General features: G+C 43.3%; 5 protein-coding genes across 10 annotated transcripts in view; 3 read left to right on the top strand and 2 right to left on the bottom strand.

Annotated features, from left to right (window-relative positions):
• znf277 (zinc finger protein 277) overlaps nt 1-11,151 on the top strand; it is a 32,314-nt gene extending 21,163 nt beyond the window's left edge. The window contains exons 9-12 of the mRNA XM_055650006.1: nt 23-119; nt 2,242-2,284; nt 6,772-6,946; nt 10,545-11,151. Of these exons, the coding sequence (XP_055505981.1) occupies nt 23-119; nt 2,242-2,284; nt 6,772-6,946; nt 10,545-10,746 (517 nt within the window). The 3' untranslated portion in view covers nt 10,747-11,151. The remainder of the gene's footprint in view (nt 1-22; nt 120-2,241; nt 2,285-6,771; nt 6,947-10,544) is intronic.
• A 6,095-nt stretch (nt 11,152-17,246) lies between these two features.
• LOC129706046 (uncharacterized) lies at nt 17,247-54,033 on the bottom strand. 4 transcript variants are annotated; one of them, XM_055650000.1, is made up of 14 exons: nt 53,445-54,033; nt 51,500-51,780; nt 47,387-47,521; nt 41,790-41,852; nt 38,221-38,346; nt 37,982-38,095; nt 34,545-34,708; nt 31,785-32,442; nt 31,371-31,513; nt 31,147-31,207; nt 26,952-27,160; nt 24,776-24,962; nt 22,712-22,807; nt 17,247-20,630 (listed from the first exon to the last, which is right to left on the bottom strand). In XM_055650000.1, the coding sequence occupies exons 2-14, from the start codon at nt 51,758-51,760 to the stop codon at nt 20,520-20,522; spliced, it is 2,328 nt and encodes a 775-aa protein (XP_055505975.1). In that variant the 5' UTR covers nt 51,761-51,780; nt 53,445-54,033; the 3' UTR covers nt 17,247-20,519. The 4 variants fall into 4 exon arrangements, with proteins under 4 accessions (XP_055505975.1, XP_055505976.1, XP_055505974.1 ...); XM_055650001.1 differs by having other exon boundaries at nt 53,715-54,033; XM_055649999.1 differs by having other exon boundaries at nt 51,500-54,033.
• Nucleotides 54,034-65,372: 11,339 nt separating this feature from the next.
• Nucleotides 65,373-82,443, top strand: ifrd1 (interferon-related developmental regulator 1). The gene is made up of 12 exons (XM_055650003.1): nt 65,373-65,612; nt 72,084-72,206; nt 73,334-73,418; nt 73,822-73,946; nt 74,283-74,440; nt 74,521-74,571; nt 74,661-74,830; nt 75,264-75,372; nt 76,202-76,336; nt 80,789-80,917; nt 81,582-81,677; nt 81,908-82,443. The coding sequence occupies exons 1-12, from the start codon at nt 65,570-65,572 to the stop codon at nt 81,995-81,997; spliced, it is 1,314 nt and encodes a 437-aa protein (XP_055505978.1). The 5' UTR covers nt 65,373-65,569; the 3' UTR covers nt 81,998-82,443.
• A 160-nt stretch (nt 82,444-82,603) lies between these two features.
• LOC129706049 (leucine-rich single-pass membrane protein 1-like) lies at nt 82,604-99,507 on the top strand. 2 transcript variants are annotated; one of them, XM_055650005.1, is made up of 5 exons: nt 82,604-86,925; nt 88,313-88,445; nt 96,311-96,400; nt 96,716-96,829; nt 98,143-99,507. In XM_055650005.1, exons 2-5 carry the CDS (start codon nt 88,313-88,315, stop codon nt 98,289-98,291), a joined length of 486 nt encoding a protein of 161 aa, XP_055505980.1. In that variant the 5' UTR covers nt 82,604-86,925; the 3' UTR covers nt 98,292-99,507. The 2 variants fall into 2 exon arrangements, with proteins under 2 accessions (XP_055505980.1, XP_055505979.1); XM_055650004.1 differs by having other exon boundaries at nt 96,701-96,829.
• A 6,436-nt stretch (nt 99,508-105,943) lies between these two features.
• tmem168b (transmembrane protein 168b) lies at nt 105,944-134,423 on the bottom strand. Of its 2 annotated transcripts, XM_055649988.1 has the most exons (6): nt 134,237-134,376; nt 133,665-133,725; nt 129,621-130,861; nt 127,021-127,163; nt 120,678-120,952; nt 105,944-107,687 (listed from the first exon to the last, which is right to left on the bottom strand). In XM_055649988.1, exons 3-6 carry the CDS (start codon nt 130,755-130,757, stop codon nt 107,140-107,142), a joined length of 2,103 nt encoding a protein of 700 aa, XP_055505963.1. In that variant the 5' UTR covers nt 130,758-130,861; nt 133,665-133,725; nt 134,237-134,376; the 3' UTR covers nt 105,944-107,139. The 2 variants fall into 2 exon arrangements, with proteins under 2 accessions (XP_055505963.1, XP_055505962.1); XM_055649987.1 differs by lacking the exon at nt 133,665-133,725 and having other exon boundaries at nt 134,237-134,423.
• Nucleotides 134,424-144,179: the final 9,756 nt, after the last annotated feature.

Genomic DNA, 144,179 nt, shown 5'->3' with positions numbered 1-144,179 from the left:
CATTCTTATCTTCTATTCACAGTGATTGGTCTGATTGGCAAGGCAGTCCAATGTGCGCTGTCTGTCTTTTCTGCGAGAAAGCAAAAGATTCAACTGAGAAACTACATCTTCACATGAAGGTAAAACTAGATAATAACATCAGTGACCTGCACACTGCTCTTATCAGATGGCCAGTCTAGTACTCTGCAAGAGCAAGGAACAATGTCTGGAAAAAGGGACAAGTAAAATTGATGAGTGCATGTTTATTAATTATCAATCACTAATTACAGAATCATTTATTTGCTTTTGTTTTCATTTAATATTCTTAAAGTTGTAGTGACTATATTAAAAGTGACGATATACCAGCAGTATGAAAATTGACCTCCAATTTCAGGTAGTCCTTGCTTTCTCCCTCCTTCCCCTCCCCTCCCCAACTCTCCCACAGCCTACTGTCTCTGGCTCTTCCTTTCTTTTTCCCGCCCCCCCCCCGCATCAGTCTGAAGAAGGGTCTCGACCCGAAACGTTGGCTATTCCTTTGCTCCATAGGTGCTGCCTCACCCGCTGAGTTTCTCCAACATTGTTGTCTATCTTCAATGATAAAGGTTACAGGTTGTTTGGGAAGAGTGAAAGGTGGTTGTAGTAATTTTGTTTATATTTTTTAGTAGTTGTGGTTGGAGTTGGTCTTCACCGATAACTATTAGAACATCTGCAGTTTCACACATTGCTGTTGTACTGGAAACCACATTGCACATCTGTCCGTATATCAGCACTAATTTGGAGTTGCATTCAGCAAGGTTCATCAAGATTTTGAAGAAGTGCTATTGCATATTCATCTTCAACTCTGCCCCAGATCTTTGGAAATATTTTCAAGAGAGTTCCTGGAGGATCCATGACATGGAAATGAGCAGGAGTAGGAAATCAGTCCCAACATCGTCTACACTCTTGCCTGCCTCGTGTTTCCCTTCCTCCACTTAGCATTGATTCCGGCTCATCAATCTGCTCACGGACTGGGTGGTCTGGTATACGCACTGGGTGGTCTGGTACACACACTGGGTGGTCTGGTACACACACTGGGTGGTCTGGTACACACACTGGGTGGTCTGGTACACGCACTGGGTGGTCTGGTACACACACTGGGTGGTCTGGTACACACACTGGGTGGTCTGGTACACACACTGGGTGGTCTGGTACACGCACTGGGTGGTCTGGTACACGCACTGGGTGGTCTGGTACACGCACTGGGTGGTCTGGTACACGGACTGGGTGGTCTGGTACACGGACTGGGTGGTCTGGTACACACACTGGGTGGTCTGGTACACACACACTGGGTGGTCCGGTCTCTCGTGACTCCGCATCTCAGATGTAGAAAATTCCAAAGATTTAACATACAGAAAGTTTTCCTTTCACTGGGACAAATTTTTCTCTCAGTATAATGGATAATGAAATATGAAATATTTTGTCAAGCTTAGTTATGCATTTAACTTGGTAAAGTTATTTGGAAATTTACTAGGCAGACAAAAATACTGGAGAAGCTCAGCTGGTGAAGCAGCATCTATGGAGCGAAGGAAATAGGAGACATTTCCGGTCGAGATCCTTCTTCAGACTGATGTGGGGGGGGGGGGGGGGGGGGGGTGGGGGGGGGGGGGGTGGGGAGGAAAGGAAGAGGTGGAGACAGTGGGCTGTGGGAGAGCTGGGAAAGGAGGGGAAAGAAGGAGAAAGCAGGGACTACCTGAAATTCTACCTGGAGAAGTCAATGTTCATACTGCTGGGGTGTCCTCCATTTTACGGTGGGCCTCACTCTGGCCATGGAGGAGGCCCAGGACAGAAATTCAGAGATTCGGAATGGGAGGGTGAGTTGAAGTGCTGAGCTACCGGGAGATCTGTTTGGTTATTGCAAACCGAGCGGAGATGTTGGGCGAAGCAATTGGCAAGCCTACGCTTGGTCTCACCGATGGAGAGCAGCGGATGCAATAGATGAGGTTGGAGGAGGTGCAGGTGAACCTCTGCTGCACCTGGAAAGACTGCTTGGGTCCTTGGATGGAGTCAAGCGGGGAGGTAAAGCAACAAGTGTAGCATTTCCTGTGGTTGCAAGGGAAAGTGCCAGGAGAGGGGGTGGTTTGGGTGGGAAGGGAAGAAAGGACAAGGGAGTTACGGAGGGAGGGGTCTCTGCTGGATATTTACTAGTGCAGTATTAAGGATTTTTAATCTGAAAAAATACATACTATCTGTGTGTAATCTTATCTTTCCTTAAATCTTTTGTAGGCAGTACATCATTTTGACCTTCTAAAATTGAAATCTGAAATGGGTAAGTATATTAACGAAAGGTTGGACAGACTTGGATTGTTATCTCTGAAAGGTCAGAAGCTGCAGCATTTAAATATAGGCAATGATGAGATGCATGAAGAAGGTGGTTAGTTAGTCTTCTTCCCATTGTGGAAATGTGAAATATTGGAGGGTTTGTGGTGAGATAGTGGAAGGTTTTAAAGGAGATTTGCAGGTGTTTTTCCACAGAATAGGGGTATGGAATGAGCTGTGGGGAAGGTGGTAGAAACCAATACAATAGCAACATTTAGGAGTCATTCAGACAGAGACATGTGAACAGGTGTAAACAGAGGGATGCAAATCATGTATAGGCAGATGGGATTAGTTTAATTTAGCATCATGGTGGGACGAAGGCCTATTTCTGTGCTGTACTTTTCTATGTTAATTTCATGTTAATATTTTCTGCTTTAAACTAGCTCTCAATTGGAACACAACCTCTATATTCATTGGTAGACACAAACCGCTGGAGTAACTCAGGGGGACAGGCAGCACCACTGGAGTAACTCAGGGGGACAGGCAGCACCACTGGAGTAACTCAGAGGGACAGGCAGCATCACTGGAGTAACTCAGCGGGACAGGCAGCACCACTGGAGTAACTCAGAGGGACAGGCAGCATCACTGGAGTAACTCAGGGGGACAGGCAGCATCACTGGAGTAACTCAGCGGGACAGGCAGCATCACTGGAGTAACTCAGCAGGACAGGCAGCATCTCTGGAGTAACTCAGCGGGACAGGCAGCATCTCTGGAGAGAAGGAATGGGCAACTTTTCGGGTCGAGACCCTTCTTCAGACTGATGTCAGGGGAGTGGGTGGGACAGAGATAGAATGTAGTCGGAGACAGTAAGACTAGTGGGAGAACTGGGAAGAGGATGGAGAGAGAGGGAAAGCAAGGGCTATCTGAAGGTAGAGAAGTAAAACATAGAAACATAGAAAATAGGTGCAGGAGTAGGCCATTCGGCCCTTCGAGCCTGCACCGCCAATCGATATGATCATGGTTGATCATCCAACTCAGTATCCCATCCCTGCCTTCTCTCCATACCCCCTGATCCCTTTAGCCACAAGGGCCACATCTAACTCACCCTTAAATATAGCCAATGAACTGGTCTCAACTACCTTCTGTGGCACAGAATTCCACAGATATGGCAGAGAATTCCACAGATGTTCATACCGCTGGGGTGTAAACTATCCAAGCAAAATATGAGGTGCTGTTCCTCCAATTTGCACTGAGCCTCACTCTGACAATGGAGGAGGCCCAGGACAGAAAGGTCAGATTGTGAATGGGAGGGGGAGTTAAAGTGCTGAGCCACTGGGAGATCAGGTAGATTAAGACGGACTGAACGGAGGTGTTCAGCGGAACGATCGGCGACCTTGCGCTTGGTCTCGCTGATGTAGAGAAGTTGACACCTAGAACAGCGGATACAGTAGATGAGGTTGGAGGAGGTGCAAGTGAACCTCTGCCTCACCTGGAAAGACTGTTTGGGTTCTTGGATGGAGTCGAAGGGGGAGGTAAAGGGACGGGTGTTGCATCTCCTGCGGTTGCAGGGGAAAGTATCTGGGGAGGGGGTGGTAAACAAACTCTATATTCATTGTGTAGGAAGGAACTGCAGATGCTGGTTTAAACCAAAGATAGATACAAAATGTTGGAGTAACTCAGCGGGTTAGGCAGCTTCTCTGCAGAGAAGGAATGGGTGACGTTTCAGGTTGAGACCCTTCCCTCTAGAGATGTCTGTCTCTGTAAGGTTCCTTCAGATGCCCTTCTTGTCAGTTAGGCAACTGGGTAAAATAATGTGACGATTGTGTGGGCTAATGATGGGTGAATTACTGGCTGATGTTAACTGACAGCTTGTCCAGTCACCTGTAAACCATCCCTTGAGTGTGACAAAGAATTGGTCGTTCTTGTCAAAATCCATATTCCTCGAATCGGGCAGTACTGGGACAAAGCAGCACTCCTGCTCCTGCTCCAGATGTTCCCCTGTTCCCAATGTGGCAATGTTCTCCAGATGTGACAGTGTTCTCCTCCAGATGTGGTGGTTCCCTGCTACAGATGTGACAATGTTCTCCAGATGTGGTTCTCCAGATGTGGCGGTTCCCCTGCTACAGATGTGCTGATTGTTCTCCAGATGTGGCGGTTCTCCTGCTACAGATGTGGCGATACCTGTTGGAGGTGCATCTTGTCTCAGGATTTACCAAGTAAATCAAGCTGACCATTCCTGACTCTGGGCCTCGTATTAGAGTCATAGAGTGATACAGTGTTGAAACAGGCCCTTCGGCCCAACTTGCCCACACTGACCAACATGTCCCAGCTACACTGGTCCCACCTGCCTGCGCTTGGCCCATATCCCTCCAATCCTGTCCTATCCATGTACCTGTCTAAATGTTTCTTAAATAGTTGGGATAGTCCCAGCCTCAACTACCATACACCCACCACCTTCTGTGTGAAAAGGATACCCCTCAGATTCCTATTAAATCTTTTCCCCTTCAACTTGAACATATGTCCTCTGGTCCTAGATTCTCCTACACTCGGCAAGAGACTCTGTGCATCTACCCGATCTATTCCTCTCCCTATAGCTCACACCCTCTAGTCCTGGCAAGATCCTCGTAAATCTTCTCTGAACCATTTCAAGCTTGACAATATATTTCCTATAACATGGTGCCCACAACTGAACACAATATTCTAAATGCGGTCTCACCAACGTCTTATACAACTGCAACGTGACCTCCCAACTTCTATGCTCAATACTCTGACCGATGAAGGCCAAAGTGCCAAAAGCCTTGTTGACCACCTTGTCTACCTGCAACTTGACCTTCAAGGAACCATGCCCCATGCTCTCCTAAATCCCTCTGCTCTGCAACACTCCCCAGAGACCTACCATTTACTGTGTAGGTCCTGCCCTTGTTGGACATCCTATAATACAACACCTCACACTTCTCTGTATTAAATTCCATTAACCATTCCTCAGCCCATCTGGCCAATCGATCAAGATCCTGCTGCAGTCTTTCACAACCATCTTCACTATCAGCAAAACCACCCACTTTTGTATCATCAGCAAACTTGCTAATCTTGCCCTGTATGTTCTCAACCAAATCATTGATGTAAATGACAAACAGTAATGGGCCCAGCTCGGAACCCTGAGGCACACCACTAGTCACAGGCCTCCAGTCCCAGAAGCAACTTCCACCATCACCATCTGCTCTTCCTTCCACGGAGCCAATTTTCTGTCACCTGGCAGACAGACAGGAAGCAAAGAGTAGGAGTAAACGGGTCCTTTTCGCAATGGCAGGCAGTGACTAGTGGGGTATCACAAAGCTCAGTGCTGGGACCCCAGCTATTTACAATATATATGAATGATTTGGATAAGGGAATTGAATGCAGCATCTCCAAGTTTGCGGATGACACAAAGCTGGGGGGCAGTGTTAGCTGTGAGGAGGATGCTAGGAGGCTGCAATGTGACTTGGATAGGCTGGGTGAGTGGGCAAATGCTTGGCAGATGCAGTATAATGTGGATAAATGTGAGGTTATCCACTTTGGTGGCAAAAACAGGAGAGTGGACTATCTGAAGTAAATTATCTGAATGGTGGCCGATTAGGAAAAGGGGAGATGCAACGAGACCTGGGTGTCATGGTACACCAGTCATTAAAAGTAGGCATGCAGTTGCAGCAGGCAGTGAAGAAAGCGAATGGTATGTTAGCATTCATAGTAAAAGGATTCGAGTATAGGAGCAGGGAGGTTCTGCTGCAGTTGTACAGGGTCTTGGTGAGACCACACCTGGAGTATTGCGTACAGTTTTGGTCTTCTAATCTGAGGAAAGACATTCTTGCCATAGAGGGAGTACAGAGAAGGTTCACCAGACTGATTCCTGGGATGTCAGGACTTTCATATGAAGAAAGACTGGATAGACTCAGCTTGTACTCGCTAGAATTTAGAAGATTGAGGGGGGGATTTTATAGAAACTTACAAAATTCTTAAGGGGTTGGACAGGCTAGATGCAGGAAGATTGTTCCCGATGTTGGGGAAGTCCAGAACAAGGGGTCACAGTTTAAGGATAAGGGGTAAATCTTTTAGGACCGAGATGAGGAAAACATTTTTCACAGAGAGTGGTGAATCTCTGGAATTCTCTGCCACAGAAGGTAGTTGAAGCCAGTTCATTGGCTATATTTAAGAGGGAGTTAGATGTGGCCCTTGTGGCTAAAGGGATCAAGGGGTATGGAGAGAAGGCAGGTACAGGATACTGAGTTGGATGATCAGCCATGATCATATTGAATGGCGGTGCAGGCTCGAAGGGCCGAATGGCCTACTCCTGCACCTATTTTCTATATTTCTATGCTAGAAGGAAATAAAATATCTTTGGGAATCTCAGGAACGTGTTGAGCAGAGGGGAAACCTCGTGTTACTTTTTAACAATTGAATTTCAACCGTGACGTTTTATCCAGAATCTATTTGCACAATAAGTTTTTTTTCCCCACTTCACAGGGTTAAACTTCTATCAGCAAGTCAAATTAGTAAACTTTATAAGAAGAGAAATTCACCAATGCCGATGCCACAGGTGTGGAGAAACATTCAGCTCCCAATTGGAAACTGTGAATCACATGACTGAAACAAACCACTTGGTGGCCCTACTGGATAGGTCGGCATGGGACCAGCCCCAGTGAGTAGCAACTCAAACTGTTGATTATTATCAGTGCTGTATCACTGCACATCTATCCTTTAGCTTCTCAGCACACCTTTGCTTCTTTCATTTGTACTCAATATGTTCTTGAGTTCCCAGCATTGTAGGAGAACCATCCCCATCCTATACGGTATACGGGATGGGTTTTAAAACCAATATGTAGAGGTACCGACTACAGGACAGGCCATCCTAGACTGTGTATTGTGTAATGAGGAAGGATTAGTAGGATCTTGTGCAAGGCTCCGGGCAACAGTGACCATAATAAGGTAGAATTCTGCATTAGGATGGAGAGTGACGGTAAATTCAGAGACTAGCGTTCTGAACTTGAATAAAGGAGACTTTGAAGGTATGAGAAGGGAATTTGCTAGGATAGACGGGCAAATTATACTTAAAGGATGACAGTGGAGATGCAATGGTGAAGATTTAAAGACTGCATGGATGAACTCCATAAACTATTCATCACCGTCTGGCAAAAATATAAAACTGGGAAGGCGGCTCAACTATGGCTGACGAGGGAAGTCAAGGATAATGTTAAAGCCAAGGAAGAGGCATAGAAATTGGCCGGAAGATGTGGCAAACCAGAGGACTGGGAGAAATTTGGAACTCATCTGAGGAGGACAAAGGGGTTAATTAAGAGGGGGGGGGGGGGGTGGAAAGAACATGAAAGAAAGCTTGCAGGGAATAAAAAAACTGACTAAAAGTTTCTTTAGATATGTAAAAGGGAAAAGATTAGTGAGGGCAAATGTATGTCCCTTACAGTCAGAGATAGGTAAATTTATATTGGGAAACAAGGAAATGGCAAAACAGTTAAATGAGTACTTTGCTTGTGTCTTCCTTAGTGAAGACACAAACAATCTCCCGGAAATACCAGGGGACCGAGGATCTAGCGGGAAGGAGGAACTGAAGGGAATCCACATTAGTCTGAAAATGATGTTCGGTAAATTGTTGGGACTGAAGGCAGATAAATCCCCAGGGCCTGATGGTCTCAAGCATGTGGCCCTAGAAATCGTGGATGCATTGGTGATCATTTTTCAATATTCTCTCAACTGGATTATTTCCTGTGGACTGGAGGGCAGCCAATGTAACTTCACTTTTTAAGGAGGGAGAGAGAAAACGGGGAATAATAAACCAGTTAGCCTTACATCGGTAGTGGGGAAGATGCTGGATTATTAAAGATATTATAGCAGCGCATTTGGAAAGCAGTGATAGGATCGGTCAAAGTCAGCATGGATTTATGAATGTATTAAATATCTCCTAACGATCTTCACAATAGAGCAACAGTCAAAGCATTTGCACTCTTCCAGTAGTGTGGCTGAGGCAAAATGAGGAGATTATTTCGTAGCAAAAGTGCATGTAAAATTACTGTGGTCGTTTGTCCCTGAGGTAAGGAGTGGGTTAAAGTAGAGACCAAAGACCAGGTTGAAAGAAAAAGCATTGGAATGTGTTGGGGGTAAAAGACATTTAAAATTGTAAAATATACAACATCTATATCTATATTATTTAAAGTCTTGACTTGTTTGTCTGTCTGTGATATCAGGAGCTACACCAAAACGGTACACGGTAGCGCGAAAATGTTTGCAGAATCTTACTCATTCTTTCCCGTGGTTGTTCGTATCAAGTTTCTTCACATTTTATGTTATATTTCACAAGTTATTGATATTTAAAGTTTAAAAAAAGCCAACTTTAGCAACGTTTTCACTGTTAAAATCCTTCCCGCCAGCTTCCAACAAACTGCGATACAAAGTTGCAATACAGGAACACTCTGCTTCCACCAACGTTTCACCTGAATGGGATATCACAGTCCTCCACCTGACATTTGCAAAAATGTTGCCATCATGCAACACTTACTCCAGCTCCTGGCAGGACGGGAGGGGGAGGGGGAGGGTGAATTGGTATTGCAATTGGGGAAGTGTAATTGCAATTTTTTTAAATCCTGTGCTGGGGGAGGCAGGAGAGTGTTAGAATCTTACGTTTAGCAACGGGTTGAGTTGGGGGACCACGCTTCCTGTGGGGGCTACGGGTTAGTGGTGCAATATTGCGTTGGGGAACGGGTTGCGTTGGGGAACCAGGCTTCCTTCTGTGTGACAGGTACCCAACGGGTCCCAGTTGGTCTTATATATTACTAAAACTCTTATCTTGTTTGTTTACGTGCGTGCGTGAGCGTGATATTCCGAAACCCCGCCAAAACGGTACACGATAGTGCTATAATTTTTGGCCCACCTTACTCACCATTGTCCTGGGATGTAAAAGAAACAAGTTTTGTTCAGATTGATGTTATTATTTACAAGTTATTGACATTTAAAACTTAAAAGAGCGCCTCCACTTGCCGGCCGCGCCTGCGCTGTTGGAGGAGGCTGTCAGCCCCATGTGTGCGCAGTGGGCCCGGTATCCGCGCTGTGTATCCGGGGGGCAAGGAGAGGTCGCGTCAGGGTCCCGGGGCCTGGCGCTGGGGATCAGGGGGAATGGAGGAGGGGAGGTAGGAAGTGGGATGGCGAGGTAATGGAGGAGGGGAGGGAGTGTGCGAGGGGAGGAAGCAGAGGAGGGTTGATGGAAGGTGGGGAGGGGGATGATAATGGAGGAGGAGAATAGGGGACTGAAGAAGGAGAGAGAGAAGCGTTCACATTGATTTTGAGTTATTGCCATTTTAAACTTTAAAAACGTCGCAGTGCATGCGCAGTTTGGTGGAATATTGCGTTGAGTGAACGGGACCCAACATGTCCGCACTTGGTCTTGTATTTTAAAATTAAAGATTTTTGATCCTTGGTAATATTTGCGACTGATGTGAGATGATAAGCATCGAGTTATTAAGAAGATTTAGCTTTTGGAAAGAACCCACATGATACAGAGCTCAGAGCTGACTAATGCCTGGCTTTCTGGGATGTAGGAGTGATGTAGCAGATATCATTGAGGTTATGGGAAACTTTCAGCCTTTTTGAAAAATAGACTGGAAATGGTTCAGCATTTAATGTGGAGACTTGTGACCACAATGCTTCTTCTTCTTGCGTATGACGTGCACAGCCTAAAGTTGTAGGACAACTTGTTCTCTTTGATCTAATATGATTGTGCATGCCAGGTTGATTGCATTCGTTGAAACACGGCAGAACACATGAAGGTTGCAATCTCCCACCCCACCACATTGCTGATTTTCCACAAAAGTCTGACCCAGTTGACCAAAACTTGAATTAGTTTCAGTAGCAGCATGAGCACTATTCCTGTGCAGCACTGATGTCGACAGAATACTCCGACAACTTGGCGACTTCAGAGAAATAGGGGTGAATAATTCGAATATCCCTATCACCAACCTCATAAAAGAGTAAAAACAATGGCAGTGTCTATATGTTACGATATTAGAGCAGAGGATCTAAAACTTGTTATGGTTTTCTGTTGTATAGTAAGTAACACAGAGCCCAGAGAGGTAATACAATAAATAACACCATAGCTCATTGGCCTCTACTACACTTTCCCAGAGCTTATACTGTGGGCCACAAGCGTGCAAACATTTTAATCGCAAATGTTTATGGATATTATTATAACATTGTTAAACTTTTCACTGCATTTGTGTTGTTTTTATATTTAGGTATTATTTCCCTACGTATGAAAATGATGCTCTGCTCTGCACCTTGTCTGATAGTGAGAGTGAAACTATGGCAGACAATCGAACGGCAGACATTCCTGTAGTTGCAGAAGACATTTCAAATTTGCAAACTCTGAAACAAAGCAGTATTCTAAACGCACTGCAACCTCGGGGACCAGCAAATAAACAGTCAACTTCTTCATGAATGAAAACGAATGATGTAAATAACACTCTCCAATACTGCAGCTGATGGAATGTGAGAAACAGCAAACATTCACATATGTATAGACACAAAATACTGGAGTATCTCAGCAGGGCAGGCAGCATCTCTGGATAATGTCTGAATGGGTGACGTTTTGGGTTGAGACCCTTCTTCAGATATACATATATAGAAAGGCAAAAGTAATCATTAATGCAAAGAATCATCCACAAGAAGAACAGCAACAGTGTTCAAACCTCTGTCAATAACATTGTTAATGTCAATTGAAGACAAATATTTATTACATAGATCAAAACATTACAAAAGACTAAATTAAAAACAGCAGTTGTAAAAAAATATATGCAAATTAAAATCACCACCAAATTAAAAGTACATTAAAAAACCTTACAATATCAATGGTTCTTTAGAGTGCAATTTTTGACACCTGGGAGCAAAATCTCTTAACTTGTGATTTCCCACAAACCCATTCCTGGAATCCACTTGTCCACAAATAAATACTGAGTACCAACATCTCACCGTTCCATAACAACCTCCTGGTGTGGGTTATTTCCCTGGAGATCCACACTTATTGAATCTCACAATGATACCCAGCACTGCTGCAGAGTTGTTCTTGTTAAAAATCATGTCAAGAATCCAGTTCTTGCGGGCCCTGTAGGCAGCTTGAGATTACGTGCGATTATGTCGTTTGATTCTGGTGTTCTTTGCCTGATATATTGTTATACTTAGTCTGGCCATAGCAAAATTGCTGTCCAAAGAGTGTTTTTGATCTTAATAAGAGGGCACTGATAAAATTTGATTATTTAAAAGCAATAAAACCTTTAACCCACTAATTTAAGCATGTGTTGCTTTTAGAATAACTAGCTGTTTCACTGACATGGGCCATGTGTTGCTTTTAGAATAACTAGCTGTTTCACTGACATGGGCCATGTATGAAACTCCCTGCCTCTCCTGTCATTGTACTATTTATCAAAGCCATCTCAAGTTGAAATGACATCCTAGTCAATATCCACACGTCCCTAAAACAATTCAGATTATTGCATCTTATAATTGACTTCTTCTAAACCAGCAGCTGCACATCTGTGTGAGAGGGGACCTGACCTCCACTGACCTGGAAACCATCTCTTTATTGCTCAGGGGATCTGGGTTTTATCCTGACAAATCCCAGTCCACCGTGCCCCTGATGTGACATTGTTGTTAATGCAGATGGGGTGGTGTAAAAACTGCTTGACATGATTCCTAATGACCTCGTGATTTAACCTATTTAGCCTAGTTTAAAGTTAATCCATCCACACAGGCCAGGTCCGAACTCTGCGAAGACCCTGTTCCCTCCAGAGCTACCCTCACCAGCTCTCTCGATCTATTCCTCTTGCATTTTACAGGACATTATTACTTGTCTTGCCACCACGTTCAAGGTATATTCTGTCATATTAATATCAGTGCATCTGCATATTCTCTCATAAGGCAGTGAAAAGCAATAAACGCAACAAATCCCTTCTGCACATTGCAGCTCAGATTCCTAATGCAATCTACAACTGACTACTAGATTTAACTGACTGACAGCCATCCCTCCCCTCACACCCCACTTTAAAATAGCTGGTCCAAAACATCATCTATAATTTGAGAATGGAAAAGACTGATTAAAGCTGGAATCTAAACCTAAAGAATTTCAAATTTCAAATTACCTGCGAACTGCTAACTTTATCCTAGAACCTTAAAATGATTGATTTAATATAATTTATCATATCACTGGCACCCCAAAGGGAGCAATCCAGTGCGTGGACAACGCACGAGCACATGTAGCCGTTGAAGTATCGGCCAGTGGTATGGCCTCCGGCCACCACGTGAAGCGATCCACCGTCGTGAGGAGATGGGTGAAGCCCCGGGACAGCGGGAGAGGTCCCACAATGTCCAGGTAAGTAAGTAAGTTTTATTTATATAGCACGTTTTAAGTCAACTCGCTTTGACACCAAAGTGCTTTACATAAAATAGATAATAAGTTTCCATACAAACCATAGAAAATGGTTAAAAAAAAAGAAAATGGGCACAACACATTATAGAGTTCAACACAAACGTCCCCCCACAGCAAAATCAAAAATGTCCACTGTGGGGAAAAGCACCAGAAAGTTAAGTCCTCTTCCTCTGTGAAACACCCGAGGTCAGGGCCCATTTGTGGCCTTGCAGCCAGTCCGATAATTTTCAGGGCCCTCTTGCCGTGAAGATGGAACTCCGGTGTCGGGTGAAACATTCCTCAGTGGCTTGGAAAGTCTGGAGCGGCTGCCTCCTCCTCGGAGACCGGAGACCGGGGCACTTGTAGCCCTCAGGCCGCGCCGGTTGGAGCTCCGACCCCGGCGAACTCGATCCCAGGCTCCGCGGGCGCCACAGCTCCGCAATGTTGGGAGTCGGCGGCCACAGCGTTCCGGAGCTTACCGCACGGCGACACGGTAAGGCATCGCCTGCTCCATGATGGTGTCCCAGCGCTGCGCCGCCACCGAAGCTGTAGTCCCGGCCGGTCCCGACAGAAAACGCCGCTCCATTCTTGATGGTAGGCCGCAAGGACGGGGCGAAGAAGCAGCTGCCTCTCCGACCAGTTAGGGGACTATGAAATAAATTTTCCCCCTTCCCCCCCCCAACCACCACATAAAAGACCTCCAACTAACATTTTATGGATACTTAAAATTAAAAAAAAGGTGAAGAGACGGACTGCGGACAGGCTGCCATACACAGACGGCGCCCACTCCTGCACATCATCCATCTTCCCGCTTTGTGGAGATGGACGCGACGCACCCCATCCATCAACCGTTGGAATGCCTGCGCGGCGTTCTTAAGGCCGAACGGCATCCGCACGAAGTCGTACAGCCCGAATTGCGTGATGATTGCTGTCTTGGGTACATCCTCCGGGTGGACCGGGATCTGGTTATAACCCCGTACCAGATCCACTTTGGAGAAAATAGTAGCCCGGCCAAATGGGGGTTGAAGTCCTGGATGTGGGGTATGGTTGAAGTCTGCAGTGGTTGCGGCAATCAGCCGCCGATAATCCCCGCAAGGTCGCCAGCCCCCCGCTTGCCTTAGGGACCATGTGGAGTGGGAACGCCCATGGGCTGTTTGAATGAGGACGATCCTCAAGGACTCCATCGGGCGGAACTCCTGCTGTGCCCAGACGTAGCTTATCCGGCGGCAGTCGGCGTGCTCGTGCGTGGAGAGGTGGGCCGGTAGTCAGTATGAAGTGAACGACCGGAACTGTGGGGTCAGGATGTCCGGGAACGCGGCCAAGACCCGAGCAAAGCGGGAATCCACGGACGACGGGGCGCCCAACGGCTCATCCAAACGCAGCATGATCGGCTCCATCATGGCGGCGTGGACCAAGCGCTGATGCCTGACGTCCACCAGGAGGGAGTGAGCCCAGAGCGGCTGGGAGACATCAGCGATGGTGAACCTCCACGAGAAATTACAGGAGCCGAACACGATCAGGGCCGTGCGAACCCCATACGTGCGGATTGGGCTGCCATTCGCCGCGGTGAGGACGGGCCCCCGCTTACCGGAACAAATGTCTGTCAGCGAAGGGGGCAGGACGCTCAGCTCTGCTCCGTATATAGCGGAAGCAAAGAGTAGGAGTAAACGGGTCCTTTTCACAATGGCAGGCAGTGACTAGTGGGGTACCACAAGGCTCAGTGCTGGGACCCCAGCTATTTACAATATATATTAATGATTTGGATGAGGGAATTGAATGCAACATCTCCACGTTTGCGGATGACACGAAGCTGGGGGGCAGTGTTAGCTGTGAGGAGGATGCTAAGAGGCTGCAAGGTGACTTAGATAGGCTGGGTGAGTGGGCAAATGCATGGTAAATGCAGTATAATGTAGATACATGTGGTGTTATCCACTTTGCTGTCAAGAACAGGAAGGCAGATTATTATCGGAATGGTGTCCGATTAGGAAAAGGGGAGATGCAACGAGACCTGGGTGTCATGGTACACCAGTCATTGAAAGTAGGCATGCAGGTGCATCAGGCAGTGAAGAAAGCGAATGGTATGTTAGCATTCATAGCAAAAGGATTTGAGTATAGGAGCAGGGAGGTTCTACTGCAGTTGTACAGGGTCTTGGTAAGACCACACCTGGAGTATTGCGTAGTTTTGGTCTCCTAATCTAAGGACATTCTTGCCATAGAGGGAGTACAGAGAAGGTTCACCAGACTGATTCCTGGGATGTCAGGACTCATATGAAGAAAGACTGGATAGACTCGGCTTGTACTCGCTAGAATTTAGAAGATTGAGGGGGGATGTTATAGAAACTTACAAAATTCTTAAGGGGTTGGACAGGCTAGATGCAGGAAGATTGTTCCCAATGTTGGGGAAGTCCAGAACAAGGAGTCACAGTTTAAGGATAAGGGGGAAATCTTTTAGGACCGTGATGAGAAAAACATTTTTCACACAGAGTGTGGTGAATCTCTGGAATTCCCTGCCACAGAAGGTAGTTGAGGCCAGTTCATTGGCTATATTTAAGAGGGAGTTAGAAGGAATCAGGGGGTATGTAGAGAAGGCAGGTACAGGATACTGAGTTGGATGACCAGCCATGATCATATTGAATGGCGGTGCAGGCTCGAAGGGCCGAATGGCCTCTACTCCTGCACCTATTTTCTATGTTTCTCCTTACCAGACGAGTCTGCTAGAGGAAGATGGTATCTAAACCCTTGCCTTTTATCCCTCCAGCTAAGGGCCGCCTCCGACCCTTGGGAGACGCCACAGCATGTTACAATAAATCCACCGGGCGGCACCAGCAATGGCTGCCTTGCCAACAGTCTGTCTGTCCTTTCCTTCTTTGTGTCTGTTAAATGTATGTTTTTTAGTTTTCTTTAGCTTGTTTTATGTGCGGTGAGGAGTTGGGGGAAACCTTTTCTAATCTCTTACCTCGACGGAGATGTGATTTTTTCCGTATGGTATCTCCGCCCGCACTGCGGCCTAACATCGAGGAGTTGGCGGCCTTTGCTGGAGATTGACCGGAGTTCGCGATCCCTATCGTGGGTCATCTTTGGGGGACTCCAACCGTCAGAGCCTGCGGGACTTTAACATCAGGGAGCCCGCAGTCTCTGGTTAGAGACCAACATCTGGGACTCCAAGCTGCAGGAGTTTCCACCGCCCCGACTGCGGATGGTTAGACTCCCCCGACCGCGGGAGAACAAGGAGATTGGACTTTATTGCTTTCCATCACTAAGGAACGTGGGGAATCCACTGTGGTGCATGTTTGTGTTAACTTTGATGTAGTTGTGAGTCTTGATGCTTTTTTTTTAAAGTATGGCTGCATGGTAATTGGAATTTCACTGTTACCTTAATTGGTTCATGTGACAATAGCCTGACCTTGAAATATGTATCTTTCTTAATTAGGTTAATTTGGTCTGTAATCTAATTTCAAGATTCTATTGCTGAATATATTTGCATAAATTCTTAACTATCATATTAATAAGATAAGATAAGATAAGATAAGATACATTTATTGTCATTTGGACCCCTTGAGGTCCAAACGAAATGCCGTTTCTGCAGCCATACATACAAACACATAGACCCAAGACACAACATAATTTACATAAACATCCATCACATCGCTGTGATGGAAGGCCTAATAAACTTATTTCTCCACTGCACTCTCCCCCCCCCCCCCCCCCCCCGATGTCAGAGTCAAAGTCAAAGCCCCCGGCTGGCGATGGCAATTGTCCCGCGGCCATTAAAGCCACGCCGGGTGGTGCGAGGTCGCACACCGGGTCTTGGTGTTAAAGCCCCCGGCGTGCGCTCGCAGAGTCCCGCGGCCATTCCAAGCCGCGCGGGGCAGTGATGTCAGGCCCCGCTCCAGGAGCTCTTCGACCCCGCAACTCGGGCGGGAGAAGTCGCCGTTGCGAGAGCCCTGAAAAGCGGTCTCCCTCCAGGGACCCGCGGGCTCCCGGTGCCGCCGTCCACAGACCTGTCGTTGGAGCCTCCGACTCTCCGGTCGGGCCGCAGCAGCAGCAGCAGCAGCAGCAGTGCTCCTCCACTGCTCCACCCGCTCCGGACTCGGCCAGCACCGCGACGGCGACAGTGAGTTGTAGCACCAGAGTCCCGGGCTTCTTCCTGTTGGAGGCCGCTCCTCGTTGCGGCCCCAACGACAACGGAAACCCGACGAGAAAAGGTCGGGTCTCCAGTGCAGTGCAGGGAGAGATTTAAAAAGTTTCCCCCCCCCCTCCCACCCCACACACACACACCCCAACAAAAAATAACAAAAACTACATTAAAACACAGACAGAAAAATATTAAAACGCGGACAGACTGCAGAGGCCGCTGCTGGCCAGAGCCGCGCCGCCCACTACACTTATATGTAAAATACAAATTTCAAAAAATACTTGTAAAAGAAAATAGCCATCAAAATGTAGTATATATTTTATGTAAGCGAGTTGAAATAACAGGAAATTAAAGTCATTGGAGATTTCACTCCTGAAAAGTTAATTAGTACTGCCTATTAAGGTGATCTGTTATAATAAAAACATTATTGTCAGTTTGTATTGCAGTTGGAAAGTCTTACTGCTGTAGTTTGGCATTTCGAGGTATACGGAGCATTCTGGAAATGAACAGGAAATACATGTCACATTATCCCCATGTGTAAATTAACCACTGAGAGTTGAAAAGAGTAAATAATGTATGTTCTGTAATGCTAAGATTTATTTATTTCCTACTGAAACAATTCCAGTATCATTTTATATCATTCTTGAAAGTTCTTAACACAGCTCCAAAAAATGTAGTATTGAAATAACAATAAACTTTCTACTTCACTGGTTCAGTCAATCCCAGATCTTTTTAGACATTTGTAATGTGGAAACAAGAAACTGCAGATGCTGTTTTATTTTTAAGACATATTGCTGGAGTAACTCAGAAGATTAGATAGCTTCTCTGGAGAACATAGATTGGTGGCGTTTCACGTCGGGACCCTTCTTCAGCCCATGTTCTCCACTTTCTTCCCATTTGTAATCTAGCTTTCCACATGTTACATATTGGACCTGCATGTGAGCATGTCTGCAAGGTTACAGCAGAGTTAGTTAATGCATGAAATAGGGTTGTGAGGAGTGATCATTGCAGCCATTTCAAGCAGAATTAGACTTATTTTCTTAAAGTTCAGGGCATTGAGGCTTATGGAGAACTGGACCAGATAATAACTAATTAAGGGAGGGGCAAGAAGGGCCGAATGGCACGTGCACCAAGGTACAGTGAAAAGCTTTTTTTGTTGTTGCATAGGGTTATGCATTACAAAGTTCACTCATTTGAATTGCAACCCTTCTCCCCCTTTACCCTACACTGTCATCTTTCAACATGAGCCAGTCCTGGAGGCACTAGACACATTGGCCCTAGCCCACCCCATCTCTGATCTGGTCTGCTGTGACATTGTTCCACTCTGTCCACAGCACGATGCATCGACTGTTTACATTTCATCTGGTGTTGCACCTTTTCCAGTTCCTATTTGTCCATAAATAAATAGTCAATCAAGTCGTCAGTTTTCCAATCAATTTATTATTTACACAAAATAACCGAGCACAAAGTAACCTAATAATTATCTGATATATGCGCTGGACAGAAAAAAAGCACATTGCAAAGGGTTCTGTTAACAACTACTTTAGAATTATAATACTGTTTGAACTATGCAACATTAAAAAGCTTGTGTATTCTGTGCACAACTTTACCCCAGCTCTGGAACAATTGAGCTTTGAATTAAACTTAAGGAATGATCAATATGACTGCTCATCAATTCACAAAAGAGACTGCCACCTAGTGCAATAACTCATTCTGTTGAAAGGTTTTTTTGTGCAATTACAAATACCAGGGAATAAGACAAATAGTTGATACAGATGCCTTGAGAGCGCTAATTGGGATTATTTTTTGAGCCCCATTTACTGAGATAATTTCTATTTACTTTTTAAATTGAAATTAAGGAGTTTTAAACTCTAGGTTCTTTGGAGAATATTGCAGATTTATTCTAGTACATATGCCCCCAGGGCAAGATATCTCAAATGGTGAACAAAGTGACTTCTAGTGCTGCAGTGCAGATAATTAAGCAGACAGTACAAAAAATATTGCAGAATAACTTGATCACATCTTTACGACACACAAATATATCTTCAACATTCTAAGTTTGACATGGAGACCATAGAAAAGAGTGCAGTGAGATTGATACTGAGGTTCTATGTATGTAGCATATTAAATGTCTAATATTTATAGGTACAAATTCTCTGTCTTGTATATGAATTATTTGAGTTTGGTTAAATTATTGGTTAAGTGGTTAATCTCAGTGCCTTCTGTATGATCAGCCTTTGACGCCTTTTGAGATTGAACAAGTAGTTTGGGCCCTCAGTGCAGTTCTGTTTGCAATGTGCCTCGAAGAACAAGCTGGCCTTTTCTTGTCACCCAGTTTCACGAGTTTTGCATGCAAACTAACCAGTAGATTATCTTATCTGTTGCGATGTCAAGCTGCACACTAAATTAACATGGTAAGAGCTCTTACCAGAATTACTTGTTTGTGTTGGTGTTCAAATTATTGAAGATTAAAAAAAAAGGAGAGATTAAACTTCCATGGATTTGTTATTAGTCAAAAGCAATAAAACACTCCTGTGTGTCACAGGTAAAGGATCTGTTTTGGGGCATTATGCCAAAATATTCACAAATAGACCGTTTCAAATAACTGAAATCTAAATATAATATAATCAAAGTGCATTGTATTAAACACAGCACCAAGTGCAAAACTCAAAATCATTTTGACCAATGTATGATTGATGTAATTTTTACCACTATGTAATTGGAGTTGATTGTGTTCTTTGTTCACGGAGCCTGCCCTGAAGAGACTGATACAGAACAACCTCATTGGTGCTGCTGCAATCATATATAGGTAAGGAAGCCAAGATTACTATTTGTGATGCTGGCTCAATTGTAGTTTCATAGAATTATTCATATTTAAATTCCTCAGGATTTAAATGCTGCACTGGATCAGTGATCCAGAATATGATAAATCTCATGAAGGGACACGTTAATTTTTAAATACTCTAATGCTAATAAATAGACACATGTGTCTACACCATTTAAACAGAACAATCCTGAAACTGCAAAGCCAATTACGATGTAACAAATATTAAAAATAATAATAATCTGTCAAAGATAATGCTCCCTGTTTATTTACACCCCACATAAGATGACATGCTGTCTCTGCCCACTAAACTCCCCATCTATCCCACTGTTTTTGGAAGTTGTAACTTGTTTTTATGATATCAATGTCGAGGGATGATGTGATGAACAGACTTTGTTTCCGGCCATGGCCATTCGGGATAACCCACACAATGTCATGTTCAGTCCCTTTGGTGAAGATGCACTGAACATGTGGAACAGGCGTGTGTGTGTATTCGATGGAATTCATTAGGACTGCTGATACTGTAGTTCTTGTTTATGCATTTACTTACAAACAAGCAGATATTTTGGATCTTGTGATTTAGCTTTGTTTATTTTAAATTGATATAGGTGCACACCATCATTGTAATCAATTAAATTTACAACCCGTAAATGTCCAACGCTTGATCGAACTCAGACCATATTAAAATCCTGTTATTATCAGGAAAGCTTTACAAGATCCCGAGACTAATGACATAAATAGGTAGCACTGTAATTTTTGTTTTATTGTTCTACGTTAAAGATATATATGAATAAAAAGCTAGGTTTGCGTGTAAAGTGCTGCAACTTCTTCCATCTGCCGGCTTGGCAGAGCTACAGGGTCTTCCCAAGACTCACTTGCCGAACAGAGGACCCAAACTGAAGTGTTCTCAACGTTTCTCCCAAATTCTTTATGTTTGGATTTACATTCATAAAAATACAAGTCTGAAATGTAAAAATTAAAATTATCACGGCTTTATCTTAAACCAACATGTGAGAGAAGTGAAAGGAGATGCTTGAGGAATATTTTGTTTATTCCAAATATCTCACTTGTATTTAGCACACCTTTTGCTACATAAGGCAACTTGATGCTGTAAATTAAATATAATTTTTATACCCCCTTAAGTCCAAAAAATGAAATCTGCATTTGACGTGTCTTTCATAATTTGAGCCTTGATTTTGAATAACTTTGCAAACCTCACAAGGATTTTCACATAGGACACAAAGTAGGGAATGGGACGAGGATAGATACACTGGACATTTGAGGTTACAGGGTAAATAAATGCAAACTAGAAGAGGCTGCAGAGTTTGAATTAACTTGAATTTGATCCAGTTAGAGATGTAATCAATAATTTCAGATGACAGATAATGTTATCATTCAATTTTAATTAATTATTATTGTACATTACAGAGACAACCAAAAATTTAGCATCTCCGGTGTGAGCGACATAGCAAACGATTTGAATAAAAAAAAAATAAGTGTCCGGGGGGTACGTTGTTGAGTAGAGTGACAGCCGCCGGAAAGAAGCTGTTCCTCGACCTGCTGGTTCGGCAACGGAGAGACCTATAGCGCCTCCCGGATAGTAGGAGGGTAAACAGTCCATGGTTGGGGTGAGAGCAGTCCTTGGCGATGCTGAGCGCCCTCCGCAGACAGCGCTTGCTTTGGACAGACTCAATGGAGGGGAGCGTGGAACCGATGATGCGTTGGGCAATTTTCACCACCCTCTGCAATGCCTTCCGGTCGGAGACAGAGCAGTTGCCATACCATACTGTGATGCAGTTGGTAAGGATGCTCTGATGGTGCAGCGGTTCAAGTACACCTTTCTGAGGAAAGATGGACCTTCTTCAGTCTCTCAGGAAGCTGGAAATGTCATCATGTTAATTATTAATTATTATTATTCTATTTGAATTTTAAAAGTCCCGGTATGGGCAGAACAACAGATTTGCCACCATGATGGTAGTGGTTTGGAAAACACCATGGTATTGCGTGCACCACTAACGTAACTGGGTACACAGTGCAGTACGTGTGGTCAAAACAGACAGGCAATGTACCAATTATTATGATAGACCAGGGTATCGGATTCAAAACCATGGTCTCACTTCTGGGTCCATTTTTGGTGGTGCTGTGTGTCACTACCATCTAGCTGGGAGTTTCCACATAGTACAACTGTGTACACCATAGTACCTGTGTACACCATGGTATCTGTGTACACCATGGTATCTGTGTACACCATGGTATTGTGTACACCATGGTATCTGTGTACACCATGGTATCTGTGTACACCATGGTATCTGTGTACACCATGGTATCTGTGTACACCATGGTATCTGTGTACACCATGGTATCTGTGTACACCATGGTATCTGTGTACACCATGGTATCTGTGTACACCATGGTATCTGTGTACACCATGGTATTGTGTACACCATGGTATCTGTGTACACCATGGTATTGTGTACACCATGGTATCTGTGTACACCATGGTATTGTGTACACCATGGTATACTGTGTACACCATGGTATCTGTGTACACCATGGTATCTGTGTACACCATGGTATCTGTGTACACCATGGTATCTGTGTACACCATGGTATTGTGTACACCATGGTATCTGTGTACACCATGGTATCTGTGTACACCATGGTATCTGTGTACACCATGGTATTGTGTACACCATGGTATCTGTGTACACCATGGTACTGTGTACACCATGGTACTGTGTACACCATGGTATCTGTGTACACCATGGTACTGTGTACACCATGGTCATGGTACCTGGGAACACCAATCACTACGGCCATTCAATCTTCCTCCACTGCCCTGACTTTCTGTATTCTTTAGTCACAAATCTTAACTTCACTATTTATTACCACACCTTTCACTGAAACAAACTGAAGGGAACAAGAGCTGCTAAATTAAATTACCTGGTCCTTAATTTTTCCAGCGTTTTTTAGCATAATCAAAAGGAACAGATGAATGTTAACATATAATATCCAATAAAATTAAGGATAATGAACCCATTACCTTTGCATCCCGACTGAACGCTGGCTGGAGTAAATGAGTCAGCTTGGAGTTTCTGAATGGGATGTGAAGCGCATTATTCTTCAAGGCCATAAGAACCTACATTGTAGAGAGGAGCAATGGAAACTAAAACACTGAAACAGAATCAAGTTAAATGCAACACATTTTGACATCACATTGCTTTTTTGTAGCATCATATCATATTGCCAACAATTTGTGGGGGCATTTAACTAAGTAGTATATTTCCCATAGATACAGATGATAGAAATCTGCATGTTTTGATGTATAAAGTTGACATAAATGTCCAGGCAGACTACATCTATATTCTGCAGACTACATATAGGTTTGTATTCTGAACACCACAGCTTCACCTCTTTCTGTGTCCTAAATGTATGCTCATCTCACGTGGAGTGTCCTTGCTTAAGGAAATGTTTACAGTGGTCACCCCCAATTACACGTGATGGGATTCACACCTACATTTCTCTAAGGTAACATCAGTATGCACTTTCCCGCAGGAAGGCAGGCAAGCCACTTCCAGTGAACTGTGCGTGTCTGCCACTCCTGCAGAGCTTCGTCCCCTGAAAATAAGGGAAGAACAAGGTGATGGGAGAGGGGGTAGAACTGGGGGAGACGGCTACAGGTACTGCAGTCGTTATCAATGCAGTAGGCAGTAAACATAAATCCATGTGGGCAACTCATAGTAAAACTGGTGTTACAGCAGCAGCCCGTTAAATGGCAAGCTGTTGTCGTTTCAATGACCTGTTTGATTTGCTCGTACATTTAGTGAGTGAAGGGTGCAGTTTGTAGGTTTTCACTTTTTAAAAAAATTTCATTTTGGTTGGTAAATCAGAAACTGGCATAGATGAACAATGAGTGGAAAGTCAGAGACTTGCAGGGTGAGTCTTGTCAGGAGTTATCTGCTCCATCTTCCTCATGCACCAGGTTCTGCTCAACATTGATGCTAATGTTTAATATATGCGCACTATATTTTGAACGTGCAACTGGTGCTTAATGAGCAGGAACATATTTGTTACAATTGCAGTTTCTAGTTTGTGAGTATCATGACTGGTTTGGTTACATTACTGTGACTTCAACTGTCCATTACAGAAAGCCACTGCTAATGTTTTGTTACTGGTTTGTATACTTGTATTCACGTTGTACAAAAATCTCCACAGTGAGGAAAAGAATGAAGCCAAAATATCAACGTGTTCTATAATTAGCATTTGACCGCACTGGGCCTGTACTCACCGCACTGGGCCTGTACTTGCCGCACTGGACCTGTACTCACCGCACTGGGCCTGTACTCGCTGGAGTTTAGAAGAATGAGGGGGGACCTCATTGTAACATACAAAATAGTGAAAGGCTTGGATAGAGTGGATGTGGAGAGGATGTTTCCACTGGTGGGAAAGTCTAGGACTAGAGATCATAGTTCGTTTAGGAAGGAAATTCTGAGACATTTCTTTAGTCAGAATGTGGTGAATCTGTGGAATTATTTGCCACAGAAGGCTATGGAGGCAAAGTCAGTGGATATTTTTAAGGCAGGGATAGATAGATTCTTGAATAGTACATGTGTCAGAGGTTGTGGGGAGAAGGCAGTAGAATGGGGTTAGGGGGAAGAGTTAGATCAGCCATGATTGAATGGCGGAGTAAAGTTGATGGGCCGAATGGTCTAATTCTACTCCTTATGACCTTAAAAAACTTCATGGAAAAATAGGTGCAGGAGTAGGCCATTTGGCCCTTCGAGCCAGCACAGCCATTCAATATGATCATGGCTGATCATCTAAAATTAGTACCCCATTCCTACTTTTTCCTCATATCCCTTGATTCCTTTAGCCCCAAGAGCCAAATCCAACTCTCTCTTGAAAAACCTTATGACCTTAATTACTGTGCTCATCCTGTGAAAAGATTGTGCATTATATTGCCATTGTTTAACCAGGTGGCAAATCAGAATTAAATTAAAATCTACAAAAATCCACTGTTTCATTTTATGAACATCTCATCAAAAGAATAAATCCAGGTCAGCCAATCTGGTGAAACAGTTCAAACAGGTGGGTTTGTGTTATTTACCTGTCCAAGTGCAGTCAGGGATTTGTTAATGGCAGCAGCTTCTACAAGTCTCTGCCCAGTGGCTTCAGTCTGGGAGATTCTCTCTGACCCAGCCAGGTCACACAGTGTAAGGGTACCGTGGTAGGCAGCTCCAGAATAGCCATCCACTCCAGTCACCAAGAGAGTAAGAATCAGATGAGAACGTGAACTGGAGATCAAAGGAAAATGCAAGTAATTTATAAAATACAGGTTTGTGGAGATGATTTATTGGAGTTTATGGTTTTCTGTAGCGATTACATGATTCTGATGTGACCACTCTTATGAATCTGAAGGATAAACAAAGGGAAATGAGAGATAAGAGAGGAGTAAAACTGAGCATGTTTCGTAAATAAGTTAATGGGAATGCCAGCAATAACATTAAAATAATGCAGGTTAATCTTGGACTAAACAAATGCCATCTTAAAACCAAACGGGCTACAGTTTAATAATGAAAGTGCATTTGAATTTCAGAGGAAATTAAATAATTTAAATTGCAAATTGTTTTTGAAAAAGTATATATTATATTTGAGAGTGTGCCTACACATCCTCAACCTTGCAGAGGTGACCGTTGGATATATTCAGTCCAGCTCTTTGTGCTCATCTCTAGAAGCTTCCTTCAAACCCAGACGTAAGTGCCACTGACTGCACTATTGCACTGGGGTCCATTGTAGCATTAAACAAATAACTCTTTTACATACATAAAGTAGTTTAATAACTAAGAGGACAGGAAGCATAATGAAAGTTTGGATGGCAATCTAACCCTAACCCCCATCACCCCCACCAACCACTTACTCACTCCTTGGACCTTACAAACACATTCTGTTGTTACGATACACCAGATTATAGTTGGTCCTTACCAGATTACAGCTGGGCCTTACCCTCAACAACTTTTCCTTTGACTTCTCCCATTTCCTCCAAATCCAAGGCGTAGCTATGGGCAGGGGCAAAGGCCCCAGCTATGCCTGCATCTTTGTAAGGTACGTCCAACAATCCTTGTTCGAGGCGTACCGTGGCCCGATCCCCGAACTCCGATGTTCAAGAACTCTACCATTTCTAGACCTCACCATCTCCATCGCAGGTAACAGACATCTAGTAGAAACCTACTGACTCCCATGGCTATCTGGACTATACTTCTTCCCACCCTGCTTCCTGTAAGGACTCTATCCCCTACTCCCAATTTCTCCGTCTCCACTGAACCTGCATCCAGAATGAGGTGTTCCAGACCTAGGCATCAGAGATGTCCTCATTCTTTAGGGAACGGGGGTTCCCCTCTTATAGATAAGGCTCTCACCAGGGTCTCCTCAATATCCCACAGCTCCACTCTCACTCCCCATCCCCCCCACTCGTAACAAGGACACAGTCCCCCTTGTCCTCATCTTCCACCCTATCAGCCATCGCATACAACAGATAATCCTCCAACATTTTTGCCACCTCCAACGGGATCCCACCACTGGCCACATCTTCCCATCGCCTTCCCTTTCTGCTTTCCACAGAAACCGTTCCCTCCATAACTTCCTGGTCAATTTATCCCTTCCAACCCAAACGCCCCCTCCCCGGGTACGTTCCCTTGCAACCGCAAGAAATTCTACACTTGTCGCTTTACCTCCCCCCTTGACTCCATCCAAGGACCCAAACAGTCTTTCCAGGTGCGGCAGAGGTTCACCTGCACCTCCTCCAACCTCATCCGCTGTTCCAGGTGTCAACTGAGCCTAAGCGCAGGCTTGGCGATCGCTTCGCCCAACACCTCCGCTGGGTTCGCAATAACCAACCTGATCTCCCGGTGGCTCGGCACTTCAACTCCCCCTCCCATTCTCCATGGCCAGAGTGAGGCCCAGCGCAAATTGGAGGAGCAGCACCTCATATTTTGCTTGGGCAGGTTACACACCAGCCGTATGAACATTGACTTCTCCAATTTCAGGTAGTCCCTGCTTTATCCCTCCTTCCCCTCCCTTTCCCAACTCTCCCACAAGCCTACTGTCTCCTCCGCCTCTTCCTTTCTTTTTCACGCCCCCCCCCCCCGACAGCAGTTTGAAGAAGGGTCTCGATCCGAAACGTCGCCTATTCCTTCTCTCCATACATGCTGCCTCACCCGCTGAGTTTCTCCAGCATTTTTGTCCACCAGATTATAGTCAGCTTGTTTGTTTCCAATAGACATTACCTCCCAGAGTTCATCTTTGTGGATGCAACGGTTCTGTTTCGGTTTCCAGACTGCATCAAATCCTTAATGTCATTTTCAGTTTTCACTTCAATCTGGGTTAATCCGGGGATGGCAATCGCCCTTCCATGGGTCCTTATTTGCAACTGAGCATGTGGCTGTTTTGACAAAAGGTCCAGTATTGTTTCATTATATATTTCTAACATGGATACCTACAAATGGAAAAGATTGCAAATTAAAAGGTTAATACAAAAGACATCATATGTACATTCCATCATCATATGATGGTCTCCACTGTCACAATTCAAGGGTTAGTTTATTGTCACACCAATTAAGCTACAGTGAAACTCCAATTACCACACAGCCATACTAAAAAAAATCAACAAGACACACAACTACATAAATGTTAACATACAGTGCATTCAGAAAGTATTCAGACCCCTTCACATTTTCCACATTTTGTTACGTCACAGCTTTATTCTAAAATTGATTCAATTCATTTTTTTTATCATCAATCTACACATAATACTCCATAATTAAAAAAATCAAAAACAATTATTTAGAAATTTTTATAAAGTAATGAAATAGAAATAACTGAAATATCCCATTTACATAAGTATTCAGACCCTTTAAGGGCCTGTCCCAGCAGCATGCGACTGCATGCAGCAAGCGCGACCTAACGTGGTCGCTTGAGCCGTACGGCCTCGCGGGGCCGGTCCCACTTCGATCGCCGGAGCTGTATGGAGTTGTGCGGAGCTGATCCCGACATCGCGCGGGGCTCCGAAAAATTGACACTATCCAAAAATTCCGCGCGGCAACGGCCTACCGGCCCGCAGCCGCATTGAGGCCGTACGCACCGCCTCGACAGGCGTGCGCAGCGTCTCAACGCCATACGTCACGCGCGGACTTCGCTCGAACTTCATGACAACTCGTACGGGATCACTCGACCTCCACGTGGCCCCCGCTTCCGGTTTGGTCGCGCTTGTCGCATGCTCGTGGGATACAGGCCCTTTACTCAGTACTTTGTTGAGGCACCTTTGGGAGCGATTACAGCCTCAAGTCTTCTTGGGTGTGACGCTACAAGCTTGGCACACCTGTATTTGGGTAATTTCTCCCATTCTTCGCTGCAGATCCTCTCAAGCTCTGTCACGTTGGATGGGGAGCGTCGATGCACAGCTATTTTCAGGTCCCTCCAGAGATATCTGATCGGGTTCAAATCCTGCCTCGGGCTGGGCCACTCAAGGACATTCACAGACTTGTCACGAAGCCACTCCTGTGTTGGCTTGGCTCTGTGCTTAGGGTCGTTGTCCGGTTGGAAGGTGAACCTCCGCCCCAGTCTGAGATCAAGAACACTCTGGAGCAGGTTTTGATCAAGGATCACTCTGTACTTTGCTCCGTTCATCTTTTCTTCAATCCTGACTAGTCTCCCAGTTCCTGCCGCTGAAAAAACATCCCCACAACATGATGCTGCCACCAGCATGCTTCACCATAGGTTATGGTATTGGCCAGGTGATGAGCAGTGCCTGGTTTCCTCCAGACGTGCCGTTTGGCATTCTGGCCAAAGAGTTCAATCTTGGTTTCATCAGACTAGATAATTTTGTTTATCATGGTCTGAGAGTCCTTTCGGTGCCTTTTGGCAAACTCCAAGTGGGCTGTCATATGTCTTTTACTGAGGAGTGGCTTCCATCTGGTCACTATCATAAAGGCTTGATTGGTGGAGTGCTGCAGATATAGTTGTCCTTCAGGGTTCTCCCATCTCCACAGAGGAACTCTGGAACTCTGTCAGAGTGACCATCGGGTTCTTGGTCACTTCCCTGACCAAGGCCCTTCTCCCCCGATTGCTCAGTTTGGCTGGGTGGCCAGCTCTATGAAGAATCCTGCTGGTTCCAAAGTTCTTAAGAATTTAAGAATGACGGAGGCCACTGTGCTCTTCGGGACCTGCAATGCTACAGAAATTGTTTTATACTCCCCAGATCTGTGTCTCGACACAATCCTGTCTCAGAGGTTTACAGACAATTCCTTCATCTTCATGGCTTGTTTTTTGCTCTGACATGCACTAACTGTGGGACCTTATATAGACAGATGTGTGCCTTTACAAATCATGTCCAATCAATTGAATTTACCATTGGTGGACTCCCATCAAGTTGTAGTAACATCTCAAGGATAATCAATGGAAACTCTGCAGAATGGAAACAATGGAAAGCTCAGAGGGCGGTGGAGGCCGGTTCTCTGGATGCTTTCACGAGAGAGCTAGATAGGGCTCTTAAAAATAGCGGAGTCATGGGATATGGGGAGAAGGCAGGAACGGGGTACTGATTGGGGATGATCAGCCATGATCACATCAAAAGAGCCAAATGGCCTACTGCACCTATTGTCTATTGAAACAGGATGAACCTAAGCTCAAAATTGAGTGTCATAGCAAAGGGTCCGAATACTTATGTAAATGTGATATTTCAGTTATTTCTTTTTAATTATTTGGCAAACATTTCTAAACACCTGTTTTCGCTTCTTCATTCTGGGGTATTGTGTGTAGATTGATGATAAAAAAAATGAATTTAATCCATTTTAAAATAAGACTGTAACAAAATGTGGAAAAAGTGAAGGGGTCTGAATAATTTCTGAATACACTGTAAACATCCACCACAGCAGATTCCCCACAATTCCTCACTGTGATGGAAGGCAATAAAGTCCAATCTTCTTCCTCCATATTCTCCCACTGTCGGGACAGTTGAACCATCTGCAGTCAGGGTGATTGAAGCTCCCGCAGCCGGCAGTCGAAGCTCCTGTGACTTGGAGCTCCCTAAGTCGGTTTCAAACCAGGGATCGCTAGCTCCATGATGTTAAAGTCTGCAGGCTCCAGCGGATGTAACTCCTGGTCTCCAGCAGACGGCGTCAACTCCGCGATGTTAGGCCGCAGTGTGGACGGAGATACAATACGGAATTGCATGGCCGTCGATGTAAGAGATTAAAAAAAGTTTCCCTTCAGTGGATATATTTAAGGCAGAGAGAGATAGATTCTTGATTAGTATGGGTGTCAGAGGTTATGGGAAGAAGGCAGGAGAATGGGGTTAGGAGGGAGATAGATCAGCCATGATTGAATGGCGGAGTAGACTTAATGGGCCGAATGCCCTAATTCTACTCATTCCTTTTGACCTTAGGATCTTACGAATCACAGATGCTGGTTTATACTAAAAATAGACACAAAATGCTGGCGTAACTCAGCGGTTCAGGCAGCATCTCCAAAGAACATGGATTGGTGATGTTTGGGTCGAGGCTCTTCTTCACTAATCCACCCCCTATCCCCCCCCATCACAATCAGACTAATGAAAGGACCCGACCCAAAACGTCACCTATTCATGTTCTGGAGGGATCTACAATCTATTGATTAACATGAAGGAGACACAAAATGCTGGAGTAACTCAGCGGGACAGGAAGCATCTCTGGAGAGAAGGAATGGGTGACGTTTCAGGTCGAGACCCTTCTTTAGACTGATGTCAGGGGAGTGGATGGTACAGAGATAGAATGTAGTCGGAGACAATAAGACTGGTGGAAGAACTGGGTAGGGGGAGGGGATGGAGAGAGAGGGAAAGCAAGGGCTATTTGAAGTTAGAGAAGTCAATGTTTGTACCGCTGGGGTGTAAGCTACCCAAGCGAAATATGAGGTGCTGTTTCTCCAATTTGCACTGGGCCTCACTCTGACAATGGAGGAGGCCCAGGACAGAAAGGTCAGTGTGGGAATGGGAGGGGAGTTGGTGCTGAGCCACCGGGAGATCAGGTAGGTTTAGGCGGACTGAGAGGAGGTGTTCAGCAAAACGATTAACGTGATCGAGGGGCACCAATTAATGCGATAAACATTTCCTATTTGGTCTAATTTAACAAAATTCCAATAACTGTAAAATACTAATTACAAATATTATAAAATCATAAAAATAAAAAAAACGAAACGTATGTGACCTGTCTTCTTCTTTTATTACATCTTTGACCAATGAATGTTGGAGTTTGAGTAGCAGCTGCATTATCCTGGATCTACACGCATCTGCCATTACTTTGTTGGGAATTCCAAATAAATATGAATAACTGTATGTTGTATGGGGCAAATTCATACAGTATTTTCTCAATTAATTTCACTGCAGCATTTCAATGAAAACAGCTTTATATCTCCAAACATACTTAAATCAAACTTTTAAACAGTATTTACCTTTATAGTATAGCTGATATTTTTTCTTTCCCGACATATTTGAAGAAGTTCTCTGATTGATCTATGTATATGACCAAAAACATTTAATGTTAACCAGTTTAAACAGATCATTTAAACTTAAGTATGAACATGGTCATTTCATATTTCTAAATATTATATTCACCATACACAATAAAATAAAATTCATTCACCAGTTGTTGCAGAATAAAATGTTTGGTACTGACCTTATGTTGACCCCAGGATTCTCATCGTTACCCATCATTGTATATGTCTTTCCTGAGCCAGTCTGACCATAGGCCACAATGCAGATATTGTACCCATCCGCACAGGACGTAACGATGGGCTGTGTTCCTTCAAACACCTGCTCCTAAAGGAATAAATTAACAGCTCACATCATTACATTTATTTTTTAATTATATCTACATCTTTTCAAGTTTCATAAATTATCGATGTTTTCCATTATTGAACAGCCATAGGTCCAGAAATCTCATTGCTAGTACTCTAGACTGATTTTTGTTTGGAAGGACCCAACAGCAAGCCAGAAAGGCCACAATATTGGAATTAATGAAACAAAGGTGATAGACAGGCGTAGTCACTCCAATGGGGATGGATAGCACCGAACTTATTTGAATATTTACCTGAGTGGCAGTAGGAGGATAAACTCTATCAAAGGAAAACCTTTTTCTGTTCCCATTTTGATCCACTACGATCTCTTCATCTGAAGGAAATTCCAGTATAGTCTGAGCCTCAGAGTCTTGCCGACAGCGACAAAATACTCTGATGTTCCCACAAATTTCCTGGAGTTTATTATACAGCAATTTTTTTTCCAAAGCTTCCTTCTTGTACAAAGACCGCAGATCTACTATTTCTTGGGCTGATGCTGCTTCAGTATTTTTCAGCATTAGCACAGTATCCACAGTTTGGCTTATGACTTGTCTGATCTCTGAAATGTTATCATTAACTGTAGATCTAAGCTCTCTGCTGGTAATACTTAATTCATGAGTGAGTTTACAAAGTTCCTGTAATTTCTTTGGTTCCAAATGTGAACCAGGTGTTAATGAGCTGGAATTATAAGTCCCACATAATTTTTGCAAAGCTGTGATTCTGTTGAGAGCTTCTTTATGATTAACTTCCAGCTCTGATATTTGTCTGTTCAGTTGCTGAATCGTTTCAGATTGTCGACGGTTCTCCTCCAACAACTCGCTGGTTTTCTCATGGAGCGTTTCCACACTTGTGTCTCTTTGTTTCAGTTCCTTTTGTAGTCTATCAATGATCATGTCTCTTTCTATCAAATGACTTAGAATAAATAATAAACCATTAATGACCAAACAAAAGTTACATTAAACATAATGACATATAATGAAACTCCATTGACGCCTGAAATGAATTCTGACATTGTTAAACGTGATCTTGCCTATCTAATATTGCTGATATATTGTGTTGCAAGATGTTGAAAATGAGAGATGGAAACTGAGCAATGTCCTATACCAGGCTGCTGCAGTCCATACTTTGTAACTGTGGTGCATGTGCTCATCTGATCAGAGACACTTAGAATGGCAGCTCTTCAATTGCAATGTTTCCACATCTGCATTCAAACCCGCATCTGTCCGCACCTGAAATTGCTCTGGAGTTGAGCCTAATAAATGATGAGTACATTTCACCGCAGAGAACTTTGTATCAATATATTTATTTATTATCATAGCATTTATTGTCATTGCTTTATTTTGCTTTTCAGCTATTTTATGAAATGGTTATTTTTAATAAGTAAAATATCTGTATGTTATCAAGAATGTGGTCCTTGAAGAAGGATATGGTCCTTGAAGATGTGGTCAGCTTCGGCCATTTGATTACAAAAATAGGTGGGCAGTCATCTTCATATGCCTGTACTAGGAGCTGTGTAACTAGGTTTGGTAGAAAACTGCACTTCACTGTCACCAATTAAAAGCAAACTGCATTGTGCAGTCTTTCTGCAATAATGGATTCTTTCTGCATCAGGAAAGATTTTGGATGCGTGAAGAGTAATGTGAAAACACAGTGATGGCCGCTTAGTCATACCACACAGAAACAGGCCCTTCGCCCAACTTTCCCACACCAACCAACATGTCTCATCTACACTAGTCCCACCTACCTGCGTTTGCCCCATATCACTCTAAACCTGTTGTGCCCATGCCTGCTCAAATTCTCTCTGTAGCTTAGGCCCTCAAGTGCTGGTAACATCCTCCTTCACTTCCCCAGAACAAATAATTTATATAGTACACGCAGCTCTGGGGTGGGCACACGAGGGAAGGTGGTGCAAGTGATGAATGGTGAGGCTTTGGCAACAAGAAATCCCTGGCCCACTGCCATCGAGTTGTCAAGGTGGTGACAGGAGTTGAACTCCCAGAGTTACAAATCTCAGAAGGACATAACCAGATGACCATGGATGAATGGGAAGAATGGTTCTGCCCAGCCAATCCCAAGTGGCCCAGACCGAGTGTGATGCCAATCATTACTGTGGAGAAAACAAACCTGGGGTTAAACTAATTAAACAATCCATTGGCATCTTTTCTAGTCATAGCAAGTTCATCTCAACTTTATGCAGTGTACACAATGGGCTAACTCCCAGCATTTTGTTTGATTTAGAATGAGATTGATGACAAAGAATTAGCTAGAATAAGGTAAAACCGAGATGAGAAGAACGTTTTTCACACAGAGAGTGGTGAATCTCTGGAACTCTCTGCTACAGAGGGTAGTTGAGGCCAGTTCATTGGCTATATTTAAGAGGGAGTTAGATGTGGCCCTTGTGGCTAAAGGGGATCAGAGGGTATGGAGAGAAGGCAGGTATGGGATACTGAGTTGGATGATCAGCCATGATCATATTGAATGGTGGTGCAGGCTCGAAGGGCCGAATGGCCTACTCCTGCACCTAATTTCTATGTTTCTATGTTTCTAAATGAGAAGGCAAGGATACTTTTATAATGACAGTGTAACAAACAATATAATGCTTTTGATCTATACTGATCTATAATCAGTCATTTACAAGGATTCTTAAAAACACACAAATGATAGTCTTAGTATTCAGCTTAATTGAAAACAAATAATTCAAAGTTTAACATAAATATTGAATCCTATAAGAAACAAAATATGTTATTATTTGTTACAGAAGAATTTTTTTTTTAATTTTCTAAATGGAAACTTAAATCTGTCTTAAATTTAAAGTATTTTCAGAATCTGTTTATTAACATTTTACATGAGAACAGAACAGTAATAGTTGAAACAAAATATAGAAATAACAGTTAAAACTAATAGTAGAAATAATAGAAAAATGATAGTTGGATTCACAAAATTATGTTTGCATTTTGAACACTTCCCATAGAAATCTAGTTTATTTATGGGTAAGTACAACAGCTTTTGTTTACCGGTAGCCATTATCTTCTTTGTAATCCCTGTGGCTTTTGAAGGGAATTAACAGGCCATCCCCAAAGATAGTTAAAAATATGGAAATAACTTCATCTGCATCATAGTTGCACTGCCGGAGAGCTGCAGTGACTTCTCGATGATCGGAGAGGCTAGGAAGGCTTTGCTAAAATAGAAGTTATGACAACATCGTTAGTATTAATTTAATAAGAGCTCACATTCCTCATGTCAGAAACATCTCAGTTTTCAAGAGGATCCGTTCAGAGAACCTAACCAACATTCAGAGAAGCTAAGATAGGCACAGGATTCATTCTGACAACATTCAGAGAACCTAAGATCTAACATAATAGAACCTTGGAAAGGCCTAAGTCTCTATTAATTTAAACTGAATACCAAAGCAGCCAAAGCATAACGTGCTGTCCAGTTGTCCAGAGCCACGAGTTCAAATCCCAGCATGGTGAACTTAATAAATTGCAATTTTAAAAAAACAATCACTCTTCATAATGATGCGCCAAAACTACGGGATAACTATGTCATAGAAATGTATTTGGTATATTGATTTCCTTATCCATTATTCCTTACATGTGACCCCAGGCCAATAGCAATGTGGCTGTAATGCAAAATGGCATATTCCTGCAATATTCCTGTGGGAATGTGGAGTCAGAATCACTGCAACATAAAAGAAGCAGGTATGGCCCAACTTGGTCCCAGAAGAAAACCCATTCATTATTTCTCCAGGAAAACATCTTTGTTTCCTTTTCTTTATTTCTGACATTCACTGTACGGTTGCTTCCAGTGTGTTATGTACTTTATATCTCTGAATGCAAAACTCTACAGTTGCTGACAATCTGAAATAAACACAGAAAGTGCAAGATAGACACAAAATGCTGGAGTAACTCAGCGGGTCAGGCAGCATCTGTGGAGAACATGGATAGTTGACGTTTCACAGAGTGCTGGAGTAACTCAGCGGGTCAGGCAGCATCTGTGGAGAACATGGATAGGTGACGTTTCACAGAGTGCTGGTGTAACTCAGCGGGTCAGGCAGCATCTGTGGAGAACGTGGATAGGTGACATTTCACAGAGTGCTGGAGTAACTCAATGGGTCAGGCAGCATCTCTGGAGAAAAGGAACAGTTGACGTTTCTGAACCCATGTTCAGACCGAAACTAGAGGGGAGGGGGTAACTGGGGATAGGAATATAGCAGAACAAATCAGCGCCTAGAACAGATGACCAAGGAAGTTTGGAGCCCATAATGGCCCATTGTTGGCTGGGGAAGAAGTGATAACAAGAGGAATACATGGTTGCAAACATTATAACTGGTAGGACAACTAGGGTGGGGGAGGGGGAATGGAGGGGTTACTTGAAATTAGGAAATCAATATTCATACCACTGGGTTGTGCTGCCCAAGCAACATATGAGGTGCTGTTCCTCCAATTTGTGTGTGGCCTCACTCTGACAGTGGAGGATGCCCAGGACAGAAAGGTCCGTGTGGGAGCTGGGAGTTCGCGTAGGCCAAGGCAGACTGAGCGTAGGTGTACAGCAAAACGATCACCCAGTCTACACTTGGTCTTGCCGATATATAGGAGCCCACGTCGAGAACAACAAATATAGTACATGAGGTTGGAGGAAGTGCAAGTGAATCTCTGTCTCACCTGCTCATTTCTCCATCTATGCACCACCCATTGTGTGAAGAAATTGCCCATCAGGTCTCTTTTCAATCTTTTTCATCTCACCTTAAACCTATGCCCTCTAGTTCTTGACCCCTTGTATTGGGGGAAAGGCAGTGACCATTCACCATAGCTATGCCTCTCATGCTTTTATACACCTCCGTAAGGTCATCCCTAAGTCACAACTCCTCAACACACACACATCCCTTACTAACGAAAGCAAGCATGTCAAACTCCTTCTTTGCCACCCTGTCAACCTTGGTCCCCAAATTCTCTACTCTCAAACTCTCCAGGGACCTAACATTTGCAGGCATAAACTATCGGATGGACAATAGACAATAGGTGCAGGAGTAGGCCAATCGGCCCTTCGAGCCAGCACCGCCATTAACTGTGCTCATGGCTGATCATCCATAATCAGTACCCCGTTCCTGCCTTCTCCCCATATCCCTTAACTCTGCTATCTTTAAGAGCTCTATCTAACTCTCCATTGAAAGCATCCAGAGAATTGGCCTCCTGAGCAGAGAATTCCACAGATTCACAACTCCATGGTTGAAAAGGTTTTTCCTCATCTCCGCTCTCCCTTATTCTTAAACTGTGGCCCCTGGTTCTGGACTCCCCCAACATCGGGAACACGTTTGCTGCCTCTAGCGTGTCCAATCCCTTAATAATCTTAGATGCTTCAATAAGATCCCCTCTCATCCTTTTAAATTCCAGTGTACACAAGCCCAGTCGCTCCATTCTTTCAACATGACAGTCCTGCCCATCCTGGGAATTAACTTCTTGAACCTATGTTACACTCCCTCAATAGCAAGAATGTCCTTCCTCAAATTTGGAAACCAAAATTGCACACAACACTCCAGATGTGGTCTCACTAGGGCCCTCTACAACTGCAGAAGGACCGCTTTGCTCTGATACTCTCCTCTTGTTACGAAGGCCAACATGCCATTATCTTTTTTCACTGCCTGCTGTACCTGCATGCTTATTTTCATTGACTGATGAACAAGGACACCCAGATCTCATTTTACTTCCCCTTTTCCTAACTTGACACCATTGAGATAATAATCTACCTTCCTGTTCTTGCCACCAAAGTGAATAACCTCACATTTATCTACATTAAACTGCATCTGCTGTGCCTCTGCCCACTCACCCAACCTATCCAAGTCACCCTGCATCCTCATAGCATCCTCCTCACAGTTCACACTACCACCAAGCTTTGTGTCATCTGTAAATTTGCTGATGTTACTTTTAATCCCTTCATCTACATTGTTAATGTATTGTAAAAAACTGCGGTCCCAGCGCTGAGCCTTGCTGTACCCCACTTGTCACTGCCTGTCATTCTGAAAGGGACCCGTTAATCCCTACTCTTTGTTTCTTGTCTGCCATCCAATTTTCTATCCATGTCAGTGCCCTACCCCCAATACCATGTGCTCTAATTTTGCCCACTAATCTCCTATGTGGAACCTTATTAAAGATAGACACTTACAATCTGCAAGAATCGGGTTCAAAATGAATCAAACCACTTCTCGTTGCAGTGTGATATCAGACTCGGAGAGCAAGCAAGCCTCCTTGAACATTTACTTTGTAGTAGACAATTAGCAAATGTAAACTCAGATAAACTGTCTTGTGCATATGATCTATTTTCAAAACAACATTTATTAAATATACACTGTTCTTAAAATGGCAGGATAACAGGGCAGAGGCAGAGCAGGTAATGCAAGTTATAATTCACCTTTAGGTCATTGTGCAATCAATAAATCAGAGCTGCTGCTCACCTCAACTTGCTCAACACGTTTTCTGATAAAATCCAAATTCATTTCCCACTGCAAGGGCAAGATAAGCCAGGCACCACAATCGGTGTCAAAGTATTTACAAACATTTGTTCTTTCCTGTGGGAAATATTAAAGATCAGATGTTTTCATTTGAGTAAACAGTAGAGATTTAAGAATTTATTCAACTTCTAGTCTCCAGATTTTCAATAACATTAGCATTGATGAAATAAGCAACGTTTTACTTCAAATATGTATGTCATGACCATTCCTTTCCCCGGAACCCAGAGACCTCCAACACGTTCATCATCTGTGAAAGATACCACATCCTGGTTTGGACCGATCTCTTTACCGGATGAATATGTCGAAATCTGTAATAAAATAATTTAGTATAATTTACCCAAACTGTTAACATTAGGGCCACAGTTCCATTCTCTCCCACCTGCTCGCTCTGCATCCTTCATCATTCACTTTCTTCTGTCCATTCTCCTCTGAGGCGTGGCTATCTATCGATTCCATTCATCCCGTTTCATATTACACCCCCACCATGTCTCATCCTCTTCTCAAAGGCAGTTTTTCCAACAGCCTGGATTCACCCTGTGATATCTATCTACCTACATTCTCCCCTTCAGCAGCATTTTCAGGATTATATCGCTGCTTCCTCTAATACCTGTAAAACTTGTGATGCACTTACATTTTCATCTATTGTTAAATTATGAATGTGAAAGCATCCTCAAGCTAAAGATTAACACAATTGAAGCCATGTAGAAGCAAGGAACCGCTGATGCTGGTTTATGAAAAAAGAGATAAAGTGCTGGAGTAATTCAGCAGGTCAGGCAGCATCTCTGGAGAACAATTTAGGTAACTATAAAACATCCCTTCCCTCTCTATGCTTCCTCCGCTCCCCGTTTTCTCTCCCCCATCCCCCACCTATATCCGCGCCTTGTCCACCTGCATTCCTTCCTTCAGCTTCACAATTCACAACTCTTCAATCCTTTTGTGTCACATTTTCGGTGTTATCGTCTCTGAGTTTTGTCCAACCATCTGCCTATCAAACAAAACTCACCTGTATCCATCCACCTATTACTTGTGAGGCTTTGTCCTGCCACTCCTGTTCCAGATCCCCTCACCGCCAGCCCCACCATCAGTCTGAAGAAGGGTCCTGGACCGAAAAGTCACCTATCAATGTTCTCCAGAGATGTTGCCTGATCTGCTGAGTTACTCCAGCATTTTGAAGCCCTGATCTTTGGCATCCATGAACACATCAGCTCATCCTGCATCATAAGCCACAGCTGCAGGGATTTCTTATTCCTCTTACGCACATTAGGCATTCTTGTGGTTTTGCCACTTGACCTCAAACACTCAACAAATTGTGGAAGACTGAATGAACAGAACAGTTCATTCAACCTGGCAATTCATATCAGCACCCACTTAGAATCTCACTCCCATTAACCTTTCCAGATTTTAATGGCTGCTTTTAAACATAACGGGAGTGAATGTATTGATTATGATATTTAAATTATCGTTAGCTCTCCCCAAGGCCTTATCCCACCTTAGATTTGCAATTCCTTCTGACTTCAATAATGATCATTGGTCATTCTCTCTTCATTCTGTTTACTCTGATCTACTTTATGCAGCACATATTCTGCTACAACACCATCATCCCTCAAATCTACAATTTGAGAGGGAGAAGGGAAAATTGGAAGTGTCAGTATTACAGTTGAACAAAGGGAACTATGGAGCCATGAAGGAGGAGTTGGCCAAAGTTGACTGGAAAGATACCCTCGCAGGGATGACAGTGGAACAACAATGGCAGGTATTTCTGGGAATAATACAGAAGGTGCAGGATCAGTTCATTCCAAACAGGAAGAAAGATTCCAACGGGAGTAAGGGGCGAACGTGGCTGACAAGAGATGTCAGGGACAGTATAAAAATAAAAGAGAAGTATAACATAGCAAAGATGAGCGGGAAGCCAGAGGATTGGGAAACATTTAAAGAGCAACAGAAGATAACTAAAAAGGCAATACAGGGAGAAAAGATGAGGTACGAAGGTAAGCTAGCCAAGAATATAAAGGAGGACAGTAAAAGCTTCTTTCTATATGTGAAGAGGAAATAATTAGTTAAGACCAAAATTGGACCCTTGAAGGCTGAAACTGGTGAATTTATTATGGGGAACAAGGAAATGGCAGACGAGTTGAACAGGTACTTTGGATCCGTCTTCACTAAGGAGGACACAAACAATCTTCCTGATGTACCAGTGGCCAGAGGATCTAGGGTGACGGAGGATCTGAAGGAAATTCATGTTCGGCAGGAAATGGTGCTGGGTAGACTGATGGGACTGAAGGCTGATAAACCACCAGGGCCCAATGGCCTGCATCCCAGGCTACTTAAGGAAGTGGCTCGAGAAGTCGTGGACACATTGGTGATAATTTTCCAATGTTCTATAGATTCAGGATCAGTTCCTGTGGATTGGGGGGGGTGGGGCAGGGAAATTGTGAATCAGTGCGGGATGGATAGATGGCAGGGTGGTGGTGGGGGGGGGGGGAGGGTACATGAGTGGCATAAAAACAGAATAGTCTTAAGGCCCGAGTACATCACCTGTCCCTTTATCTGCATCTGGAAAACAAGTAACCACACTGATGCCTGTGGGACATTGCAGCCTGCAAATCGCCAGTTCCATTTACTGCTTTACAATGGTGGCAATTGCCTCACAAATGGAAAAAGTTTAAAAATGCCCAGAGGTCAGGAAAAGTCCTGTATAAATTAAATATTTTTTATACTGAAGCATTTTCCAAGGTCAAAGTAAATAAAAGATGTTGGGCATGTCCAGAAGTCGGTTGCTAAACCACAAGAATGTCTGATGTGAGGAAGATGGATATGAAAACCTTGTGACACATTGTGGTTTAGGATGCAGGATGAACAAATAATCAGTAACCAGAAAGATTTTTTTTTAAATTACTGCTTTGAATATACATTTAAATATGCCATGATTACTCACCTTGGTGAAATTGGGCTTAAAAACCACAGTGGTCCATTGCAGCAATTAACACCAAGAAACCACTGGTATTCTTTGTGTTGAACATTGTTGAGGAATAAATGAATGTGTGACAAATCTAGTTTTTGTATCTTGTATCCAATTTTGGATCGCTGCGTTCTATTTCCAATATGCCTTTGGTCAGAGTGTTTTCACAGACTATTGGATGCAAGGAAACCAGCCCGACAGACCCCGTCTGACTTTCCAACCCTTCAAATAGGCCTTGTAGATTTACTGGCAGTGGACAGTAGGAACACCAGCTGAAATATTTTTTCACAAGGGATATGATGAATACTCACGTTAACCACAGTAACATTTTAAAAATGTCACATATGAGGGAGGGAAAACCTATTAATTTAAAGGTATTGTTTAAGAAGGAACTGCAGATGCTGGAAAATCGAAGGCAGACAAAAATGCTGGAGGAACTCAGCGGGTGAGGCAGCATCTATGGAGTGAAGGATATGGGCCAGGTTTCGGGTCGAGACCCTTCTTCAGACTATTAAAAGTATTATACTATTTTACCTTACTGGATAATCAGATTGTTTTTGCAACTTTAACAATGTACATAATTATTTTACATTAATATATACATTTATTTTGACTCCAGGAAATCATCTACATTTTAAGGAAAATGCAATTGCAGATGATTATTAATTATAGGGAAAAACACTGCCATTAGAAGTAGCATTCTGTTTATTCACAATTAACCCTTGCTTGATGTACAACCTTGTATTGTTATGAATGTAACATTATAAATTTATATTCACTCCTATATCCTACCTCCTGCAACGTATCGATAAATTTCCCTTGTTGATACCACCTTTCTGGAAATGGCTTAAATCCCTTTGAAAAAAAAAAGAAAATTTCAGGTGCTGAAAATCACATATTCATTTTTTTTTTCAAATGTAAAACATACCTGTGGTCATATACGTAATAGTACGTAAATAGTTCTATTGGTGCTGCATTTTTATCCTGTAAATAGTACTGGTTTGCACAAAGCTTGATGCAGATCGTGAATGGACCTCTGGGCAGAGTTGATACCTCTGTTGTTCCACTGCCACTGTTATAAAGTCATAGAGTCATAGAGTGATACAGTGTGGAAACAGGCCCTTCAGCCCAACTTGTCCACACCAGCCAACATGTCCCAGCTACACTAGTCCCACCTACCCATGTTTGGTCCAAACCTGTCATATCCATATTCATATAATTAAATATTGTAATATTTTAGGTTAATACAAGATTCACTTTCACTCACTCAACAATACACAAGAATTCCATTCCAAGAATCAGGACAACGATGAATAATAGTAAGATTAAACGAGTACTTACCAGTATGAAGTTTGATCTGTATTTTATGAGGAGTTACGGTGAGGTATTACGTGAAGATCCCAGCCCAGTGCGCAGGTGCGGCATACTTCGAAGCAGCGGTGTGAAATCACAGGATAGACACAATATTTGAAGTAAGATAGTAAAGATCATGAGACATCAGTTTATTAGTTTGATCTATATATTGAGGGTGGGAGCGGAGGGCACGTAATACCTCACCGTAACTCCTCATAAAATAAAGATCAAACTTCATACTGGTAAGTACTCGTTTAATCTTACTATTTTACTTCGGAGTCACGTGAGTGATTCCGTGAAGACTTCAAAGGTCTGTGATTTCAAACCGTGTAACAGTTTTTATTTCACTCACTGCCGAAGATTTTGAGGGAGGAAGTGTTATCGTAATCAACCAGTGGATCTGCTTTCACAAGAAACAGAAATGTATTTGTTAACAATAACAACATAAAGAGCTCCCCTGAGCTTAAATTAATATTGCAGTTTGTAATATTCTTTCTGCAATTAAATCAGGTTTATCAACGGTTTATAATAAAAAATGTTCTGAACGTCGTTCCCTTGACCATTCTGCCGTATTGAGAATGTGGTCAACCGGGATGTCCATTCGTTCAGCCGCTGATATCAATGCTGCCCTAGTGGAATGGGATTAAAATGTATTATTATCTATTCCGGCAGCTTTCAGTACCTGTTTGAGCCACCTTGGAGTGGTTTGGCTCGTACCCCGTCTTGGGGTTTCTGTGGTTGACCCATAGGCTTTCCTCTCCCTCTAAGATTGTGGGTTGTGTCTATATATTGTAGTAGATGGGTCACCACACTCAACCTGGACTCTGGTGGGTAGGCCCGGAATCCCACCAGTGAATTGGGCATTCCTGGTCCATATAACCATATAACGATTACAGCACGGAAAACACAGGCCATCTCGACCCTACTAGTCCGTGCCGAACTCATAATCTCGCCTAGTCCCATATACCTGCGAGTTAGGTTTTTACCAGACCTAGAATATGAACGTGATGCGTCTGGGGTAATCACCATGTTATCCAGTCTAGTTTTATGGAGTGACTGGACTTTGTGAGCGTATACGAGAGCCATAAGCATGAGCGTTTTTAACATAGATTGAGCAAGCTGAGGGATCTGGCTGGTGCCATTCTCTGAGATATGTCAATATCACACCGATATCCCATACATGGGTATACCTCCATGCTCTGCTGTCCTGCTGTTTTAGATAAGCAGACAAGGTGCTCCATGCTGTATTTACGGCACTGTAACTCACCTTTTAGTCATGGTGTAGATGTTCCAGGAACTCCAATACGTCAGTGGTTGAATAGTTTGGTATGTTGTCCCTGCGTCGTGGCAGTATTTTACCCATGTTAGCTCTTGGTGACTGTTCGCAGGGATGCCGACATGGTGGTAATGGGTTCCTTTGGATAATCCCAGTCCCTGGTAAGGTCTATTCTAACCCTGCACCCAGGAGTTTGATGTTTTTCTGGCATGGGTGGCTTATGCCTGATACTGGGTTGAGTCAGCAACCATGGTCCACTAGGGAAATCCATAGGTGACTCGCCCACCATGTCGTGATGAACTGGGAACCATGGCTGTGTAGGCCGGTCGGGCACGTTCAATATCTCGGAGACAGATTCCATCTGTATTGCGAAGTGCCCGACTGATGAGGCAGAAGGGAGGAAGGCAAAGCAGAAATTCCCCCTTCCAGCGTGTAGGCATCTATCGCTGCTGCCTCTGATCTGGTTCCTAAGTCACATACATAGGTTACTGTTCCGTCTTGTGCAACCAAATTGATATCTGGCTTTCAAACTGCTTAATACCTTTAGCAGATATCTTGGGTTTGACATCTATTCAATGTTATCATAAATTTTTACCCGTGACGTGGTGTCTCCCACTGTGTTCTAGCTTCCTAGGACATAGGCAGCTGATAGTTAAAATGTCTTTTGACACACCATTGCCAGATCTGTTTGACCAATTTGTTGCACAATAATGATTTTTATGCTCCCCATATGGTTGATATAAGCCACCACCATAGTATTATCAATCCGTAACCACATATGTACGTGCTGCATTTGAAATGCATATGCTTTTTAGCCCAATAGGCGATCACCAATCCCAAGTAGTTGATGCCCCGTGTGTGTAGTAACGATGTTTGTGAATTGGTCCATCTGTTACCTGTGCTGGATATGGAGTTTAGTTGCTCCCCAGCCTAAAGTACTGGCATCGGTTTTTAATAACCAAGTTGGGATTGGTGATGATAATAGGGCTGAAAACTATGCCAAATATATGTCTGCCCACCACCGTAATTGTGATATAGCTTCAGTGGGTACATTCATGATTTGATTATAGTGACCCAAGTACCTTGGCAAAGTAACAGTCATATGGATGGAGTTGTTATTGAAGCCCAGATAATCCATGGTAGTTAACGGTTTCAATTCTGGTTTATCTGGGCGTGGGATGAACCTCAGAGCTTTAGGGAGCTGTTTCGTAGCTAGAACTGCTGCCACAGCTAATTCCTTTGTTTCCCCTAATATGAGGATATCATCCAATATATGCCATGATTATGCTTGTTTTCTTAATATTTTCATGGCCATTTTTAATATTTATATAGTTTAGGGCTGAGGTTAGACCCTTGGGAATGCTCTATACTCCCATAGTTGCCCTAACCGGGATATCCATTATCCAGGTAAAAATTTTTAGGTATCTATAATGATCCTAGTGTATGGGTATAAGATAGTTAGCATCTTCCATATCAATGCTCCCCACAGGTATCCTTTGGAGATCAGATGTCTGGCAGTGACAAAAACCCGTCTCCATCTTAAAGTGTATATACTCAACAGATTTATTTAGTGATATTAGATCAATGATGATGCTACATTCACCATCTTTTGTAGTTTTGGTGAATATATTCGATACAAATTCCAATGGTTCATGTTTACTCCCATGATCCGTTTAGTAATGAGCCTTTCTAGTTCAGCTTGACCTTCTCACTTCTCTTTCTTAGAGGGAGAAAATGCCCTTTGGGCGCATTGCTGAACTGGCGGTAATATGCCCAATTTGAATTCGTTTTTATCCCCTAATACTGTTGAGTATATTTTAATTATTTGTGACAGCATCCCATGCTTTATCAACAAGTGTAAATGCCCCCCCCCCCCTCCCCCGCGCAGTTAGTAGAACACCCTTATTTAGTGTAAACTGGGAGGAACCAGACTACCTACCTCCATTGTTATTGTTTTTTCATGAAGGCTTAGTTTTGCTGGTATGCTGGTGCTGTCGGTGGGGCGGCGCATTTTCCCACGGCTCCGCTCTGGGCCCCTGTCTAAAAAGAACTTTGGGGGTAATGTGAAGCGGTCGCCAGGCTTTCACCAGTCCTTGTTCGATATTTGCTGGTGGATGCCGAGGGGTGCTGCCAGCTGGGTGTTGGATGCGATGTCCTGCTCGTTCCATGGCCTGCCCTCATGAGGCGCACAGGTTTAGCTGCCTCTCTTCCCGCAGCAGCGGTTTGCATAGCCCCGTATATTTGGTGTTGCGGGCAGGTCTTATATGCACAAATGTCAGTCGAGTATCCCACATTTGGGAACATCTTAGGCGTCAGCACACTCGTAGTGCAACGGGATAGTCTCATCCTGGGAGAACCACCTTGGTGATCATGGCGTCTCGCCTGCCAGGTGAGTATGATCCGTGGAAAAAAACGAGCAAAGGCGGTGACATCTTGACCCTCTGTTAGGAGCTTCAAAGTTCGCTGCTTTTAGCTCTTGTCTGCGAGTCTGCTGACCCAGCTGCCTGCGGATTTGCCTCTAGAAAGGCCTACTCCTGCAGGGCTTTGTTTGGGAAGATGGTCGCGTGGAGGAGCCATGTAGTGGCCCACGACACCCAGTAGCTCTTCCTGATCCTGCTCCCCTGGCATACTGCTGTTCTCGTCCGCCTGCCCTGCGTTTAAGCCAGCCCAGCCCTGGCCTCCTTAGCTAGCCTCAAAAGAGGGAGCAAAAGGGTGTGCTATAAATTGGAGGAGGCATAGCTCAAACTCCGCTGTTGCATCAATCCCTCGACAAGGGAGATGGCTAGTGCAATAGCACTGGGGTAGGAGTGTCAGCTCCCTTGGCATTCAGCCAGTGCCCCTTTTTTCCTGGAGGTTTTGAACTCCATGACCTCCTCTGGCTTGGGGAGACAGACATACTTATTTTTGCTGTCTCCAACCTGTTCCAGTGTTGGAGGAAGTTGATTCCTATAGAACCTGTAATTTTGGTAAGATTTTTGTCTTACCTGTATGTAGAGGCTGCCTGCCGTTTTTCAGGCGGCATTGTAGCGGTTCCCGGGCGGCGATTCTCCTTGTCAGGAGTCTGCAGGGCTGCCGGTCGGGTTTTTAAATTTCCCGCCGGTCCGCTGCTGTTAACCAAACAGCTGTTCAGCGGACCGGCATAGCGCAGCTCCCTGCAGCGGTCCGCAGCGTGTGCGGTCCCGTTAGCGCCTATCCCCCTCCACTGTTGGCTCCTTCGCTGGAGTCGAATGGGGGCCGCTTCCTCTGCTGCTTTGCTCCCCCTGGAGCAAAAAAACACAAGGCCCGATTAAGGTAAGTACTTACCTCACGTTCCTTGGTTGCGGGAGCCCCGACTCCCACTGGCCGCGTTCTGCACAGCTGTGCAATAATGCCGCACCTGCGCACTGGGCTGGGATCTTCACGGAATCACTCACGTGACTCCGAAGTAAAATTAAACTTTTGTTTGGCCTGGTGATCAGGAATAATTATTTAGAAAACAGACAGAAGAAAAAAGCAAAGATAAGAGAGCTGCTGTGTTTTTTTATTATATGCTATTATTTGTAATCCTTCCTTCCAAAGCATGGAAATTATCTAATGGAATGATAGCATATTATAGTGGGTATCCAAATATTTAGATTCTCAAACATATTGTATTCTGAACAAGAGCATAATTTGTATAAATCATCTAAAGAAAGGGGTGAATAATTGTATTTGAATAATGATTAAATATCTGTATATACCAATCGGAATCTAGATCTGAACCTGAAAATGGATTTCGTACCTTTGTATCATCCAAGTACAACCGGGAGTCTTCCTGCATCATGCATGTGTAAAGAGTGCCGTCATTGTGAAGGAAATTCTCAAAAGCCACGCTCAATCCACCAGGTTCAGCATTGTTCCTTGCACAAGAATGGAACTTCAACAAATACTAGATGGTGAATTACACAGGTCGTTCTCACATTATAAATAATTCCCAAGTAATCATTTAGAATAATTGTCCAGGTCTCTTAAAAACATATTATTAATTTCTTGAAAGAATCCAAAACAAAAAAAACAAAAAATCAGAGAATGCTCACACCAGAGCACCAGTTAACCTCCTATATCCTAATCCTAACCCCAACCTTAACCCTAACCCTTGAGGGATTCCTCTGTGAAAACTTTCTCAAAGAAACCGATTCCAACCTGTAAATCCCAGAGCAACGTTTTGGCAGCGTAGGGTCATTGAGGTCCCAAAATAAATAATTTGCTTTAAGTTTGTAGATTTCCTACTTGTATTAAGAGTTCTTTCTTTTGCTTCTCATAACTTAATTGTAGCTTCAACATAACATATCATTTAACACAATCAATCAGATCTAGGGACTAATTTAGAGTCTGGCAGGTGGAAAGTGTTTATTGAGGCGACATGAAATTTTGCAAATATCACGGGAATTACAACATTAAAGACAGATGATAATTAACCCAGAATTAACCCAGGGTTATTGCGGAGCACCAGTTAACCTCCTAAACCTGCCCTTACCTTGAGAGATTCCTCTGTGAAAACTTCCCCAAAGAAACTGATTCCAACCTGTAAATCCCAGAGCAGCGTTTTGGCAGCTATTTCAGCCGCCACATCTCCAAGCAGAAGACGCTGTGGAATTCGGCTGAGAAACTACAGGATCCACTATTGAATTTCATGAGGATTCCAATTAAAAATCTGAACGACTTAGGTAAATGTTCTTTGTATTTACGAAGGTAAATTTCTGCACAGAATGGCTAACTTAATGGCAGTAGTTTTGGGAATTAATTTCCCATTTTTCAAAACATGTTAAAAAATTAGTATTCACACAATATTTCTCAACTTTTTTTAATTATTTTAGTTATTTGTGGTATTTTACAATTTCCCATAATTTTTCTTTTTTTGAATTTGATCAAAGCACTGATATTTGAATATTCTGGTATTTTACAATTGTTCATGTCATGGAAATACCCAGAGAACCCAATAAACAAGTTTGAAGATTACTGGTTTGGAAACTCCCTGAAACAAGATGACCTGTGGTTTGAACAATCTGGCTATACATTTATCTGACCATCACAAACAGGTTACTCCTTGGACTGAAAGAGGTTTTTCACCCAGAGTTGTGAATCTGTGGAATTCTCTGCCACAGAAGGCAATTCACTGGATTTTTCATTGACAGTTTAATTTAGCTCTTGTGGCTAAAGGAATCAAGGGATATGGGGAAAAAGCAGGAATGGGGTACTGATTTTGATGATCAGCCATGAAGATATTGAATGGCGGTGCTGTCTCAAAGGGTCGAATGGCCTACTCCTGCACCTATTTTCCTATGTTACTATTTGTGTTGTGCTATTAACTGATAGCGTGTTCCATTCTTGAATGGATATTGATTTCTATAGATATGTATTTAATATGAAAATAATTTCATCAAGAAGTGCTAATTTTGAAACTGTCCATGAAAGTTGTTGGTATTGTTGATAGGTGGGAAGGTTGTTTAGGCTACAGCAGGATATAGATGAGATGGAAAGCTGAGTGGAGAATTAGAAGATGGAATCTAATCCCGACATGTATGAATTGATACATTTTAGGAAGTCAAATAGGGGTAGGACATAGAGAAACATAGAAATATAGGTGTTGGAGGAGGCCATTTGGCACTTCGATATACAGTAAATGGTCAGACCCTAAGGAATGCTGATGAGCGGAGACCAGGGACTTGAACCTCATGGTTCAATGGTTCTTTATCCCATGTACAGAGGTACTGTGAAATTATTTTTTACATACAGTTTAGTAATGTATTATACATGGTCCCTCAGTTCATCTACTTCCTCTCAGAGCCTGTATCCATAATTCCCTGAAAGTTGCAACACTGGTAGTTGGGGTGGTGAACAAGGCACATGGTATGTTTGCTTTCATAGATTAGGGCATTGAATATAAAGGTTATGAGATTACTTTGCAACTTTACTAAACAGTGGTTAGATTGTACTTGGAGTACTCTGTGCACCATAAGAAGGATGTGATTGCACTAGATAAAGAAAGAGGACTTTAATTATGGAGAGAAATTGGATTAGCTGGACTTGTTTTCCCTGGAGTAAAGGAGGTTGATGGGTAACGTAGCATAAGTATATGAGGCATAGATAGGATATAGTCAGAATCTTTTTCCCATGGTATTGGTATTAAGAATCAGGGCGTAGGTTTAAGGTGAGAGGAAGCTGCTTTAACAAATTTTCTGGAATTTTTTGAGGATGTAACTAGGAAAATGGACAAGGGAGAGCCAGTGGATGTAGTATACCTGGACTTTCAGAAAGCATTTGATAAGGTCCCACATAGGAGATTAGTGGGCAAAATTAGGGCACATGGTATTGGGGGTAGAGTGCCTACATGGATAGAAAATTGGTTGGCAGACAGGAAACAAAGAGTAGGGATTAACGAGTCCCTTTCAGAATGGCAGGCAGTGACTAGTGGGGTACCGCAAGGCTCGGTGCTGGGACCGCAGCTATTTACAATGGTTTAGATGAAGGGATTCAAAGTAACATTAGCTAATTTTCAGATGACACAAAGCTGGGTGGCAGTATGAACTGTGAGGAGGATGCTATGGTAGTGCAGGGCGACTTGGACAGGTTGGGTGAGTGGGCAGATGCATGGCAGATGCAGTTTAATGTGGATAAATGTGAGGTTATCCACATTGGTAGCAAAAACAGGAAGATAGATTACTATCTAAATAGTGTCAAGTTGGGAAAAGAGGAAGTGCAATGGGATCTGGGGGTCCTTGTTCATCAGTCAATGAAAGTAAGCATGCAGGTACAGCTGGCAGTGAAGAAAGCGAATGGCATGTTGGCCTTTATAACAAGAGGATTTGAGTATAGGAGCAGTTGTATAGGGCCCCAGTGAGACCACACCTGGAGTATTGTGTGCAGTTTTGGTCCCCTAATTTGAGGAAAGACATTCTTGCTATTGAGGGAGTGCAGCGTAGGTTTGCAAGGTTAATTCTTGGGATGGCGGGACTGTCATATGCTGAGAGAATAGTGCGGCTGGGCTTGTATACTCTGGTGTTTAGAAGGATGAGAGGGTATCTTATTGAAACATATAAGATTATTAAGGGTTTGGACACGCTAGAGGCAGGAAACATGTTCCCAATGTTGGGGGAGTCCAGAACCAGGGGCCACAGTTTAAGAATAAAGGGTAAGCCATTTAGAACGGAGTCGAGGAAACACTTTTTCTCATAGAGAGTTGTGAATCTGTGGAATTCTCTGCCTCAGAGGGTGGTGGAAGCCGATTCTCTGGATACTTTCAAGAGAGAGCTAGATAGGGCTCTTAAAGATAGCAGAGTCAGGGGATATGGGGAGAAGGCAGGAACGGGGTACTAACTGGGGATGATCAGCCATGATCACATTGAATGGTGGTGCTGGCTCGAAGGGCCGAATGGCCTACTCCTGCACCTATTGTCTAAATAGGATTTGAGGGGTGTTTTTTTCCCACAGAGTGATCAATGTCTGGAATGCACTGCCTGAAAAGCTAGTAGAGTCATCCATAGACACTATCCTTAAGAGATGTGTCGGCAGGCACTTACATAGTCTGCATGGAAGAAATATGGACGGAATGTGGAAAAATGGGATTAGTGTGGATGAACAAAGAAGTTTGTATGGTCTTAGTGGGCCGAATGGCCTGTTTCCATGCTGTAATGCTCTATGCCCCTGTGTCATGTGGTTGTTCCTTTGAGAATAGTGAGTGACTGGTCTAGTTTCTATAGAAGAGTAGAGAAAAGCTGCAGCAACTTGAGCAATGTAGATATTGCTGAGATTAGATAGAGAGGCGCAAAGAACATTAAAACCAGAATGGAAAACTTGGACCATTTCTAGGCTGCCGAATATTTGTAATTATATGTATTTTTAAAAATGTTCTTACATTTTGAGGTTCTTGTACAATAGTTTGGCATAAACTTTCAATTTCTTCTTGTTCTTCGTCTTCTTCCACATCAGACTCCTCTTGCCTTTCTATATCCTGATCTTCATCAGACTGCTCAAAAGCTTGCATGATGCTAAAAGGATCAGTCCCTGAACTGATATTCGTCTCACTGGAGCAGTAAGGTGATGTCAGGTTATTGTCAGTAGTTGCTGAGCCATCTATTGGATTATCTATTTGAGGTTTTGATGCTCCACTCCCCATCACTATTCACTTCAGTAATTCTGCAAAAAGATATGTCAAAAGCACTTGCAGGTTCAATTTGATTAATCTAGGGAAACACATCCTTTTTAGAAACTGAACAACGTTTTATCTTCCAAAGCATACACCTTTTTTAAAAACATAGGTACAGACCATTTGGCCCACAATATCCTGTGCTGAACAGAATGACAAGTCATAATACTAATTTCTGCTTATTAGAAATTTTATCTAATCCAGACAACATTCTGGTAAACTGTTGGAGTTACTCAGCGGGGCAGGCAGCATCTCTGAAGAAAAGGAATTGGTAATGTTTTGGGTCGAGACCCTTCTTTAGACTGAATCTTGGACTGCCTTCTACTCTGCCTATATCAATTTTAGGGTTGTCACAAAATGTATTCATCAACCCATCTACATTTATATCCAAGTCATTTATATACATCAAACAACAGGCCCCAGCACAGATCCCTGCAGAACACCACTGGTCACAGACTCCAGCCAAAATGACATCCTTCCACCACCTCCCTCTGCCTTCTATGGGGATAAGTTTTGAATCCAAACTGCCAAGTCAAGACTCACCGAGGAAAACAATATTCCTGTGATGTACATGAAAAGCAGCACAAATGGTCACAACATTATTCCCCTCGTGATATGGGAAGAAAATTATTAAAGGGGCTGTTCATTCAATCAATTTCCCTACTATCTGTTCTCAGATGGTACAAATATTCTGCTTGAAGCGAGTATTTTCCTTGCCTACAACCCTGCCATCGTGCATACTATTTCCAAGCTTCGTATTTTTCAAATTCTGTGAATCCCATTGGTGTTCGCAAGTTTAATACATACACGTTTTTATTTACGAGCAACGCTGCTATTGATATTGGCAATGTCATTTCTTCTATGTAGTGTTTTTTGGCGGTTGGCAAACAACTTTTTTGGTGCATTACCGCCACCAACTGGCATGGAATGTGGATCAAACAACACCATTACATATACTAATAACCTATATCCTTCCGAACAAATTGGTTGCCCTAAGAAAAAGCAACAGGATTTGATAGCACTTATATGAACTCCCTTGCAAAATATCTACCAAATCAAATTGTACTCTTTCTTTTCTGAACTGCTCACTCATCCGTTCTCTCTCCTCCTCATACCTCTCACAATGTACAATGACATGCTCTATTGTCTCTTCTTGCCCACAGTATTCAAATCTGCCTGTATTATGCTTGTCTATTATAAAAAGTGCACTGTTCAGACCAGTGTGTCCAAATCTGATTCTTGAAATTACTGTCTCCTCTTTTCTGTTTTTTCCTGCACCTCATTTCTCCCACTTTCCTCTAGACTCTGTAGAACCACCGTCCTTTCCACTCTTCCTCCCATTGCTTTTGCCATCTTTCCTTCAGTCTTTGCTTAATAATGTCTTTGATTTCAGTTTTACCTATGTTAGTACTTAAATCAATCTTACTTCTTTTTGTTACCTCTTTTGCTACCTTATCTGCCATTTCGTTTCCTCTAATACCAATGTGTGCTGGTACCCATAAAAATATGACTGCAAGCCCCATCATTTGAATTCTGAACAGTGTTTGTTGTATTTCTATCAAAATGTCTGGTCTACTGTCTGAATGGCTGTGCTGGCAATGTCATTTTAATTTCGACAAACTTTTATTTGCAATGTTCAAAATCCCGAAATTACCTTTCACATCGACATGAATGATATTCGTAATTCTAAATGGCAAATTGTTATTAATTTGTATGTTAAATCGCAACTAATCTACGACGCGACTCCACCCCAACATCTCTGCGTCTATGGGATTTAATTAGTAATTAGTTATCCACATCTCACGTGAAATGTCCCATCACCGAAACAGGCGCCGAAAACATTTAAATTCTAACGTTCTTTCCACTCGGTGTCCAGTTGTGATAAACGGGGTGGAATGTTCAGTCGGCATCATTCAAACTTCACCTTGTTCTTTCCTCCTGATATTGATCTTACTTTTCACCATTCGGAACTATCGCGTTTGCTTCTTGTTCAGAGTCGGCAGAGTTCTACATGTTCTTCACACAGGTCGACGCCGTTACTTCCTTGCCAATTGTTTATCGCCTTCCCCCATCGCCGGTTGCCTTGGAGGTAAACGAGCCCGTCGGTATTCCCAGGGAATGACTGCTGGGAGGAAGTGGTGCGAACATACGCCAGGGGAATAACCAGTTTATTGGAACGATGCTGTAATCATCTCACCGCCGGGAAGCGAAGCAGCAACAATGAACGAGGTTCCAACCATACAATCACTCAGCGGGAGGTGGTTTAACACCCAGTTGGTTGACTGGAACCAGGTACACTGGTGAACAATGAAACGCTGCTTTGTGAATTGGCCAAGGCATTCTCATCCGCTGCCTATGTGCAAGAAAGGCCAGCATATCTCCGATCACACCAGCTGTAAATGAATGCGGTGCAATCTTTATTTTAAAGCCAAGTCCAATTTATTGCATCAGTACGGTGAGGTCCAGGTACATCATTCATCTTCCATCTATTTCAGCAAATGTGACGTATCCAGTCTACAGGAGGGGGAGAGGGAGGGGAATTAAAGTCGCCCATCATTGCTGTTATTCCTGTTACACATGCATCTAATTGTGTGATAAATGCTATATCAGATATTACAGTTGGTGACTCTTTTAATGTTATCTGCCCTTTCTTATTTCTTATCTCAACAAAAAAATCTGATTCTAATTTTATATGATGATCCAACTTGCCATGTTTATTTTCAACTCCTGCACTGATCTGCTCCCTATTTATAGTGCTGCACCATTCCCTTTTGCATCTTGCACATCCTTTCTAAATGTCAGATGTCCTGGCACATATAGTTGGTAGTCCTGGTCACCACACAGTCACGGTTTTGTAATGTCAATTAGATCATGCCTATTTCCCTTTACTTATTTGTGTTTAGTTTTATTGTTGTGTGCACTGATGTCCTATTTCTATTATATTATGTTTATAATTAAATAACAGCAAATTAACTTATCTTGTTGTGAATGTTGAGTATTCAGATGCAGCATCTTTTACTTTTGTCATTTTAACATTTTCTGTATTTGAACCCCTTTGACATTATTTTGACTGAATGCCACTTCCAGCCTGAATGAGTATACCTCCATTGTCACCAGCTTCAACAACAAATGTGTTGATGACTGTGATCCAACAAAGACAATTAGGGTCCATCCTAACCGGACACCTTTGATGTCCAGATCAGAAAGCGGCCAGCCCAGGTGTGGTCCCTGGACAGATTCTGAAACTGTGCACCAATCAACAGGCCATGGTCTTCATCAGTATCTTCAATCTCTTGCTTCAACAGTCTACTGTCCTCATCTGCTTCAAGGAAAACTCCCTCATTCCAGTGTCCAAGAGAAGTAACCTGTCTCGATGTTCATCACCCAGTCACTCTGCCATTGACAAAAATGATGTGCTTTGAATGATTGACAATGGCCTACATCTGCACCAGTCTCCTGGACAACCTAAAGCCCTTCCAATTTGCATACTAGAAAAACAGATCAATGGAGAATGTAATATTCACTAACTACAGCTCAGCCTTCAACACCTCAATGCCGAATAAGCTCCTCTCTAGAAAAATTGAAAATACGAGTGCACGAGTGGACCATTTGGCCTTTTGAGCCAGCACCACCATTCAATATGATCATGACTGATCATCCAAAATCAGTACCCAGTTCTGGCTTTTCCCCATATTCCTTGATTCCCTTAGCCCCAAGTGCTAAATCTGACTCTCTCTTAAACATCCAGTGAATTGGCCTCCACTGCCTTCTGTGGCAGAGAATTCCACATACTTACTACTCTCTGGGTGAAAAAGTTTTTCCTCACCTCAGTCCTAAATGGCCTACCCCTTATTCTTAAACTGTGATCCCTGGTTCTGGACTCCCCCAACATTGGGAACATTTTTCTTGCATTTCCTGTACAATCCTCTAAGAATTTTATGTTTCTATAAGATCCCTCTCATCCTTCTAAATTCCAGCGACTACAAGCCCAGTCGACCCATTCTTTCATCATGTCAGTCCAGCCATCCCGGGAATTAAACTGGTAAACCTACACTGTACTCCCTAAATAGCAATAATGTCCCTCCTCAAATGAGACCAAAATTGCACACAATACTCCAGATGCGGTCTCACCAGTGCCCTGTACAACTGCAGTAGGACTTCCTTGCTCCTAAACTCAAATCCTCTCACAATGAAGGCCAACATGCCATTGGCTTTCCTCACTGCCTGCTATACGTGTATGCTTACTTTCAGTGACTGATGTACAAGCACACCCAGGTCACGTTTAAACTCCTGGTGGGGAATAAAAGACAGCTTCAGACTGCAGAAGCATCCCTATCTGAAACATCACCTATCTGTTTTCTCCAGAGATGCTGCCTGACCCGGTCTCTAGCACTTTGTCTTTCTTTGTAAATCAGCATTTGTAGTTCTCCTGGACCTTTGTTGTTGGCCCTCCATTTGCAACTGGCTTCTGGACATCCTGACTAGTAGACCTCCCTCAGTTAGAATTGATTATAACCCCCTTGACCTTCAACAATGGTGTGTGCTGTTCCCCACTTTACCCTATGCAATAATGGTTGCAGCCCTTCTACACTGCAATGTGTCAGATGAGTCAAGAATCCAGACTGTTCAAGTGTCACAAGCACCAGCACCAATTGTCAGAACAAGTATTTCATTTGCCCACTCCCAGAGCATGTGGCAATTAAGCACTCTCGTCTCTTGACCGTTTGCGCTGAACAAGACTGCAAACAATATCCTGTGGGGAGAATGGTTAGTATTGTCCTCCAGAAGCAGATTCAATCCTTCAAAAAAGAAAGCCCTCCCTCCTGTACTATCTCTCCAGCCATGCTCTCGTCTACGCTATCCTCTTCTCTGTGTTTATTAGCACATGGCACTGGGCGTAGTCTTGCAATCACTACCTTTTGAGATCTCTTCATCCAACTCCATCCGCAAATCTTCATCTTTTTTCTGCCCGTGATGTTGGTACAAATGCAGCCCTGACCGCTGGAAGCTCTCCCTCCCCTTCCAGGAATCTCTGCAGCAGGCTAATGGCATAGTTAACCCTGGCACCAGGGAGACAATCACATCCAAGAGTCTTGTCAAAGATCACTGAAACACCTGTGTTCCCTTCACCATTGAATCCCTTCTCACAATTACTTTTATTCCACTCCCTGCCTCTTGGGCCACTTGTGGAGCCACAATCCTGGCTCTGACCCTGACCTTACCGTAACCAGAATGGAAAATCTGCTGCAGAGCGAGATTGACTTGGATGACCCATTCCTCCCCTGCCAGCTCAAGCATAGATTGACCTCTCCCCTAAATATACCTCTCATTTTGTGCCTTTTTATTTATAATTTGTACGTAAACACAAAGCTATGTATTTTTCTTTACAAATTAAAATGTAAAATACAAAACTCTTTGCTTTGTACCTTTTCTTCATTGATGTACGTAAATGTCATTTTAGTTGGAATTAATTGGTTCTCTAAACTTGTATTTTATGCATTGCAAAAAAAAGTATTTTCTAAATGAGCCTTTTTGCATGGACTGAAAAAAACAGGTTGCTGTTCCGAATTCAGAACCTCCTCGAGAGGGAAGCCAGCAGTAGTTGTGCACGTGGGCACAAACAACGTCGGGAAGAAGAGGAACGAGGTTCTGCAACGCGAAGACTGAAAAGCAGGACTTCTAAGGTGGTTATCTCTGGATTGCTTCCAGCACCTTGTGCTAGTGGGGGCAGGAACAGGACGATAGGGGATCTGAATGTGTGGCTGAGGGGCTAGTGCAGGCAGCAAGTATTTAGCTTTATAGACCACTGGGATCTCTTCTGGGGTAGGGGTGACCTGTACAAACGGGACAGCCATAATTGGAGGGGGACCAACGTTCTGGCAGGCAGGTTTGCTAGTGCTACATGTGTGGGCTTAAATTAAATAGTGGGGGGGGAGGGATTGACAAATTGGGAGTATAACGATGGAGTTAAAGGGGAAGTGAGTGCAGGAAAAGTTACAAAAGACTCCCAAATTAATGGTAAGGAAAGTTTGAGAAGGGATAAGAGAGTAAGGTCAAGGAAAATAGTGAGTGGGGAGGTGAATACCAAAGTGTTGTATATGAATGCGCGAAGTATAAAAAATACAGTGGATGAGCTTGAGACTCAGTTAGAAATTGGCAAGTATGATGTTGTGGGAATCACAAAGACATGACTGCAAGAGGACCAGGGCTGGGATCTGAATATTTAAGGGTATACGTCCTATCGAAAAAACAGATAGGTGGCACAGGGGATGGGGTAGCTCTGTTGATGAGGAATGAAATTCAGTCCCTTGCGAGGGGTGACAGAATCAGGAGATGTAGAGTCAGTAAGGATAGAACTGAGAAATTGTAAGGGTAAAAAGACCTTAATGGGACTCATCTACAGGCCCCCAAACAGTAGCCTGGATATAGGGTGCAAATTGGCATGTGGTAAAGGTAATGCTATGGTTGTTATGGGAGATTGCAACATACAGGTAGACTGGGAAAATCAGGTTGGTACTTGTCCCCAAGAAAGCGAGTTTTTGGAATGCCTCTGTGATGGATTCATAGAGCAGCGTGTACTGGAGCCTCCCAGGGAGAAGGCAATTTTGGATTTAGTGTTGTGTAATGAACCGGATTTGATACGGGACCTCGAGGTAAAGGGGCAATTAGGAAGTGGTGACCATAAAATTATGTTTTAATCTACAATTTGAGAGGGAGAAGGGTAAATCAGAGGTGTCAGTGTTACAGTTGAACAAAGGGGACTATGGAGCTATAAGGGAGGAGCTGGCCAAAGTTGGCTGGAAAGATACTCTAGCAGGGATGACAGTGGAACAACAATGGCAGGTATTTCTGGGAATAATACAGAAGGTGCAGGATCAGTTCATTCCAAAGAGGAAGGAAGATTCCAAGGGGAATAAGGGGTGACCATCGCTGACAAGGGAAGTCAGGGACTGTATAAAAATAAATGAGAACAAGTATAACGTAGCAAAGATGAGCGGGAAGCCAATGGATTGGGTAAATTTTAAAGAGCAACAGAAGATAACTAAAAAGGCAATACAGGGAGAAAAGATGAGGTACGAAGGTAAGCTAGCCAAGAATATAAAGGATAGTAAAAGCTTAGGTATGTGAAGAGGAGAAAATTAGTTAAGACCAAAATTGGACCCTTGAAGACTGAAAAGGTCAAATTTATTATGGAGAACAAGGAAATGGCAGACGAGTTGAACAGGTACTTTGGATCTGTCTTAACTAAGGAGGACACACACAATCTCCCTGATGTACTAATGGCCAGAGGATCTAGGGTGACGGAGGAACTGAAAGAAATTTACATTAGGCAGGAAATGGCGCTGGGTAGACTGATGGGACTGAAGGCTGATAAATCCCCAGGACCCGATAGTCTGCATCCCAGGCTACTTAAGGAAGTGGCTCTAGAAGTCGTGGACGCATTGGTGATCATTTTCCAATGTTCTATAGATTCAGGATCAGTTCGTGTGGATTGGAGGGTAGCTAATGTTATCCCACTTTTTAAAAAGGCGGGAGAGAAAATGGGGAATTGTAGACCAGTTAGCCCAACATCAGTGGTGAGGAAGATGCTGGAGTCGATTATAAAAGATGAAATATCGGCACATTTGAATAGCAGTAGCAGGATCGGTCCGAGTCAGCATGGATTTACAAAGGGGAAATCATGCTTGACTAATCTTCTGGAATTTTTTGAGGATGTAACTAGGAAAATGAACAAGGAAGGGCCAGTGGATGTCGTGTACCTGGACTTTCAGAAAGTATTTGATAAGATCCCACATGGAAGATTAGTGGGCAAAATTAGAGCACTTGGTTTTGGGGGTAGGTGCTGACATGGATAGAAAATTGGTTGGCAGACAGGAAACAAAGAGTAGGGATTAACGGGTCCCTTTCAGAATGGCAGGCAGTGACTAGTGGGGTACCGCAAGGCCTGGTGCTGGGACCGCAGCTATTTACAATATGTATTAATGATTTAGATGAAGGGATTAAAAGTAACATTAGCAAATTTGCAGATGACACAAAGCTGGGTGGCAATGTAAACTGAGGAGGATGCTCTGAGGATGCAGGGTGACTTGGACAGGTTGGGTGGGTAGGCAGATGCAGTTTACTGTGGATATCCACTTTGGTGGCAAAAACAGGAAAGCAGATTATTATTTAAATGGTGTCAAGTTGGGGCAAAGGGGAAGTACAACGAGATCTGGGGGTTCTTGTTCATCAGTCACTGAAAGTAAGCATGCAGGTACAGCAGACAGTGAAGAAAGCGAATGGCATGTTGGCCTTCGTAACAAGAGGATTTGAGTATAGGAGCAAAGAGGTCCTTCAGCAGTTTTACAGGGCCCTATTGAGACTACACCTGGAGTATTGTGTGCAGTTTTGTTCTCCATATTTGAGGAAGGACATTCTTGCTATTGAGGGAGTGCAGCGTAGGTTCACATGGTTAATTCCTGGGATGGAGGGACTGTCATATGTTGATAGAATGGAGCGGCTGGGCTAGTATAGTCTGGAATTTTGAAGGATGAGAAGGGATCTTATTGAAACGTATTACATTATTAAGCGTTTGGACACGCTAGAGGCAGGAAACACGTTCCCGATGTTGGGGGAGTCCAGAACCAGGGGCCAGTCAGTGGCGTAGCGTGGGGGGGGGGCCAGAGGGGCGGTTGCCCCGGACGCTAAATTTTTAGGGGTGCAAAAAAATTGTTGGATAAAAAATAATTTAAAAAATGGCATAAAATTTTGTTCTAAAGGCACGCTGCACCTCTTTGGCAGCCTTCCCCTGAATTATTGTAATAAAATGTAAAATTTTCTGCCATTTTATAATTTTATTTTTATCCAACAATTTTAACCAACCAGCGATCTCCGCACACAAACTTGGGACAATTTACACTTATACCAAGCCAATTAGCCTACTGCCTACAAACCAGTACATCTTTGGAGTGTGAGAGGTAACCGAAGATCTCGGAGAAAACCCACGTGGTCACGGGGAGAACGTACAAACTCCATGCAGACAGCACCCGTAGTCAGAATATATCTCAGCCATAATGTCTAAAAGAAAGGAATCTGGTGCCCAGGGCAGGAAAAGACGAAAAACAGAACAAGAACAGCTTGCTAAACTAACTGGAAGTCTTGACAGATTTATTGTGAACACTGCTGATAGCACCAGTAATGAAAGTACACCAGAATCTGTATGTCCAGGTAATCCACTGCCTGTAAACTGTTCACTTTCTGCTTTAGAAGCAGAGACGGCTTTGCCTGAACATGCTTCAACATCTGGGCAGTCAAGTGCTCTTTCAGAGCATATTGATATGAAAGTTTTCACTGATATTGGTTATTGGCCAGAAAATGTAGATAAAACTTTGAAAAATGAACTTGTTAAGAGAGGGACGTCTGAACTACAGAATAAAGATGCATTTTTTCCAAGAGATAATAATGGCAGATCATTCTCTAAGGATTGGTTTTATATGAATTTAGATAATGGTGAGAGTTTTAAGGACATGGTTGCTGTATTCTCTGGTGAAATGTGCTGTATATTGCTTTCCTTGCATGCTTTTTCAAAAAAATAAAGGAAGAAGTTCTTTTGCAGACAGATGGATTTAAAACGTGGAAAAAGCTAAACCCCAGAGTTAGATCATGAAAAAAGTTGCCATCATGTCGAAGCATTTGAAAAGTGGAAAGAACTTGAAATGCGATTACAGAAATGTGAAACAATCGATGCTGCTGTTCAGATAGAACAACAGAAGTCATTTGAGAAATGGAAAGCTGTATTATCAAGAATTCTTGAATGTGTGCTGTATTTAGCCAGACAATCCTTACCCTTGCGTGGTCACTCAGAAGATCTAAGAGCAAGTGATAACTGTGGAAATTTCCTTGAAGTTTTCAAGTTACTTGCCAAATATGACCCAGTTGCGGATCAACATCTTCACAAAGTTCAACAAACAGATGGCTATGTCATGTCTTATCTTTCTCCACAGAGCCAAAATGAGTTCATCCAACTACTTGGTGATCACATCCGTTATCTTTCAAAGAATTTTAAAGGCCAAGTATTACTCTATCATGTTTGATAGAACACCAGATATTTTGCATACCGACCAAATTTCGCAAGTAATTCGGTATGTGCATATTGAAGATACAGAAGTCACAGTTGAGGAGTCCTTTATCGACTTCATTCAGTTACATGGGAAATCGGCTAATGAAATTACAGAACAAATTTGTGACAAGTTGCAAGCAGATGGTCTAAAACTTGAGTACTGCTATGGACAAGGATATGATAATGCTGCAACTATGGCTGGCCACATACGTGGTGTTCAGAAACGTATTCTAGATGTAAACCCCAAAGCAGTGTTTGTGTCATGTAACAATCACTCACTTAATCTTGCTGGTGTACATGCAGCTAGTGTTGGAACAAAATCTGTGACTTTTTTTGGCACTGCAAAAAGTGTACACATTTTTCTCAAGCTCTACACACAGGTGGGATGTTCTTAAAGAACATGTGCCAGTTAATGTGAAGCGATCCTGTGACACAAGATGGCGTTCAAAGCATGAAGCTGTACACGTTCTTGCTGAGTACACTGAAAAAATAATAGAAGCTTTGGAAGTCTTGAGGGATGGATTAGAAGAAACCTCAGAAACCAAAGGAGATGCAGGCAGTTTGTTAGTTTGCATTATGACCTATCCTTTCTTTGCATTCCTTTATTTTTGGAGCCCAGTGCTTACTGAAGTGAATGACGCTCAGATATACCTACAACAAAGAGGACTTGGACTTGATCAATGTGTTCAAAAGCTAAAAGCATTGACTCTATTTTGTGAGGAAAAGCGTGATTCTCTAGTCACAGAGGCAGCTGAGAGAGCTATGCAGATATGCAATACATATGATATTTCTACAGAAAGAAAAATTGGAAGACGAAAGAAGATGTCAGGTGAAAAAAGTAGTGATTCTGGCTTAAGTTTAATTCAGGAAACATGTCGGGAACAACTTGAGGCAGTAGATAAGCTAACAGCTGAAATTACAAAACGTACAGTACAGATGAATACACTTCATGAGCTATTTGCTTTTCTGCAAATTCAAACATTGTTAGATGCAGAAAAAGATGACTTAATTGTTCGACACATTCAGCATTTATGTGTGAAATATTCTGACTTGAATGCTACAGCTATGACTGCTGAAGTACATCGTATTAGACGCCATATTGCTTTATTTAAAGAAGTTCATCCAGAAGAGAGCATTTCTACATGGACAGCTTTAGATTTGCTTTGCTGGATAATTAAGTGGAAGCTGCAAGAAAGTTTAACTAACATTGTTGTGGCACTGAGAATTTTTTTAACAATTACTGTGTCCAATGCTAGTTGTGAAAGGGGTTTCTCCAAATTAAAGTTACTAAAGACATATCAGCGATCAACAATGAGCCAGGAAAGATTAAGTAACCTTGCAATTTTGTCTATTGAGAGAAATTTTCATGTAAATTTTGATAGTGTAATTGAAAAATTTGCAAGAATAAAATCCAGGAGATTTTAAATAAATGAAATATACTGACAATGGCTAACATTTAATGTGTTCTCTTTCCCTATTATTCAAACACTTTGTAATACTTTGGAACCTGTAAAATGTTGTTACAATTTTGAAATAAATATTAATGGCTGCAAAGAAGTAATTTTATTTTATAAATAAATAAATACATTTTATGCAAGTGTAATTATAGTAACAAGTAGCCTTTATTATCATTCATACCTTGCGGTCTGAATGAAATGTTGTTGCCTTGCAGTCCTACATATAGTAAAAATGACAATAAACACAAATTAACATCCACCACAGTGAGTCCACCAGGCACCTCCTCGCTGTGGTGGAAGGCATAAGTCTTTGTCTCATCCCTTCTTATTCTCCCTCTGCGCTGCTGCCGCAGTCCCAGCCGCTGCTGTTGTGCACTCGGCCCGCGGTCGGGTCGAGTGGCCGCTGCCGCCGGAACGTGCCCCAGCTCCGAGTTCTGGTCACCGCTGTCCCAGCTCCGAGGCCAGGCTGTCGCTGCCTCGGTCCCAGTCGCCGCTGCTGCTGTCCAGCTCCGAGTTCGGGTCGCCGCTGCCCCAGCTCCGAAGCCGCCAGCTCTGCCATTAGGCCTCGGCGCAGGCGGAGACGGGGGATACGACAAAAGAAGTCGCATCCCCCGAAGGAAGAGACCAAAAACGTGCCCCCACATACACATAATAAACCAAAAATCAACTAAACAGGACAAAAGAACAACACAAAAAAAAACCAGACAGACTGCAGGCGAGCCGCAGCTGCTAAGGCAGCGCCGCCATCTTTTTGTTTGGTTGAGAAAACAAATATAAAACTTGGATTTATAACAGCTCATGGGCCATGGCTAGCCGCTAATGAGGAGGTGCAATATTTTAAACTGCCCCGGGCGCTCAAAACCCACCCTACGCCACTGGCCACAGTTCACAGATAAGGGGTCAGCCATTTAGAACGGAGATGAGGAATTACATTTTCACACAGAGTGATGAGTGTGGAGGCCGGTTCTCTGGATACTTTCAAGAGAGAGTTAGACAGGGCTCTTAAAGATAGCGGAGTCCAGGGATATGGGGAGAAGGCAGGAATGGGGTACTGGTTGGGGATGATCAGCCATGATCACATTGAATGGCGGTGCTGGTTCGAGGGGCCGAATGGCCTCTACTCCTGTACCTATTGTTCAATGAGTGAATTATTCACATTGATTAATTCAGTTTATTTTGTAAATCATCTAGACAAATAAATTCTGTTAAGATGGCTGGTATTGATGATTAATTCTCTTCATTATGTCAGGATGTTTTACTTGTGATGTAAACTGTAAATCGTCAATCAGAATTGCCTTTGTATTTAGTCTCATGTACGTTGCTAATTATTCAGTTGCGAGAATCTTTCATGAGACTAAATACAAAGGCAAATCTTTAAGTAAACGTCATAAGAACTGTACTTTCCTGAATATTTGTAGTTCAACCTACAACAAACATCATAGAAGGCTCAGTTCAGACACTCTTGTATTACATTTGACATTATAATTATCCAGCTGCAGCAGAAACCTGATCATGTTCGGCTCTGCTGCCTGAGCGCCGTCGCTCCGCCCGTCCGTCCGTCCGCCAGCCCGCCAAGTGAGCGAGCCGAGCCGAGCCGAGCCCCTGCTGTCCGCTCCGCCCGCCAGCCCGCCAGTGAGTGAGCCGAGCCGAGCCGAGCCCCTGCTGTCCGCTCCGCCAGCCCGCCAAGTGAGCCGAGCCGAGCCGAGCCCCTGCTGTCCGCTCCGCCAGCCCGCCAAGTGAGCGAGCGAGCCGAGCCGAGCCGAGCCGAGCCCCTGCTGTCCGCTCCGCCACGACTGCGGCGGGATGGATCAGCGCAATGACACGTCGCTCCCACGCTGCGCTCCGCCCCCGGCCGCATCGCCGCCGCCGCCGCGCTTCCGCCAACGTGTCCCTGGCGCGCAATGGCAGCTCGACCCCGATTGGCGGAGCGCGGATACCGCCTCTCGCGCTGCCCGCTACGTGAGGCCTACGTCACTGCGGCCATATAAAGGGCGTGGGTGGGCGGGTTTTCGCCGACTCTAGTTCATGCAGAGATAAAATGAGTCGCTTTGGTTCGTCGCTTTCTACCGGGATTATTTATCACTTTTTATTGCCATTTGGTGATTTACATCTGGTTCCTGAAAAACGTTACAGTAAAAAGTGTTCGTCAATCGGCTGATTAGCGATAGTGAGGTGACATTACCAGTGTGCAGAGCGGGAACAAGCGCGGCGACAAGCGCGGCAATGCCCAGGTCCAAGAAGCGGATCAACAAGGGAGGCGCTGGAGGTAAGGTGCGCGTTGTCGGCGTGGCAGGCAATGGCTTCTGGGTGTTGTAGTACGGATAGAGTAGCGTTACCGCGGCAGCCCGCGGGCGGATGGGTGTGTTGAACTACAACTCCCGGCGGGCCCGCGCCAGCCTGGCTTTTGACGTGCGGACAATGGTGCGGCCGGCGCCTACTCACTCCCCGCAGGCCGCATGTCAGTCCGCCGGAGGAAGGTTTTTGCTCACCGGCGACCCCGGGCGGTGCGGCCTGAGCCGGGGACCCCGGGCGGTGTGTCATGAGCCGGGCGGTGCGGCCTGAGCCGGGGACCCCGGGCGGTGTGTCATGAGCCGGGGACCGCGGCCTGTGCCATCCCGCTCTGGCGCGGCGGCTGCACCCAGTGATAGCTCCGGACACTCGCTGCAGGTCAATCAATGACCGCTGGTCTCAGATCATCGTCATTTTAAAATGTCCACGTTCACATCTTGGGACCGATTCGGCCTCCACAGTGTCACCTTGCACTATCGAAACATAAAAAATAGGTGTGTGTGGGAGTAGGCCATTCAGCCCTTCGAGCCAGCACCGCCATTCATTGTGATCATGGCTGATGGTCCCCAATCAATAACCCACTCTGTCACGGGTGGAACGGTAAATTGATTTGTACAGATAACACTTGGTTCAGGGCAAATTTCAACACTAAAGTTAATTTTATCATGGAATAATGTATGACAAGTTGCTTTTGTAATTGGATGTTCCAATGGATATTTTCTTTTTTTCTACATTGAAGTTCAATAAACCAAATGGTGCAGCGCAGAACGGCCCTTCGGCCCACGATGTCCCTGCTGAACATGATGTCAAGTTAAACCATTCCTGAGAACATGATCCATATCGCTCAATACACGGCACCTATGTACCTTTTCTTAAATGCCCATGTGGTATCTGCCTGCACTACCACCCTAGCAGTATGTTCCAAGTATCCAACACATTTGTGTGCGTGTGTTTAAAAAAATACACTTGCTGCACACTTCTTTAAACCTCCCCCCATGACTTTAACGCTATGCCCTCTGATATTTGACATTTCCTGAATGTAGACTTACTAACCAACCTATTTCCACTTGAATCATGTTCTTACTAACTTTCTACCCCATTATATCAAACCTTTTTTTGAGTGGGGGGGGGAATGCAAGACTGGTCATAATCCTAGAGTCATGCAGCATGGAAACAGGCCCTTCAGCCCAATTTGCCCATGCCAAACAAGATGCCCCATCTACTCTTGTCCAATCTGCCTCTGTATGAATTTATAATGGGGAATCGAGGAAATGGAAGATCATTAAACGAGTACTTTGGTAAGGAAGACGCAAACAATCTCCCAGAAATACTAGGGGACCGAGGATCTAGTGGAATGGAGGAACTGAAGGGAATCCACATTAGTCAGGAGGTTGCCCTAGAAATTGTGGATGCATTGGTGATCATTTTCCAATGTTCTCTCAACTCTGGATCAGTTCCTGTGGACTGGAGGGTATCCAATATAACGCCACTTTTTAAGAAAGGAGGGAGAGAGAAAACGGGGAATTGTAGACCAGTTAGCCTTATATCGGTAGTGGGAAAGATGCTTGAGGTGATTGTTAAATATGTTATGGCAGCGCATTTGGAAAGCAGTGACAGGATCGGCCAAAGTCAACATGGATTTATGAAAGGGAAATCATGATTGACTAAACTTCTGGAATTTTTTGAGGATGTAACAAGTGGAATGGATGAGGGAGAGCCAGTGGATGTGATGTATCTGGACTTTCAAAAAGCCTTTGACAAGGTCCCACACAAGAGATTATGTCCAAAATTAGAACACATGGTATTGGGGATAGGGTATTGACATGGATAGAGAACTGGTTGGCAGACATGAAGCAAAGAGTAGGAATTAAGTAGGCCAATTCACTGGATGTTTTCAAGAGAGAGTTAGATTTAGCTCTATGGGCTAGAAGAATTAAGGGATATGGGGAAAAAGCAGGAATGGGGTACTGATTTTAGGTGATTAGCCATGATCAGACTGAATGATGCTAGCTCGAAGGGCCGAATGGCCTACTCCTGACCTATTTTTCTATGTTTGGCCCATATCCCTCTAAAACTTTCCTATCCATGTACTTGTCCAAATGTCTTTTAAATATTTAAGAAGGAACTGCAGATGCTGGAAAATCGAAGGTACACAAAAATGCTGGAGAAACTCAGCGGGTGCAGCAGCATCTATGGAGCGAAGGAAATAGGCAACGTTTCGGGCCAAAACCCTTCTTCAGACTGATGTGAGGAGGAGAACTTCTTCAAAGTAGGCATACCTTGTGGAGATTTCGCAGTGGAGTAGACAAAGTGTTTAAGAAGGAACTGCAGATGCTGGAAAATCGAAGGTACACAAAAATGCTGGAGAAACTCAGCGGGTGCAACAGCATCTATGGAGCAAAGGAAATCGGCAACGTTTCGGGCCGAAACCCTTCTTCAGACTGATCCTTTCAGTCTTTTAAATATTGTTATGTACCTGCCTCGACTACCTCTTCTGGCAGTTCGTTCCTTATACCCATCACCCTTGTATGAAAAAGTTGCCCCCTTGGGCTCCTATTAAATGTTTCCCATCTCGTCTTAAATCTATGTCCTATGGTTCTTGATCCCCCTATTCTCAGTAAAGGACTGTCTATCCTTCATGATTTTATTTACCTCTATAATATCATCCCTTTGCTTCCTGCAGTTCAAGGCATAAACTCATAACCTGTCCAACCACTCCCTAAAGCTGGAAGCATATCTTCCCTATCTACATGTGACACCACTTTCGTGGAACTATGCATCTCCACTCCTAGATTCTTCTGCTCTACAACATTCCCTAGAACGCTGCCATTCAGTGTGAACGGCTTGCCGTGGTTTGACTTCCCAAAATGCAACATCTCCCGCCACCTGTGTTAAACACCCAATAGCCATTCCACAGCCCACTTGTCCAACTGATCAAGATCCTGCTTTAATTTTTGTTAAATCATCTTGACTATGACACCGCCCATTTTATGATCCATAAACAGTGATGGGCCCAGCACTGATCACTAGTTACAGGGCTCCAGTCTGAAAAACATCCTTCCACCATCACCCACTGCTTCCTTCCATGCAGCCAATTTATTTAAAATCTCTACCAGTGATTTAGATGATGGGTCCAAATGTTTATGCCAAGACTGATGATGTGTTGTCAAGCTGGAAAGGGTACAGAGATGATTTACGAGAATGTTGTCAAGACTAGAGGGTCTGATCTATGGGGAGAGGTTGAGTAGGCTGGGACTCTATTCCTTGGAGTGCAGGAGGATGAGGGGTGATCTTATTGAGGTGTATAAAATCATTAGAGGAATTGTTCGGGTAGATGCACAGAGTCTCTTGCTCAGAGTAGAAGACACTGAAGACATAGGTTTAAGGTGAAGGGGGAAAGATTTAATAGGAATCTGACGGGTAACTTTTTCACACAAAGGGTGGTGGGTGTATGGAACAAGCTGCCAGAGGAGGTAGTTGAGGCAGGGACTATAGCACCATTTAAGAAACAGACGGGTACATAGATTGTAGATACAAAATGCTGGAGTAACTCGGTGGAACAGGCAGCATCTCTGGAGAGAAGGAATCTGTGTTGTTTCGGGATGAGACTCTTCAGACTGATGTCAGGGGAGTGGGCGGGAGAGAAAGAATGTAGTCGGAGACGATAAGACTGGTCGGAGAACTGGGGAGGGGATGGAGAGAGGGCTATTTGAAGTTAAAGAAGTCAATGTTCATACTGCTGGGGTGTAAGCTACCCAAGCGAAATATGAGGTGCTGTTCCTCCAATTTGTGCCTGGCCTCATTCTGACAATTGAAGAGGCCCAGAACAGAAAGGTCAGATTAGGAATGGGAGGGAGAGTTAAAATGCTGAGCAGCCGTGAGATCAGATAGGTTAAGGCGGACTGAGCGGAGGTGTTCAGTGAAACGAGTACATGGATAGGACTGGTTTGGAGGCATAGGAACCAAATGCTGGCAGATGGGACTTGTGTTGGCCAGTGTGGGCAAGTTGGGCATGTTTCCACACTGTATCACTCTCTGACTCTGTATAAAGTTGGGTGGTAACAGGAGTTGCTGAGAGAGTGCAAAGAGGTTTTAAGTGAGCAGGCTACCTGAAGGGTGAGGACATTACCAATGGAATAAAATGTGAAATTATCCATTTTGTTACAAATAATTGAAAATGCTAATAATTTGGGGAGCACCTTGGAGTGTACACAAATCACTATACGTTAACATGTAAATAAAGTGAACAATTGGAAGGCAAACTATAAGTTGATCTTCATTACAAGTATTTGTATTTGTATCTTGTATTTATATATGCCAATGGTAAAATTGCTGCTGTATAATTCTAGTTTCCCTATTGGAGGAAAATGTGCTCCACAGGCACTCCCTGGTTAAGCAAGGGTTTTGTTCCTGAGAACTGTCTCAACTTTTTTTTCACAAGTAGCAAATTTACTATCTCCCAGTAAATGCAATCAAATGGGTGACAGAATTAAAGCAGAAGTTCACTCGCTTACTGTAAAGAAGTGGTTTCAACACACTGTAGTTTTACTTCTTTATTCATATTGTTACATTACAGAGAGCACTAGCAGTATGCTGACTAGAGAGCGGACAGTGGGTGGGGAGGTTGTAATTATACTTGTGATATGGGGAGTGGTTAGTAGTGGTGAGGTAACTATATTAAAGGTACATGCACATGTCATCTACACTTACCGCCATCGCTGCAGATGCAGACAGGGCACCAACAGACGGAGAAACATTTCAACAATGCTTTTTAATCAATCCACAGTTTGAATATGTGGATGTTTGCCTGTACAGACATTTTTGCAAAAACTCAAGTTACTCAACGACAGATATGCTTGATCATGTGATTGACGGGTTTGTTTTCATCGTTTATTTGTACACATTTAGAGTTATCAGGGAGAATTTATCAGAGTTTGGTTGAGTCGGGTCTCCTGCAATCTCCTGCAGGGAATGTAATAAAGGTATGCCAAATTGATTCCTGGGATGGGGAGCTTTATTTGTGAGCAGAGATTGTACAGGTAGTGCAGATACTCCCTAATATTTGGACAAATCAGGTGATCTCATTGAAACACAATTGTTATGAAGCTTGACAGGATAGATGCAGAGGTATTCTTGATGGGTTTTCTGGAAACCGTGTTAACAATTTTTAAATATGGGGTTGGGTATTATGTTACAAGCATAAAAGACTTACTATCTCTTGAATTGGCTTAAGTTCAGTGCTTGAGACTGCAAATATCAAGAAACTAGCTTAAAACCAACAAAAGCAATGTCAGCTGATTTATTAAGAGTCTTGTGGCTTGACATTTTGACCAAATTACTTTGACACCAGACGTCTTATTGGAGCTGGAGAAGGCATCTGAGGAGATAATTTTAATCTATTCTCCTAACTCCATCCATCTGCCTACACTTGATAAACCTTGCCTCAAATTAAACCCAGAGAGTTGTGAATTTGTGGAATTTCCTACCACAGAGGGCAGTGGAGGCCAAATCACTGGATGGATTTAAGAGAGAGTTAGATAGAGCTCCAGGGGCTAGTGGAATAAGGGATATGGGGAGAAGGCAGGCATGGGTTATTGATTGGGGACGATCAGCCATTATAACAATGAATGCTCGGTTCATTGAATGCTGGCTCGAAGGGCAGAATGGCTTCCTGCACCTATTTTCTATGTTTCTATTAAATTCAACTCGCTATAAGGACTTGGGTTTGTGAGGGGGTTGTTTTTATATTTTAGATATTAGCAAGTGCCTGGAATACCATGCATGGGCATAGAAGCAGACACAATAGCAGTGCTTGAGGTATTTCGACTGCCCTGTGAACAGACGATACAGGAATACAGACCATGTGTAGAGATGGGAGTAGTTTAGTTTGGCATTATGCTTGCTGCAGATATGGGCTGCAAGGTATTTTCCTGTGCTGTACTTGGCTCGCGTTCACAAGTTATAGGAGTAGAATTAGGCCATTCGGCCCATCGAGTCTACTCAGCCATTTAATCTTGGCTGATCTCTGCCTCCTAATCCCATTTTCCTGCCTTCTCCCCATAACCCTTGATACCTGGTCTAATTAAAAATGTGTCTATCTCTGCCTTAAAAACATCTGCTCTGTGATTTATTTTTTAATGTTTTCTCCTATCGTTCCCAGAAAATGGTTTGCTTGATGATAAAATGAATCCTACCTTTAGATATAATTTCTAGGAAGTATGAATATCAGGAACCAGTGACCGATTAACTGAATTGGGACACCCCTGTTTAAGAAATATTTATTACAAAGCTTTCATGCTTGCAAATTATGTGAGTTTTGTAACTTCATGTGGTCTACTCAAGCAATATTGTGTAATTTAGTGGGTTTGCTTTTATGCCTTGCATCAGTTGAAGTGGATGTAACAGTTTTTGATCACGAGACAAGTAATGCCCTTATTTTCTCCTGCAGGCAGACCGCTCCGAGCACAGCAGCCTTTCAGTGATGAGGATGCATCCATTGAAACAATGAGCCATAGCAGCAGTTTTAGTGATCCTACCAGCTTGGCTGATGATTGTACCGAGACTGATCAAAGTAAGGCGCCAGTCATTGAAATCTTAGCAGCCCTTCGTCTGTTAAGTTTCACTCGCTGAATCATCTATCTGGTACCTGAATTTTCTGATCCCTGCGCACTGTTTTTTAACCTTTACTCTGAAGATGTGTATTTGAAGGGAATTAAATCCAGTGCCAAGGCCTGCAAAATTATTTGAGTGTGTAGCTGTGCAATCTGTGGAACAGGATGATAAGAACCTGAGCAGCTGTATTCATAAGCCCCCCTCGGTCATGCATCCTAGTTGTTGGCTGCTTGCTCCAAACCTTGGCTAGAGCAGCGTCACTTGCGATGATGTTGGTCGGATGCAAGCTTGGGCGATGTCATATGGAGGACAGGCTGTTGCCCATGCAGCACGTCCCCCCTCTCCACGCCGCTGATCGATCCAAAGGAACAGCAGGGCAGTTAATTTGGCTGGAGCTGCCAGAGCGAGGTTGTAGACAACTACGAACTGCCTTAGGGGCTTCGACTTCAGATTTTCTTGAGGTTTGCTCCAGGAGCCTTTTCCACGACTGGATATGGCCACAAGGCAGTGGAGGTTTTAAATCAGAGTTTTCTCTCTCCTAGATGGACTGCCTCCCCAGGCTGACGAACACCATCTACCCGAGGGCGGGAGCGTCTACCTTCCCGTGCAGGTCTATAGCACCTGCCCACTGCCCATGACAGCAGTATTGCTTCACTCAAATATATGCAGCATTTAATAAATACTTCACTCAAATAAATGCAACATTTTGAGATTACCTCCCCTCCCCAAGTCCCCTTGAGCAATTTCATGTTTCAAATTAAAATTCTCCACCACTGGGGTTTTACACGATCTTCATGGTTTGCTGTTGAAATTATAATGGAGTTGCAGACTGTTGTTTGTGAAACCAAATTTTAGGGAAAAAGGGACAACATTTCTAATTTAATGTAAGAAAATTACTCCACTGAGATCGTGTCCACAAAATTTGAAGTAAACTTGAGGGAGAGATTAAGTATAATAATGAAGTATTTTAGCCATGTTGTGCATGCATTCAACCATATTAACATTTTTAATTTTTAATACATTTAAAAATGTTTTTTTTTTTAATGTTTCAAATGGAGAAATCTAATCAGAAATTATCTCTTTCAGCTGTTGAAGATCTTGATGAAGAAGCAAGCCAAGAGGATTATGACTATAGACTGAGAGGATTTATTGACAGCACCTTTGACAAAAGGTAAATTCCACTTGTGCAATACCGCGCGAGTAAATGTGCAGGCAGTTAAAAGTTGATCTTGGCATCTTGTTTGGCACGGACATTGTGAAATGAAGGGCCTGTTCTTCCACTGTACTGTTCTATCTGTCATTCCTTATCCTATTGGCCAAGTACCATTGTAGCTGTAAACCTTCATAATTTTCCACTAATCTGCAAATTTACAAACCGTGCCCATATGCCCATGTTTTTTCCCCATGACGAAAGGTTACCTGCTCTGTCTTCACTTGCCCACCAAAAAATCTGTACGGCTGAGTTTGGTGGTAGTAGTTGTGTCCATTATGAATGTAATAGGAATTTCTAGCCTCATTAGATAGAGATTTCTGCAAAAATCAATTTTTGCTGATATTTATATTTACTTGCACAGTGCAAAGGTCCGAATATCTGCACTTGAAGGATTGAAATCTGCTTTCTCATCCAAACTCCTTTATGACTTTATCCTGGAAAGAAGGTTAACCCTAACAGACAGTATCGAGCGCTGTCTGAAGAAAGGTAACTGGAAGAATATTTTCTTTCCCGTGTTTAAATTGAGAATTAAATATATTAACATTCTCATCTTGATGATTATTGGTAATCTTGGTACAATGATGAACCATATAAACTGGAAATAATTGTGTTTACTGCTTTTTTTTAAATTTCATTTGGCATAAATATTAACAACTTTGTCACATATCAGTGCTTATGTTGTTAGCATTTGTAAGCATTGATGCAGTAGTGTAATTTGATATATTTAAAATAAAGTTGCTCATATCATAAGATAGCTTGCATAACTATTGTTTAAAAAAACTACTCAATAAACCAATTGATCATTTTTGTTTTGAAAACAAGGAAAAAGTGAAGAACAGTGTATTGCCACCCAAGTTGCTTCTCTTCTTTGCATTCAACTGGGATCTAGCATTGAAAGTGAAGAGGTCTTCAAAAGTTTGAGGCCCATTTTCAAGACCATCCTTACTGATAAATCAGTCTGTGTACAAACACGAAAAGCCGTAGGTAGACTTTGTTTTTAAACATTTGTTGAGATAATTGACTGTTGTGATTCTAACTTGTACTTTTTCTTTGCTTCAAGTGTGCTACCAGTTTGGCTATTTGTTGCTATGTTGCAGCTGATGATATTGAGGTGAGCAAACTGGTAATTTTACCAAAATAATTGTAAAGTGCTTCAGAATTGAGTTGAAAGCTAATGGTGTGCTGTGGTTTTTTTAATAGGATCTACACTTAACAATTACCTACCTTGAGAGCATCTTTACAACATCTTACCAGATGCAGGATAAGACTATTGGTGTCCAAACAGCATCATTAGACATCAGTGCATTAGTAGCATGGTCATTGTTGCTAACCATTTGTCCACCCTCACTGATGAAGAAAATATTTGAAACGTATGTCATTTAGTTGACATGGCTCAGTGATTCATTACCTGAATATGATTTTGAATGTTTTTGTGTCGTAGATAATATAACGAGTTGCATTGGCAATCCTGGCTTCTGGGTGACTGTTTATAGTCATCCGTTAAATATACCAAATCGTTTTTGAGGGCTTTATTTTGAGCAATGTTAATAGAATTTGGGATTGAGATTTTTTCATTCTTTATGTAACTGGAATAATTAGTCATTATTGTTGCTATTACCAACTGTTACTGAGTTGTATTTATATCCAGCAAGGCTTCTAATTTGTTTCCAAAACATGTGCTAAGCTGTAAAATAGCTGCATTGTAATTTTATTATATATCCATTTAATGCATACGTGCGATAGTTTATACAGTTTTTAAGTTATTGCATTGATAATAATGCCTCAATTAAATTCCTATTTCAGCCATTTGGCCAAACTTCCTTGTCTACTCTCTTGTGGTAATGTGGACATGAGAATTGCTGCTGGAGAGACGATGGCTCTTTTGTTTGAGTTGGCCAGGGATATCTATGATGTAAGCATGAGTGTTTTCTCTGCTCTATTAGTCATTGGTATTTACAAAAAGGGTTGATCTTTGATAAAATAATTGAATGAAATTGTAACTGATTTCACATGAGTAAGGCTATGTTGTTCAGTTTAGATAGCTTTTTTTCATGGTCATAGAAAACTTGCAGCGTGAAAGATGTTTTTCCGCCTATTGCGTCTGGTCAAAGGCTGCCCAACATAATCATCCCTTCCAGCTCTGGGTCTTGCAGATCATGTCGGCAGTGTGTTCCATAGTTGTGAAGATTACCATTTGACATGTTAAACCAATTGCTGTGTGGGGAAAGGAGAAAATTAAGTTGCATTGAAGTAAGAAATCACTGCTGTTTGATGGGGAATGAGATACCACAGGCCCATGGCATTGCTTTGGGCTCTACCCTAAATGTTGGTTCATATCTAGCACTAGATGGGTAGCTTGAGTGTCATTACAAAATGCTGGGTGACTGCAATGGTAAATGTGAGTCTTGCTAGTATCGATGGCTGTTTCGAAGAGCTGGAATATGTTTAAGATTTTGTTGCCTGACTATCGCTATGATAGTTTACCATTACACTTTCACTGCCACAATTCATAAGAATATGTTTCTAAGAAGTAAGCATCCACCGCCAGTTCTGTCGTCTCGCTTATCCTCTTAAATCATAATAGCACTTATTGCAGTAATCTTCATTGAGAATGGAATGCAAAAGCTTTGTTAAACTTTAATAACATTGGATTTTTCTCTAGTTCAGCATATCGTGACAATAAAGTATTTATAACAAATGGTTGGGTCCTCACTGTCTAATGATTGGATCTCTCCCAACAGGACTTTGAGTTCAATGATATGGAGCTTCTATGCTGCAAGTTGAAGGGTCTGGCTACTGACAGTAACAAGTATCGAGCCAAAACAGACCGTAAGAAACAGCGGTCTGTTTTTAGAGATGTCTTGAAGACCGTCGAGGTATGATTCTGGTATTACTAGGTATTTATTTTTCAGATGTTCACATTTTCTTTGTCTTTGAGGACCCAGCCTCTCCTTGTAACTCAAACCCCCCCAAACCCAGTAATATCCTCAGATCCATTTGCACCTTTCCCATTTAATAACATCTTATAGTGGCCCAGTGGTGCAGCGGGTAGAGCTGCAGCCTCCGTTCCAGAGTCCCAAGTTTAATCCTGACCTCTGATGACGACTGTGTGGAGTTTGTACGTTCTCCATGTGACCACATGGGTTTCCTCTGGGTGCTTTAGCTTACCCCCACATCCCAAAGTTATGGATCTATAAGTTAATTAGCCTCTGTACATTGCCCCTAGAGAGTAGATGAGAATGTGTGATAACCTACAACTAGTGTAAATGGATAATCAATGGTCAACATGGGCTGCAGGGACAGTTTCCATGCTGTATCTTTAAAACAAATCAGACAGACAACTCTACGTAGCACTCAAAACATTGTCTTAACGATATCCTGTGCAGCTGTAATATAACGTGTCAACTGGAGTACAAGTGAGACTTCACTTGGAACAAGTGTGAGTGCACCACCATATCTACCTATGTTGCCAATTTCCTGGAATTGTGTACCTGCACCGCTAGCTCTGCTCTGCAATGCTCCCCTTATTGTGCAAGTCCTTCCCTGGTTTGGTGCACTTGATCAAAATGCTGTTGTAATCTTCACTGTCCACATTGCACCTACATTCATGTGCACACTTGCTATTTGTATTCATACATATTCACCTCCAAATTATTAACATAAATGACAAACAGCAGTGGACCCAGCACCAATCCCTATGGCATTCCACATCCCAAAGACAACCCTCCGTCACCAACCTTCAAGCCAATTTGCAGCAACAGGTTATGCAGAAATCTAGAGTGGGTTTCAGCTAATACTAAATTAAGGGCTTTCTACTTTAGTTTAGAGATACAATGTGGAAACAGACCCTTCGACCCACTCGGTCCACGCCTACCGGCGACCTCTGCATTCTAATGCTCTCCTGTACACATTAGGGACAATTTACATTTATATCAAGCCAATTAACCTAAAACCTGTACGTCTTTGGAGAGTGGGAGGAAACCTGAGATCCCCGAGAAAACCCATGCAGGTTACTGGGAGAACGTACAAACTCCATACAGACATCACCCGTAGTCGGGATCGAACACTGGTCTCTGGCGTTGTAAGGCAGAAACTCTTCTGCCATGCCACCCTTGGCAGTTCTCCATTTGTGTAAGAGGATACATAATTAAAATGTGACTTGCATAATGTTTTATTTTAGCAGTTAAAAGTCAGATATCTCAATTGTATAGCTATCTATTATTAAAAAGTGGTGAGCCAGAAGTTAGTCCAACATTATCACAATGCATCCTTTGAAAAAATATTTTAAAGATTTGCCTGTGGCTCACTGCTGGTGGAATTTCATCTTCCCAGGAATTAAAAAAATCAAGTGGTGAAAGCTTTATAACATGAATGCAAATATCAATTGAAGAATGCTTTGCAGTTGGTGGATTGTTTTAAACAATGTTAGCAGTTAAGTAGCTTTGTGTGCTATACATGTCATGACAGTAGTAAATATGATGAGCATGTACGTGCATGTGTTCTGTTCAGGGTAAATGCCATTCGGAGCTACTTTTACAGGTGGAAAACAGCTAATTCTTGTATATGAAAATTTGTGATTTCATTTTCCCCACAAAACCCCTGCATACTGATATTCTGGTTATAGTTTTCATAAGAACCTGTGTATGACTGATCACTTCCCCACCTCATTCCTGCTATGTACAAATAATGAACACTGAATGCATAATGCATGTGGTTGTTGCAGTGCCCTCCATAATGTTTGGGACAAAGACCCATCATTTATTTATTTGCCTCTGTATTCCACAATTTGAGATTTGCAATAGAAATAAAAAGCACACGTGGTTAAAGTTCACATTGTCAGATTTTAATACAGGTGCACAACCTTTTATCCGAAAGCCTTGGGACCAGACACTTGTCGGATTTCGGACATTTTCGGATTTCCGAATGGAAGATTTTTAGCGTAGATTAGGAAGGTAGGTCGAAAGGTCTGGAGCGGCTGCCTCCTCCCTGGAGACCGGGGAAATCATTGTAAATCATTGCATAAATGTTAGTTAGTTTGGAGGGATTTTATGTGGGGGGGGGGGGGGAACTTTGATTCTTAGTCCCCTACCTGGTCGGCGACTCCCAACATCGCGGAGCTGGGGGCTCCGTCTGACCGCGGGCGGCACCGGTTGGAGCTCTGACCCCGGCAACTCTACCCCTGGCTGCGAGGCGCTCCAAATCCAGCGTCGCCGGACGCCCTCAGCCCCAGCTCCGCGAATGTTGGGAGTCGGCGGCCACAGTGCTCCGGAGCTTACCGCACGGCGACCCGGTAAGGCATTGCCCGCTCCCCGCTGGTATCCCAGCGCTGCGACGCCGCCGACTCCCAACATTCGCGGAGCTGGGGCGGCGGGCGTCCGCCTCTCCGACCAGGTAGGGGACTAAGAATTAAAGTTTACCCCTTCACCCCCCCCCTTCACATAAAAGCCCTCCAAACTAACTGACTAACATTTAAGCAATGATTTACAAATGTTTAAGTGTCTCCCCGGTCTCCGGGGAGGAGGCAGCCACTACAGTAGTACAGACCTGGGTTGACCGTGGGTCGTTTCGGGTCAAGTTTGGCGCCAAACGCGAGCTTTGGTGTGCAGACGACATCCTGGAAAAAATGGCCGGTTTTCGGAGTTTTTCGGTTTCCGGAACTCCAGATAAAAGGTTGTGCACCTGTAAAGGCCATTTTTATACATTTTGGTTTCACCATGTATAAATTACAGCAGTGTTTATACATAGTCCCCCCCCCCCCCCCCCCCCCCCCCCCCCCCCCCCCCCATTTCAGGGCACCATAATGTTTGGGACACAGCAATGTCATGTAAATGAAAGTAGTCATGTTTAGTATTTTGGTGCATATCTTTTGCATGCAATGACTGTTTGAAGTCTGCGATTCATGGACATCACCAGTTGCTGGGTGTCTTCTCTGGTGATGCTCTGCCAGGCCTGTACAGTATTGCAGCTATATTTAACGTGCTTATTTTGGGGCTCATCCCCTTCAGTTTTCTCTTCAGCATATAAAAGGCATGCTCAATTAGGTTCAGATTGGGTGATTTACTTGGCCACTCAAGAATTTACTATTTTTTAGCTTTGGAAAAACTCCTTTGTTGCTTTAGCAGTGTGTTTGGGATCATTGTCTTGCTGTGCAATGAACTGCCAGCCAATGAGTTTTGAGGCACTTGTTTGAACTTGAACAGATAGGATTTGTCTATACACTTCAGAATTCATTATGCTACTACCATCAGCAGTTGTATCATCAATGAAGATAAGTGAGCCAGTACATTCAGCAGCCATACATGCCCAGGCCATAACACCCCACCACCGTGTTTCACAGATGAGGTGGTATGCTTTGGATCTTGGACGGTTCCTTCTCTTCTCTATACTTTGCTCTTGCCATCACTCTGATATAAGTTAATCTTCCTCTCATCTGTCCACGACCTTTTTCCAGAACTCTGGTTGCACTTTTAAGTACTTCTTGGCAAACTGTAACCTGGCCATCCTATGTTTGTGGCTACCCAGTGGTTTGCATCTTGCAGTGTAGCCTCTGTATTTCTGTTCATGAAGCCTTCTGCGGACAGTGACTCCTGAAGAGTGTTTCTGATCTGTCAGACAGGTGTTTGGGGATTTTTCTTTATTATAGAGAGAATTCTTCTTTCATCAGCAGTGGAGGTCTTCCTTGGCCTGCCAGTCCCTTTGCGATTAGTAAGCTCACCAGTGCTCTCTTTCTTCTTAATGATGTTCCAAACAGTTGATTTTGGTAAGCCTAAGGTTTAGCTGATGTCTCTTCACAGTTTTATTCTTGTTTCTCAGTCTCATAATGGTTTCTTTGACTTTGATTGGCACACCTTTGATCCTCATGTTGATAAACAGCAATAAAAGTTTCCAAAGGTGATGGAAAGACTAGGTACTGAGAGCTCTCTTGTACCTGCATTAAGGAGGCAGTTAAACACGCCTGAGCAATTACAAACGCCTGTGAAGCCATGTGTCCCAATCATTATGTTGCCCTGAAATGGAGGGACTATGTATAAACACTGCTGTAATTTTTACATGCTAAAACCAAAATGAATAAAAAATGCCCTTTATTAAAATCTGACAATATGCACTTTAACCACATGTGATTTTTTTTTTTTTCTATTACAATTCTCAAATTGTAGAGTACAGAGGCAAATAAGTTGATGGGTCTTTGTCCCAACCATTATGGATGGCACTGTAAATTCCTGTCATTGGTATGCTTTGGAAAATACTTCTATGCATCCCCTACAGCACTAAGGATGCAAAATGTTGCAAATTGTTCTAATCTTTTGAATGGGTCCCTTATTCAATAGGATGGAGACTTTGATCCTGAAACTATTACATTTGGTCCTGAATGCATGTATATTGATAGCTGGGTGAAAAAACGTACCTATGAAACCTTCAAGGAACTTCTTGCATCTGGTATAAGGTTCCATCTACAGGTTAGTAGATTTCAAAATTGAGCAAAAATCTAACTTGCAATTGCCTGCTTTTAGGACAGCCAATTAATTGCCTTTGTGTCAGTATTCTCTGCAGCCAGTGTGTGTCCACAAATGCAGAAGGAAATTGAGCTTTTCTAGCTAAAATCATGTTGCAAGCTTGATTACAAGAGCAGAGTGCACAGTTGACAGGGAATTTGTGCAGGAAGCAAAGTGCTGCCTGTATGGAGTTTGCACATTCTCTCCGTGTGCAAGGGTTTGTTCCGGTTTCATCACATATCCCAAAGACATGCAGATTTGTTGATTAATCGGCCTGTGTAAAATTAACCCCAATGTGGAAGGAGTGGATGAGAAAGTGTGAAAACATGGAGCTAGTGTCAATGGATGATCAATGGCCGGTGGGCTCGCTGGGCCAAAGGGCCTGTTTCCATGCTGTATCTTTAAACTAAACCCAAACTGAGCTTCCAGTTGTGAAACAAATGCAGATGGGAAGTTCTTGGTCCAGCCCCTTGAAGCAGTTTTTAAACAATCGACTGACGAGTGGTCATTTGTGCCTCGTACCGTAACGATTTATTTTTGGAGGTCATTGAATTGCACTTTAACTAATGAATCTTAACAATTGTTTGCTCTTGAGACAAAGTCACTAAAAGCGGTTTGTGTTTGACAGGCTAATGAATTTGTGCGAAGTGTCTTTGAATTGGGACCCCCACTGTTGCTTGATGCTGCTACTCTGAAAGCAAACAAGACTTCTCGAGTTGAACGGGTATGAGTAAATCATAATACTAGAAATAAAATGTTACTATTCTGGTATTCTGAATATGGTTTAGGGGTGGGTAGAAAAGTGAAAGAGCTGCATTTGGATGAAAGTTATTGATATTGTGCTGGTCAAATACAGTTTGGTTTTGAATAGTATTTCTCATGAAGTGCTGATTTTAAAGCTAAAATGTAGGCTTTAAATGGAGGATTTTAGTGTTTTCCTTTTTTGTTTTTCAGCACTTTTACAACTCTGCTGTTAGCAAAGCTAGAACCAAGGCCAGGAACAAATTCCGAGACAAGAGAGCAGAGATTGGAGAATACTTTTAAATTCAGGCCACATTCAAAAGGTGGTTTCCTGTGAAAAATGTCTATTATACTTGTTTGTTTTGTAGCAAATGGGGGGAGATTTATCTTCCCCAGACCCATCATTATATAGGTGTTTATTTGGTCACACTTAACTTTCTAATTACTTTTAACTATTCACCCAGATCTAAGAGTATTTATTTTGTAAATTTTGCACATTGATGCCACATAATTGTACGTGATTTTAATTAGTGTAGGTAATTTTTTGTAATTATCCTGATTTATTGTTGGAACTATATAATGCTATAAATTAAGTACTATCAGTTTAACGTGACTGAATTTTTAAATTTACAAAATGACTTGCTGTCTATTTAAAATTAAAAAATAATGAGCAAATGTGTGTTCTGATCAAAGTTTTGCAATAAACTGGGAAAAGGTCAAATAACTCATTAAATGCAGCTGTGTGGAAACATGTGTGCAGTTATTGGAATGCGAGTTAACATTTACACACTGGTCATGGGGGAATGACATGGCACCTGGGACACATCTTCTAACCCTAACCCTAATGGAACAACTGTGAAGGGAACAACTCTCTTCCATGCTGGTGAAAAGCAAAATTGCATTTACAGTCCTTGAAGTCATGCACCATGTTGCTATCGAAGTGAAGCATACTGTCCTGTCATGGACACCTTCAAATATGCTGATTCTCTTAATGCTTCCCCTTCTGCTCTGTTAAATACAATCAATGTTCCATGTCCTTTCACTTGTCTGTGTCTGTGTTGACTTGTAAGCTATTTATTCAGAACTGTTTCCACATGGTATTCTTACCAATATGTATCAGTTTTTTAGTCGTGAATAACCTCCATGCTTTACCTGTTTATCCTGTTATATATTTTATGTTCAACACATCTTTGGGTGGTCCTTGATTTTGTTCACTTTTTTATTTGCACATTTTCCTTTCTTTCCTCATTTGCTTTCTAATTTCATCCCATGCTTCCTATATTCCCTGATTTCAAAGTCCCTGTCCTAAACTTTGCCCCTGCTACATAATTCCACTCTATGCCATTTGTCTGAAGCTTGTGTTGCATTTTACATTTTAATCTCTCAGATCTGTTCACTTTGACCCATTCCAATCCTGCCTAAACATATCAGTGCCATAGTGCGTGTCTTTGTTACCACAGGCTTGACTTTTACATTGATGTTCTGACTACACTTGTCCACCCTATCTGAATGTGCTTCCCCTTGCAGTACATGTGTGGAGTCTTGTCCCACACAAACCATGTGTTCCTGATCTACTTGGGCCACCAGTGGGCTAAAGCCTCAGTTTTAAAAGTCTGTACTTGTGTTCAGCACCCCCCCCCCTCCTCCAGTCCTGGAAACCCACCTCCATCCAATGTTGGTATCTTACATTCCCTGTTTTAGTGAAGGGTCCTGGCCAGAAACATCACTCATTCCTTCTCTCCAGAGATGCTGCCTGTCCCGCTGTGTTACTCTAGCATTTAGTTGCTTGCCATTGTCATATGGTTTTCTTTGCCAAACTGCAATTCTTTCCCTGAATGTTATGATCTCTTCCTTTAAGATGCTCCTTAAAATTTGCATCTATAAGCTTTTGATCATCTACCTTGATGCAGTAGTGTTGGATGTTAATTGTTAACATTATTATGAACCACTTTGGGACATTTTGCTGCATTAAAGATACTACATCAATCCAAGTAGCTTCAATTAAACTAGGATGTAAATGTCATAAATACTTTGTCACATTAAAACAATATGCACATTTACAATCAGGGCTGTGGAATCAGTCGGGTGTCGACTCCACAACTCTGTTTACAATACAGCTGTGTATTTCACTGGAGTTGGGAAGTGAGAAAACGGAAAAATTTCCATTGTGTTGCTTGAAAAAAAATTGCAAATGCACTGGAGCATCTTGGAAACATAGAAAATAGGTGCAGGAGTAGGCCATTCGGCCATTCGAGCCTGCACCGCCATTCAATATGATCATGGCTGATCATCCAACTCAGTATCCTGTACCTGCCTTCTCTCCATACCCCCTGATCCCTTTAGCCACAAGGGCCACATCTAACACCCTCTTAAATATAGCCAATGAACTGGCCTCAACTACCTTCTGTGGCAGAGAATTCCAGGGATTCACCACTCTCTGTGAAAAATGTTTTCCTCATCTCGGTCCTAAAAGATTTCCCCCTTATCCTTAAACTGTGACCCCTTGTTCTGGACTTCCCCAACATCGGGAACAATCTTCCTGCATCTAGCCTGTCCAACCCCTTAAGAATTTTGTAAGTTTCTATAAGATCCCCCCTCAATCTTCTAAATTCTAGCGAGTACAAGTTGAGTCTATCCAGTCTTCATATGAAAGTCCTGACATCCCAGGAATCAGTCTGGCGAACCTTCTCTGTACTCCCTCTATGGCAAGAATGTCTTTCCTCAGATTAGAGGAGACCAAAACTGTACGCAATACTCCAGGTGTGGTCTCACCAAGACCCTGTACAACTGCAGTAGAACCTCCCTGCTCCTATAATCGCTCTTGGACCCTAGTGTGCATTTTTTTTCCAATTTTAGAAAATTTGTTTTAGCACTTTTTTTTTGAAGATTGCCCTGATTTTGTAAATGCATTGCAGCCCATCATTGTTAATTTGTGTGTGGTAAAGACTGCTGTTTATCTTAGACTTGTGTGGGATTAGTAGTGTGATACGAACAAGTCTCACCCAGAAAATCTGCTTTTGCTATCTTGGATCATCTGAATGAAAACAAAATAGGTGCAGGTTTTGCAGTATCCCAGTTCTGAGTGTGGAGTCTTACTGGTGTATGTATGTATGTAACAGACATATTGTGCGGGCAGCATTTGCCTTAAATACTCTGCTACCGCAGCACTGGAACGGCTGTATTGAAAACCCAGAGGAAATCCCCTCTGCAATTACATTGATGTTTATCAGTGATATGCACAACCCGTTGTTGTTTAATGGGGTGTGTGTATACCACACACACAGCACTATTTTCATTCACAGCTGATCAAAAAGTACTAGATGACAATCATTTGACATTTAAAAGGAAATGGCATTTTAGAAAAATCGCTCTCTTGGACCCTAGTGTGCATTTTTTTTCCAATTTAAAAAAATTTGTTTTAGCACTTTTTTTTTGAAGATTGCTTTGATTTTGTAAATGCATCGCAGCCCATCATTGTTAATTTGTGTGTGGTAAAGACTGCTGTTTATCTTAGACTTGTGTGGGATTAGTGTGATACGAACAAGTCTCACCCAGAAAATCTGCTTTGATGACCTCTAGTTTAGTTTATAATTGTCATGTGTACTGAGGTACAGTGAAAAGCTTGTTTTGTTGTGTGCTATCCAGTATGTGGAAAGGCCTGACGGGCTTTCCACAATGTACAAGTAACCTGAAGATTTATGCTCAGCTTTATGTGTTTTCAATGGTTTCCCTGCTAATCATTCCTATAGCATTGTGTAGATTTTTGCCATCTCTGGTTAAAGAACTATCTCCAATCACTGTTGGAGCCAACAAACATAATTGAAAGGTTAGAGTCGCAAGGAAATGCAAATGCTGGAATCTTGAGCAAAACACAAAGTACTGGAGTTTTGGTCACCCTGTTATAGCTGGGACGTTAAGCTGGAAGGAGTGCAGAGAAGGTTTATAAGGATGTTTTGAGGGCTTGAGATTTAGGGAGAGGCAGAGCAAGCTAGGACATTCCTTGGAGCGCAGGAGAATGAGGGGTGATCTAGAGGTGTATAAGATAATAGGTATACAAAAATGCTGGAGAAACTCAGCGGGTGCAGCAGCATCTATGGAGCAAAGCGAAAGATCATACTGGAAATGGAGAGGGTAAATGCAGATTCTTTTATCCAGAGTAGGGATCAAGAACCAGAGCATGTAGGTTTAAGGTGAGGGGAAAGATTTAATTGGGACCTGAGGGGCAAATTTTTCAGAGGGCGATGGTATATGGAATAAGCTGCCAGTAGTTGAGGCAGGTACTATAACAGTATATATTTTTTAAATTGTTGAATAGATATGTAGAAACAAAGAACTACAGATGCTGGTTTACACAAAAGGACACAAAGGCATGCAGCATCCATATAGCAATTACAATACGGAAACAGGCCATTTCTGCCCTTCTAGTCTGTGCCGAACACTTATTCTCACCTAGTCCCATCTACCTGCACTCAGACCATAACCCTCCATCCCTTTCCCTGGAGCACGTGGATAAGGGAACGTTTCACAGCGTGCTGGAATAACTTAAGTGATGTTTTGGGTCAGAACCCTTCATTCTTTAGAGGGTTTCATGAAATATGAGTCAAACCACAGGCAGATTGGACTAGATGGGACATCTTTTGTCAACTTGGGCTGAAGAAACTGCGCAGAATGATTATGGAGTAACTCAGTGGATCAGGCAGCATCTGTGGAGGGAATAGATAGACAACATTTCAGGTAGGGATCCTTCTTCAGACTGATTGATGAAAGGTTATTGTTTCATTCTAGTATCCTTTTCCATAGATCTGTGTCCCTGCTCATAAATACCATTAGGTAATTTAATTCACTAATTTAGCTTTTATTAAAGTAAGGGAGAATGATATAAATAAAACAAGAAATTTGCCATAAATTATTTGTAATACACAATGCAGTTATACACAGATCTCTGCTATAAGATGGTTCTTAGTGAATATTCCCATATCGGAGTTGATATTTAAAATTTGGAAACCCGAGTGCTATCTGTGGTCAGATCTATATTTGGATCAGTTGGGGGTTGATTTCCTGAGGCTCTCGGCAGGTCCAGAAGAACGCTGCCTCACAAAAGGGAATATCAAGTATTAACCGTTCAAACTCAAATATTGCCTCAACTTCGCAATTTTTCTGGGGAACAGTTTAGTAGCCTGTTGGTTTTATTTATGTGAACCAGAATTCGAATCTATTTATAATTAAGCCTGGTAAGTAGATTTTATTTTTGTTGGCGGTGGTTGCAGCAACAACTGCTACAGTTAAGACACTTGAGTAACAACAACCCTTCACGTAACTAGTGGAGACTCAAGAGCTTGGTTTAATAATATGCAATGTGATAGAAGTTTCTTTACAAAGTTAATTTGTGAACAAAAGTGTTAAATCAGAACAAATCTTGAAGCAAATCATTTTGGATGATGATCAAATTAATGGATAAATTTACTTATTTTCAAATAGTGTATTTCTTTCAAACTCAATTAACAATTCTTCAAAGCCTCGTTGGTTGGTTTAAGTCAAATTCATTAACACTTTTTGCCTATGCCATTTAGTCACATTTGGTTATAAAGACGGCTTTGCCTCTGAATTAGTTACTTGTCCTCACCCTTTATAGACAGCAGATGAGAGATGTTAAATTAAGCTCTAACTTCTGCCGTGCATCAGCAGATCTTTATTAGCCAAGTTGAAGAGCTGATTTTTAAAAAATTGCTTTTAGAGAGATAACAATGAGCATGTTTTTATAAAATTGTCACAATTTTAAGAAAGGGACCAAGTCCAGAAATGATTTTTATCATATTGCTTCTTTATACTTCAATATTGGTTTTATATGTCTAGTTATTTTTTTTTAATGAATAATGAACCTTGCTAATATCGACAAATAAGAATCCGCATATTTTATATTTTCAGCACCCAAAAAATGTAAGCACTCAACAGTTCAGGTATTATCTGTGAAGTGAGAAACAGAATTAACACATCAATGGCTGGTGCAATTAGAAGTCATCGAACTGAGCTGTTTGTTAACTTCCTAGCTCCTCTCTCCATAACGCTGACCTAAGATCATTGGCGCTGACTCAATCATTGGATACATCCAGATTTTTCAGCCTTACAGATGTTGAGGGTTTAGCAAGATGACTCAGCACTATTGATATGCTGTGTGAACCAGGGACAGGGTTGTGAATCAGGCATGTGGGACATGTCAAAAAATATCAGTGGTTACTTTCAGTGAAAAAAAGCAGCCTCAAAAATGAATTGAATCACAAATCTCTGCACAAAAAGATTACCACTGATCTAGAAAATACTGGATCTTGTATGTCTTGTTATTTAATTATTTAAATTGGGGTTACATACTTTGTGGCTACTAAGTATGGCATATGTGACAATTCTTTTTTTAATGGTTCTTATATTAGGGTTACAGATTGAAAATGTTTTTCCTTCAATCTTATTTTGGGTAGAAGAATCTTTCAAACAGTCACACATAACGTGCATATGAAAAAATATCTAAAAATAAGCGAATTGCTTAATAAAATCCAGAGTATCGAGTGTATGAACTACTTCAGGTTTATAATTTGGTATACTATACAAGTTTCTTCTTTCTACCAGATGAAAATGCAGAACGGTTTCAAGGACTTAACCCTTTTTGACTTAGATGGTGACAGCAGACTATACGTGGTTGATTCGATAAATAACTTGCACAGAGCCAATACTTGCGATGAACCCTGTGGCCCAATTTTAAGTAAGTACTAGACCAAGTGGGACCTGTTGGGCCCCATTCCCCCAACGCAATATTCCACCACTCACCCGTTTCCCCCCCCCCCAACGCAATATTCCACCACTCACCCGTTTCCCCCCCCAACGCAATATTCCACCACTCATGTTTCCCCCAATGTAATATTCCACCACTCACCCGGTTCTCCCCCCAATGCAATATTCCACCACTCATCCGTTTCCCCAATGCAATATTCCACCACTCACCCGTTTCCCCCCCCCCCCATGCAATATTCCACCACTCATCCGTTTCCCCCCCCCAATCCAATATTCCACCACTCATCCGTTTCCCCCAATGCAATATTCCACCACTCATCCATTTCCCCCAACTGCACAGGTGCATCTCATTTCCCCTCATCCCCTAGCACTCCTTCCTCCTCCCTCTTCTTTCCCTTCTCCTCCTCCACTCCCACCCTCACCTATCCCTCTCCTTTCCCCTACCCTCAGTCATTCCCTCCCTCCATCTATAACCCCTCTCCCCTCCCTACCTCCTTCCGCTCCCTCTATCTGTTTAAATAACATTAAACAACAATCCTCTCCTTGTCCCCTCCCTCCCTCTCCTTACAACAATGTTACAAATCTGTCATTGGACTGAGAGTCCTGTCTTTGTTAACATTGTCCATAACCCTCTCCTCTCCCTACCACAAGTGGGACCCATTGGGCCTCATTCCCCCAACGCAGTATTCCGGTCTGGAGCGAGCAGCTGGCGGGGGAGTGAAGATCAAGGGCCCTGTCCATGTCTGTGTCCGGCGTGCTTTTATCGGGGACAGCGATTTTAAAAAATGTAAATGAGATCCCATTGTGATGCGTTGGCGCTCACATCCCAACCCCGCCACCCCCCCCCCCACAATGAAAACCTCAATTATTTTGTAAATGAACGGGCAGTTTATGTAAATAAGATCCCATTGTGATGTCATACGCTGCTACGGGTAAGTGGGGGTGCTGTTAATTTTTTTGAAAGTTTTAAATGTCAATAACTTGTAAAATATAACATCAATCTAAACGAACCTTGATACAAACCACCACATAACAATTGTGAGTAAGGTGGTCCAAAAATTGTAGCGCTATGATGTACCATTTTGGCATAATCTGACGACATCACTAAATCAGAGATCACAGACAGGCACGCACGCACACACATAGAAACAAACGATGAAAGTCTTGGTATAATAGATTATCGAAAAGTAGCATTTTCTCAGTTTTCCAGCTGCCGTGAAATCTCAGTTGGCAGCACTCTCACCGCAGTCAGCAGATTGTGAGTTTGTGCCCCAGGGTAGAAATCTCTGCTTAGTGATTCGTGCTAAATACACAAGTTAGTAACAGCTGCTTGTTCTTTGGTTCCAAAATTCAAAATAGATTGCAATGCAGTGCCACTTTATTGAGTGTTCCATGCTCGAAACCAAGGTTGAATTTCCTTGAGAACAAAATCAAGGCATACCTCAAGAGAGTAAGAGGGCGAGCTGCACTATCTGACATGTAGAACAGGACAGGAACATGCCCTTCAGCCCACAATGACTGCTGAACATGACACTAAAACAAACGTCTGAAGAAGGGTTTTGGCCCGAAACGTCACCTATTTCCTTCGCTCCATAGATGCTGCTGCACCCGCTGAGTTTCTCCAGCATTTTTGTGTACCTTCGATTTTCCAGCATCTGCAGTTCCTTCTTGAACACTAAAACAAACTCTCCTGCACGTAATCCATACGTCTCCATTCCCTATCTTAAAGTCTGATACACCACTATTGTATCATAATAATAATAATAATTAGCCAAGTATGTATTGCAACATATGAGAAATTTGCTTTGCCATAAATTCATACCAAAAAAGCCACAACTACATAAAAAATTGACATAAACATCCACCACAGTAGCTCCTCCCCACTGTGATGGAAGGCAATAAAGTCTTCTTTTCTCCCGCGGTCGGGAGAGTCAAACCATCCACAGCCGGCAATCGAAGATTCCACGTCGGGGCGATCAAAGCTCCCGCTGCTTGGAGCTCCCGAAGTCGATCTCTAACCAGAGACCGCGAGCTCCACGTTGTTAAGTCCGCAGGCCTCCGCGGTTGGAGCTCCGAGGTCCCAGCAAGAAGCCGCCAGCATCACGATGTTAGGCCGCAGTGCAGACGGAGATATGACACGGAAAAAGTCACATCTCTGTCAAGGAAACAGATTAAAAACATTTCTACCACCCGCCATATAATACAAAACTAGAGATAAACTAAAACATACATTTTACAACAAATAAAAAATACAAAGAAGGAAAAAGCCGAGACCGTTGGCGAGGGGGCCATCGTATGCTGTCCCTTTGAGAAAGGTTAACTTATAACTAAACAAGCAGGTTCACTTCTTAATAAACATACATCTCACAAAGCAGTTTGGTAGACCAATTCAAAACTTTACTAATTATCGGCCGATGGAAGTGGCAAGGAAAACAAACCCCAGCCAAGTGAGCAACACAGACACTTGACTGTCCTCTCTCCACTTCCCTGAACACAGAATTACATGGTATTTACTGTTCTTTTGTCACCTAAGCACATTCTAAAGACATTAGTCATGGTCAGAGGTACAGTAAATACACATTACTACAGGATGCATCTGAGTTTGTCTTGTCAATCAACAGTCGCATCAAAGGCATCGGTCATTTGGTACAAGGCACTTGCATATTAAAGTCATCAGTCACTGCATACCTCAAAGGCATCGGACATAGTTTCAATACCCCTCATCAATTGGTAGACGCATTTCAAAGTCATTGGTCATTATCTCAATACACAGCATCCTGGCCTTGCCTTTCTGTATCAATCTACTAGAGAAAAGCCTGCTACGAGACTAAATATGTGTAATCTAGCCCAGGAATCCATTTTATATTTTTATATTAAACATCATTCAGCCTTATCACCCTGCCTCCACCATTTGCAAAATTAGAGCACATGGTATTGGGGGTAGGGTATTGACTTGAATAGAGAACTGGTTGGCAGACAGGAAGCAAAGAGTAGGAATTAACGGGTCCTTTTCAGAATGGCAGGCAGTGACTAGTGGGGTGCCACAAGGCTCGGTGCTGGGACCCGTTATTTACAATATATATTAATGATTTAGACAAGGGAATTAAATGTAACATCTCTAAGTTTGCAGATGGCACAAAGCTGGGTGGCAGTGTGAGTGACAAGGAGGATGCTATGAGGCTGCAGGGTGACTTGGATGGGTTGGGTGAGTGGGCAGAAGCATGGCAGATGCAGTATAATGTAGATACATGTGGTATCCACTTTGCTGGCAAGAACAGGAAGGCAGATTATTATCGGAATGGTGTCAGATTAGGAAAAGGGGAGGTGCAACGAGACCTGGGTGTGCTTATACATCAGTCACTGAAAGTAAGCATGCAGGTCCAGCAGGCAGTGAAGAAAGCTAATGGCCTTCATTGCTGGAGGATTTGAGTTTAGGAGTAAGGAGGACCTACTGTAGTTGTACAGGGCCCTGGTGAGACCGCACCTGTAGTATTGTGTGCAATTTTGGTCTAATTTGGGGAAGGACATTATTGCTATTGAGGGAGTGCAGCTTAGGTTCACCAGGTTAATTCCCGGGATGGCGGGACTGACGTATGATGAAAGAATGGGTCGACTGGGCTTGTATTCGCTGGAATTTAGAAGGACGAGAGGGAATCTGATAGAAACATATAACATTCTTAGAGGTTTGGACAGGGTAGATGCATGAAAAATGCTCCTGATGTTGGTGGAGTCCAGAACAAGGGGTTACAGTTTAAGAATAAGGGGTAGCTATTTAGGAATGAGATAAGGAACAACTTTTTCACCCAGAATTGTGAATCTGTGTGGAATTCTCTGCCACAGAAGGTAGTGGAGGCCAATTCACTGGATGTTTTCAAGAGAGCGTTAGATTTAGCTCTTAAGGCTAAGGGAATCAAGGGATAGGGGGAAAAGCCTGAACGGGGTACTGATTTTGGATGATCAGCCATGATCATATTGAATGGCGGTGCTGGCTCGAAAGGCCAAATGGCCTACTCCTGCACCTATTTTCTATGTTCTATGTACAACTTGGCAGCACGTTTCAGGCACCCACCACCCTTGGCGTAAAAACGTGTCTCGCAAATCTGCTTAAATGTTTTTTAAAGCTATGCCCTCTAGTATTTGATATTTCCACCCTGGAAGTTCTGCCCTATCTGCACCCACTTCAGTTCCCTCTCAGATGGTTATGAATAATTTCATTTCACTCTTCAAAGGAGAGCAAGAGAGTTGTCCACTTGTGATCCCTCAACCAACCTTTAAACCAATGCTGTTCTGGATCTTTGTCGTGCAGGAAGTGTCTGCCACTTCTTCTACATTAACTGTAGTTGTGTCAGCGAGCTTGAGTGATGCAATCTAACCCTAACCCTGATTTACTTTAACTTTCTGACCCTAACCCGTACCTCTAGTTCCAGCCACCTCTGCCCTGGAAAAAACATTCTATCTGTTCTATCAATGCCCATTGTAATTTTTAACCCTCTGTATCATCACCACTCAGCCTCCTAAACTCCAGTGAGAATAAACCCAGTCTGTAACATCTTTGCTTATAACTACAGCCCTCCATTCCACACAATGTTCTGGTGAATCTCTTCTGCACTCTCTCTACTGCAACCACATCCTTCCTGCAGCATGGTGTCCAGAACCCAGTATTCTAGTCTAAACAATGTTTTGTACAACTGCAATGTGACATCCCCCTTCATACACTCAATGCCTCCACCTCTGAAGGCCAGCATAGCAAATCATATGAGATAGGAGCGGAATTAGACCATTCGGCCCATCAAATCTACTCCATTCAATCATGGCTGATCCATCTCTCCCTCCTAACCCCATTCTTCTGCCTTCACCTCATAAATTCTGATACCTGTACTAATCAAGAATCTTTCTATCTCTATCTTAAACATATCCACAGCCTTCTGTGGTAAAGAATTCCACCGATCCACAAAGATTCTGACTGAAGAAATTCCTCCTCAAATACAAATGCTATTTTTGCTATCCTATACATCCATAGTTCTCTGAAAGGGGTGCCATAGACTTGTACTGAATATTGTACCCTTTTCCTGTGCACTGTGGGCAGCTCGTATTCATGTTTCGTCTTTTCTTTGACTGGATAGCGTGCAAACAAAAGCTTTTCACTACGTGACAATAATTAACAAAGCTTTATACACTAATACTCCTTGGGTCTTGCTATTTACTCTGACTTTCCAAAGTGCATTACCCCGCTTGCCTAGGTTGAATCTCACCTGTCAATCTCCCACTTACCAGTTGCTCCATGTCTCCTTGTATCCTTAGACAAACTGCTTTTTCTGCAACTTCACCAATTTTCCTATTGTCTGCAGAGTTACTAATCACAGAATCTACATTCTCAGCCCAGTCCGATATAACAAGCAACAATGATCCCTGCTGTAACATTTGTTACAGATTCAGAGTCAGGCAAACTGGCTGCTAACAATGGTAACTTTCAGAGAAGAGAATGGAGATAAAGTAAATATTATATAGTTATTTTATTATCGATTTATTCAGGTTTGAAAACACCCTCGAGTCTGCAGGGATCTTTCATCTCCCATTTACACTCATGCCATTTTATTTTCCCCATATCCCTGTTGATTTCCCCCAAATCTGCCACTCACATTCAGGGGCAATTTACAGCAGTCAATTAACCTACTAACTCGTACGTCTTTGGGATGTGGAAGGAAACCGGAGCACCCGGAGGAAACCCAGACAGGCACAGGGAGAACGTGCAAACTCCACGCAGACAGCGCCTGAGGTCAGGATCCTACCCTTGAGTTGTGCCACAGTGACACCGAATTTAACCGAGAATAATTGTTATTCTTTATCAGTCTGATAAAACAACAACCATTATGTTCAGTTTGTGTCCTCCTTTAGTGGGCATGGTGAGCTTTAGAGATGGCGCCCAACTCTGGCGACTAATTGTGTGCTTGCCACCGAGGCAGATCTACAATCGCATATTACAATCGGTCCGCACTCTGAAATCTCTATATTCCCTTATCATGTATCTGTCTGTACACTGTAAATGGAGCGATTGTAATCATGTATTGCTGAATGGTGAGCACCAACAAGAGCTTTTCACTGTACCTCATTACACGCAACATGTAACTTAACTGTAAACTAAGTCCCATTGGCTGTGGCTATTCTTTACAAGGCCTCTGGAAACTTTTACAACCGTGACAAGATATTGAATGAGAGATGCTGTTCAGGGTATTAGAAGACAACAAAACAACTTTCATAGTAAATCCTCTGTAAATCATTGAAGATGAAGACGGATTTGCGGATGACACTAAGCTGGGGGGCAGTGTTAGCCGTGAGGAGGATGCTAGGAGACTGCCAGGTGACTTGGATAGGCTGGGTGAGTGGGCAAATGTTTGGCAGATGCAGTATAATGTGGATAAATGTGAGGTTATCCATTTTGGTGGCAAAAACGGGAAAGCAGACTATTATCTAAATGGTGGCCGATTGGGAAAGGGGGAGATGCAGCGAGACCTAGGTGTCATGGTACACCAGTCATTGAAGGTAGGCATGCAGGTGCAGCAGGCAGTAAAGAAAGCGAATGGTATGTTAGCTTTCATTGCAAAAGGATTTGAGTATAGGAGCAGGGAGGTTCTACTGCAGTTGTACAGGGTCTTGGTGAGACCACACCTGGTGTATTGCGTACAGTTTTGGTCTCCAAATCTGAGGAAGGACATTATTGCCATAGAGGGAGTGCAGAGACGGTTCACCAGACTGATTCCTGGGATGTCAGGACTGTCTTATGAAGAAAGACTGGATAGACTTGGTTTATACTCTCTAGAATTTAGAAGATTGAGGGGGGATCTTATAGAAACTTACAAAATTCTTAAGGGGTTGGACAGGCTAGATGCAGGAAGATTGTTCCCGATGTTAGGGAAGTCCAGGACAAGGGGTCACAGCTTAAGGATAAGGGGGAAATCCTTTAAAACCGAGATGAGAAGAACTTTTTTCACACAGAGAGTGGTGAATCTCTGGAACTCTCTGCCACAGAGGGTAGTTGAGGCCAGTTCATTGGCTATATTTAAGAGGGAGTTAGATGTGGCCCTTGTGGCTAAGGGGATCAGGGGGTATGGAGAGAAGGCAGGTACGGGATACTGAGTTGGATGATCAGCCATGATCATATTGAATGGCGGTGCAGGCTCGAAGGGCCGAAAGGCCTACTCCTGCACTAAATTTCTATGTTTCTAAGACAGTCACATCAGTTGGAGTGGGAAGGGGGAGTGGGAAGGGGGAGTGGGAAGGGGAAGGCGAACTTATTTTTTCAGTTTCTCACCTTGCCGTTGATGCGATGTTTCCGGGTCGTGTCTGCGGTCACTCTGCAGCCAAACATCAGTGGAGCTGGAGGCCTTGGACTGACTTTGAGCCCCACTGCTGGGATCGCTCCAACTGCAGCCAGCGGACTTTACCATCAAGGGCTCGCAGTCTCGGGAGAGGCCGAGTCGAAAGCTCCAACGACACAGAGACTCAACCAGCCCCGACGTGAGGTTCGATCGCCCGGTGCGGGGGAGCTGATCTCCCCGATACGGAGGACCCAAACGCTGCCTACAGGAGTCAACGGGGGGGCTCGAGACCCCCGACCGCGGGATAGCGAAGGGGAGAGATTGAACATTTTTCGCCTTCCATCACAAGTGAGGAATGTGGAGGAGTCACTGGTGGATGTTCATGTTAAAATGTATTTTGTGTTCTGTTGCTTTTTATTTGTATGACTGACTTGGCAAATGAAATTCCTCGTATGTTACAAAACATCCTTGGCTACTAAAGTATTATTGTGATTGTTATTTCCGTGTAACTCTCTCCTAGATACAGTCGAATGTCCCAGTGGTGCCGAGAACATTGAAGCTTCCACCAAGGAATTATTGTCTGATAACAAGAAGGAGGAATCGGAGATTGGTAGGTGACAGGGTCAGAGTCAAGATCAGTCTCCACTCCTGGGTTTTTGTCATGAGGTTCATTTCAAAAGGGATTAAATAATTACCATGCATAATATCAAATACATTGTCCGACTAAAATGCAAAGTTGTGCTAATGATCTCACACGTCTTCAGCATTAAGTTATTAGTATATTTCTTCAATTAAAATTGTCTTAGTGTATTAGATAATAGGTTATTCAAAAATGAAAAAAATCAGCTTAAAATGAGGGAGATAAAACAAATATTGCATTTACGGTCATTGTTAATTCTCACACCTGCAGCTGTTGACTCCACAGCAAACGGCAGTCGCTGTTCGCCCTCACGGCTGAAGAAAGGGCTGCTGCTGACGGTCTTGATGTTGCTGTTGATGGTCAGCTTTGTCCTGGCTGCACTTGCCATCGTTTTTATTGGTGAGCGTTGCATTTTGTATGTTGTGGCATGTTGTATGTGCTCCCCATGTTGTATGTTGTGTATACGTGTATGGCCTCAGTGTTGTATGTTGTGGGATACATGTACATGTTCAGTGTTGCATGTATATCTGTACAGGCTGCGTGTTGTATGTTCTGGATATGTGTGCCGCATCAGTGTTGTATGTATACACGTCTGGGCTCTGTGTTGTATGTTGTGGATAGCTGGATCCATGTTGTATGTTGTGGATACATGTGCAGCCTCTGTGTTGTATCTTGTGGATACATGTGCAAGCTCCGTGTTGTATGTTGTAGATACATGTGCAGGCTCCGTGTCGTGTGTTGTGGATACATGTGCAGGCTCCGTGTTGTATGTTGTCGATACATGTGCAGGCTCCGTGTTGTATGTTGTGGATACATGTGGTGGGTCTGTGTTGAGGATACATGTGGTGGGTCTGTTGTGTGTTGCTTCATTATGCCTCTTCTGGATGCTCAAGTATCAATGAATCACTGGATCTGCTGGACACATGGAGATATCAGACACGGCGTGAATGTCACGTCAACAACGTATGACTGGCAGCATAGGAGTCTGATTTAAAAAAAAGCTAAAGGCAAAATTAGGGGAAACTAGTGACCACGTTTGCTCTATTTCTAAAGGATAAAAGATTCCAAACCAACTTCAGTGCCAGAGGTTTGCTGACATCTGATATCAGGATCATACCCACCTCCCAAATGTAGAGGCAGTGGGTTTAGGAGACGTTTTGGAGGTAAATATGTTGTTAGAGCATCTTTGGCAGATGGTGATGATACCAAGCCATGGGTAGTGATGGATGTTGAAGACTCCAACTAGAGGACATACTCTGCCTAGGCTACTTCCAATCTTAAGCCACAAAGTGCTGGAGTATCTCAGTAAGTCAGGCAGTATCTCTGGAGAACACGGATATATGATATATTGGGACGGGAACCAATAAAGGAATCCCAAGGCTCACCCTTAGTTGGTGATACGGATAAATTGGTCAGAGCGTGAGTTTCAGGTGCTTTGCCAAGAAGTGAGCAGAGGCCTGGTTTCAATGTTGCCACAAGGCTCCCGTGTTCGTTGTTCTGTGTTCATGATGTTCCCGTGCTAATTCCAGACCTGGCATCCTCGTTCAATGGCTGTTTAATGTGAAATCCCCAAAGTGCATGACTAGCAGAATATTTGCATGGAAATCATATTTGGATTGTGCGTGCATTTCATACGAAACGGGATGGACTTTATGAAAGCAATTTCAATTTGACTAATGGAAATTTAAACAGCACAATCCCTCTTGTTGCAGTGAGGATGGATGATCAGCTCGATTACATTTTGGCAAAGGTAACCGCAGAAGGGAAAGAAATGAAAGAAATGAAGATTCTGATGATGAACCACCTCAACTTCTCAAACAACAGTGATGTGCCTGGAATATTTCCCAACCAAAGCCCTTGACAACAAATAAAATCTTCATTGCTGTACAGGTTTACAAACGTACTATTGGAAAAATCAAAACTTCACCTGAAATGTGTCTCAGAGTGCTTCCAATGTCATTCAAACAGTGCTTGCATTATCAGCCCGGATGCTGGAAGAATGTGTCTGGTCAGCAACAGATTCAGAGCAAGAATGTCCCTAAAACAGTTCATCATGCAGGAATTATTACCCAGAAAATATTAATAACTTGTCTGAGAATAATCCATCAACTCTGAAGCAACATTTTTCCACTTGAACCAGTGATGACGCATATTATTTGTAGCAGATTTATTTTTTCATTTTAACAAATGTGAAAAATTCTGTATCAAGGAAACTATCCATTTCTACATTATGTTGCATCTTTCTGCTGTGCATTCAGCTTAGAGATAGATACTTTAGCGATACAGCGTGGAAACAGGCCCTTCAGCCCATCGAGTCCGCACCAACGATCACCCTATATGCTAACCTACACACACGCGGGACAAATTTACAACTTACCAAAACCACAAACCTATACGTCTTTGGAGTGTGGGAGGAAACCGGAGCACCCAGAGAAAACCGATCTGGTCACAGGGAGAACGTACAAACTCCGTACAGACAGCACCCGTAGTCAGGATTAAACTCGGGTCTTTGGCCACTGTAAGACAGCAACTTTACCGCTGTGCCACCATGCCATCCATGTAATGATTCTGTGATTAGATGGGCAGCACGGTGGCGCAGTGGTAGAGTTGCTGCCTCGCAGCGCCAGGGACCCAGGTTCGATCCTGACCTCAGGTGCTGTCTGTACGGAGCGTGTACGTTCTCCCTGTGACCTGCGTGGGTTTTCCCCAGGTGCTCCAGTCCACTACAACTTTCAAACTAGCTCCAAACTACAGAGACTTGGGGGAATTGTAGTTTTGTTCGGCACGGACTTGTAGGGCCGAGATGGCCTGTTTCTGTGCTGTAATTGTTATATATTATATATTATTATTAATAAATCTGTCAATAGTATATTCAATATGAAACACTTTGGATACAAGGAAAGGTTTAGAGGGATATGGGACAAACTAGGGCAAAAGGGAACTAGCTTAGATGGGCCCGATGTGGTTGGCATGGATGCGTCAGGCTGAAGGGCCTGTATCCGTGCTGCATGACTATTTTCATTGCACCTGTATCTCACCATACTTGTTCATATGACAATAAACTCAACTTGACTTGACTCTGTCGCATCTGTTCTGAGATAATGCCAGATATCTGACATGTCCTCCTTGTCACGAAACATGGCTTCCAAATGTGCAGAATTTTTAATAAGCAGAATTAGGGCAGTCTGCTCGTCCATTCAATCATGGCTGATCTATCTTTCCCTTTCAACCCCATTCCCCTGCCTTTCCCCCATAACCTTTGACACCCGTATTAATCAAGAATCTGTCAATCTCCACTTTAAAAATACCCATCAACTTGGCCTCCACAGCAGTTTGCGGCAATGAATTCCACAGCTTCACCACTTGCCGACAACAGAAATTTATCCTCATCTCCTTTCTAAAGGTCCGTCCTTTTATTCTGACTTAGTGAAACAAATAATTTAAACAATAAGTTTTGTGAAGATGTATATTTAAAAAAATGTCTTTTACCTTGCCAGGGAGATGCGATTTTTTAATCTGGATCGTATCTCTGGTCGCTCTGCGGCCTAACATCATGGAGTTGGCGGCCTGGCTCGAGACTGACTTTGAACCCACCGCAGGGCTGTGGACTTACGATCGGAGCCTGTGATCCCTTGCCTGTGATCGACACTCCAACCACTGCCTGCGGATTTCAACATCGAGGAGCTCACAGTCTCAGGTAGAGACTGATGTCAGGAAGCTCCAAGTCGCAAGAGTAGCCCCGACCCGGTGTGCGATCGCCCAGTGCTGGAAGCTGAGATCCCCCCGATGCGGGAACTTGATTGTCCCGATGTGGGGGGATCGACCACTGGCTACGGGAGCCAAGATCACCCCGACAACGGAAGGTTCAAGTGCCCCGACTGCGGGAGATCAAAGAAGGGAAGATTTTTTTTTTTTTTACGTTCCATCACAGTGAGGAACGTGGGAGTCGCTGTGGTGGCTGTTCATGTTAAAAATTTATTTAGGTGTCTTCTTGCTCTTAATTGCCACTATATGGCAATCTGAAATTCACTGTACCTTAATTGGTACATGAGACAATAAACAAACCTTCAACCTTAAGTCTTAACTTTGAAATCCTGTGCCCATGTTAACTAACTGTGCAGTCTCGACCCAAAACATTACCCATTCCTTCTCTCCAGAGAAGCTGCCCATCCCGCTGAGTTACTCCAACTTTTTGTGTCTATCTTCGGTTTAAACCAGCATCTGCAGTTCCTTCTTACACAACGCATAGTGAGAGTTCTCTCTATGATCATTTCTCCCCGGTTTGTTGAAATAAGTTAAAATCAAAAAGCAGAAAATAAATAAATTGTTCTTTGATTCTCTTCCACAACACCATTCAAGGATTAATCTAGTCACATTGCTTGCTGAATTGGACACCTTCAGCTGCAGAGGCAGAGGAAGTGTTTGTCTGATGTTGTGGACAGGTTGGCATTCTGTGAAAAGTTATGGAGAATCCAAAGATAGAACATCTGTCGAACTCCTCTGCTGTCATTCCATCATAAGCTGCACAATCAGTTTCCTCTTCTGGCGGATTTGTGCAAAATGTGTGGAGAGGCATGGTGGCGCAGCGAGTGGAGTTGCTGCCTTACAGCACCAGAGACCCAGGTTCCATCCATCGGGTGCTGTCTGTATGGAATTTGTACATTCTCCCCGTGCTCTGGTTTCCTCTTTCCAAAGACGTGCAGGTTTGTAGGTTTTATAAATTGTCAGTTGTCCCTAGTGTGTAGGATAGTGCATGTGTGAACAGGTGATTGCTGGTTGGTGCAAACTCAGTGGGCCGAAATCTCTAAAGTATAAAAGAGATATTTTGGTATCTGACTTCTACATTTCCAATATCATCAGACACTCAACTCACTGGGCTGAACTATGGGATACAAAGCAAGACCTTCATTGACTGCTGGAAGACTATCAGCTCTGTTTAAAACTGTGAAGTCTACCAGAAATCTGGTTCTCCACAGAAGAAACTGCCCAGAGAAACAGTATTTCCAACCGGCACATTCTAAAGGGAGTGTGTTCAACCGGGGAGCAAAAGTCAGCCAAGACCTTGCGCAATAGGCAACTCCAAACATCTATTCACAAATTGTACAATTCACAGCCTGGATTATAGTTTTATACAGAGGATGAACAAGGTATGACTAGAAATGCATTGGTCGAAAACAGGATGCCAGGAATTATTCATATGCATGAATTATGAATACTGACAGATATTCTACCGACTATTTTACTCAATTTTGTACAAAAAGACAAGCCTTTATCTATTTAATATATGTTAGTTCAACACAAGTCATACATTAAACACAGGACCTGCTGATTTTATAGTTTACCTACTCACCTAGTTCTCTTGTGGAGCGAGATCTACACACGAATGACTCGATTCTGAACTAGTCATAATCATAGTTTCCAAATGACATTTTTCTTTTCTACATATGTTGCATTGGTCCATAATATTGTCCTGATTAGCAGTACATGAAGAGAGCGAACTGGAACAGACAAGATGACCAGGTGAAGAGTAGACAAGATGTTTGTGTCTTTACAGATGAAACAACAACCTTCATTGCTGCAACACCACCACCATCAAGCACAGAAATATTCCAACAACGTGACGCGATATCACTTGCTTTCTCACAATAAAGCAATTTTACAACATTGCCAATTCAGCTCCGAAAATGAAAGAATTGATGGAATGTTTCTATTTATATATATTTAAACTGAAGACATAGTAAGCACTAAATAAGCAGCAATAAACTGATGTTGCAAATAGCTTGAATAGAAACTTGGAATAATGGAAACTTGGAAGGAGGCCAAGTGGAAGAGAACAAGATGCAAGTGTTGAGAGGAACATACACATGTATCCTATAAATTAAACGTTTTATTTCCTTTGGTTTACACTATTGTCTTGCTGGATTATGCATTATAACTTGAAGGTGCTAGAGGGTGCCAATGATTGTATTATTTCCCCATGCAACAAGCCATCCAAGGAAACTGATGAGGATAAGATGAGTAGGTAAGGTCCAAGACACTAAAGATCTGACACGGGAAGTTACAGTATTTCAATCATCTGCACTGCTCAAGAGATCATAGATGAGATGAGCAGAGCGTATCACCTAAATGTCACGTGGACCACCATCGAAGAATATCTTCAATGTTGAACTAGAGGAATAAAGACCAGAAGAAAAGTCACCATTGAGGTGAGGATCATGATTGCTACTAAAATATTTGTGCGCCATTAAGCTGGTAACTAAATCCAGTCTGTTACAAAATCAAACACTGCCCAGGCTGACGAAGGGTCCTGACCTGGAACGTCACCTATCCATGTTCTCCAGAGATGCTGCCTGACCCGCTGAGTTACTCCAGCACTCTGTGAAACGTCACCTATCCATGTTCTCCAGAGATGCTGCGTGACCCGCACTCTGAGTTACTCCAGCACTCTGTGAAACGTCACCTATCCATGTTCTCCACAGATGCTGTCACCTATCCTGACCCGCTGAGTTACTCCAGCACTCTATGAAACGTCACCTATCCATGTTCTCCACAGATGCTGCCTGGCCCGCTGAGTTACTCCAGCACTCTGTGAAACGTCACCTATCCATGTTCTCCACAGATGTTGCCTGACCCGCTGAGTTACTCCAGCACTCTGTGAAACGTCACCTATCCATGTTCTCCACAGATGCTGCCTGACCCGCTGAGTTACTCCAGCACTCTGTGAAACGTCACCTATCCATGTTCTCCAGATGCTGCCTGGCCCGCTGAGTTACTCCAGCACTCTGTGAAACGTCACCTATCCATGTTCTCCACAGATGTTGCTTGACCCGCTGAGTTACTCCAGCACTGTGTATCCTTCTGTAGCAATTTCTACACAATAAACAAAAGCAATAATACACTAGGTTTTGTTGGCAAATTTGAACGTGGCTTACTATGGTAAATCATTGAGTGTGAACTTTTGTCTTTACACGACTTACTGTATTATTACCACTAGATGGGGTGCAATTATTAACTGGCAGATTTTATTTTTGAAAGCTGTAAAACAGAAACTGATGGAAGAACTCAGCAGATCAGGTGACATCTGTGTAAAGGGAAACAATGTTGAAGACCTGTCAGAAGTTAGAAGGAGAATGGAAAAACGAATGTGGGAGACGGACACCATTAATAATGTGTGATCAGACATATCATAGGGACAAGCTGTTGAAGGCATTTGTTTGACAGGTTAAGGTGCACAGCCACAATGAGAAAACATAACAGTCATAAAATGCAGAATTGTAGGAATTGTCCAGCAGATTAGCTGAGCAATATTGCAACTAATAGCCAGCAGAACTGGCCAGGATTTGGCCTTTCCTCCAGCTTTCCTGCTGTCACACCTTACCAGAGAGTGGTATCTTTCCCCATTCTGATGCTGGTCTCCCAGGTAGATAGGCTTGTCTGACCTGTGGTCTCTCACAGGGCAGTAATGTCATGTCAGCACCTGACTTCCAGAACAAAGAAGTGGAGCACAGCAGGCCCCTTGGGCAACAGTGACCATGAAATGGTGGAATTCTGCATTAGGATAGAGAGTGACACATTTAATGCAGAGACTAGGGTCCTGAACTTGAATAAAGGAGACTTTGAAGGTATGTTACGGGAATTGGCTAGAATAGACGGACAAATTATACTTAAAGGTTTGACAGTGGAGATGCAATGGTGAAGAATTAAAGACCGCATGGATGAACTCCAGAAATTGTTCATCCCTGTCTGACGAAAAAATAAAACTGGGAAGGCAGCTCAACCGTGGCTGACGAGGGAAGTCAAGGATAGTGTTAAAGCCAAGGAAGAGGCATATAAATTGGCCAGAAGAAGTGGCAAAACCAGAGGACTAGGAGAAATTTAGAACTCATCAGAGGAGGACAAAGGGGTTAATTAAGAGGGAGAAAAAAGAACATGAAAGAAAGCTTGCAGGGAATATAAAAACTGACTGTAAAAGTTTGTTTAGATATGTAAAAAGGAAAAGATTAGTGAAGACAAATATAGGTCTCTTACTGTAGAGACAGGTGAATTTATAATGGGAAACAAGGAAATGGCAGAACAGTTAAACAAGTACTTAGGTTCTGTTTTCACTGAGGAAGACGCACACAATCTCCCAGAAATACTAGGGGACTGAGGATCTAGTGGGAGAGCCATGGCTCAGGCCCAGGACAGAAAGGTCGGATTCGGAATGGATTCGGAGTTGAAGTGCTGAGCCACTGGGAGATCAGGTTGGTTAATGCGAACTGAGCTCCCGGTGGCTCAGCACTTCACTATGAACATTGACCTCCAATTTCAGGTAGTCCTTGCTTTCTCCCTCCTTCCCCTCCCCTTTCCTGCTCTTCCAGTCTTCCATCTCCGCATCTTCCTTTCTTCTTCCCGCCCCCTCCCCCACCTCCACATCAGTCTGAAGAAGGGTCTCGACCTGAAACGTCACCTATTCCTTCGCTCCATAGATGCTGCCTCACCCGCTCAGTTTCTCCAGCATTTTTGTCTACCTTGGATACCAGGTCCATTTCAGAATGGCAGGTAGTAACTAGTGTGGTGCAGCAAGGCTCAGTACTGGGAGTGCAGCGTAGGTTTATCAGGTTAATTTCCGATATGGTGACACTGACATACGATGAAAAAATGGGTCGACTGGGCTTGTATTCACTGGAATTTAGGATGAGAGGGGATCTTATAGAAACATATAAATTTCTTAGATGATTGGACAGGCGAGATGAAGGAATAAATGTTCCAGATGTTGAGGGAGTCCAGAACCAGGGGTCACACCATTTAAGAATAAGGGGCAGGACATTTAGGACTGAGAAGAGGAAAAACTTTTTCACCCAAAGATGTGAATCTGTGGAATTCTCTGCCACAGAGGGCAGTGGAGGCCAATTCACGAGGGGGGAGAGAGGAAAGAGAGAGGAGGAGAGGATGAGAGGGGGAGGGGGAGGGAGAAGGAGAGGGGGAGGGGGAGAGAGGGAGATTTAGCTCTTGGGGCTAACGGAATATGGGGAAAATGCAGGAACCGGATACTGATTTTAGATGATCAGTCATGATCATATTGACAGTGCAGCCATAATCTAATGACAAGATCGCCAGGTCACAACTGGAGACCAGGCACTGCTTCATCGATATTAATGCTCACACATTGATGGCAAAAGTGTGACAATTGCGGGTACACACATGCTGCAGCATGTATACACACATGCACAGGCACGCACGCACACACACACAGGAACGCACACAGAGGCATGCACACAAACACACACGCCACACACCCCTCACGCACACAAAGACAGACGCCACACACCCCTCACGCATACCCCACACACACCCGTGTCACTAGCCCCACAGTGTCACTAGCCCCAGTGTCACCAGCCCCAGTGTCGCTAGCCCCAGTCATTAGCCCCAGTGTCACTAGTCCCAGTGTCACCGGCCCTTAAATTACAAATCGCATTGAGTCTGTATAGACTATAGAAAATCCATAAAATATTAAAACAGTGATTTGATGTGTACAGTTGAAATAAGTATGGTTTATTATTTCATTTGATAGGGAACTTTGAGAATAATGCAATTAAAAGTATGTAATTAAAGCACTGTAACCAAACTATTTAAATAACAAAAATAAATTCTCAAACATTAATGTTTGTGCCAGGCATATAATAAATATGTGACAAATGAATTGATCGCAAAATAAAGATACAATTAAGCCATTCAGATAATCTCCTTTTGAATACATAGGTAATTACATGCAAATAAGATGAATTAAAAAAGATTTTAGAAAAGTATTAGAAATAAAATGTATTTATGGAGTTGATATATACAGAAGATCAGATACCAGGTGCCTCGTTCCTTTCATATATAATGCATGGTCAAGTACAAGATAATGTTTTGATATTGGACTCAGTAACTTCGATGTGGTACTACATTTGCAATGAAGGTTGTCCCAACAATGTGTGGTTGCAACACACATCCGAATTCTAATGACCAGTCGAATGTGTTATATTATAAAATTAGTTAAACCGTATCAGAGCATAATAGACCTCAAACTGAACAGTCACATTTAAAAAAGATAAAGGCGCTCAACTATTGCATCGATTCATATCAGTGGTGAATGAAGAACGCTGCATTTAGAATTCAAATAGAAAGACACAAAATCGATTCTCTAAAGGAGCACAATATGTAGTAATTTTGTTTGCAATGTTTGGTAACATATTAGTTGGAGTTATGTATTGACATTACTGCTGATTGCAATTGCTTTCCTCAAATTATTATTACATCTGTTATCCAAAAGTAAGTAACTGAGAGCAAGATAGAATATAAAACAGGACCACAACATTTCAGGAATATTATGCAGAATAAGCATTTAAACGCTGGTTTATAGTCAGGAATATAAGTGGTATTTTAAGAACCTACGATTGGCATGTTCAGAACTCGGCGCTTTTCTTGTACGTAATGATGGACATTTTAAACCAACGTCCATTATTGTCATTAAAAGTTAGTGAATCTGAACTCAGTGCATTGTAAATATAAAAATGTGTTCCTCTTGATGAACCTGAAATCTGAATTTAAGAAATGCAAGCTTGGATAAACCAGTGGCTTTTCAGCATTTATAGCCTAACTTTTATAAACCTTTACACTAAAATCTTTGGAAAGATGCCTGTAAGTGCAAAACAAAGACCTAGTATTTGCCACATGAAGACAATGTCTCATGATTTCACAAGTTTAAATCCCTGCCCCGTATCCAGAACTGTGGGTGGGAACCATCTCATCTTCAACCGTTTGAAACATCTAAAGCACACATTACACACCCAAAAGAGGTTCAAGCCACCGCACCAGTCCGCCAGGTGAATGAGAGGATAGGTGATGCGAGGAAAATAAAGCATCCAATGTTTGGCAACATCGCTTCCTGTTGGTAAATGTAGGGTGTAGTCACTCCAGGACTTGGATATACCATAAATAGCAGTCACTGTTCTTCCCTTATCTGACCAGCTAATGCTGTTGTCAAGGTTGCAATTATATTCTACCCAGTCTTTCGTAAAGTCACCTAACTGGGGAAGATCTGCCTCCTCAATATTCACTTCTTTAGCCAGTTTAGCACCTTGCACAGCAACAAAAATATCACCCACTCTTCTCACATCTTTAACCCATGGAAGAGCATTCTCACAGTCCAGAACAATTATCAGACGGGAGCTGAAGTCAGCGTTCTTCTCTTTCCACCACTCTAATAATGTCTCCAGCCTCAAGGTTTCTCCTCCTAATACCAAACAAATAGAAGGAAACATATTAGTATTCAATGCACCTCAAATCATGTAGTTACTTACAATGCACGCTGCAATTCCCTGGTAAAAGGCTGAAGTTATTTCATTGTCCATGCCGGTCACCAGATTAAGGGTCTTACAAATTGCTTTAAACTTTTACATTTTGTTTCAGGTGGTAGGAAGATAATTCTTGTTCCTCTTGCTATGTCTTGCAACTTTTGCAGCTCTTAGTATGCCTTCAATATTTTTGCAGTTCTTTTCATTTCTCCCTATCAAAAAGAACAGCACTTTCTTTTCCTCTTTTTTTTGTTTGCACTTTTTTAGTTTTCTTGTCCATTATGTCAATGTCCTTCACAGATTTCTCTCCTACTAGTGGGAGAGGTCGACCAGAGCACAACCTCAGGATTAAAGGACGTTCCTGTAGATCCTTGAGGAAGAATTTCTTTAGTCAGAGGGTGGTGAATCTGTGGAATTCATTGCCACAGTTGGCTGTGGAGGCCTGGTTAATGAACATTTTTAAGGCAGAGTTTGATAGATTCTAGATTAGTATAGGTGTCAGGGGTCATGATTGAATGGCGGAGTAGACTTAATGGGCCGGATGGCCTAATTCTGCTCCTATCACTTATGAACTTATTTCCATGGTGATTGTGGGGTGTAGTGGGTAGTAGAATAAATTTTGTAAAAACTCTTCACTCACCTTCTGTTTTTGGAGATCATGGTGGACAGCCTGGTGGTAAAATCTATCTTTAGTGTACATGAGATCAATCGCTGTGCCTACCATGCCATCCTTTTTCTCCAGAGATACTGCCTGACCTGCTGAGTTACTTCTAGCACTCTGTGAAATGTCACCTATCCATGTTCTCCAGAGATGCTGAGTTATTTTGTGTTCTTTTTCTAGGTCTGCACAACACTTGAGAATCTTTAATTTACAACAGAAGTCTTTAATGCTTTACTCAATGCTGGCAGCGAGACAACTCAAAATGGCTGCAACCACACACACTGTCTACAGACAGGATAAACTATATACAAAACATCTCCCTTTGTCCTGTGCAGCACCATCTGCTGCACGGGAGGAGCAACGGGTCCTCCTATCCCACACAGTCCACCAAACATCACATACCCCCTGTTTAAGAAGGAACTGCAGATGCTGGAGAATCGAAGGTTACACAAAAAAGCTGGAGAAACTCAGCGGGTGCAGCAGCATCTATGGAGCGAAGGAAATAGGCAACGTTTCGGGCCAAAACCCTTCTTCAGACTGATCGGGGGCGGGGGTGGGCGGGGACAAGAAAGGAAAAAGGAGGAGGAGCCCGAAGGCTGGGGGATGGGAGGAGACAGCAGGGGGACTAGGGAAGGGGAGGAGACAGCAAGGACTAACAAAATTGGGAGAAGTCGATGTTCATGCCCCCAGGATGCAGACTCCCCAAACGGAATATGAGGTGCTGTTCCTCCAATTTCCGGTGCTGCTCGCTGTGGCTATGGAGGAGACCCAGGACAGAGAGGTCGGAGACAGAGTGGGAGGGGGAGTTGAAGTGCTGAGCCACCGGGAGGTCAGCTTGGTTATTGCGGACCGAGCGGAGGTGTTCGGCGAAACGATCGCCCAACCTCCGCTTGGTCTCACCGATATAGATCTGCTGACATCTAGAGCAGCGGACGCAATAGATGAGGTTGGAAGAGATGCAGGTAAACCTCTGTCGTACCTGGAACGATTGCTTGGGTCCTTGAACGGAGTCGAGGGGGGAGGTAAAGGGACAAGTGGTGCATCTCTTGCGGTTGCAAGGGAAAGTGCCCGGGGAGGGGGTGGCACGAGAGGGAAGGGAAGAATTGACAAGGGAGTTATGGAGGGAGCGGTCTTTGCGGAAGGCAGATATGGGGGGAGATGGGAAGATGTGGCGAGTGGTGGGGTTACGTTGGAGGTAGCGAAACTGACGGAGGATTACTTTTTGTATGTGACGGCTGGTGGGGTGAAAGGTGAGGACTAGGGGGACTCGGCCCTTGTTGCGAGTGGGGGGATGGGGAGAGAGAGCAGTGTTGCGGGGTATGGATGAGACCCTGGTGCGAGCCTCATTTATGGTGGAGGAGGGGAACCCCCGTTCCCTGAATAATGAGGACATTTCAGATGTCCTGGTGTGGAACGCCTCATCCGTGGAGCAGATGCGGCGTAGACGGAGGAATTGGGAGTAGGGGATGGAGTCCTTACAGGAAGCAGGGTGGGAAGAAGTGTACCCTGTGTACATCACATACCCCCTTTCCAGTTTGAACGTCTCCAGCTGGACCTCGTTTTACTCTTTATTTACAGCTTTTTTTGCATTTCACAACTCTTCCTAAAGGCTCAGAATTAACAGTTTTCCTCAGTGTTCTCTTTTCAAGTGATATCAGTATTTGCTTTATCTGTATGCTGTTCTTTCTCCACTTGACTAGTTTTTCTTGGCGGTCGTCAGCGTTTGGGATGCGAACGCGATTGGTTCTTCCTTGCCGTTTGGCGCCATTTGTGAGATTACTGCTCCTTAGGTAAATTGAATGGATTAAAGGCCGATAAATCCCCAGGGCCGGATAGGCTGCATCCCAGAGTACTTAAGGAAGTAGCCCCAGAAATAGTGGATGCATTAGTGATAATTTTTCAAAACTCTTTAAATTCTGGAGTAGTTCCTGAGGATTGGAGGGTAGCTAATGTAACCCCACTTTTTAAAAAGGGAGGGAGAGAGAAAACGGGGAATTACAGACCAGTTAGTCTAACATCGGTAGTGGGGAAGCTGCTAGTCAGTTATTAAAGATGGGATAGCAGCACATTTTGGAAGTGGTGAAATCATTGGACAAAGTCAGCATGGATTTACGAAAGGTAAATCATGTCTGACGAATCTTATAGAATTGTTCGAGGATGTAACTAGTAGAGTGGATAAGGGAGAACCAGTGGATGTGGTGTATCTGGACTTTCAGGCTTTCGACAAGGTCCCACATAAGAGATTAGTATACAAACTTAAAGCACATGGTATTGGGGGGATCAGTATTGATGTGGATAGAGAACTGGCTGGCAAACAGGAAGCAAAGCGTAGGAGTAAACGGGTCCTTTTCACAATGGCAGGCAGTGACTAGTGGGGTACCGCAATGCTCAGTGCTGGGACCCCAGCTATTTACAATATATATTAATGATTTGGACGAGGGAATTGAATGCAACATCTCCAAGTTTGCGGATGACACGAAGCTGGGTGAGTGGGCAAATGCATGGCAGATGCAGTATAATATGGATAAATGTGAGGTTATCCACTTTGGTGGCAAAAACAGGTAAGTAGACTATTATCTAAATGGTGGCCGATTAGGAAAAGGGGAGATGCAACAAGACCATGGTGTCATGGTACACCAGTCATTGAAAGTAGGCATGCAGGTGCAGCAGGCAGTGAAGAAAGCGAATGGTATGTTAGCATTCATAGCAAAAGGACTTGAGTATAGGAGCAGGGAAGTTCTACTGCAGTTGTACAGGGTCTTGGTGAGACCACACCTGGAGTATTGTGTACAGTTTTGGTCTCCAAATCTGAGGAAGGACATTATTGCCATAGAGGGAGTGCAGAGATGGTTCACCAGACTGATTCCTGGGATGTCAGGACTGTCTTATGAAGAAAGACTGGATAGACTCAGCTTGTACTCTCTAGAATTTAGAAGATTGAGGGGGGATCTCATAGAAACTTACAAAATCCTTAAGGGGTTGGACAGGCTAGATGCAGAAAGATTGTTCCCGATGTTGGGGAAGTCCAGAACAAGGGGTCACAGTTTAAGGATAAAGGGGAAATCCTTTAGGACTGAGATGAGAAAAACATTTTTCACACAGAGAGTGGTGAATCTCTGGAACTCTCTGCCACAGAAGGTAGTTGAGGCCAGTTCATTGGCTATATTTAAGAGGGAGTTAGATGTGGCCCTTGTGGCTAAAGGGATCAGGGAGTATGGAGAGAAGGCAGGTACAGGATACTGAGTTGGATGATCAGCCATGATCATATTGAATGGCGGTGCAGGCTCGAAGGGCCGAATGGCCTACACCTGCACCTATTTTCTATGTTTCTAAGACCATCGACAGCCAGCGAGATTGGCTTTGATTGGTCATAGTGGACCAAACGCGTCTTCTGGGCGAGGATCTCCTTCAACCTGGTGAATGCATGGTCACACTCTTTGGATCAGTGCCTATCGACGTCCTGTTTTCGCAGGTTGTTCAATGGTGCGCACAAAGTCGAAAGTGCTGGTATGAACTTGCCACAGTAGTTCACCTTGCCAATGAAGCTTTCAAGCTGCTTCACAATTTTGGGCGTCGGCAATTTCACAATGGCGTCCACTCTTTCTTCCGATGGCTTCAAACCACTTGCTGAGATCACATGTCCAAGATATGTGACCTGTGGTTGGGAGAATGCGCAGTTGTCCATGCGCAACTTCATGTCGTAGTTGTTCAGTGCCGTGAGGACCTGTATTAGGTTCTGCAGGTGTTCCTCCTCTGTCCGGCCGGTGACAATTATGTCATCCAGGTAGGCGGCTACGTACGGCATCCCGGCAACCAGATTGTCGATCAGTTTCTGGAAGATGGTCGGTGCCGGTCCAAACGACAATCGGTTGTATCTGAACAGTCCCTGGTGCGTGTTGATCACGAGCAGGTTTTTTGTCTCGTCGTCCAGTTCCACTTGGAGATACGCGTCGGACGTGTCCAATTTCGAGAAGTATTGTCCTCCTTGCAGCTTGATGAACAGCTTGTCCACTCTTGTTATGTGGTGTTGATCAATGTGCAATTGAGGGTTTACAGTCACTTTGTAGTCGCCACAGATGCGCACCTTTCCGCAAGGCTTCTGAACGACAACTATGGGTGCTTCCCATTCCGAATGGTCCACATGGGTGATAATTCCCATTTCTTCAAGACGGCAGCGTTCCTTGTCGACGGCGTTCATCCGACTGAACGGAACTGGTCTTGGTTTGAAGAACGGCATCGTCTTTGAATATGAGCCGTGCCTTCATCTTCGTGTAATGTCCGAGCCCAGGTGTGTAAACGGCCGGAAACTGGTTAAGAACCTTCTGCATGTTGTTCTCGTACTTGCTGACCATGTTGCAATCCGGGGTAGATGACAATGCCATAGTTGATCCATCGTAGATCAAGGCGTTCATGTCAAGCTTGAAAGCATGGATCCAGTCGATGGCGCACAGAGATGGACCTTCTTTATCAATGACGATCAGCGGCCACATCTGTGTCATACCATTACAGGAAACGGCGACAGTGCATTTGGCTTTCGTGGGAATGGGCTGTCGTCCGTATCCGAAAAGGCGGATGTTGGCTGGTTTCAGTTTCGGCAATCCGATTCTCTCCCAGATGTCCTGACCCACTAGTGACACAGCCACACCAGTGTCCACCTGGAACTGTATATCGACATTCGAGACCCGCAGCAAAATCCTCGGCTTCTCGGTGATTGCAGACACACCGAGCACTTCAATAGAAATGGTCTCCACGATTTGGTCGACTGTGTTTTGCGCTTTCTTGCCCTTTCTCAGCTTTGTTACGGATTGACACACTGCCTGGAGATGACCTTTTCGGTTACAGGCATAACAAACGGACGCTATATACGGACACTCACGGTGATGACGAGCAGTCGCGCCGCATCGGTAGCAGGGTTTTGATCCTCCCCCCACAGGGGGACGGCTCTTCTGAAACTGTCCCACGTTCTCCGGATTTGCTCCGAGTCGATCAAGTGGTTTCTGGCGTTGCGGGACGAGTCTGACGAATTGTATGCACCTCCTGAGGGAGCTTCGACGCTGTTTCGCCAGCCATTTTGTGCAGTTCTTTACTTAGCAGTGCAGCCATCTTAGCACACTGCAACACATTCTTCAATGAGGCATCCGATTTCTTGAGAATCGCTTGCTGTATGAATGCGTGCCTGCAGCCCATGACCAGTCTATCCCGCAACGCATTGTCTTCACAGTTTTCACAGTATTGAGTTTTAAAATCACATGCCTCAGCCTTGGTGCGAAGTTTGGAAAGAAATTTGGTGATCGATTGCCCTTCCTGTTGCACCGCCCGGTAGAAATCAAGGCAAGCTGCAAGGAAATTTTGACCTTCTTCGAAATGCAGCTGCAAAGCCGTTGTGATTTCAGCATATGGAACTTCAGTTACTTCTTCTGTAAGTAAATTTTGAAGCAGTGCAAAAGTTTCTGGAGACATTGATGAAGACAAGAGAGTCATCTTCCTCTGGTCAGTCGTAATTGCCATACTTTCAAAATAAAACTCCGCGCTCATTAAATATGACGACCACCTTTCTCGCTCGAGATTGAAACGATCGAATTGCCGAGACATGTTAGTTTGAGTTCTGTTTTTTTTTTTAATTTAAAAAAAATGCTCTTATCTGGGTCTTTGGACGCAATCCGAAGTATTCTACTCCTGACACCACTTTCGTGTTGATTTTCTAGGTCTGCACAACACTTGAGAATTTACAACAGAAGTCTTTAATGCTTTACTCAATGCTGGCAGCAAGACAACTCAAAATGGCTGCAACCACACACACTGTCTACTGACAGGATAAACCATATACAAAATATCTCCCTTTGTCCTGTGCAGCGCCACCTGCTGCACGGGAGGAGCAACAGGTCCTCCCATCCCACACAGTCCACCAAACATCACAAGTTACTCCAGCACTCTGTGCCTATCTTTGGCTACAATCCTCTCCTGGCACTTTATGTTACTGACTTTAAAGGAACAAGTATGAACGATGGCTAATGATTCCTTGCAGGCATTTAACTCTAGTAAGCTAATACTTCTCACTCACTATTTCATCACATGGAAATATAAATCTAAAAACTTTGTGCTGATTTGAGTTTCTTCCTTTCAAACACTGTATTGAACTCACTCATGTTATTATTGCCACAAAAAAAATATTAATGCACCATTAAACTGTTAACTAAAACCAGTCCGTTACAATATCAAACATTGCTCAGTCTGACCCGACCTCGAATGCCACCTACCCATGTTCTTCAGAGATGTTGCCAGACCCGCTGAAATACTCCAGCACTTTGCAACCTTTTGTGTAAACCAGCATCTGCAGTTCCTTGTTTCTACAAACATGGCCTGCCCTTGTTGTTTCTAAAATACACTGTTGCAGAAAACAAAATTACTTCCTGAAACGCGCCATCATCCGGAAAAAAGGATACAAACTTATCTTGGTCAATAAGAAATTTAAAATCCTTCTATGAAACAATTTTATTCTTGATTACTTAATTCTCCATTTATTCATTTGTCACTAGAAAGTTATTGAAGTTATATCTGACCACTGAGAGTTTATTTGATTTACCTCCTTGGTTACATATTTACCACATATTAGCAAATGTGGTCTCCCAATGACAGCTCAGACGATCATCACAGAACTGGCTTTGAGACTGTGGGTCTGGACTCATTCTATCAATACTTGGGACCAATGTACCCCAAGATGACAGACTTTGCCTCAAAAATCCGTTGCCTGTTCGGGACAACATATCTCTGTGAGCAGGCGTGACCAATAACAAATCCAAACTGCGCTCGCAGCTGACAACTAAATGACATTATGAAAATGACAACTGCCCAGAAACTGGTCCCTGATGTTGACAGGTTGGTTAAAGCCAAGAGATGTCAGATGGCTGGAAGCAGCAAGTGAAAAATGAGTGACACTGTTCGATGTACTGCAACATGTAAGCACAATATTGAGTGTTATAATATTGTGATTCATTCATTTTCTGACTCTTCTATTATTGTAAATGTGATCACTTCAATAAAAATTAGAGGCTAACTGTTTTCATTGTCTGAGTTTGATTGCTGGAAGCAGGCTAATAAGGTGCGGTTGTGTAACCTACATTTACAATTTGTTTCGTTACGTCTACATTTGTGTCTGCTAATGTTCGATTTCAAATGGTTTATTCATGGAAAGCGTTTGGCTCCCGAAACAATCTTGGCCAAATTAGCATTGTTTTTTCTCTCTATCATCACAACTTTCTTGTAGCCTACGACTGTTAAGTTAATACCAATCATAAAAGTAATGCTTGCTAGGCAATCTTCTTCATAAGAAACACTTTGTATTTATATAGCAGAGACTGAGACACATGTGAGCAGGTTGATAAAACGAAGGCAATGAAAGCTGTGGGAGCATGCGCGCATGCACAAGTCATCCGGCCCGCATGAAGTCGCATTTTGCCCATTCCAGCACGTGACCTAAAATGAGTTTGACACCCCTGGATTAGAGGGTATTAGCTATAAGATATTGGACAGACTTGGAAACTACCATTGCAAGCACCACCAAAATCGATTAAAGGGTTGAAAAAAAAGTGCAGACTGTAAATCTGAAATAAAAACAGAAAATCAAGCAGCATCTCTGAACAGAAAAACAGTGCCCACGATTTAGGCCGATAAACATTAATTTGTAATCTTCTATGATTAATTACATTCCAATCTTCTAATAATTGTACAGCACCTATAGTCTAAAAATAAATAAAAAGCTTGAGAGCTAAAGAACAGTTGCTGGCAACCAGCTGATAACTAAATACAACCTGTGGATTCTGTCCTATCACTAACTAAAGTCAAGCAACAAAAGGCCAATAGCACCAAGAACCAAAGACTGACGAGAACCTTTCAAAAACAGTAAGGCATGCAGGGCCAAGAAGTACAGACTCTGACTGGGCCACTCAAGGACATTTGCAGACTTGTCACGAAGCCACTCCTGCGTTGGCTTGGCTCTGTGCTTAGGGTCGTTGTCCGGTTGGAAGGTGAACCTCCGCCCCAGTCTGAGATCAAGAACACTCTGGAGCAGGTTTTGATCAAGGATCTCTCTGTACTTTGCTCCGTTCATCTTTTCTTCAATCCTGACTAGTCTCCCAATTCCTGCCGCTGAAAACATCCCCACAACATGATGCTGCCACCAGCATGCTTCACCATAGGTATGGTATTGGCCAGGTGCTGAGCAGTGCCTGGTTTCCTCCAGACGTGCCGTTTGGCATTCTGGCCAAAGAGTTCAATCTTGGTTTCGTCAGACCAGATAATTTTGTTTATCATGGTCTGAGAGTCCTTTCGGTGCCTTTTGGCAAACTCCAAGTGGGCTGTCATATGTCTTTTACTGAGGAGTGGCTTCCATCTGGTCACTCTATCATAAAGGCTTGATTGGTGGAGTGCTGCAGATATAGTTGTCCTTCAGGGTTCTCCCATCTCCACAGAGGAACTCTGGAACTCTGTCAGAGTGACCATCGGGTTCTTGGTCACCTCCCCGACCAAGGCCCTTCTCCCCCAATTGCTCAGTTTGGCTGGGTGGCCAGCTCTATGAAGAATCCTGCTGGTTCCAAAGTTCTTCCATTGAAGAATGATGAAGGCCACCGTGCTCTTCGGGGCCAGCAATGCTGCAGGAATTGTTTTATACCCTTCCCCAGATCTGTGTCTCGACACAATCCTGTCTCGGAGGTCTGCGGACAATTCCTTTGTCTTCATGGCTTGTTTTTTGCTCTGACATACACTGTCAACTGTGGGGCCTTATATAAACAGCAGTGTGCCTTTACAAATCATGTCCAATCAATTTAATTTATCACTGGTGTAGAAACATCTCAAGGATAATCAATGGAAACAGGAAGAACATATCCTCATTTTTGAGTGTCATAGCAAAGGGTCCGAATACTTATGTAAATGTGATATTTTTAATTACTTTGCAAAAATTCCTAAACACCTGTTTTCGCTTCTTCATTCTGGGGTATTGTGTGTAGATTGATGATAAAAAAAATGAATTTAATCAATTTTAAAATAAGGCTGTATCGTTAGAAAATGTGGAAAAAGTGAAGGGGTCTGAATATACAATAGGTGCAGGAGTAGGCCATTCGGCCCTTCGAGCCAGCACCGCCATTCAATGTGATCATGGCTGATCATCCCCAATCAGTACCCCGTTCCTGCCTTCTCCCCATATCCCATGACTCCGCTATTTTTAAGAGCCCTAGCTAGCTCTCTCTTGAAAGCATCCAGAGAACCTGCCTCCACCGCCCTCTGAGGCAGAGAATTCCACAGACTCACCACCCTCTGTGAGAAAAAGTGTTTCCTCGTCTCCGTTCTAAATGGCTTACTCCTTATTCTTAAACTGTGGCCCCTGGTTCTGGACTCCCCCAACATCGGGAACATGTTTCCTGCCTCTAGCGTGTCCAAGCCCTTAACAATCTTATATGTTTCAATGAGATCTCCTCTCATCCTTCTAAACTCCAGAGTGTACAAGCCCACCTGCTCCATTTTCTCAGCATATGACAGTCCCGTCATCTGGGAATTAACCTTGTAACCCCATGCTGCACTCCCTCAATAGCAAGAATGTACTTCCTCAAATTAGGGGAACAAAACTGCACACAATACTCCAGGTGTGGTCTCACAAGGGCGCCGTACAAATGCAGAAGGACCTCTTTGCACCTATATTTGATTCCTCTTGTTATAAAGGCCAACATGTCATTCGCTTTCTTCACTGCCTGCTGTACCTGCATGCTTACTTTCCACTGACACTACACAGCCACTGACACTCTCCACCGCCTAGTGGAGTTGGTTCTTACCCTCAATACCTTCACGTTTGACTCATCCCATTTCCTCCAAATACAAGGCGTAGCTATGGGCACACGCATTGGCCCCAGCTACGCCTGCCTCTTTGTCGGGTACGTTGCCCCCTAACTTCCACCAACATGTCTCCTGCTGCACCAGAGGACCTAACACTCTCGAACACATACGTACCAGGGCCCCATCTCCGACCTCTACCTCCGTTACATCGACGACTGCTTTGGTGCCACTTCCTGCACCCACAATGCCACCCAGCTTTGTGTCATCTGCAAATTTGCTAATGTTACTTTGAATCCCTTCATCCAATTCATTGATGTATATTGTAAATAGCTGCGTTCCCAGCACCAAGACTTGCGGTACCCCACTAGTCACTGCCTGCCATTCTGAAAGGGACCTGTCAATCCCTACTCTTTGTTTCCTGTCTGCCAACCACTTCTCTATCCATGTCAGCACTCTATCCCCAATGCCATGTGCCCTAATTTTGCCCACTAATCTCCTATCTTATCCTTATCAAATGCTTTCTGAAAGTCCAGGTACACTAAATCCACTGCCTCTCCCTTGTCTATTCTCCTAGTTACATCTTCAAAAAATCCCAGAAGAATAGTCAAGCATGATTTCCCCATCGTAAATCCATGCTGACTCGGACCGATCTTGTTACTGCTATCCAAATGTGAGGCTATCTCATCTTTTATAATTGACTCCAGCATCTTCCCCACCGCCGATGTCAGGCTAACTGGTCTATAATTCCCCGTTTTCTCTCTCCCACCTTTCTTAAAAAGTGGGATAACATTAGCTACCCTCCAATCCACAGGAACTGATCCTGAGTCTATAGAACATTGGAAAATTATCACCAATGCATCCACATTTTCTAGAGCCACCTCCTTAAGTACCCTGGAATGCAGGCCCTCGGGATTTATCGGCCTTCAGTCCCATCAGTCTATCCAACACCATTTCCTGCCTCATGTGGATTTCCTTCAGTTCCTCTGTCACCCCAGATCCTCTGGCCACTACTATATCAGGAAGTTTGTTTGTGTCCTCCTTAGTGAAGACAGATACAAAGTACCTGTTCAACTCATCTGCCATTTCCTTGTTCTCCATAATAAATTCACCTTTTTCGGTCTTCAAGGGTCCAACTTTGGTCTTAACTAATTTCTCTTCACATACCTAAAGAAGCTTTTATTATCCTGCTTTATATTCTTGCCTAGCTTACCTCCGTACCTCATCTTTTCTCCCCGTATTGTCTTTTTGGTTATCTTCTGTTGTTCTTTAAACATTACCCAATCCTCTTGCTTCCCGCTCATCTTTGCTACGTTGTACTTCTTCGCTTTAATTTTTATACTGTCCCTGACGTCCCTCTTCAGCCATGGTCGTCCCTTTCTCCCCTTGGAATCTTTCTTCCTCCTAGGAATGAACTGATCCTGCACCTTCTGTATTATTCCTAGAAACACCTGCCATTTTTGTTCCACTGTCATCCCTGCTAGTGTATCTTTTCAGTCAACTTTGGCCAGCTCCTCCCTCATGGCCCCATAGTCCCCTTTATTCAACTGCAGCACTGACACCTCAGATCTACTCTTCTCCCATCCAATTGTAGATTAAACCTGTCCATGTTATGGTCACTGCCTCCTTATGGCTCATTAACATCGAGGTCCTTTATCAAATCCGGTTCATTACATAACACTAAATCCAGAATTGCCTTCTCCCTGGTAGGCTCCAATACAAGCTGTTCAAAGAATCCATCACAAAGGCGATCTACAAAATCCCTTTCTTGGGGTCCAGTACCAACCTGATTTTCCCAGTCTACCTGCTTGTTGAAATCTCCCATAACAACTACAGCATTACTTTTGCTACATGCCAGAATACTTTCTGAATGCACTGTACTCCGTGTCTCAAACCACATTGCCAGATAACACTTAAAGAAACAAACGAAGGAGCGGATTTGAAGGTTATAATTCTTGAACATAAGGACACAGCTTGTTAGAGAAATTCATTATAAGATTGAACTCCATTGCACGGAAATAAGATGACTGTCTCATCTAATTATGCCGTATCAAAATATTTCCTGTGAATAAGAGTTCACATCGTGAGACCATTTTGAATTTACAAACATCACTTGAGTGACCAAGTGTAAAACAATGTTCATTGAAATACCACGTGCTGTGCTGAATGAAGTGTTCAAGCTGTTTTACAGCATTGCTATCATTCATCCTAATATTTGAAAACGGCATAATATAAGGCAACCCAATACTTTACATCAAATAATTTAAGCCTTAATTTAATTTTTTCATGAAAGCTTTTCAGTTTGAAGTGCTAATTATGATGATTAAGACACCCAAACACTCACGTGAAAAAAATGAGATATACTCTCAGAATTCACAAATTAAACATACTATTTTGTCCTTGAGGAATACTTACTGTTAACTATACTAGTCCACAGTATAAATACCTGATAATGCCCATTCTCCAGAGCTGTGAGTATGGCCACTATAATAAAGTATGTAGGTGTCATGTCTGGGTCCATCATGTGTGCGCAGATCAAGAAATGCCTTTACTTTGGATTGCAGAGTATCGAAAGAAAAGCCACTGGTGGAATAGTCACAGCCGTAAGTCTCGATCATGTGATAGGCAAAAAATCGTTGGACAGAACTTAACATGGCCGTGGACCGTAAATTCAACTCCTGCACATGCTCAGGAGGGAGGAGTGTAGGCTGACCACTGGCGCTGCAACAAGGCAAAAAAAAAAAATCATTAGCCATTCTAGTGTGTGCCTTTATATCTATCTATCATCATATCATATATCTATATACTTCAAAAACTGTGTGTGTGTGTGTGTGAGATTTTGCCTTTGAAACGAATTTCCTCGAAAACCAGACGCAAAAATGCGGAGATTTTTACATATTTCGGTAGGGATTTAACTTATGATTTCAGAAATGCACTCCCCTCTAAATTTGCTCAATTATTTCCCCAGATTTTGAATAAAATTGTTCACAAAACTCACTTAAAAAAAATAAATCACCGCTTGCCAGCTGCTGACGTTACAATGCCCACCTGCCCACCAAACCAGGCCCACCCGCCTCCTGGCCCCGCCACTGTGGATTAATGCAGCTGCTGTCAACGCGCATACGTAGTTTTCCACGATGTACGTTACCACCACCACCCCACCCCCCCCCCCCCCCCCCCCCCCCGTTCTTCAAAAGACTGCCAGGTCTGCGTGGTGCTCAGACGTGGCAGTCCTGTTCAACTCCTGCTCTCCGGACCTGGAACATCTGGCAGTGAAGTGCCGTCCCTTCTACCTCCCAAGGGAATTCACCTCCATCATCCTGACCGCAGTCTGCACCCCACCCCAGGCATACGTCCGACTGTCACTGGAGGAGCTGCACGCCGTGGTCAACAAACACCAGACGTCTTACCCCGAGTCATTTACCACCATTGCTGGGGACTTCAATAAGGCAAACATAAAGAAATCGCTCCCTAACTTCCACCAACATGTCTCCTGCTGCACCAGAGGACCTAACACTCTCGAGTACTGCTACACCACCATCAAGAATGCCTATCGTTCTATCCCTCGCCCTCACTTCAGTAAATCCGACCATACCACTGTGCTGCTTCTACCTGTCTACAGGCAGCAATTGAAGAGCGCACCCCCAGAGGTGAGGACAGTACAGAGCTGGTCGGGGGGCAGAGGAACAACTCCAGGACTGTTTGGAGTCTGTAGACTGGGCAATGTTCAAGGACTCGGCAATGGACTTGAACGAATACGCCACAATCGTTACAGACTTCTTAAAGAAATGTGTGGAGGACTGCATCCCTACAAAAACCTTCCGAGTGTTTCCCAATCAGAAACCTTGGATGAACTTTGAGATCCGCACGCTTCTGAAGTCCAGACACAGGGCATTCACGTCCGATGATACAGTGACCTACAAGAAGTCCAGATACGACCTTGGTAAGGCCATCAAAGAGGCCAAAAGGGACTTCTGCTCCAAACTGGAGGATGAGACAGATGTTCGGCAGCTGTGGCGGGGCCTGAATGCAATCACCTCCTACAAGGCGAAAACAGGAGGCAGCTCGAATGTCGGCGAAACATCACTCCCTGACGAGCTCAATGCGTTTTACACAGGCTTTGATAAGGAGAATACTGATGTGCCTTCCCGAGCCCCCATTCGCTGTGATGGCATTTCAGTCTCAGTCACAGAGGCCGACGTCAGGAAATCTTTCAGAGGGGTGAATCACCGAAAAGCGCCTGGTCCTGATGGTATACCCGGTCGTGTTCTAAAAACCTGTGTGGACCAACTGGCTGGAATTTTTACGGACTTTTTCAACCTCTCACTTCTGAGGTCTGAGGTCCCCACCTGCTTTAAAAGGGCATCAATTATACACGTGCCCAAGAAGAGTAAGGTGACGTGCCTCAATAACTATCGATCAGTGGCACTATCGCCAGTAGTGATGAAGTGCTTTGAGAGGTTGATCATGGGGCAAATCAACTCCTACCTCGACAAAAACCTGGACCCACTGCAGTTCGCTTACCGCCACAACAGATCAACGGTGGATGCGATCTCGCTGGCCCTCTACTCCACCCTGGACCACTTGGACAACAAAAACTCATATGTCAGGCTGTTATTCATCGATTACAGCTCGGCATTTAACACAATCATCCCCTCCAAGCTGGTTACCAAAATCGCAGAACTGGGTCGCTGCGCATCCCTCTGCAATTGAATCCTCGACTTCCTCATTCACAGACCAGTCTGTCCGTATTGGTGGAAATGTGTCAGCCTCGATAACAATCAGCACGGGAACACCTCAAGGCTGCCTGCTCAGCCCCCTGCTGTACTCACTCTATACTCATGACTGCGTAGCCAGTCACAGTGCGAACTCCATCATCAAGTTCGCTGACGAAACCACTGTTGTGGGACGTATCACTGATGGGGATGAGTCAGAGTATAGAAGCGAGATCGAGCAACTGTCCATATGGTGCCAGCGCAATAACCTGGCCCTCAACACCAACAAAACCAAGAAACTGATTGTGGACTTTGGAAGGAGTAGGAGGGGGACCCACAGCCCCGTTTATATCAACGTGTCGATGGTTGAAAGGGTCAAGAGCTTCAAATTCCTGGGCATGCACATCTCTGAAGATCTTTCCTGGTCCGAGAACACGAATGCAATTATCAAGAAAGCTCATCAGCGCCTCTGTTTCCTGAGAAGATTACGGAAAGTCGGTTTGTCAAGGAGGACTCTCTCTAACTCTACAGGTGCACAGTAGAGAGCATGCTGACCGGTTGCATTGTGGCTTGGTTCGGCAACTTGAGCGCCCTGGAGAGGAAAAGACTACAAAAAGTAGTAAACACTGCCCAGTCAATCATCGGCTCTGACCTTCCTTCCATCAAGGGGATTTATCGCAGTCGCTGCCTCAAAAAGGCTGGCAGTATCATCAAAGACCCACACCATCCTGGCCACACACTCATCTCCCTGCTACCTTCAGGTAGAAGGTACTGAAGACTGCAACAACCAGGTTCAGGAATAGCTACTTCCCCACAGCCATCGGGCTATTAAACCTGGCTCGGACAAACCTGATTATTAATAACCCATTATCTGTTATTTGCACTTTATCAGTTTATTTATTCATGTGTGTATATATTTATATGATGGTATATGGACACACTGTTCTGTTTTGTAGTAAATGCCTACAATGTTCTGTGTGCTGAAGCAAAGCAAGAATTTCATTGTCCTATCAGGGACACATGACAATAAAGTCACGTGAATTTGAAAGAACGAGAATGTTCTGCAGCAAAGATCCTAGAGCTGCGCTCAGCTATAGGATCTTTGTTCTGCAGATCGCTCACGCGCTGAACGAGGTTCTCCTCGCTGTCGGTGCAGCTCGTGAAGCCCCGCCCCTCCCACCCCCTGTGCGCTCATTCCAGCTGTGGGTTTCCAGAGAGTCAAAAGCCACTTCTGTCTCCGCATTTCGCAGCGCACTCACTCTCTCACTCTATCCCCATTCTCTCTCTCCCCCCTCTCTCTCCCCCCTTCTCTCTCCTCTCTCGCGTCCCTTGTGTGTGTGTGTGGGGGTGGTTAGTGTGTGTGGCGCCGCATGCCGCCCCACCCCCCCTCCCCCGCAAATGCGCGTTGGGGGAACAGACCCAATGGGTCTGCACTTGGTCTAGTATATATATAAAAATGAGAATGTTCCTTTTGGCAAATTGCCCTAATTGTGCTGAAACCCAGTATTTCCTGCAGATTGTCACAGTAGTAAGTACACATTTCTCTCCAGGCTAATCACATCAAGTTACGGAAACAAAAAATAATTGATGTACATACTTTCTTTCCTGCCTCATACCATTCATGCCAATAGGCTACTTTAAAAAAAAAAGTATATCTCAAAGTACAAATTTGTTTTTCACATTAGAACTGATTTTCTTACAGATACACATTTGTTTTGTTTCATATGTCACTGAGATGTTTGATTCACTGCAGGGAATCTAAAATACAACACAATGCCATGTCAGTATTGAAATCATTTTTTAAAAGCACATTTCAGAAGAACAATCAAAACTGTATTTATAGAAGAGATTATAGAAAATTAATTTAGCTTAGCAGTTTATACCAACCTTGTTATATATTGTCACTAACACACATGACAAAGCATGACACATAGAAAATAGATGCAGGAGTCGGCCATTCGAGCCTGCACCGCCATTCAATATGATCATACCCCTGATCCCTTTAGCCACAACGGCCACATCTAACTCCCTCTTAAATATAGCCAATGAACTGGCCTCAACAACCTTCTGTGGCCGAGAATTCCAGAGATTCACCACTCTCTGTGTGAAAAATGTTTTTCTCATCTTGGTCCTAAAAGATTTCCCCTTTATCCTTAAACTGTGACCCCTTGTCCTGGACTTCCCCAACATCGGGAACAATCTTCCTGCATCTAGCCTGTCCAACCCCGTAAGAATTTTGTAAGTTTCTATAATATCCCCCCTATCCAGTCTTTCTTCATATGAAAGTCCTGACATCCCAGGAATCAGTCTGGTGAACCTTCTCTGTACTTCCTCTATGGCAAGAATGTGGTTCCTCAGATTTGGAGACCAAAACTGTACGCAATACTCCAGGTGTGGTCTCACCAAGACCCTGTACAACTGCAGTAGAACCTCCCTACTCAAATCCTTTTGCTATGAATGCTAACATACCATTCGCTTTCTTCAATGCCTGCTGCACCTGCATGCCTACTTTCAATGACTGGTGTACCATGACACCCAGGTCTTGTTGCATCTCCACTTTTCCTAATCGGCCACCATTCAGATAATAGTCTAATTTCCTGTTTTGCCACCAAAGTGGATAACCTCACATTTATCCGCATTATACTGCATCTGCCATGCATTTGCCCACTCACCCAGCCTATCCAAGTCACCTTGCTGCCTCCTACCATCCTCCTCACAGCTAACACTGCCCCCCCAGCTTCGTGTCATCCGCAAACATGGAGATGTTGCATTTAATTCCCTCGTCCAAATCATTAATATATATTGTAAATAGCTGGGGTCCCAGCACTGAGCCTTGCGGTACCCCACTAGTCACTGCCTGCCATTGTGAAAAGGACCCGTTTACTCCTACTCTTTGCTTCCTGTTTGCCAGCCAGTTCTCTATCCACATCAATACTGAACCCCATTTCCAAAGCAGTAGCCAAGAATATTCCTTTTGGCAAATTGCGAAAACTGCAGAAAGTTGTGGTCACTGCCCAGTCCATCATTGGCTCTGACCTCCCCACCATCGAAGGGATTTATCGGAGTCGCTGCCTCAAAAAGGCAGCCAGCATCATCAGACCCACACCATCCTGGCCACACTCATTTCACCCCTGCCATCGGGAAGAAGGTACAGGAGCCTGAAAACTGTAACGTCTAGGTTCAGTAACAGCTTCTTCCCTACAGCTATCAGGGTATTAAACACGACAACCTCAAATAAGCTCTGAATTTCAATAGACTATTATTATTATTATTATTGCACTACTATTGTTTGTTTCTTGAATATATGTATGTATATATATATAATATGTGTGTGTGTGTGTGTGTGTGTGTGCGCGCGTGTGCGTGTGTATACAAGTAAGAATTTCACTGTTCTATCTGGGACACATGACAATAAAACACTCCTGACTTGTTTGGTGCACAGCCTAAATAATGGCTCAACAAATTTAAATATAAAGCGATGGCTCAACAAATTTAAATATTTAACGCGACTTCTCCAGCCCGTGTCGCGGGGTTGGAACGACCCGGAGCGGGGTCGTACATCACCCGTCGCGGCTTCACGGCCGTGGGACATTCCAGCACCCGCCGGGGGCTCCAACTTCGAGACTTTTAGACCGGGAGCGGGGCCGTAAATCGCCCGGCATGGCCTAAAATGGCCGTGGGACTTATCATCGCCCGCATGGGGCTTCGACATCGGGAGATACATGGAGAACAGGGGAGAGAAAAGACTTTGCCTTCCATCACAGTGGGTCCACTGTGATGGATGTTTGTGTGAATTAAATTGTGTGTATGTCTAGGAATTGGCTTTGTTTGTATGGCTGTGGAAACAGAATTTTGTTTGAGCCTCACTGAGGCTCAAATGACAATAGAGGGTATTGTATTGTATTGTATTCCATTTATGAATAATGTGAACAAAATAATAGCACTGTTTAAATAAAATATAAAAAACGAGAATGGCAAAAATGTTTACAAAATTACAAGTAGCATTTGATCAATTTCACATACAAGCAAGGTATAGTGACTATATTCTTTATAATTTATAATGTGGAACAATACCTGCAGTAATTTGTAGGAATTACAATGGCATATCCAATACATGTTCCTCCTAACCAACTACCCAACTCATGGAAAAGTCCATGAGCTAAAGATTCCAATGGCAAAACAATGAGGAAAACACTCATGAACATTCCATTTGTTGGCTGCAATAAATAGGAAGACAAAACATTTAATTAGCATCATTTACAGATAATTTCTATAAAGTACAGCATAACATTATATATCCATAGATGCTGCCTCACCCGCTGAGTTTCTCCAGCATTTTTGTCTACCTTCAATTTTTCCAGCATCTGCAGTTCTTTCTTAAGCATAACATTAATGAATCGTTTCATGATTCATTAGATATTATGTCAAAGTGTGATTTCATCAATGCCAATGAATTAATTGTTCGTCAGCAGCAACATGACACTGAAGAGTTGCATAAGCATCTTGTACTACCCCTCAAATGTTCATTTGATTATAGGAAAACTCTACATCACATTACCATAGGTCAACTAAATAAAGAACATCTGATTATGATGTCCTTGGTGAGTCTTCAACCTTAATTAGAAAGTGGGATCTGGTTAGTTGTATCTGTATTCACATTGTTGCAGGCAACTTAACTGTTTTTACAATCAAGCTGCCACTGTGGAAATAGTCAACTAGTAGACAATTATTACATAAAAGATACATTTTTATTGTTTACAATTTTGAAGTGTTCTCCTCTAAATCAAAGCAGAATATATATGTATTCAGTAGTGTAGGAAAGAACTGCAGATGCTGGTTTAAATCGAAGGTAGCAACAAAATGCCGGAGTAACACAGCGGGACAGGCAGCATCTCTGGAGAGAAAGAATGGGTGACGTTTCAGGTCGAGACCCTTCATCATTCAGTAGTAATGAGGTTATCATGTTGACATTAACTCTGTAGAACATGAAACTTATTTAACCATGGTATAATTTACTTTTTTTGCATTTAAACATTTTTTCATTGTTAATTTATGGAAACAGTATTGCTGCCTTACTGAAACAATCTACATGAACAATGCGATTCCTGTAAGTTTCAAGTGATTGCAATTAGAACATATAAGATTGTTACGGGTTTGGACAAGCTAGAGGCAGGAAACATGTTCCCGATGTTGGGGGAGTCCAGAACCAGGGGCCACAGTTTAAGAATAAGGAGCAAGCCATTTAAAACGGAGACGAGGAAACATTTTTTCTCACAGAGATTGGTGAGTGTGTAGACTTCTCTGCTTCAGAGGGCAGTGGAGGCGGGTTCTCTGGATGCTTTCAAGAGAGAACTAGATAGGGCTCTTAAAAATAGCGGAATCAGGGGATATGGGGAGAAGGCAGGAACGGGGTACTGTTTGGGGGTGATCAGCCATGATCACATTGAATGGCGGTGCTGGCTCGAAGGGCCAAATGGCCTACTCCTGCACCTATTGTCTATTAGTATGTAAAGAATATTTTTTTCTTTTTTAGTTTATTGTGCATGGCCCTTGCAAACCTTGTTTAGAAGAAATAATTCAATTAAAATGTGTATTATTGTTGCTTATTCTCAAATGTAGCACTTTAAGTAATAAAAATAAAATCAGGCTGAGTTCTTCCCAGACAACATCAAAATCTTGAGAAGCAACATTAGAATTAATTGTTAAATAACTGATCGTGGAAAATTGTGCTTCTGAAGTAATTGTATTGATCTGTGAGAATAAAAATAATTGTGTTGTCATAAATTTAACACAAAGGTTCTTGCGTCAGAAGAATTAATAATCGCATAATTGGCATGGCAGTGGCTTAGTAACAACAAACCTTTCCTGTTTAAGCAGAGCTGGTATAATACAATTCAGGTTCAGAGTTAAGAGTGGCTATCAGATGTATTCACTTTGTGGTTGAAAAGCCATGAAAGGCTCCCCAGAGATTAATAAAGACGATTAGCTGGCGTAGAGGATAGGGAAAGTTGCTGGAGGTACTAAACTACAGCAGTTTACACAAAGGATAAAAGTATTAACCTGGAGTCTGTAACTTTATTGACACTTGAAAAGTTATTTCAGTGGTTGCCTAATTCATCCTGATTATTTTAACAACTTCTCCGTTATATACTTGATTCTCAAGGTTGGGTTTATTTTTAGACCAATTATGAACACTTCTATATCTTAATTCAACTGATTTAAACAATTTTTATACAAATTACAGGTGAATAAACTCTCACAATAAAAAAAACTTTCTGTGACTTTTGTTATTTGTTGAAAATACAAATCACAAAATAGAACAATTTAATTAGTTTTAATTATTAACGGAATTAAACTTCTTGTTTTTAAAATTTTTATAAAAACTGTTCATGTGCTTCATGGTAAAATAAGTACTAGAGAGAAAGAAAACAATGCCAATTAAAGACACAGGCGCTGTCCTCTGTCGATTTATTGGAAGCAGATTCTTATTTTAACAGTAATATATTTTTTAAAGCAGTTATAAACTAATAAAGATACAATGTGAGCACACATATCAAGGGAAATGGAGACAACTGAAACATGTGATGCTCTATGCATTTTGTTAAATTAGGCAGTGCAACAATGTGCACATACGGACTAATGGCAATTTTTAAAGAAATTATTATGCAACATACCTGCCATGAGACTCCACCAAGAGCCGCTGTGGATAACAAGCTGAAAAAGACTAACCGCTCAGAAATCAAGCAAAAGTGACGCATTCCTTTAGATGCCATAACACAGTCCAGACTCTTATTATCTATTCGGTGAGTGTAATAGATTTTTTGACAATCGTTGAGTTTGGTGTGAAAACCCCAGAATGTTATGAGGAAAATTACATGACATATCAACCAAAAGATTCCAAAAATAGAAAATCCTGGTATCAGAAAATACCAGTGGTCTAAATTATTCAGTTTAAATGCAGCAAGAACAAAGAATATTAGCTCAGTGGATGCCACAGGAAGTATAGAAATTCTTCTGCAAAGAGTCCTTCCATACAGATAAGGCTTCCACCGTTCAGTAACAGATAGGCCACTGAAGTAAAGATCAAGCAGTGGGACACAAATCAGACGACTGAAATAACAAGCCAAGGCAAATGGGTTAGTGCTAATTTTCAAAGATGGAAAAAACAACAGGGATGTAATCAATGCAAAAGCTATCAAGTTTAGAACAGCCAAAATAGATTTCATTCGCAGATCAACAATTAACATGGACAATGCAAAAACAAGCAAGACAACACTCAAACAATTGGGCATCAACATGGCTGTACTGGCTATGGCAAACCCAACCAGCTCCAGAAACTCTGCTGATGTTAACAGGTCAGGTTGGTGTCGAACACATCCACAGATTCGTTCAACTAGCGACCATAACGTTCTGATCAAAATGCTGGCCAATAATAAGTATTTGGTGGCTTCTTCTTTCACATCAGTGTTCAATTTAGAATCATCGATAAAAGAGAGAAGGCCAAGCAAAAATCCAAACCAGAGATGTGACAGGCTCAAACTTGCTGTTTTCATGGAGAAGTAATAGTATAATATGCTAGCAATGCCAAGCACAAAAAGTCCAAGGATGAAAATAACCAGTAATAATATATTTTCTGTTTTCTCCCATCGAACATAGAGGCCCAGACAAATGGCCACCAGCAAGTTCATATTTGCCAGGTAGCCAAGATATCGAATTGAGGAATGCATATTTGTTTCTCTCTTAAGTTCCTGCACTTTAATCATTACTGCATAAAGACAGTGGCTCACACAATAACGCAGTGATTTACACATGTGATACGATTCCAAAGGCTCTCTCTGATCTCCAGAATGCAGATTACAATGATCTCCTAGGGTACCATTTGTCTTCAAAGAACCAGACTTGCACGTGGAAAATCCTATGTAAAAAGAGTAATTCCATTGAATGTAATTGCCAACAGGATAATAAAACAGAATGCAATGTAAAAACAAAACAGAAACACAAGCATTACGATAAATGGCAACTAAACGTTAATTTGTTTTCTTGTAATCTCATTATCATGTGCCAGTACAGAAATTATTAAAACACCGTCAGTAGCTGACACCCATGCAATTAATTTCTTTAGGGTTAGATCAGATGAAATAATTGTTAGGCAATTGTTAGGCTGTTGGATATGGGGCATTCAAGAGTACCCATGCCCTTCTAATTTGCTTCCAATTATTTTTTGCAGACTAGTTAGAAAGTCATATTGCACCAATGAAATATTTGGAGGCTAAAGTGATGATATTCCAAACTGACTAAATTTGTAAATTGGATGTAATGTTTCACTTCTCAAGAACCCAAGAAATTACTAAATACGAATTAATTTAAAGATGATGTACTAGCAGTTATCATGGGTAACTTTAATCTACATATAGATTGGGCCAACCAAATTGGGAGCAGCACTGAGGAGGAGGATTTCCTGGAATGTATATGGGATGGTTTTTTTAAACCAATATGTATAAGAACTGACTGGAGGACAGGCCATCCTAGACTGGTTATTGTGTAATGAGTGCCTTCGACAAGGTCCCACACAAGAGATTAGTGTCCAAAATTAGAGCACATGGTATTGGGGGTAAGGTATTGACATGGATAGAGAACTGGCTGGCAGATAGGAAGCAAAGAGTAGGGATTAACAAATCCTTTTCAGAGTGACAGGCAGTGACTAATGGGGTACCGCAAGGCTCGGTGCTGGGACCCGTTATTTACAATATATATATATAACAGGAAATTCAATACTGTGCACATAATATATCTTAAAATTATTCACCGCTATCTGGTCTGTCATAAGCAGCATTATTTGTCAGTTTGTTTATTGTACTCTTTATTGTTATTTTTCTTATTTTATTGTTTTCATGAGTTAGATTTAGCTCTTATTTCATTTCAATGAGATTTATAAATAATGTATCCATCAACTATGTACAGCACCAGCCTTGAAAACACAAGAATGCCTGTAACGAACGTGTCAATTATCAAATCCCTGGCATTAGCCCGAGGTACAGGTATTCAAATTAAATATTGATTTACACGAATTACAAGTTGTGTGGTCAACCAATTTGAGACAGTCCTTACATTCCTATCTAAACAACCTTCCTGGATTGAGGGAAACAGGGTGCAGTAGGTTGGGAAGTTCAGATTGTCAGATTGGATTCGAACATGCTGGTTAAACTTTCAAGGTGGGTTGGTTTAAATAAAGATGTTATCTCTTTAGCCTCTGGGGTTGGTTCCAGTCTGTCAGGGCACACAGTTGGGAGCCGGGTCTGGGTGACCAGGCGGTGATAATCATGAGAATTTGCAGCCATTTGAACCGCAGCCAAACTAGTGGCTTCACTCAGGAGTGGGTCGCAGCTCCCCAGCTGACAGGACCTGTTCTCGTTCTCTTTGAAGGAGGTGCTGCCCGCCCCAGCGAGTGGGCAAACGCGTTGCCAACCCATAATATGAGAGGGAGTATTTTCTCAGACAGACTTTGTCAACAGTTGGGGTGGGGGATCTGGGAGAGAGCTGGCGATGCCGCAGTCGGAACAGTTTAATAACGACCTCAAATTAAATATATTTTTACACATAAATTATAAAAAAAGGTAAGAAAATGTTTGAAACACAAGTAATATTTTCTTATTCCAGTAGCAAACACATTAAGGATTAAATGAAAATAATAAATTATTTTATTTTTTGAATATCTCATAATTGCAGATTAATGAACTGAAATAGAACTGGGACTGTGTAAGTAGTGTGTGAACAGCATTCTAGATTAATTCCTTGGCAGAATAGTTAACAATTTATGCAGTTTATACAACGCTGCGTTCACTTTAAAAAAAAATCCCGAATGACCTTTGACAAATCCCATGATTCCTTACGTTTATCGAGATACCGAACTCGCGTCAGACCATCAGTTACCGGAGTTGGTGGTGGACCTGCACCAGCAGGGATGCCGGGGTCGGTGGACCTGCACCAGCAGGGATGCCGGAGTCGGTGGTGGACCGGCACCAGCTGGGATGCTGGAGTTGGTGGTGGACCTGCACCAGCTGGGATGCCGGGGTCGGTGGACCTGCACCAGCAGGGATGCCGGAGTCGGTGGTGGACCGGCACCAGCAGGGATGCTGGAGTTGGTGGTTGGTGGTGGACCTGCACCAGCTGGGAGTCGGTGGTGGACCTGCACCAGCTGGGAGTCGGTGGTGGACCTGCACCAGCTGGGATGCTGGAGTTGGTGGTGGACCGGCACCAGCAGGGATGCCAGAGTTGGTGGTGGACCTGCACCAGCTGGGATGCCGGAGTCGGTGGTGGACCGGCACCAGCAGGGATGCTGGAGTTGGTGGTGGACCGGCACCAGCAGGGATGCCAGAGTTGGTGGTGGACCGGCACCAGCTGGGAGTCGGTGGTGGACCTGCACCAGCTGGGAGTCGGTGGTGGACCTGCACCAGCTGGGATGCCGGAGTTGGTGGTGGACCGGCACCAGCTGGGATGCCGCCTCCAACCAAACCAGCAAAGCATATGCTGTGCCATACCTTGCATCACATACCAGGGCTTGAAAAAACAGTCACAAACATTAACTAAATATTCAAGTGTTTTTTTAACGCTGCTGTATTCTAAAAGCTAAATATTCGATAAAGTAATAAATATTTCCAGACATATAAATAAACAATATATAATGTTTTAAGAACTATATTCCTCTGAGAAACACCTACATCTGACATCTGCAGGATCTCCATGCATCTTTCTGATCAATAAATAATCTTTACATGATCACTAGTTGAGAAAAATGCAGAGTTAGATTTCAAACTTCACAGTAAAAAAACAGCTTATATTTATAGTTAAATATCGAAATACGTGACGGAGGTATAATGGGGCAAATATCGGGGTGAGGGAGCGCCGGGGCCGGGCCGGGGTGAGGGAGCGCCGGGGCCGGGGTGAAGGAGGGCCGGGGCCGGGCCGGGGTGAGGGAGCGCCGGGGCCGGGCCGGGGTGAGGGAGCGCCGGGGCCGGGCCGGGGTGAGGGAGCGCCGGGGCCGGGCCGGGGTGAGGGAGCGCCGGGGCCGGGCCGGGGTGAGGGTGCGCCGGGGCCGGGCCGGGGTGAGGGAGCGCCGGGGCCGGGCCGGGGTGAGGGAGCGCCGGGGCCGGGCCGGGGTGAGGGAGCGCCGGGGCCGGGCCGGGGTGAGGGAGCGCCGGGGCCGGGCCGGGGTGAGGTGAGGGAGCGCCGCCTCAGACACAAGGCCGCGCCGCCGCTGCAACAGGTCGGTCCCGGGGCCGCCGCCGCTCACCCGCAGCTCGGGCCGGGATCCGGGCGCCGGATACGGGGAGAGAAGGCGGGAGACGGCGACGCGTCAGTTGGCGCCCGCCGCCATCGCTCGGCTTCAACTCGAGGACGGATCCCGGCGCCACAGGACGCGGCGCGCTCTCGCGGTGTCCAGGCGCGCTCTCGCGGTGTCCAGGCGCGCTCCCGTGATGACCAGGCGCGCTCTCGCGGTGTCCAGGCGCGCTCCCGTGATGACCAGGCGCGCTCTCGCGGTGTCCAGGCGCGCTCTCGCGGTGTCCAGGCGCGCTCTCGCGGTGTCCAGGCGCGCTCTCGCGGTGATCAGGCGCGATCCCTCGTGTGCGCGCTCCCGTGATGACCAGGCGCGATCCCGCGGTGACCATTTCCGGGGTGCACACTAGTCCTGCACCCAGTGGAGCCGCTGTTCCGCTCAGTTAAACGGTTCAATCAAGCAATGGGTCGATTGTCAACATGTATTGTCTTTCTGCTGACTGGATAGCCGGCAATAAAAGCTTGTCACCGTACCTCGTGAAACAGTGAACTAAAGTAACAACGCATTATCACACTGGAGAAGTTCAAGTGAGTTTATTGTCATGTGTCCCTGTATAGGACAATGACATTCTTGCTTTGCTTAAGCACACAGAAAAAAATAGTAGGCATTTACTACAAAACAGATAAGTGTGTCCATATACCCTTATATACACACATGAATAAATAAACTGGTAAAGTGCAAATAACAGAAAGTGGTTGTTAATCTTAACTGTAAGCAAAACATGCAAAAACAAACCCACCCAATTGAGAAATGATAGAGTGTTGCAGTAATACAGAGGCACAGGTAGAATGTCTAGACTAGAGTCTAAGGGTAACGACCTGAGAGGAATAGATTGGGTAGATGGATGGACGCAGTCTCTTGCCTCGAGTCAGTAAATTGAGGTCCAGAGTACATAGGCTTAAGGTGAAGGGGAAAATATTTAATAGGAATCCAAGGGGTAACTTTTCCACACAAAGGGTGGTAGATGTATGGAACGAGCTGCCAGAGGAGGTAGTTGAGGCAGGGACAATCCCAACATTTTAAGAAACAGTTAGACAGATACATGGATAGGACAGGTTTGGAGGGATATGGACCAAACATAGGCAGGTGGGACTAGTGTAGCTGGGACATGTTGGCCGGTGTGGGCAAGTTGGGGCTTAAGGCCTGTTTCCACACTACATCACTAATACTATGATTTACCCAGAGGACATTGTGTCTATTTCTGTAAACCTTGTAATCTTTTGGCATTATGGGTATTCTGCTTTTTATAATCAAAATGCTGGAGTAACTCAGCTGGCTAGGCAGCATCACTGGAGTCATAGATTAATACAGCGTGGAATCCTCTGGACCTCAATTCACCTACTCTGGGCAAGAGACTCTGTGCAACTATTCAATCTATTCCTCTCGTGACTTTATACACCTCTGAGCGGCCCCCCTCTCTATCACTCTCCGTCTCCGCCGCTCCTCATCCGCCTTGCACATGTGCACAACCACGGCCAGCACATCATCGTCTGCCCTGCACATGCGCACTGCCATGGCAACTGGTCGGCGCCGGACACTTTCTCCCTCCCTTTGCATTGTGGGAGATCTGGCCGCCATTGCTGTTCGGTTGCCGCCCGCCGCGACCGCTGAAAACCAACACAGGATCACTCCCTGGAGTAACTCTTGCTTCTTGGTTTCCTGGTCCTCTAAAATTATTCTAAATGGAATTTAAACTGGAGGTGGTAGAGGGTCCATCACCAAACTTCAACCTTTGAACAATAACAGCCTATTGCACTTTATATATAGCCTATGCTATATAAACACACTGAACTTTTATCTCCTGTTCTGTATTATGTTTACATATTCTGTTGTGCTTCAGCAAGCAAGAATTTCATTGTCCTATCTGGGACAAATGATAATAACACTCTCTTGACTTGAACTTAAGCAAAAAAGGGTTCTTGGGGAAAAAAGAGTTATCTTAAATTTAGTTGCGTCTGGTTGGGTAACTATGGTAGGGTGAAGACTATTCCATGCTTTAATTGTGCGGGGGAACTCCATGGAGCAGCCAGCATCTCTGGATAGAAGAAATTGGGTGACGTTTCGGGTAGAGACCCTTCTTTAGACTCCCTCTGGTTTTAGTGTTTTTAGTTTAACGATACACCGTGGAAATAGGCCCTTCAGCCCACCGAGTCCACACCGACCAACGATCACCTGTACACTAGTTCTATCCCACACATTGGCGATGCAAGTCAAGAGTCAAGAGTGTGTAGGATAGAATGATAGGATAACAAAGGAAACGTGGTGGCAGGCCTCTGAATGTAAAATTTGCCAACAAAGTAATCCAGGCAAAAATTAAGATACCCTCAGGGGTGACGCCAATGCCATCACGACCGTTTGAATGCATAGATTCATTTTATTGAAATGCCAAGGGCCCAGTGTTATAAATATTGCTTAGTGATTTTAGATTTATTTAGCAGGTGGAGTGAAGCTCTACCAACCACTAATAATACTGCTGAAACTCTCTTTAAAAATGCAAATGAAGCAAGATTACTGTTTGCAAGCAAACAAAAAGATGTTGAAGCATGTGCTGTGTGAGGGAAATGAAGGTATATGAAAAATTGTCTGATGACTTACAAAAGGGGTTTAGAAACATAGAAATTAGGTGCAGGAGTAGGCCATTCGGCCCTTCGAGCCTGCACCGCCATTCAATATGATCATGGCTGTTCATCCAACTCAGTATCCCGTACCTGCCTTCTCTCCATACCCCCTGATCCCCTTCGCCACAAGGGCCACATCTAACTCCCTCTTAAATATAGCCAATGAACTGGCCTCAACTACCCTCTGTGGCAGAGAGTTCCAGAGATTCACCACTCTCTGTGTGAAAAAAAGTTTGAGGGAACTCACAATGAGGGATAAAAGGTGAGAAGATAAAGTAGATTGGGGAAGAGAACATATTTGGAGAATTAAATATCTAGGTGGGGAGAGCCTCTTCGGATATAATCAGATTAAAGAATAAGAATAAAACTAAGGAGATGGTGGTTGACTTCAGGAGGGCGGGGAAACAACACCATACACCTCTGCACATCGATGGAGCTGATGTGGAAAGGGTCAGCAGCGTGAAGTTCCTAGGACTACACCTGTCAGATGACCTGACGTTCACGGCCAACACCACAACACTGGTCAAGAGAGCCCAGCAGCGACTACACCCTCTCCGAAGACTACGTAAAGCAGGTCTCCGCACTACACACCTACGGACTTTTTATAGGGGGACAATCGAGAGCACATTGACCTACGGCATCACTTCCTGGTTTGGGAGCTGCAAGGCGTACGAACGGCACCAACTAGACAGGATTGTGAAGACCGCCAGCAGGATTATTGGTGCTCCACTCCCTTTCCTGCTGGACATATACAGGAAGAGATGTATCAGCAGAGCCATCTCCATCATCAAAGACCCCTACCACCCATCGCATCACATATTCTCCATCCTGCCATCTGGGAAGAGGTATAGGAGCATTAGCTGCAAAACCAGCAGGATGCTCATCAGCTTCTTCCCACAGGCTATAAGACTGCTAAACGGACTTTGCCCCCTGCCAAAGTATCGCGCACCAACCACCAACCTGGACACACTGCAGCAGAGCCACTGTTGTGCCGCTGCCGATCGGAACGCCTGTTGAATGTTTAGTAGAGTGTTAAATTTGTTCATGATATATGTATTTTTATTTCTATTTATTTTTAATGCACACTGAATGGACACTGGTTGAGCAACGTTTTTTTGTTTCCTCTGGGTATGTGAATACTCAGGAAATGACAATAAAGATATACAATACAAGTTCATAGGGAAGTGTTAAGAAGGAACTGGAGATGCTGGAGGATCAAAGGTAGACAAAAGTGCTGGAAAAACTCAGCTGGTGGAACAGGATTTACAACTTTTTATTGATACAGGAAAGGCTGCTGTGTCCACCCCCTGGAGAGTGGGGGGAAGCCACTTACAGGCCCTGGGCAATTAACTAATTATGTATGGTCGGCAATTAACCCATGTCTTGCCAGATCTACATTTCCAGATTGGAGGAGCTTTGCTGATTGACTGTGAACAGTTTGTGGACACAAGGACTGAACTTTCTTCAGAATGGCAAACTTGCGGACTAACCCACATTTAAAGGATGGTACACACCTCCTGTTAAACAAGATTGGAGTCAAACATGACAAGCGCAACAAAGATACCCTGACTACAGACAGTAAGAGGTCTGCAAAGGCCAGTTAAATCTACCTGTTTTTGCCACAACCAAGGCACTGGTGTATTTTTAGGAAACAGTATATTTGTGACAGGGCATTGTTATGTTGCAAATGCAGTGCCACACAAGAGAAGCATGAACCAGTTACACCAGCACACGGGGAATTCCAAGCGAAGCCGAATAAAGGCTGAGCAATTTTTATGATCCTTTTCCTGTCCTATGGTAGTACTGTATATTAATGTCATGTCCGGGAGAGGTTGGTGGCCATTTAAAATATTTGGAGGGACTTGGGGAACGATTGTCCACTATGGATTGATTGTGTTACTAGTGTACTATTAATTTGTCTGATGAGATGCTTATGGTCTTTCGTATTTACTCAGCAAGGACTATAGTTGTTATCAAAATTTTGATAAAAGGATGGAATGATGAAGCCGAATTTTAGTTAAAAATATAAGAAGATATTAAATTGGCTTCTGGGCTAGCTTACAGCTTATATTTAGTTTCAAATTAGGCTTGCCTCAGGTTGCGGTGTGTGAGATAATAAATACTATAACATTGTCTCCCAAGTGTCCTATGTTTATGAGGGAGGAGTTGACAAGAGAGAAGCTAGACTGATCTAAGGGAATGTGACAAAATGCCTTTGATGTGATGCCTTTTTCTGTACCTCTGACCATGACTAATGTCTGTGGAATGTGCTAAGGTGACAAAGAAACACTATATAATGCGATGTAATTCTGTTGTTCAGAGAAGGGGAGGAGGATGGTGAAGTGTCTGTAATTGCTCACTTGACTTAGAGTTTTTCCTCCCTTCCATCGGCCGATAATAAGTAAAGTTTTGAACTGGTCTACCAAACAGTTTGTGTGGTGTCTGTTTATTAAGAAGCGAACCTGTTTAGTTGTTATAAAAGTAACTTTTTCAAGTGTTTTATTCTCTCACGTCCCAGTTAGAACAATGAAATCCTTACTTGCAGCAGCACAACAGAATATGTAAACATAGTACCTGTACACAATGTTAATAACGAGAAAACAAAACAGTGCATATTTATATATGAGTATATAACTGTGTGTGTTTGTGTGTCATATATATAGAAATAAGCCTGCACCGCCATTCAATATGATCATGGCTGATCATCCAACTCAGTATCCTGTACCTGCCTTCTCTCCATACCCCCTGATCCCTTTAGCCACAAGGGCCACATCTAACTCCCTCTTAAATATAGCCAATGAACTGGCCTCAACTACCTTCTGTGGCAGAGAATTCCAGAGATTCACCACTCTGTGTGTAAAATGTTTTTCTCATCTCGGTCCTAAAAGATTTCCCCCTTATCCTTAAACTGTGACCCCTTGTTCTGGACTTCCCCAACATCGGGAACAATCTTCCTGCATCTAGCCTGTCCAACCCCTTAAGAATTTTGTAAGTTTCTATAAGATCCCCCCTCAATCTTCTAAATTCTAGCGAGTACAAGTTGAGTCTATCCAGTCTTTCTTCATATGAAAGTCCTGACATCCCAGGAATCAGTCTGGCGAACCTTCTCTGTACTCCCTCTATGTCAAGAATGTCTTTCCTCAGATTAGGTGACCAAAACTGTACGCAATACTCCAGGTGTGGTCTCACCAAGACCCTGTACAACTGCAGTAGAACCTCCCTGCTCCTATACTCAAATCCTTTTGCTATGAATGCTAACATACCATTCGCTTTCTTCACTGCCTGCTGCACCTGCATGCCTACTTTCAATGATTGGTGTACCATGACACCCAGGTCTCTTTGCATCTCCCCTTTTCCTAATCGGCCACCATTCAGATAATAGTCTACTTTCCTGTTTTTGCCACCAAAGTGGATAACCTCACATTTACCCACATTATACTGCATCTGCCAAGCATTTGCCCACTCACCCAGCCTACAAGTCCCCTTGCAGCCTCCTAGCATCCTCCTCACCGCTAACACTGCCCCCCAGCTTTGTGTCATCCGCAAACTTGGAGATGTTGCATTCAATTCCCTCCTCCAAATCATTAATATATATTGTAAATAGCTGGGGTCCCAGCACTGAGCCTTGCGGTACCCCACTAGTCACTGCCTGCCATTCTGAAAAGGACCCGATTACTCCTACTCTTTGCTATACACCCACACACACAATTTCCCTCCTGGGATTAATAAAGTTCTAACGTATAGTATCGTGTGTGTAGGAAGGAACTGCAGATGCTGGTTTAAACAGAAGATAGATACAATAAGCTGGAGTAACTCAACAGGTCAGACAGAATCTCTGGACAAAAGGCAAATATTACGTTTTGGGCTGGGTCTGAAATAGGTTCCTGCACACCTTTGGAATGTGGAAAGAAACAAGACGAGCCGGAGAAAACCCATGCGATCAAAGGAAAAGGAGCAAACTCCAGACTGTACCCATATTCAGGATCAATTCAGGGTCTCTGGCACTTTTAGGCAGCAACTTTATGGCCAATGTACTGCCCCATGGTCTTGAACTGAATTAAAACATACAGTAGCTGTAAAGGGGGACATAGTGTCACTTAAGATTTAAGATTGAAAATTGATAGTTTATTTTTTTTAGTAATCAAAGTTATCAACATATAATTTTTTGTGTTGGAAAACAAAATGTAGTGGCCCAGCTGCTAGACTTGCTGCCTCACACGCCAGAGATCTGTGTTCGATCCTGTCCTCGGGCACTGTCTGTGTTGAATTTGCACATTCTCTCTACAAGCCCAAAGATGCTTTGGCTTTGTAGGTTAACTTGTCTCTGTAAAATTGCCCCTAATGTGTAGGGAGTGGGTGAGGAAAGTGGGATAACAGAACTTGTGTGAATGGGTAGACAAAAATGCTGGAGAAACTCAGCGGGTGAGGCAGCATCTATGGAGTGAAGGAAATAGGTGACGTTTCGGGTCGAGACCCTTCTTCAGAGGGTGGGGGGAGAGAAGAAAGGAAGAGACGGAAATAGTGGGCTGAGGGAGAGCTTGGAAGGGGAGGAGAAAGCAGGGACTACCTGAAATTGGAGAAGTCAATGTTCATACCCCTGGGGTGTACACTGCCCAAGCAAAATATGAGGTGCTGCTCCTCCAATTTACAGTGGGCCTCACTCTGGCCATGGAGGAGGCCCAGGACAGAACGGTCGGATTCGGAATGGGAGGAGGAGTTGAAGTGCTGAGCCACCGGGAGATCAGGTTGGTTATTGCGAACCGAGCGGAGGCCTACGCTTGGTCTCACCGATGTAGAGCAGCTGACAACTAGAGCAGCGGATGCAATAGATGAGATTGGAGGAGGTGCAGGTGAACCTCTGCCACACCTGGAAAGACTGCTTGGATCCTTGAATGGAGTCAAGGGGGGAGGTAAAGCGACATGTGTAGCATTTCCTGCAGTGGCAAGGGAAAATGCCAAGAGGTTTGGGTGGGAAGGGACGAATTGACCAGGGAGTTACGAAGTGAGCGGTCTCTGCAGAAAGACGGCAGGGGAGGAGATGGGAAGATGTGGCCAGTGGTGGGATCCCATTGGTAGACAAAAAAAGCTGGAGAAAATCAGCAGGTGAGGCAGCATCTATGGAGATAAAGGAATAGGCGACGTATCGGGTCGAGACATATAAGATTGTTAAGTGCTTGGACATGCTAGAGGCAGGAAACATGTTCCCGATGTTGGGGGGAGTCCAGAACCAAGGGCCACAGTTTAAGAATAAGGAGTAAGCCATTTAGAACGGAGACGAGTAAACACTTTTTCTCACAGTGGTGAGTCTGTGGAATTCTCTGCCTCAGAGGGCGGTGGAGGCAGGTTCTCTGGATGCTTTCAAGAGAGAGCTAGATCGGGCTCTTAAAAATAGTGGAGTCAGGGGATATGGGGTACTGATTGGGGATGATCAGCCATGATCACATTGAATGGCGGTGCTGGCTCGCAGGGCCGAATGGCCTACTCCTGCACCTATTGTCTATTGAGACCCTTCTTCAGACTGATGTCGGGGGGGGACACGGGACGGGAAAAAGAAAGGAAGAGGTGGAGACAATAGGCTGCGGAAGAGCTGGGAATGGGAGGGGAAGGAGGGAGAAAGCAAGGACTACCTGAAATTGGAGAAGCCAATGTTCATACCGCTGGGGTGTAATCTACCCAAGCAAAATATGAGGTGCTGTTCCTCCAATTTGCAGTGGGCCTCACTCTGGCCATGGAGGAGGCCCAGGACGAAAAGGTCGGATTCGGAATGGGAGGAGGAGTTGAAGTGTTGAGCCACCGGGAGTGATCAGGTTGGTTATTGCGAACCGAGTGGAGGTGTTGTCCAAAGCGCAGGTTGGTTATTGAGAACTGAGTGGAGGTGTTGTGCAAAGCGATCGCCAAGCCTGCGCTTGGTCTCACCGAGGTTGATCATACGCTGAATAATCCAACCACATTTTTGTTTGGAAGTGGAAAGAAATAATAGAAATTGCATTCATTGCAACCTGTAAAAAGAGTTGAGATACTGTATTATAATTTTGCTGCGTCATTGTGGTATATATCATGTCTTGATTGGTGAATATGTTTAGTTTGTGACTTTATTTGAAGCAAAAATAATATGTGAATGTTTCATTGAGCATAATTCCAACTGGTAACAACGCACTTCGTCCGAGCACATTATCGCACGCGTCATGCAAGCCGTCTTAAATGACCACCTAAACTGTCATTTGGCAACTTAAAAAGCTGCCAAGGTTACCTGGCTGACAACAGAAAAATACAAGTGAGAGCCCTGCTAGAGGACAACATTTTCATTTTCACTATTGGTCAAATCAAGAAAATTTGTTCATTTCAGAACAACAAACACAACTATATATATATATATATATATATATATTTTTTAATTAACAATTTTTTTTTAAGTGATGAAAGAGAGAAGAAAAAGAGGTTGTGAAAAGTGAAGAATAGCCTAGTGAGCGTGAGTGAAAAACAGATAAAGAAAAAGTGAAAGAGAAGGAATAAGTGAAGAAGGAAAGCAGGAGGGAGATTATTCAATCGCCACGAGATGATTTTTTTATATTCTAAATAATCTTTCACCCGCACCTGAAACTTTTAGTTTTCATGATACTATGTCACCACATGAATCCACAAAATCAATAAATGGGGCCCAACTCCTTAAGAATTAGTCTTGTTTGTCTATTAGGAGGAGTTTCATTTCTTCCAAATGTGCTGTGTCCAGCATATTACTAATCCACATTTTAAGTGTTGGTATATTAGCATTTTTCCAAAATTTAAGTACTTTTTTTGCTGTTATTAACCCATAATTGAAAAAATTAGTTTTGGTGTGTATTTAATTTGTTCTCATCTCCACTTACTCCAAATATAATCATTCCAGTGTTAGGTTCCATTTTTGTCTTAAATAGTTTTGAGAATATATCAAATATGTCACACCAAAATTTATAAAGTTTTGTACAAGAGAAAAATGAGTGCGTAATATTGGCATTTTGAGAAAGACATTTATCACAAATGGGAGAAATATTTGGATAAAATTTATTCAACCTAGTTTTGGAATAATATAATCCATGTAATATTTAAATTGAATTAAATTATGTCTAGCGTTGATCGAACATTTATGTTTATGTATCAAATATTTTTCCCATGTTTCTTTTGAGATTTTTATCATTAATTATTTTTCCCAGTCTTTAATTGCCTCTGTTGATGGTAATTCTATGTTTCAAATACTGTTATACAAGTATGATATTAATTTTTTTTACTCCGCCTTGATGTTC

This window comes from Leucoraja erinacea, chromosome 19 (assembly GCF_028641065.1).
Source record: "Leucoraja erinacea ecotype New England chromosome 19, Leri_hhj_1, whole genome shotgun sequence".
NCBI lineage: Eukaryota > Metazoa > Chordata > Chondrichthyes > Rajiformes > Rajidae > Leucoraja > Leucoraja erinaceus.
The sequence above is the reverse complement of the archived record's forward strand: the minus strand, read 5'-3'. Positions and strand labels throughout refer to the sequence as shown.

Excerpts from the sequence above, each read along its gene's own strand:
- LOC129706046 (XM_055649999.1), bottom strand. The coding sequence starts at position 51,760 with ATGGGGAGTGGAGCATCAAAACCTCAAATAGATAATCCAATAGATGGC. Across the intron at positions 34,709-37,981 it reads AACGTGTTGAGCAAGTTGAG|CAAAGCCTTCCTAGCCTCTC; the intron begins GTGAGCAGCAGC and ends CTTCTATTTTAG. Across the intron at positions 31,208-31,370 it reads AATCCTGGGGTCAACATAAG|ATCAATCAGAGAACTTCTTC; the intron begins GTCAGTACCAAA and ends TCATATACATAG.
- ifrd1 (XM_055650003.1), top strand. The coding sequence starts at position 65,570 with ATGCCCAGGTCCAAGAAGCGGATCAACAAGGGAGGCGCTGGAG. Across the intron at positions 74,572-74,660 it reads TTGCAGCTGATGATATTGAG|GATCTACACTTAACAATTAC; the intron begins GTGAGCAAACTG and ends TTTTTTTAATAG. Across the intron at positions 81,678-81,907 it reads AGACTTCTCGAGTTGAACGG|CACTTTTACAACTCTGCTGT; the intron begins GTATGAGTAAAT and ends TTTGTTTTTCAG.
- LOC129706049 (XM_055650004.1), top strand. The coding sequence starts at position 88,313 with ATGAAAATGCAGAACGGTTTCAAGGACTTAACCCTTTTTGACTTAGAT. Across the intron at positions 88,446-96,310 it reads ACCCTGTGGCCCAATTTTAA|ATACAGTCGAATGTCCCAGT; the intron begins GTAAGTACTAGA and ends ACTCTCTCCTAG. Across the intron at positions 96,830-98,142 it reads ACTTGCCATCGTTTTTATTG|TGAGGATGGATGATCAGCTC; the intron begins GTGAGCGTTGCA and ends CTCTTGTTGCAG.
- tmem168b (XM_055649987.1), bottom strand. The coding sequence starts at position 130,757 with ATGTGTAAATCACTGCGTTATTGTGTGAGCCACTGTCTTTATGCAGTA. Across the intron at positions 127,164-129,620 it reads TTGGTGGAGTCTCATGGCAG|CCAACAAATGGAATGTTCAT; the intron begins GTATGTTGCATA and ends TATTTATTGCAG. Across the intron at positions 107,688-120,677 it reads TGGAGAATGGGCATTATCAG|GAGGAGAAACCTTGAGGCTG; the intron begins GTATTTATACTG and ends GTTTGGTATTAG.